The sequence below is a fragment of the Malania oleifera genome, chromosome 4 (assembly GCF_029873635.1).
Source record: "Malania oleifera isolate guangnan ecotype guangnan chromosome 4, ASM2987363v1, whole genome shotgun sequence".
NCBI classification, from domain to species: domain Eukaryota; kingdom Viridiplantae; phylum Streptophyta; class Magnoliopsida; order Santalales; family Ximeniaceae; genus Malania; species Malania oleifera.
Window position 1 is genome coordinate 121,399,908 of NC_080420.1, and position 129,606 is coordinate 121,529,513.

Genomic DNA, 129,606 nt, shown 5'->3' on the forward strand with positions numbered 1-129,606 from the left:
AGGTACATTATGTTTTCCGTTGTATAAATAGTATGTATTTATGATAGGTATATCCCCGGTACCTCACTTTGGGTCTAGGTTAACATTGTGGATATTATTATTGGTTGCAGAGTATTTTTATATTTTAATAGTATAATTTTTGAGTCTTTACAGAATGTAATACATGAAGTTGAAAGAAGGTTGGATAAAATGGAAGAGTGCTTTGGGAGTCCTGTGTGATAAAAAAAATTAAAAGAAAAGTTGTATAGGACAACAAGCTAAGTGTAACACGAGTAGAAAATGGTTAAGGGAGGGACGAGTCAAATGGTTTGAACATTTAAAACCTAAGCCAATTAATGCATCATTGAGAAGGATTGAGTTAGTTATTGCCAATAATACTATAAGAAGAAAAAATAGATTCAAAATAATTTAGAATAATGTTATAAGGGGAGATTTAATAAGTTTTTAAACTAATTAAGGAATAGTTAATTGTGTGAATTGATGAAAATTAGTTCTGGTTGTCATAGAACATAAGATTTCCAGTTGTTGTAAACCTATTTGGAGAGGTATTGGATTTGTATGACACTGGAAGGATAATGTATTACACTTATTCTCCATGATTCTTTAACAAAATGTGAACTTGAAGAGATTGGGACTTTTTGGATGTGATAGAACGGCGTCGTTATGGGTCGTCTCTCTTGTCGAACTGGTGAAAACCCTTGAACTTGGGACTGTAACGGGGAAAGCTCCAAAATCCGACAGAAAACAATCCTGCTTCTTCACAGATTGATTAATTTATTTTATTTTTGATAAGTTTTCTTCTTGATTCCGGAGGCAAAATGACTTCTTTCGTACTGAAAAGATCAAGGAAACGATTGTCACTTCTGTCCCAAAACCCTAGAATCACAACTTGTTACGAGTTCTTCTTCTCTTCACTCTCACAGTCTTGCTATTCTTCGAATTCTTATGCAGAAAGCATGGTTTCGAAGAAGAACTTTTCTTCGTATTGGCTTCAATATTTCAAAATCCCAGCTGGGAGGAATGGATATCTCGTCCCTTCAAGCTCTTATGGGCTACAATCTCGGTATTCCTCGAAATTAAGCACAAAGCACAAGGTTTTGGCTTCTGGGTTTCTCGTTTGGGATGAAATTTTTTTTGGGTTTTCTCCACAGTTGCTTCAAACTTTGAAGAACCCATCTGGTTCCATTGATTGCCTTGTCCCCTCCAACTGGTTTGGGTCGCAATCTCGCCGTTTCTCTGGTTTGGCTCTAAACACGAAAAGGCAATCTGGGTGTTGTGGATGTCTCGTCCCTAGGCGCTGGTCTCGCTCATTTGGTTCTCAGGCCGCCGTTGAACCCTCAACCTCTGATGGCCTCACGGTGGATAGAATTATTGCTAATCAGTGGACAATACTTGATGAGAGCGAGAATGATTGGAAAAGTCATGCTGCCGCAATTGCTCAGTCCATTCATTTAATCAAGAAGCGCTTACAGGTATGGATTTTGTGCATATAAAAGGATTAATTTTGAATTTGGATTGTTTCAAGTTGAATGTAAGTTAGCAAATTTTCATTTTAGTTGATTGAATTGAGTTTTTATGATGGAAGTTCAAAGCTCATATGGACTCATATGCAGGTTGACATATTTTAGTATTTAGGATCTCAGTGTGAATTGTGATTTTGTTGTTGATGGTCGCAGTGGAAGGAATTGGTAGTAAGGTTGGAGCTGCTATCAGCGCAGCTGAATAAGCCTGATATTTGGGATGATCCTGTTCATGCTGGGAAGCTAAGTCGTGAGCATGGCTCACTAATGGGTAAAATGAAGGAGGTGAAAGCTTTTGAGCAAGAATTACTAGAGCATATTGACATGCTGAAGCTTGCTCGTGAGGAAAATGATGCAGAGCTGGAATTGGTGGGCTCTCGCTTCTTCTAGGCATGTATTCTTTTATTTATTTCTTCATTTATTTTTATTTTTTTGGTACACATGGACAAGATAATACTTGCTGGATAATACCTACTTTGTTGGATACTATCTAGAATTAATGAAAACCTTAAATTAGATTTGGGTGTGTGTGTGTGTGTGTGTTGTGTTTTTTTTTTTTTTTTCAAAAGAAAGTTTTGACTTTCTGTTGTATACTATTGATTTCAAATCTGTATTCAGTTTTATTGCATATAAAGGAGTAAACATGGTATGCTAATTTCTTGTTTTAGGTTAAAATGAAGGCCATTCACTCATAGAATATTAACATTTCACCTTCAATTTCTTTATTTCTTATTTGACAGTGATGACATTTATTAGTATTTCGCATATTTTGCACTCGATAATTATGTGATAATTATATGAGCATAAACAAGAAGCTTATACCAGAATAAGTTAAATGATTCATGCCATGTTTTGTTCTTCAATTTTTCTGCCTCTGTTAAATTTTTTTTTTTTGGAATACACAGTACTGGTCCAACAGATGAGGCAAATGCTCAATTGGTGATTTGAATTTGCTTGCAAATATGAGTTTTAGACCAAGTGCCAAATTATTATAAATCATTTAAGATGAACTAAAAGGTTTATTATATTTATTTATTTTTTGCAATATGATGCATAGAATGAAGTGGTTATCATCTCCTTTAGCGTCTGGTCTGACCTAATTATCCTACATTTACCATTTGTTTTTAATCTCTTTGATAACTTGCATGATTATGTTGGAGGCTAATGAAGTGGTAGATGCAGTTGGTACATGAACCTATCGCAGCTATTCCTCTCTTGCTCTCGCTTAGTTTTTTTCTCTTCTTTTCCATGGATGCTATCAAAATTAGAGATGGAGGATAACTCTATCAAGTCCATGTGGATCGAAAGCAAGACTCTCGATTTGCTCTTAGAAAAGATTGGGGAAGGGCAAAGGGAGTTTTGTTCAGTTGGAGGTGAAATCCAAAATGGGAGCCCGTGGATTAGGATCACTACCTCAGCTGCATGATGGGTGTGCAATTGCATTTTCATGGTCTTCTCAATATTAGAGCACCTCACTCAAAATAAGAAGTTCAGTAAAATACTATATTGGGTTGCTATTAAGGTGAATCATAAGGGAGATTTGTGGAACTGGGGTTGAGTTTGAGTGGCAAGGATAATCCCATTTTTTATACTAGGAGACTTGAATGGGGAGAGTTGGCAGAAGATATATTGAAGTTTTGGAGTTTGTGGTGGATGCAATGAAGGTTAGTAGTTATCAGAATTTGACCACATTTGAATGCAGGTGGTAATCATTGCCGGATTTGGAAGGATGTGATGATGGAAGGTTCAAAGCCAAATAACTAGCAAGCTAGGAGGGGGTGCAGTTCTTGTGGATGTGTAGTTTGTCCTCAATAAGGGGTAGCAATAGATGATAGTCCAACAAAGTATGGAGCAGCTAGTATTTGTGAGACAAAAAGGGGTGGGGCCTATGAGTCCAAGTGGAAGGGTGTGGGCTTCGAGTGGTTTGGGCTAGTTATTATTAGTATCTCTTTGCATTGGTCAATAGAGCGGCGGATAAGGGGGAAGTGACAGGTTTGAAAGTGGGGAGGGAGGGGTCGTTGTGTCTCATCTTCAATTTGCCCATTAAAATATGTTCTTTCTACGTGATCAAAACTTCTCTTTTATGAAAATTTTGAGCCTCTTTCATATGTTTTTAGAGTTTTTGGGCTTAAGATTAACTTGGGTAGGAGTAGTATAGCTGCTATTAATCTGAGTGCTACTATAGTTGGGGAGTTGGCCTTATTAGTGGGAAGCGGTATTTTGGATTGGCCCTCGTCTTATTTAGGGGTGGAAAGGGTTTCTTAGTGTTTAGATGGGTGGAAAGTCATGTTATTTTCCTTAAGGGTTGCATTACTTTGATTCAGGCTTGCGTTGCTAGTATCCCTTTATATTGCCCATTTTTAGAATTCTTGTAAGTATTGCTAGTAAGTTGGAGAAAGTAAGGAGAGATTTTCCTTTGGTTTGGTGTCAAGGAGAAGAGAGATCATTTGGTTAGTTGGACGAGGTGTTTAGGTCTTAATTGGAAGGGGGCTTGGGTTTTGGAAATTTGGTGTCTAAAAACACTACTGTTGTCTAAATGGCTTTAGCTGCTCCCCTTAGAGGATTCCTCTCTTTGGCATAGAGTCATTAAAAGTAAGTTTGGATTGTAGGGAAATGGTTGAGATAATAACTTGGGATTATGTTCATCAAAGAGTGGGGACATCTCTTAGATTTATCCCCTTTCCATTCCTCATACTAAGTTTGTTGTGGGTGAGAGTTCTTGTATTAATTTTTGAGAAGATATCTGGATGGGCAATGTTGCATTGTCCACTTCTTTTCCTTGTTTTTATCATTTGAGTTGAAGGCATTATACTGTCATTTCCTCTTTTTTGGTTTCAAAAGGTCCTTTGCCATTTTGGGATTTCCATTTTCATAGACCTCTTTTAATGACAGAGAGGCGGATGATCTCTCATCTTTGTTTTGGTGTTGGATAGTTGTTGTGTTTCCTTTGGTGCGGATGGTTGGTATTGGGCTTTGGATTCTTTGGGGGTTTATTTTTGTAAATCTGTTTTGCGAAAAGTGGGCGAGGGTGGGCTAGGTCGTTGCCCCGAAGCGACGCGCTGTGTTGGCGCCCGGGTACGGTGTCAAATATGCGAGGGTTCCTGCATCATTCTGAACGTGGGCAGGTAAAGACGTTAGTTCAGGAAACTAGGATTAGATTAGCAACTTGGAATATAGGGACACTTACGGGTAAAAGCATAGAAATTGTGGATACAATGATTAGAAGAAGAATTAATATAATTTGCCTTCAAGAAACTAAGTGGGTGGGGGAGAAAGCTAGAGAAATCGATAAATCAGGTTTTAAACTTTGGTACATTGGAAAAGAAAAACATAAGAATGGAGTAGGCATTATTATAGACAAAAACTTAAAAGATAGCGTTGTGGATGTAATTAGAGTAAGGGATAGAATTACAAAAATCAAAATGGTATTAGGACAAGAGATAATAAATATCATTAGTGCTTATGCTCCTCAAGTTGGCTTAGCAGAAAATCTTAAGAGACAATTTTGGGAAGATATGGATAGTATTATACAAGGCATACCAGGGACTGAGAAAATATTTATAGGAGGAGATCTGAATGGACATGTTGGAAGAGATAATAAAAATTATGAAAGGATACATAGAGGATATGGATATGGAGACAAAAATGAGTCTGGGGAGATGATCTTAGACTTTGCTATGTCATATGATTTTAGTATAATGAATACTTGCTTTAAGAAGAGAGAAAAACACTTCATAACCTTTAAAAGTGGACAAAATAGAAGTCAAATTCCAGGTGAAAGTCTAACCACACAACATAGAGTCTTAGTGTTAGATATATGCATTAAAAAATGGAAAAAAAAGGATAAAATAAACCAGTGTAAGAGAACTAGATGGTGGAACCTAAAAGGAGAAAATATAATAAAATTTAAAGATAAAATGATCAAAGATGGAGATTGGACCTTAGAGGATGGGATAGATTCAAATACTCTTTGGAATAGATTAGCTAGCTCTATTAAAAAGATAGCAAAAGAGATTTTAGGCGAATCAAGGGGAAGATTCTCAAATAGCAAAGAAAGTTGGTGGTGGGATAAAGATGTACAAAAAATCATAAAGACAAAAAGAATTTGGTATAAAACGTGGCAAAAATGTAGAAACAACGATAACTTTGAAAAATATAAGGAGGCAAGAAAAGATGCAAAAAGGGCCGTTAGTGAAGCTAAATATAGATCATTTAATAGTTTGTATGATAGATTAGGTACAAAAGAAGGGGAAAGAGATATATTTAAACTTGCTAAAGCTAGAGAAAGGAAGAACAAGGACTTAGGAAATGTAAAATGTATAAAAAGTGAGGATGATATTGTCTTGGTTGAGGATGAAGATATTAAAGAAAGATGGTGAAGTTACTTTAGTAAGTTGTTTAACGAAAACCAAATAGAAGGCTTAAATTTAGAATTGTCAAATGAGGAAAAGACTAAAAATATAAGATTTATTCGAAAAATTAGAGTTAACGAAGTTAAGTTTGCACTAAAAAAGATGAAAAATGGGAAAGCTATGGGACCAGATAACATCCCAATTGAAGTTTGGAAATGCTTGGGTGATAACGGAATTATATGGTTAACTAATTTATTTAATACAATTGTAAAAACTAAGAAAATGCCAGATGAATGGAGGAAAAGTACTTTAATACCTATATACAAAATAAAGGAGATATTCAAAATTGTAATAACTATCGTGGAATTAAACTTATGAGTCATACGATGAAACTATGGGAAAGAGTAGTTGAACAAAGATTAAGGTTAGAAACGAAGATCTCAGAAAATCAATTTGGTTTTATGCCTGGGAGATCTACCACAGAAGCTATTTATCTTTTAAGAAGATTAATGGAAAAGTTTAGAGAAAAGAAGAGGGACTTGCATATGATATTTATTGACCTTGAGAAAGCATATGATAGGATACCTAGGGAAGTTCTATGGTGGGTTTTAGAAAAAAAGGGTGTATGTTGTAGGTATACCGATGTCATTAAGGATATGTACGATGGAGTAATGACTAGTGTAAAGACTATAGATGGAGAAACTAGAGAATTTTCAATTACCATAGGTGAACATCAAGGATCTGCTTTGAGTCCTTATCTTTTTGCTTTAGTGATGGACCAATTGATTAAGAGTATTCAAAAGGAGGTTCCATGGTGTATGTTGTTTGCAGATGATATTGTATTAATTGATGAAATTAGGGATGGAGTAGAGGCTGAGTTAGAATTATGGAGAGAAGTTTTGGAATCTAGAGGCTTTAAGATAAGTAGAAATAAAACAGAATATATGAAATGTAATTTTAGTAATGATAGGAGGAATATTGGAGACAAAGTTAAACTTGATGATGAAGAAATAAATAGCATTTGTAGATTTCGATACCTTGGATCTATTATGCAAGCTAAAGGAGAAATTGAAGATGATGTAATGCATAGAGTTAAAGTAGGTTGGGTAAAATGGAGCAGTTCTTCAAGTGTTCTATGTGATCGTAGAATACCCTTAAAATTGAAAGGGAAGTTTTATAGGACAGCTATAAGACCAGCTATGCTATATGGATCAGAATGTTGGGCGACGAAGAAACATAATATCCAAAAAGTAAAAGTTGCCGAGATGAGGATGCTTAGATGGATGAGTGGTATAACATTGAAAGATAAATTAAGGAATGAACATATTCGTGGTAAGTTAGGTGTAGCTCCTATAGAAGATAAGATAAGGGAAGGACGACTCAGATGGTATGGACACTTGTAACGTAGGCCTTATAGTGCACCTGTTAGGAAGAGTGACTTAGTTACTGTGGGAGGCAGTAGAAGGGGTGGGGGTAGACCTAAAATAACTTGGGAGGAGATAGTGAGTAAGGATTTAATATCTTTGAATCTATCAAAAGAAATGGTCCATGATCGCATAAATTGGCGGAAAATGATTCATATAGCCGACCCCACTTAGTGGGACTAAGGCTTGGTTTTGTTGTTGTTGTTGTTGTTGTTTTGTGATATTTCAACTAGAGCTAATTGTTTCTTTCCACTGCACAAAAAAATTTGAAAGGCAAAGTTCCCCCAAAAGTTAAGGCTTTTATTTGTTTGGTTGTGCTTTGATAGGGTTAATACTAATAACATGTTGCAGAATAGGAGACCTTCAAGGAAACTTTCTCTAGATGTGTGTTTTTTATGCCTTAGCAGTTCATAAACAACTTTTTATTTGTTTACACACTGTGATTTTGCTTTGGAAAACATGCTTTTTGGTTTGTTGGGAGAAAGTTGGATTTGTGTGAACTTAGTGGAGAATTTGTTGGGTATTGCTTTTTGTGGCTTTGGCAGGAAGAGAGATGTTGTAGTATTATGGAGATGTGCATTTTTTTTTTTTGCAATGTTGTGGGGTTTACGGTTGTGTGGTTCGTGTATTTTTTTTTGGGAAGAAGCTGAATATTTCCCTACTTTGGGATAATATTCATTATTTAGCGTTGCTTTGGTGTGTTAGTTCGGGGATGCATCAAGGGAGTAAGCTTTTGTGACATTCAGTGGGATTGCTTTTATTTATTTATTTATTTTATTTTATTTTTTATTTTTATTTTTTAACATTTTTCTTCCTTAATGAAATCATTTTGGTAAAGATTAATGGGCAGGTTGATGCTTTAGTCAGCCCATCACTTCCAAATCAAGCTTTAGATCCAAACCAAACAAAGCCTCATTGCCTTTGTTAGTAGCTAGGCCCATAGCCCAAATAAGCCTTTGCTTCATATTTGGTTCCCCCAAGTTAAAAGAGGATACATTTTGGGGATCGGAGGTTTGTGGTTGCGGAGCTGTTTGCTTTTGTAAAGAATAGAAATGGTTAGACTCCATGTCAAGGCTTGAAGAGAAGTGGAAATTCAAGTTACCCTACTAGAGTTGCTCTGCAATTGGAAAAGGAGAGGCCTTTTGCATCTTCTTTAGAGGCAAGGGGCAATGCTTTTGCAAAGGAAAAAATGGGCATTTAGTTGATGCTTTTGCGTCCTTGGTGGGTGAGGATTATCGACGCAATGAGAGTTTTCTCCATTAGCATACTTGGTGACTCTTGGTAGAGGATGCTTACTAAGAACCAGGAAATCTATGTGTATGATGTGTAGGAAATTACTGAGGCTCGGGGGAGGATAGTGTAGTTCTGATAAGTCTAGGTGGAACAAGGTTTATTTGCATTGGATGGAGATTGAGGAGAGTGGTGGAAAGAAAATTTCTTTTGAAGAAAGACAGGGTAAAGTGCAATAGTAATGGAATTTTTCCTATTTCTTTCAAGAGGTTAATGGAGTTAAAAGCTTAATAATTGATGGATAAGTTAGATTTGTACCTATCTAATTTAGGGGTTGTTTTGTATCATTGTCAAGAAAATATGAAAACGAAAATCAGAAATGAAAGCTAAAAATCAGAAAGCCTCCCAATAGTTGTGAATTTCTATATATTGTGGTCTAATCATCACTGGAAAAAAAAATTTGTTTTTATTATTTATTGTGCACATGTGTATAGTGGAATAATAGAAGGTACATATATCAATTTCCAATTAATTTGAATCTTTTGCTGTATGTAGCCATGTGGCATGTGAGAATGAGCGTGATGAGATACAACAACAACAATAAGCCTTAAGTTCCATTAGGTGAGGTTGGCTACATGAATCCTTTTCCATCAATTCACCCAATTGAGAGCATTTTCCTCTATTAGATTAAGGGTTATTAGATCCTTCCTCACTAGCTCATTCTAAGTTATTTTAGGCCTAGCCTTTCCAATTTTCATGCTAGAAACAATAACTAACTTATTACTCCTCACAGGTGCTCTACTAGGTTCGTGTTTCAAATGCTTAAATCATCTAAGCCTTCCCTTTCTTGTCTTGGTTATAATAGGGTGCTATGCCTAAGTTATTGCTTATATGCTCTTTCCTTAGTTTATCTTTTAATGTTATACGACTCAGCCACTTTAACATTCGCATTTGGACAAGTTTTAGTTTTTGTTCATGTTTCTTAGTTATCCAATATTCTAAACCATAAAGCATAGCAGACCTCATAGCCATCTTATAAAACTTTACTTTTAATTTTGAGGATATTCTATGATCACACAACACGCCTCATGTACTCCTCCATTTTACCAAACTTGCTTTAATTTTATGTATTACATCTATTAATGTTATTAATTTCTTGATTATCAAGTTTAATCTTCTCTCCACTACTCCTACTTACATTACTGAAGTTTAATTTCTTGATTATAAATGCTAAGAAAATGTCAAATGAATGGAGGAAAAACACTTTAATACTTATATACAAAAATAAAGGAGATATTCAAAATTGTAATAACTATCGTGGAATTAAACTTATGAGTCATACGATGAAACTATGGGAAAGAGTAGTTGAACAAAGATTAAGGTTATAAACGAAGGTCTCAAAAAACCAATTTGGTTTTATGCCTGGGAGATCTACCACAGAAGTTATATATATCTTTTAAGAATATTAATGAAAAAGTTTAGGAAAAAGAAGAGGGATTTGCATATGATATTTATTGACCTTGAGAAAGCATATGATAGGATACTTAGGGAAGTTCTATGGTGGGTTTTAGAAAAAAAAAAGGTGTATGTAGTAGGTATATAGATGTCATTGAGGATATGTACGATGGAGTAATGATGGAGAAACTAGAGAATTTCCCATCACCATAGGTGTACATCAAGTATCTGTTTTGAGTCCTTATCTTTTTTGCTTTAGTGATGGACTAATTGATTAAGAGTATTCAAAAAGAGGTTTCATGGTGTATGTTGTTTGCAGATGATATTGTATTAATTGATGAAATTAGGGACGGAGTAGAGGTTGAGCTAGAATTATGGAGAGAAGCTTTGGAATCTAGAGGCTTTAGGATAAATAAAAATAAGATAGAATATATGAAATGTAATTTTAGTAATGATAAGAGAAATATTGGAGACAAAGTTGAACTTGATGATGAAGAAATAAATAACAATTGTATATTTTGATACCTTGGATCTATTATGCTAGCTGAAAGAGAAATTAAAGATGATGTAATGCATAGAGTTAAAGCAGGTTGGGTAAAATGGAGAAGTGCTTCAAGTGTGCTTTGTGATCGTAGAATACTCTTAAAATTGAAAGGGAAGTTTTATAGGATAGCTATAAGACCAGCTATGCTTTATGGATCGGAATGTTGGGTGACGAAGAAACATAAGATCTAAAAAGTAAAAGTTGCCGAGATGAGAATGCTTAGATGGATGAGTGGTATAACATTGGAAGATAAATTAAGGAATGAACATATTCGCAGTAAATTAGGTGTAGCTCCTATAGAGGATAAGACAAGGGAGGGACGACTCAGATGGTATGGACACTTGCAACGTAGGCCACATAGTGCACCAGTGAGGAAGAGTGAGTTAGTTACTGTGGGGGCAGTAGAAAGGGTATGGGTAGACCTATAATAACTTGGGAGGAGATAGTGAGTAAAGATTTAATATCCCTGAATATGTCAAAAGAAATGGTCCATGATCGCATAAATTGGCAGAAAATGATTCATATAGCCAACCCCACCTAGTGGGACGTAAGGCTTGGTTTTGTTGTTGTTTGTTGTTTATTATTCTGTCTTATTTCTACTTATCCTAAAACCTTTCGACGATTCTCCAAAGTTCTAACTTAGATTGTACTTGGTTCCTACTTTTATCAATCATCATAATATCATTTGCAAATTACATACACCAAGGGATCTCATTTTGGATACTTCTCATAAGTTCATTAATCACTAAAGTAAAAAGATGAGACTCAAAGTACACCTATTGTGATTGGAAAAATTTTAGATTCCTCTCCTATCGTCTTAAGCTAGTCAATATTCTATCATAAATATCCTTATTGACCTCAGTATATTTATTGTATACCCCTTTCTTTTCTAAGACCCACCAAAGAACTTTCCTAGATACTCTATCATATGCTTTCTCTAGGTCAATAAAAACCATAAGCAAGTCCCTCTTATTTTTTCTAAACTTTTCCATTAATCTACTTAAAAGATTAATAGCTTTTGTTGTCGATCTCCTAGGCATAAAAAAAAATTGATTATTTGAAATCTTCATTTCTAGTCTTATTTATTGTTCAATTACCTTTTCCTATAATCTCCTTGTGTAGCTCTAATCTTAATTCCACGATTGTTATCGCAATTTTAAATATCGCCTTTGTTTTCTGATAAAGTTATTAATGCGCTTTTCTTGCATTTCTCTGACATTTTCTTGGTTTTTATAATAATGTTGAATAAGTTAGTTAACCAAATATTCCATTTATCCCCTAAACATTTCCAAACTTCAATTGGCATGTTATATGGTCCTATAGAGTTTTTACTTTTCATCTTTTTTAACGTCATCTGAACTTCAAGGATTCTAATTTTGCGAATAAATCTCTAATTTTGTGAATAAATCTCTAATTTTGTGAATAAATCTCCTATTTTTAGTCTTCTCATTTTTCACCTCCAAGTTTAATCTTTTATTTTGGTTTTACAACTTATCTTCACCACCTCTCTTTTATGTCTTCTTCTCCAGGTAAGATGTTATCAGTCTTGTCCTTTATAAATTTTAATCACCTAAATCTTTGCATTTTCTTTCTCTAGCTCTAGCAAGTTTATAAATGTCTTTTTCTCCTTGTGTATCTAGTCTAGTATATATAGTATCATAAGCTCTATGTTTAGCTTCACTAATAGTCTTCTTTGCAATTTTTTTTGTCTCTTTATACTTTTAAGATTTCCTATATTTCTATAACTTTGCTATATTTTATATCAATTTCTTTGTCTTAACGATTTTTTGAACTTCTTGATCCCACCACCAACTTTTTTTAACCATCCATGTATCTTTCTTTGGACTCACCTAAATCCTCTTTTGCTATCCTCACGATAGAGTTAGCCATTTAATTCCGAACAATATTTGCATCTACCTTACCGCCTGCTGTCGAATCACACTCTTTGATTATTTTTTCTTTGAATTTTACCATATTATCTTCCTTCAAGCTCCACCCCTTAGTTCTCTTGTATTGGTTTATGTTACTCTTTCTCTTCCACTTATTAGTATGTATATCGAATACTAGGACTCTATGTTGTATAGTCAAACTTTCACCCGGGATAACTGCACAATCATTACAAGATAGACGATCCCCTTTCTTAATTAAGAAGAAATCTATTTGACTTTTATTATGTCCATTCTTGAAAGTTATTAAGTGTTCTTCTCTTTTTATAAAACGACTTTTCAATATAACAAATTGCAAGACATGACAAAATCTAATTTGTTTTACTGGTCTCATTTTTATTTCAATATGAGGGAAATGAGATGTAGAAAAAACAAAAAAGAGATTTTGAAAGTGAATTTATGTAAAAAAAAGTGAGATATTTGAAACTTATTGGCAACTAGTTAGTAGAAAGGCACTCTGTTTCTTGATATATTATTTGTTATATACTTGCAGGCTTATATCACAATAAATAATTTTCTTGTTTGGGTATGGTCCCCTACTAAATTGACATCTCTAATGTGAGCTATGTGGTTCTTTTTGTGGTTTCAAACTTTTCCTTTTGTGTACTGTTTTTTAACTTTAACTGGAAATCTTATGATTTACATGCCATTTACCAATCATTTTGGTGTCCTTTGTTCAGGAATCCCTGAAAGCTTTGCTTAGGATGAGAAGAGATTCGAAAGAGAGAGAACTTGATGCTTTGTTAGCTGGAGAGCAGGATCCTTGCTCTTGTTACATAGAGGTTAGTTTCATTCCTTGTCCTGACTGGTCTTCCAATCTATTGACCAAATATGTTGTTGTATAAGATGTTTTTTCTTTTGGGGATCAGCAATACGAGTCTAGAATGTGTCCTGTTGTTAGTTATGCTTTTCTTCTCTTCTCTCCAATTTGAAGGTGATTTTAAGTCTGAGATGAAATATAACTGTTGTTATTTTGTGCCAATCATAACCTTGTGTTTTTTCACATGATTTAGGTTCAAGCTGGAGCTGGTGGTACTGAGAGCATGGACTGGGCTTCAATGGTCATGCAAATGTATAAAATGTGGGCGCAACACCATGGATATGGAGTCTCTGTGGTGGATGAAATGCCCGGTGAGATTGCAGGAATCAAGGTTCATTTCACATCCCCCTCCCATCCTCTCCTCTTTTAAATATGGAAATGTGATTGCACATTGTAAATTTGTAATGAACTTCTTACTGAGTAAATAACACAGTGAAAACATATATTGGGTGCATAGTTGTATAACATTAATGCAAGCTGCAAACTTAAACATTTTTCTATTAAAGAAGATGGAAATGAAGAGGAAGTCGAACTCATATTAGTATAGCAGAATATAAGGATCTCTCTCTTACCCTCTCTTTCTTGTGTGCGAATGCACGTGCATGCATGACACATGTGTGCACCTTCAGTTGGGTGTGCGCAGATGTACATTTGAAAGCAGGAGAGTCGTAAACTTTGTGGAGATTTTCCTAATATTCAGGAATGGAGAGGGAGTCAAACTTGGCATTTGTTTCTTTCTGCATTTTAAATTGAGATGCACTTACTGATTTTGACACTTGATCTTCATCAGTCTTTCTCACACCAATCCTGTCCTCCGCCTCTCTCCCTCATAGGATTTCCATGGGATAGCTGTTGGTTTTCTCTGAGCATTTTGTTTTCTTCATTTTTAGCGGGCAACAATTAAAGTAGACGGTGAATATGCATTTGGATATGCCAAAGCAGAAATAGGAGTCCATAGATTGGTGCGAATTTCACCATTCGACAGTGGAAAGCGCCGGCATACTTCGTTTGCCGCTGTTGCTGTAATCCCAATACTGGGGGATGCATTTTCCCATGTACAAATTAATGAATCTGATCTTCGGATTGAGCGTTTCCGTTCGGGGGGATCAGGTGGCCAGCATGCTAATACGACTGATAGTGCTGTAAGAATTGTTCATATTCCTACTGGAATCACTGCTACTTGTCAAAATGAAAGGTATGTCTCTCTCTCTCTCTCTCTTTCTCTCTCTCTCTCCCTCTCTCTCTCATGGTGTGTAATAAGGGACTTGATTCTTTCAATACTTTTGTGATTTTGTTGTACATTCAGGTCGCAACATCAAAATAAAGCTTCAGCAATGGCTGTGCTCCAGTCTCGATTAGACCAGCATGAGATGGCTCGCCAGGCTCAGTTGAATGCACAACACACACAGTCCCTTACTGAGATCAGTTGGGGCAACCAAATACGGAGTTATGTGCTACATGTATGTTCTAGGTGCCATTTTAATGTACTGGATGCCATTTATAATCCAACCCACAGTAACTTTAATCTTTCATTTTTCCTGGCAGCCTTATCAGATGGTGAAGGATCTTCGAACCAACTACGAGGTCTCAGATCCTGATTCCGTACTTGAGGGAGACCTTGATGGCTTCATCTTGAGCTACTTATCAGCTTCAATGGATACAGATGATGGCCTGTGAAGTAGTTGTCAAGGTCTTTTGAGCATTTCCTCCTCTTTTTTCTTATTCTTCTTCTTGTGTTTAATATAGATCTGCATTTTGACCCAGAAATTGAATCATGCATGCTTGAATGCTATTTTCAGAATTTGGGCATCTCTTTTGTGGGCCAAAAAGCTGCAGTGACAACCCCCATGGTGAAGTGCATGAAGTGCTCTCAATGGACATGTGGTGCACATGCCTTATGTAATTTAGTTGGAAGGATGAGAGGTTTCATCTCCATTTCTTATCAATTGTGTTTGTAAAGATGTATTATTCTTTGGCATCAAGTTTTGGCACCACCCGCAGCTGTAACATTTTAATGTTTCTCACTAATATTCTTTGTTAGAGAAAAAAATAAAAGAAACAAGAGAGAAGCTAGAGGGGCTGCATTGCATTATATATATATAAAGGATTTCCTATTTGGTGTTATCTTTCTAAAATTTAAAATTAACCTCACTTAAAATATTTTTTCGTTTGTTAAAAAATTAACACTCAAAGAGTATAACACATTACAATCTCCGTTTAATTATTCCGAAAAAATTGAAAAGTAGTTTTCCATAGTTTTCCTTCCTTTTAACCTCTTTCTTCAGTTTTCAAAATGCCGTTACACTATCTAATTCTTTGTTCAAAAAAAAAAAAAAAAGAAGACAACACAAAACAAAACATAACAATATAAAGAAAAAATTCATTGAAAAATGTTAATAGTTGGTAGATCGTGATGCCGATAATTAAAGAAGTCTTATAGAGTCACGATCATTTCGCGTGGGGCAAACGTACATTGCTGTTGAGTCCTTAAACGCGACCCGAGTGGGGGACGTTCGCCGTCGGACTCATGGTGGACAACCGGAGGAATCGGCCCATTTACGTAAACCATAGTACGACGACAAAACTGAACCGGCAGAAATATGGAAAGACGCTGAGCTTTCGGCTGGCGACGATGGACGTCGGCATCAATAGAGTGATCGACGGGAATAGCGAAGTTGAAGCAGTGTTTCATTTTCCGATGGTGCGGATGCTTTGGTCGGATCCTGCAGTGGTGAAGTTGATTCATCGAGAGTGGCGACATAAGGTGCTGAGAAGTCTGGAGGTGGCGATCCATGGGACTGCGTGGTTCGCCGATTCATGGAAGAAAGAGGATATTCCCCTGAACGCAAATTGTCAAAATATCGATCTTCTCCGCTTCGAAAATAAAAATAATTTGATTATCATCCGCAGCTCGGGAGAACCACAACCTTGTTCTACTCTATAATTTGTTATTTTTATTTTTTATTAATCAGTAAATTAGTTAATTTTGTTCCTTGTAGCGAGTCCTACAAATTAGTGTTTTAGCATTAGAAGAATTATTAATTTTGAGTAGTCTCATGACGCTATGTAGATTAATAAACTCTCTAAATTTGGGCGACTTTCAATTAATGGTTATTGTATAAGGTTGATTTTAATTTTGTTTTAGAATAATTAAAAATTTAGAAATATTATTAATTTGTTTAAAATGCGACTGTTTAGTCTACCCAATATGATAATTTCCTCCACCAAATGGACTGTGGTGACATTCGTGACGTGCCCATGCAATTATTGTAACCAACAAAATAAAATATTTTGTCTTTGTTGGACATAGGTGTATAAAACTGAGACTTTTATTCTATATTTTTCACCTATATGATAGAAGTTTTTTTGAACTTTTTTCTCAAATTGTTGTGTTGCCAAAATTCGTTGGTCTAGTTAACAAGTTTTAATAGAATGTCGCTGAATGATCTAACGATTTTTGTTTGACTTGTCTGGTGATTGATGATTTGACGACTTAAAGAACGTTACTTGGTGTAGCGATATTTAACTAAAACTTATTGGATGAACTAGCGAGTTTTGGCTAACTTATAGTCATCCTCCTCCTTCCTCATCTATTAAATGCATGAACGAGTCTGGAAAAACTAGCAGAGTACAACCTTATATGCTGCTCGCAAAACTCCTTGAACACCAGCGTAATTAGTTCCAATGTTTGACCTGAGAATCTTTCTCCCAATTTGGTTTTTCACCTCAACCACAAGTTAAACCTGACAAACATCTCCAACTTATGCCGCATGAAGTATCCCCAAACCTTTCTTGATAAACTCACGAAGTACCTATGTCCAACCTATGATGCTACCCTCACCGGTCCCTAAACATTCAAAATAATGTAGTTAAGAATACTCTTCATTTTGCGTGTGTTTGTTTTACACAAAATAGTATTCCTGACTAAGAATTTGCAGCTGCAGCTCCACCTACAATTACGTTTGTAAGAACCCGATCCATAAGGTATGGAATAAATAAATAAGAAAATGGGTAAAACAGTAAACTGAGTAAGCTTCGTCAACGAAGCCAGAGTTCATTGACTAAGGCCTTTCTGTTGTTCGGTGACGAAATGTAGAGGCTCGTTGACGAGGAGAAGCTGAGAGGTCTTGGGAAATCCAGAAGTCTCAGGCTCGTCGACGAGATCACCGTTACGTCGACGAACTCCCTTTGTTGACTCGTCGACGAAGACCCCGCCTCGTTGACGAGGTTGGCTGAGTCAAAGGTGCTATAAATATCCATTTGGGTTGCTTAGAAACTAAGTTATCAAGTTCTCTCTCTCTCTAAGAACTCAAACTCCACTCTCTCTCTCTAGATTTCTTTACCATACGTTGTTAGAATCGACGATCCAACGTTCTTACGAGAATTAGGGAAGGATTCTCTTCGAGATTTGTGCAATGGATCTTCGTTTCGAGCGTTTTTGGGATTTGACTCAAAATCGAGGTAAGGCACGGTTTTCATTTCTGTTTTGGTAGTTCTGTAGAGAATGAAATTGTAATGATGTTTTAAACTGTGATTTATAGGTTTTGGGAACTCGGTTCGTTGTTTAGGAACCGTAGAGTTCAGGTTTGGATTTTTGGGGAAAGGTAAGGGGATTCTATTTATATATGTTATTTTTGAAATCAGATTCAATAGAACTATGGTTCACGGTCCTGTGTGTACTTTGACTACTTATTTGGAAAAATCTAACGGGCAAAATTATAGGTTTTCATGTTACAGTTTTGGGAAAAATTGGGCATTGGGTTGCATCTCTGGTTTCTTTAGAAAACCGTGGATATATTGTGATATATGTTGTGTTATGGAGATGGTCGTGCCTTGATTTATTTTAAACTGTATTTTGAAAATCATGATTGTTGAGATTACCAAATGGGTATGGAATGAATTGTTATATGAACGTGCATGAGTTGTGATTTTATGAAATGAGATATAGGAACGGGGTTCCGAATTGTTCCAGGTTGTGAAAGAGTGTCCGGCTCTATATCTGAGGGTGTGAAATACCACCTACCAGTGGCAAGAGTGTCCGACTCTATATCTGAGGGCGTGAAATATCGCCTTTTTTGGTTGATCACCGAAGGGTGTGGATCCACCAGTTGTACTGGTATGATGCAATGGGAGCCTGGGGCTACATCATGTGCCGGGGATGCCGTGTAATGCGGGCCGGCTGCAGGCTGAAGGGTGTGACGACACCGGGTTACTTGATCATGTGTGTGTGTGTGTGTGTGTGTGTTGAGCACTACACTGGAACTGTTTTGTGAAAATACTGGAACTGTGTTGAACTATCGTACGTGCATGTTTTCAGGTCCTTCGAGTAACCAGAACTAGCGTCCTTGTGTTGGGAGCGTAGTGGTCGGTGTACTGCATGAAGTACTTGTGTAAGTACTAGGACTATATCGGGCTGTCGTTTTGGGTTTTGGCTTGCATCCGGGTTTATGTTTTGTATTAAGGAGTTTAGATTCCTTTTGTATAGACTTTGATATGGTACAATGTATGTATAGAAAGAACATTTTATGTTGTGTATATGTTATGTATGTGAATATGTATAGGGTGTACGGGAAGTACCCCACAGGGTCGGACCCTCATTCATTATTGTATCACTGGTGTTTTGTATGATACAGGGACAGGTTAGGTTACTATATCACACCCTGGGTCCCATGGGCGTGACTACTTCGTATCGGAGCAAACCAGGTTGTTAGGTCTTGTAGACTTGGTTAGACATAGTTATGTGTACATACCAGAGTATAAGATGTAGAAAAAGGGTAAAGTAGGTCGAGGGTTGTTTTGTTGCTATACAGGGACTCATTGGCGGTGTTCTGTGTTTTTCCTAGAATGACAATTTCAGTAAAATCATGGCAAACCATTAATGATTTCGTGTTGGTGTGATAGGATAGACCTGGACCCGTGAGATGGTAGTTAACATGATTAGTTGTAAATGATTGCGTTAATTGTACGTGACGTAGGAGTGCTAATAGATTCCTATCATATTTTCAGAATGGAGTTCAAGGATAACAACTTGGAAAGTGGTTTCAAAGGGACTACTGTAATGACCTGCTTAGTTTCTTCATTTTTTTTATAGTACAAATCAGTATAACAAACCCAGCAGATCACAATCAACCTGAACCCGTGGGTACCAGGGATATAATAGAAACACAAAACAGAAGCCTAAGCAACTGGAAACTTAAAATCTTAATATCATAAACACAAAACCATCCATCTCAATATCAGAGTTACTACATCCACTGTATTTAGGTATATACATCCCAAAAAGGAAGTCCTAGGGACATTTCCCAACAAATCCATCCGTCCCTACCAAAACTTACCCTTCAGAGAGGGCAGATCCACAGTACTATCTCAGCGGAGCTTTATCTGCTCTCCTATCAGGGGCTCCTGAAATGTTTATGAAATTTTGGGGTGAGACACCTCTCAGTAAGGGAAATAAACTAATATTAGTGTGTGGTAACATGAACATTTCTGTGTTATACATATAATCATATACATAAACATGACTAGTAAAATTGTATGTATCATTTCTAGGAAAAACATGTATAATCATTGCATAGCAGAACATACAGAATTTCTTTAAGCATAATCCATATCATATACTAATAATAAGAAAACAACCCTGGTAGGTTAGTTGGTTATTGTCATGTGTTACCTCCACATGACTAGGTTGTGTGGCCCGAAGGCGGGACTTGACAATGGTTGGCCGACCATTGCCAAGTCAAAGTACAATCTGTAAGTCCGATGGATTTGCCAGACCCGGTCCGTACACTAAGAGCGTCCATACTTCTTAAAACCACATCGACTATTCGTCCTCACGCTACTCCGTACAGCAGTGTTAACACAATATCATAATGATCATGAATACATAGCAACGGTACCGTGCAAGTGTTAGCCTAGACCAAGCCAACTAGGTTCTGATAATATATAGTATATAATCAAACTGTGATAAATGGATATTTCATACAATTGCCAAGTTAATCGTCACATCATTTTGCATATATATACTTCATGAAAATCATCGGCCTGTACGCAGGAAAATCATATCCATAGCTCGGTCTGTACACTGGCAAATCATATCCATAGTTTGGCCCGTACGCCGGCAAATCATATCCATAGCTTGGTCCATACGCCAGCAAATCATATCTATAGCTCGGTCCATACATCGGCAAATTATATAAAACTTTCGGCCCGTACATCGATTTTTCATTATAAAAATACGTATTACCAACATATTCCCAGAAAATAGTAATTTATCATTAATTCTACTCATTCCACATAGAATGGGTTTTACATATATTCAGAATATCTCATTAGTGTCAGTAGTATTTTCCAACATAACACATATTTACATATATACATTTCTCTGAAATCAAATGTTATAAAATTATACTTATATTTTCATAAAACATCTAGCTTAGTTTATCACCTTACCTGATCCCTGAAAAGCCCTTAAGGTAAATAGTCCTGCACCTGTAGGGTTCCTCGTTCAATACCCTGAAAATGATATTTCCCAGAATTAAATTTCAGTATTTCTACGCGTACTACGCTTTCTACAACTGTCAAGAAGTCAAATATTGAGTAGAAAGTCTTACCCTGAATCTGGGATGGATTCTGAACTAACCCCACCAACGATCTACTCTGGAAAATATGCAGAGGATACTCAGAAGTGTCGTGGTGGCTTCAAATCGTCAAACCGATAGAAGATAGGCCCAAGATCTTAGAAAGAAGGTGGAAAAACCGAAGGGGGAGAAAGAGAGAATTCTTGTGGTCAAATTCAATTGAAAAATCGCGTTTAGGACTATTTATACACTGGCCTTCGTTGACAAGGTCAAGAAGAAAGTTCTTCGATGAACACTCTCCTTGTTGGCGATATTCAGAATCACCCAAAATCCTCTCTCGGTATTTTCTCATCGACGAAGCACACCCTCATCGACGAGCCCAATATGTCACATAGTCGACGAACGCGGGGATCTGCTTTGGCCCTTTTTAATTTTCCTTTTCTTCCTCTTTATTATTTAAATACTATAATTCCTCTGGGTCACTACAACTGCGAGCGAAGAGTCTCCTTCTGTGCCTCGAGGGTTGAGGAGGCAGGTTATGTGGGATATCGGGTGGAGTGTTAGGAGACGCGAACGTTCTCTTATTTCTGCAAGGTGTACCATTGAGAGGTTCACACATATGCACCCTTCGACGTTCTTAGGAGGACCCGGTCTGATGATAGTAGAGGACTAGGTTGAGAAGACCGAAAGGATTCTAGAGGTCTTACACTGCACAGATAAGCAGAGAGTCCTCTATGCTACCTTCCAACTATCTGGGGAGGCGGGGCGATGGTGGACTGCGATGAGTCAGCTAGAGAAGCAGAGAGCCAGTCCTACAAAGATGACATGGAGCCGCTTCAGGAAGTGTTCTTTGAGAGATACTTCCTGGCCTCCACACGCGATGCTAAGGCAGATGAGTTCTCTGTTCTGACCCAGGGAGATATAACGGTGCAGGGGTATATTGCTCGGTATATAGAAATATCTCGTTTCGTGCCGTGTTTGATCTCGAACGAGTATGAGAAGACTCAGAGGTTTGAGAAGGGCTTGAGGAAAGACATCCGTAGGTTAGTGGGAGTGCTTCAGATCTATGATTTTTTTATTTTGGTAGATAAGGCCACTGCGATCGAGATCGGCATGCAGGAGGATGAGGTGGATCAAGAATCGAAGAAGAGGCCAGTGCCGTTAGGTTCTCACTAGGGATCATGGAAGAAGAAGAACAAGGGCTTGGGTTATTGTCATAATACCGAGTGTCAGAGTTCTCAAATTAATCAGTTGGGTGATCATTGTATCAGGTGCCACAGATGGCATAGCGGTGAATGCTAGCTGTTTGGGGGTAACTGCTACAACTGTGGCCAGTCAAGTCACATGGCTCAGGATTGCCGTGTACCGAAGATAGACATACCTGCATCTAGTGTGAATCGGGGTAGCCATCAGATGCCTCGGGGAACCATTCAGGTGAACACATCTCCGGTGAGGGTTTATTTTCTTACTCCAGCGGATGCTGATCGTGCAGGGAATGTAGTGACAGGTACTTTATTGTTGCTTTCTAATAGAGCTGTTATTTTATTTGATTTAGGGGCAACCCATTCCTTTGTATCTATGAACTTTGTAAAACTATGTAGGGTTGATACCTGAGTCATGAAGGAATAATTGTCGGTAACTACACCATTTGGGAGTGTATCGTTCTATAAGAGGATGTTAGAAAACTGCCTAGTGGTAATTCAGGGAAGATTGCTACCGGCGAATCTTATGGCATACAACATGTCTGGGTTCAATGTCATACTAGGAATGGATTTCTTATTCTCCAATTATGCTGTGATCGACTGTCGTGGAAAGGTAGTAGTGTTTAGACCTCCTGGGGAGCAGGAGTACAAGGTTGTAGGATCGTGTGTGCGTTTGACGCCATAGGTTCTATTGGCATTACAGGCGAAGAGGCTACTCTTGGACGGATGTCAGGGGTACCTAGCTTGCGTGAAGGAACCACCGTGGGATGAGTTGAAGCTCGAGGATATTCGAGTGGTTAGTGAGTTCCTAGATGTGTTTCTAGAAGACTTACCCAGTTTACCTCCAGATCGTGAGGTGGAGTTTGCGATAGAGTTGTTGATTGACAAGACATTGATCTCTAAAGCTCTATACCAGATGACTCCAGCAGATTTTCAGGAGTTGAAGGAGCAATTGCAAGAATTACTGGACAAGGGCTTTAATCGACCTAGTGTTTCGCCCTGGGGAGCTTCAGTTTTGTTTGTGAAGAAGAAAGATGGGTCGATGCACATGTGCATTGATCACCATGAGAATAACAAGGTGACTATGAAGAATCGTTACCCGTTGCCTCGTATTGATGATCTCTTTGACCAGCTATAGGGGACGCATGTCTTTTCAAAGATCGACCTACGGTCAGGGTATCATCAGGTGAGGGTTAGATTTGAGGATGTGGCGAAGATTGCTTTCCAAACTAGATACAGTCACTACAAATTCTTAGTCATGCCTTTTAGGTTGATGAATGCTCCAGCAGTGTTCATGGATCTAATGAACAGAGTTTTCCATGAGTATCTGGACTAGGTCGTAGTGTTGTTCATCAATGACATTTTGATATATTCGAGGAGTCCGGAAGAGCATGAAAACCATTTGAGGTTGGTGCTACAGATTCTGCGAAAGAGGAAGCTGTTTGCCAAGCTAAATAAGTGTGAGTTCTGGTTGAATCAAGTCGCATTTTTAGGCCATGTGGTGTCTAAAGGTGGTATCTCAGTTGGTTCTAACAAGATTGACGCTGTGATCGACTGGGTGAGACCAAAAAGTGTGAAGGAGGTTCAGAGTTTTCTAGGACTAGCGGGTTATTATCATCGGTTCGTGGAGGGATTCTCTAAGTTGTCTAGGCCTCTGACATGACTGACCAAGAAGGGGGTGAGGTTTGAGTGGACCAAGGATTACGAGCAGTGCTTTCTAGAGTTGAAGCACCGACTGGTTACTGCTCTGATCTTGACCATTCCTTCTGTGGATGGCGATTTTGTGATCTATAACGATGCATCTCTGAAGGGTTTGGGATGTGTGCTAATGTATCAGGGTAAGGTAATAGCATATGCTTCTTGAAAACTCAAGAAATATGAGAAAAATTACCTTACGCATGATTTGGAATTGACTGCTGTAGTTTATGCACTAAAGATTTGGCAACACTACCTGTATGGTGTTCAGTGTGAGATTTTCACTAACCACAAAAGCCTCGGGTACTTTTTAATGCAGAACGATTTGAATATGAGGTAGAGACGATGGCTTAAGCTGATCAAAGACTACGATTGCACCATCAGTTATCACCTTAGGAAAGCTAATGTAGTAGCTGATGCGTTGAGTCGGAAATCGAAACATGCGGCAATATCTGCAGTTGTAGCTCAGCATCATATCAGAAGGGATCTGAAAATCCTTGGTATAAAGTTGGTGACCGGTGATCATCAAACTTTCATTGCTAGTTTGGTGATCCAGCCGACTTTATTTGAGTGTGTTAAAGACGCGCGTGCAAGCTAGTGATGCGGAGTTAGTTGAGATTGTGGGGAAAGTGCAGCAGGGGTTGGCTGTGGATTTTAACATCTCTGAGGGAGGTGTGTTGAGGTTTGGAACCAAGTTGTGTGTTCCAAACAACGACGAGATCAGAAGGATGATTCTGGAGGAAGCGCATCGTTCTTTGTATACGATACATCCTAGCAGCACGAAGATGTCTCAGGATTTGCGTGAGACCTTCTGGTGGAGTGGTATGAAAAGGGAAATTGCTCAGTTCGTGGAGCATTGTTTGGCGTGTCATCAGGCGAAAGATGAACATCAGAGGCCGGCAGGGCCATTACACCCCTTAGCTATTTCGGAATGGAAATGGAAGCATATTTCCATGGACTTTGTGGCCGGATTGCTGCCAGCACTTCACGGGCAGAATGCCATTTGGGTGATCATGGACAGGTTGACGAAATCTGCTCACTTCGTAGCGATGAAGATTAGTTACTCTTTAAGTAGACTAGAAGACTTGTACGTGCATGAGATAGTTAGAATGCACGGGGTACCGGTGTCCATTGTGTCAGATCGAGACCCAAGGTTTACCTCTCGTTTCTGGAAGAGCTTGCAAGAAGCATTGGGGATGAAGTTTACTTTCAGTACAACATTCCACCCCCAAACTGATGGACAGTCAGAGAGAACAATACAGATCTTGGAGGATATGTTACGGGCCTGTGTGCTAGACTTCGGTGGTGGTTGATGCAGTTTCTGCCACTAGTAGAGTTTGTCTATAACAATAGCTTCCAGGCCAGTATCTGGATGGCACCGTTCAAGGCTCTATATAATTGGAGGTGTCAGTCTCCTCTGTATTGGGATGTGGTTGGTGAACATCGGGTTTTAGGACCTGAACTCGTGCAGGAGGCGTTTGAGAAGGTGGATTTGATCCTAGATAGGATTAAATCAGTTCAGAGTCGGCAGAAGAGTTATGCGAATGTTCGTCGCCGTGAGTTGGAATTCGAGGTGGGGAGTAAGATATTCCTTAGAATCGCTCCGATGAAAGGGGTGATGAGATTTAGGAAGAAGGGCAAGCTGAGCCCGGGGTATATCGGACCATTCGAGGTTCTTGAGCGATTGGGTCCGGTAGCTTACAAGATTGCACTACCCCCAGCGCTCTCAAGGATCCACGATGTGTTTTATGTATCCATGTTGAGAAGGTACGTGTCGGATCCATCACATGTTATTAGTTACAAGAACTTGGAAATTGGGGATACTTTAGCATATGAGGAGGTACCCGTTTAGATTCTAGACTGTAAAGTTCATAAGCTATGTACCAAGGACATACCGTTAGTGAAGGTATTTTGGTAGAATCACGAGGTTGAGGAAGCTTCTTGGGGATTGGAAGTGGAGATACGTTGGAAGTATCCACAGTTGTTCTGAGTATGTGTGTATTACCCTACTGTGGTATTGGGATAAGTGGTTAGTTTTAGGGAGTGTGTGTTATTGTGAACTCCAGAGATAGTTTAGTATGTGACCACGGTATTCCTCCGTCATAAGTGAGGGTATGTGTGTATTGTGACGGGGCTGCATTAGACCTAACAAAATGGATAAAAATCTGTTAATCTGAACCGCATCTGACCCGTTTTAATTGACTTATAATTATTCGTTTGCTAAACAAGTCGAATATGGTTTTTTATTTTCATATTCGCCCCTTTAGCGGGTCGGGTCGGGTTTATTCAGCGGATATCTGCCAACCTACTTACAATATTAATCCAGGAAAGCCTAACAAGCTACAACCCAAACCCTTTTACCTAGCCAGCCCAGTGAGCCCACTGCCCAAGTGCTCACACGTCCCACTCGCCCTGGCCCCGCTCAGCGCCTCACTGCCTCAGCCTCTCCCACTCTCAAGTCCCAACCCAGCCCGATAACCCCTATTCAATTCGAGCCCTAGACTCACAAGCCCTTGAATTTGATCGACCAGTAGATAGAGCCTGGAGTTTATTTCCAGAGAGTGCCTCTGCCCTATTCGATTCTTCACCATGATGACTGACGAGCTGCGAGCATCTCTGTTCACACTACAGAGAGCCAGCACGAGAGGAGAGAGTGAGAGACAGAGACCCTTCGGCCTTCAGTTTTGGCCTTCGTGAGTTCCTCGTGAACCCTTTGGGCTTCGAACCAACAGGGCTGCAGGAGCTTTTGCTACACAGCTACAGAATACCCTTCGTAAGTATTCTTCTTCTTCTTCTTCTTCAGATCTTCTATAGATCTAATAAATCTGTCATTCGGTTCTGGAACGACATCAGTACGTTCATGCTTCAGATATCTTCTGCTTCAATAAAAAAATTAACATCCTTCTAACAAATGATCCACAACCAAACCTTGTATTATTGTTGGTAGCAACTCAGTGTACTGAAAGAGTAAAAACATATTGTGGTGGCCTGATCAATTGTTGAGTCAGAGTATCGCATGTGAACTTGTTTAGTTAAAGAACATGTTGGAAGAAATTAGTTTTCCACATTCTAGACCTATGGAGATGATGTGTATGTACAAAAAGCACAAAGAACATATTAGAACATGTTGGAAGAAATAATCAAGCTGCCATTCATATTCCTTCCAACCCAATTTTCCATGAGCACAAAAAGCATATTGAAATTGATTGTCACTTTGTTTAGGAAAAAAATTGCCCAAAAGCTCATTACAACCACCCATATGAAGTTTGATTAGCAACTTGCAGATTTATTCATAAAATCTTTGGGGTTTCTCATGTTAAATTCATTAGTCAGAAGCTAGGAACTTTTGATATCGACCCTCCAACTTGAGGGGGAGTATTGCTGGTTATTTTTGGTCATTTAGCATGTGTTACTGCTGCATTAGTAGGATATTGTGGTCATTGTTATGTACTTGATATATATCATAAATAGAGGGTAAGACCTATCATTATGATTAGATCATCTGAGGAAAGGAAGGAAGGAAAGTGAAAAAGAATTCAGATTATAGAATTTTTTTTTCATAAATTATTTGCTACCCAGGAAAGCAAAATCATCTTCTTTCGGCTATTGTAGGCCTAGTTCTCTTTGTGTGTATTTGGTTGGTAAGATTGGACTTGTGTATAGATTGGATATAGTTTATAACAATTATTTGTTAGGTGTTTGACTTGCCATATATAAGTTGCAGGATAATGGGGCGTGGATTTTCTGCCCACCAAACATGGGTAAGAGAGCTCAGCCAAGCATGTCCTGCCTTTATTTTAAGAGAAGCTGTGGTTTATTTTTATTTTTATGATGAACTAGATGATTGAAAATTTTTTTCTCTCTTAAAGTATATTTCAGGATTCTTAAAGTTAAAAATATGAAAGAAAAATGTTGATAATTTATTATGTTTTATTGCTTACAGTTTTACTTGCATGAACCAGGAGTTGTTAATTAGTATAAATGATTGAATGATTGATATAGTTACTAAAAAAGTTAATACACAAACTAATCACAAGTTGTCGTATACAATTTAAATTATTATGACAAAAAATAAATTATTAATAAAATTATATTTGAGAATGGCGGATTATCCGCCATGAATTATCCGATCCGAAACCGCCTAATTCGCCACTTAAACGAGTCGAATATGGATTTTGATTTTTTCACTCGATAATCCACCTTATCCGCTACGGATAAATCGACCTGATCTGCTTTGCCAAGTCTAGGTTGCGTTGTGGTGGCCGCCGGTTCTTCCTGGAGTCGAGTATGTGTATTGGTTGTGTGGATGAGTTCATAAATGACAGATTACAAATTTTAAGGACGAAATTTTCGTAAGGATGGGAGGTTGTAAGAACCCAATTCGTGAGGTATGGAATAAATAAATAAGAAAATGGATAAAACAGTAAATTGAGTAGACTTCGTCGATGAAACCAGAGTTCGTCAACAAAGGCCCTTCTGTTGTTTGGCGACGAAATGCAGAGGCTTGTCAACGAGGAGAAGCCGAGAGGTTTTAGGAAATCCGGAAATCTCAGGCTCATCGACGAAGCCACTGCTACATCGACGAACTCCCTTTGTTGACTTGTCGACGAAGACGTCGCCTCGTCGATGAGGTTGGCCGAGTTAAAGATGCTATAAGTATCCATTTGGGTTGCTTAGAAGCTAAGTTATCAAGTTTTTTTTTTCTCTCTCTCTAAGAACTCGAACTCCGCCCTCTCTCTCTCTAGATTTCTTCACTGTACGTTGTTAGAATCTATTATCTGACGTTCTTACGAGGAACAGGGAAGGATTCTGTTTGAGATTTGTGGAACGGATCTTCATTTCGAGCGTTTTCAGGATTTAACCCAAAATCGAGGTAAGGCTTGGTTTTCATTTCCATTTTGGTAGTTTTGTGGGGAATGGAATTGTAAGGATGTTTTGTACTGTGATTTATAGGTTTTGGGAACTCGGTTCGCTGTTTAGGAGTTGTAGAATTCGGGTTTGGATTTATAGGGAAAGGTAAGGGGATTCTGTTTATATCGGTTATTTTCGAAATCGAATTCGATAGAACTATGGTTCACGATCTTATGTGTGTTTTGACTACTTATTTGGGGAAATCTAACGAGTAAAATTATGGGTTTTTTATGTTACAATTTTGGGAAAAGGGGGCATTGGGTTGCATCTCTGGTTTCGTTGGAAAACCATGGATATATTGTGATATATATTGTGTTATGGAGATGACCGTGTCTTGACTTATTTTAAACTGTATTTTGAAAATCATGATTGTTGAGATTACCAAATGGGTGTGGAATGAATTGTTATATGAACATGCATGAGTTGTGATTTTCTGAAACTAAATATAGGAACGGGGTTCCGAATTGTTCCAGGTTGTGAAAAAGTGTCTGGTTCTATATCTGAGGGTGTGAAATACCACCTACTAGTGGCAGGAGTGTCCGGCTCTATATTTGAGAGCGTGAAATATTGCCTTTTCCGGCTGATCACCGAAGGGTGGGGATCCACCAGTTGTACCGATACGATGCTATGGGAGCCTGGGGCTACACCATGTGCCGGGGACGTCGTGTAATGCGGGCTGACTGCGGGCCGAAGCATGTGACGACACCGAGTTACTTGATTATGTGTGTGTGGGTGTGTTGAGCACTATACTGGAACTATTTTGTGAAAATATTGGAACTGTATTGAACTGTGTATGTTTTATGTCATGATAACACTCAAATGCCACACACCGATATAACCTGTATCTTCTATACTGAGAAGTGTCTCACCCCAATCGTACGTACATGTTTTCAGGTCCTTCGAGTAACCTAAACTAGCGTCCTTGTGTTGGAAGCATAGTGATCGGTGTACTGCGTGAAGTACTTGTGTAAGTACTAGGACTATATCGGGTTGTCATTTTGGGTTTTGGCTGGCACTTGGGTTTATGTTTTGTATTAAGGAGCTTACATTCCTTTTGTATAGACTCTGGTATGGTACAATGTATGTATAGAAAGAACATTTTCCGCTGTGTATATGTTATGTATGTGAATGTGTATAGAGTGTACGGGAACCCCACGGGGGCGGACCCTTATTCATTATTGTATCACTGGTATTTTGTATGATACATGGACATGTTAGGTTACTATATCACAACGTGAGTCCCATTGCCGGGTTCAGGACGTGACAACGTTACCCAGCATTAATGGATAGATATTCCCCGCTAACTTCTACCCCTTCATCACCATCAAGATGCCTTTACACACCTTTATTGTCCCACTTTCAGACTTGTAACTATACTCGTTAATATCTAAAGTGCCCAATGAAATCACATTCTTCCGTAGAACAAGTACATGCCTAACATCAAATAATGTCCTTATCATACTATCATACATCTTGATTTTGATATCCCCCATTCTGGAAACTTTGTATACAACATTGTTTCCCATCATAATGGAATAAGAAATCACCAATTTGTAAGTGGTGAACCAGTCTTTGTTAGGCATCATGTGATAAGAAAAACCCGAGTCTAGGATCCAAGAATCCGTGAGGCTTAATTTCTGAACCTGATGAAGAAGAAAGTATATCACCATCACTACTCCCTGAGTCTCCTTCTTTCATTACATTCGCAAATTTTGTTGAACCCTTTTGAGTTCTGCATTCCCTTTCTTCCACTTTGATCACTCCAATTTTATGTGCCCAATTTTTCTGCACTTAAAACACCCAAAATCCTTCCTCCTCCTAAGCTATGATTGAGTTCACCTTGTGAACTCTCATCGCCTTCCTTCTTCCTTTGATGGAACCCCAGCAATACACTCGTGATGTCCTCCAACTCTAGGGTTTCTTTCCCCATGTCAAAGTCATAACCACATTTTCATACGTAAGAGATGTAGGTAGGGAATTCAGCAGCATCAATGTCTTGTCTTCTTCCTCAAACTTCACATCAACCCACTTAAGATTGTTGATGATCTGATTGAATACGTTAATGTGTTGATTCAGGTCTGAACCCTCTTCCATCTCAAGCCCATAGAGTCTTTGCTTAAGATACAAGATGTTTGATAAAAACTTGAACGTATACCGGCTCTCTAGTTTCAACCAAATTGCAACCAACAATTCCTTGTCCATCACGTCATTGGCCAGACAAAGCCTTATAGTAGCCACAACTTTCGCTTCCAACTTGTGTCGTCCATGCCCTACGACTATTTTTGTTATAGTGCCTTTACCATACCTTGTTGTGCTAGCACGTCCTTAAACCTTCTTTGCCAAAGTCTGAAATTTCTCGTTCCATCAAACTTACCAACCTCAAAATTTGTAGAAGAAATCTCAGTCATTGTAACCAATAGCTCTGATACCAATTGTTGATTCAAATGTGCAGTGAAAATACACACAACTCGAATCCAAAACAAGTAATGCAAACACTCAGCGATGAATATACGGAACAAGCAGCCACAATGAAAATAATGGAAAACAATAAAATCAATAACACATATGAGAAATTTACGTGGTTTGACAATTTGCCTATGTCCACGGGAGCAAGTGGCTAATTTTCACTATCAGATTGTCAAACTTACATTAAGGGTTACAGATATAGTTTATATATCTACCGAGAGCAATTCCTTCTGCAGACTCAAATCGTCGACCAAACCATCGACAGTTTCTTCCTGGATGTCAGCTACCTTATTTTTTGTTTCACTATGCTTTCCGAGTACATGCGTTCCACTCAATATGAGTCACATCTCCAACAAATGAATATGTAGATTGTCTACTACACTATTTTTGAGCATTATGTACAATCACTATTGCCAATTGTAATTTTTATATTAAATTAAGAAAATATTTACAACCTTATGCTCTTTAATTTGTGCCATATAGGTTCAAAGCCCCCCACCCCCACAAAGTGACACATGGTGCCCAAAAAATTTCTTTACAAAAATGGTTGTTTTAAGAAACTACACAAAAAAAAAAAAAAACCAATGGGTGCTGCATGTGCAATAATAAGACTAGCAAAGATATGATAACTTTCATATTTAAGCTAGTGGACCAAGCAGTACAACCCGAACAAGATGAGATTTACAAAGGGTGAAAGAGATGATGAAGACAACATAAATAAATTATTTAATTTATTCAACTAATTCAACACAATGCTCACACCGCTCACTGCAGTTATCAACAGAGCACAAGAATAAGATTTTAGATGTGGCGAAAAAAAACAATGTCAAACTCGAAATAGAGTTTACTCAAACTCTCTAAAACTAAGATGAATAATATGGGCAAATGGAAACAAGTATGTCATGAAAAGTAAATTTGACCTTAAGGTATTGTTAGACAACCATTCATAGGTAATTTTTTTTTTTTAAAAGAAGGACGGCACCTCCATTTATTTATATATCTTCACTTTTGGCGGAAGAATTCCGTGGTTACAAGACAAGCAATGAGGGATAACATCTAGAAAAAAAAACTTAAAAGTCTCCCAAAAACAAAACCAACATGCAACCAAAACAGGCTTAGAAATCCAAACAAATCAAAATAAGAACGTAAAAAAAAAAAAAAAAAAACAAACAAACAAACATATATCAAAAGAAATCAATTAAAAATATCTCATATAAATTGTACTCATCTTATGCAGTTTATACAAACCCTTGATAATTCTAAGAAGTTGACTATTACTTGTAAACAAACTATTCCTCCCCATAACACTTTGTTGAGCCAATGCATCTGTCACTTTATTCTCTTCTCTATATAAATGATTTATAAAAAAGTCTACTCTCTCCAATAAACCAATAAGCTGCTCCCAAAATCTCACAAATACCACAAGGAGCACTTATTAAATTTTATTCAATTTATTACAATATTCGAATCACATTCGATATCAATACCAATATGTCCCATAAATAGGTAATTGTCCATCTTTTAAAAACCAAAAATAAACAAAATTTTCTTTTTCCATTAATTCAAGTGAGCATGGGAACAACATTGAACAAAGAACAAAATATGGAGCTATTTAGGTTCAGACTAAGGGATCCCCTTTTGAACAGAAAACACAAACACACTAAACTATGAAAATGGGCTAAATATATACGAGATATCCCTATTAACAAAAAATTGCATGATATTTAAAGCAAAATTAAGATTTCGTCTTACCCACAGCCAAAGAATCTACTTGGATTAGCCTCCATCCACCATGCCCTCATTTGTGCTCCTAAGTTATAGTGGTATTAAGGAAAACTTGGATTTGACCAAGAGATGGACATTACTAAAATCCTAATACAAAAATCCTCGCGCATGGAGGAGAGTTATAGGAGAAGATATTTAGTGTAAAATTTTAAAGTTCTGATATCAAGATTTTTAGTTGAAAATACGAAAATATTTACCCTTGAAACACGTATAACAAACAAAACACTTCTAGGATTCTTACACAAAAGACAATATTATGAAATAATGATTTTGTTTCCTACCATAAAAGTTGTTTTTGTGATTTTTAAAAATCATTTAAATTTAAAAATATGATTGATCCTTATTACCATCCATTTCTCCCCTTTTGCCATTATCAAAAACAGGGGGCTGTCATTGCTAATGATCTAAGAATGGTGCTCAGCACCTTTATATATATTCTTATGCATGTATTTTCAATTTAGGATGAAGATCAATCTTCATTTAGCAATCACTCATCCTTTCAATAACAATTTTAAGTATGCGTCATATTATAAATAGTTAACACTTGATTTTTGGGTTTTGATTACTTTGGAAAAAAATTTAACAAAAATTTCGACAGCATGCCATCTGTAAATAGAACATCTCCCAAATCTGTAAATCAAAAAAAGTATACCAGATAGCCTAACAGTTTTCTATAGCACACAAAACATAAATCACTGCATCAACCATACAAGTGGCATTCCAGATAAGGCATGCAATCTAGTAGCTCAAATAATAAGTCATACAAAATTCAACTAACCTTGAACCTTTGCACACATACACGAGCCCCTGTTTTGTACTTCATTTCCCCACCTTATCAACAAAGTCGTATCCTCTTCCAGGAACAAAACCCTAAGCTCTAATTCCACAAACCACTTCTTCAAAGACTCAACCTTAGCCTCGGCTCTCGTCTTCGCGCACTCCAAATCTTTCATCTTATTCTTTAGATAAGCAACAACTTCATTCTCACCTTACGAGAACTCCTCGAAGGTCCCAATAACCTCTCGCATCCCTCCTTCCTCCTCTTTTCCCTATCGCTTGTTACTCTGTTATTCTCTCACGAATCAATGATCGTGTCTTTAGCGTCTTTGTACTTTTTCGCTCGTTACACCGTTACGTAACGATTTTTTGGGTTACCGATACCGTTACACACCACAAAATCGGTAGGAAGAAAAATCACGACTATAGCGGCCGTGACGGACCACGACTGTTATGTAAGGGCCGTTACGGCTATTACGTAACCGCTACGGGACTGTGACATCAAAAAAATTATTTTATTTTTTACTTTTTCTTCTCACTTTTTCCCTCTCATTCATAAATCATTCTCTTTCTACCATATGGCGAAAGGGGGAACAGATTATAATGGAGATGACAATGATGCAAAATTTATTATTTCTTTAAATAATCATAAGAGATGCATTAATTAACAATTTGAAAAATACTAACTTAGGAAAATATTTTATTTTGATAATATTAGTAATGTGATATTTATGTTCTATATTTTTCAACTTCGACTTTCTTTCTTTTCTAACTATTTTATATTTGTATTATTCGTAAGTCTTATGTGTCTATGTTTTATTAATTAATATAGCACACATAAGAATTTTTCACAGATAAGAACAATGAAATGTATAAATACGTACACACATGTAATTTTTTACCAATAGTGGTTTAAAACAAATGTAAACTTACTGCTCTTACCAAAAAACTTATTTACTCAAACTAAAGGATCAAAATACACTAAAACTCTTTTTAAGAAAGACTAAAAGTTTAAAACATCCAGGTAAGCTAATATGCACAAGGTTGTGTGTGCTTAAAAAAAATTCATAGCCTTTACACCCGCTTCCACTTGTGTAAAATCCGCTACTCCCACTTACCGTTGCAATTTAAAACCTTGCTATTTACACCCTTGGCTTTACCAAGAACTCCATGTTCCCTGCCCTTCACTACCATATGACATCCACTGCTTGCCTTGATTGAAACCAAAACTTTCCATAGTTGGATTATTCAAACGCAAATTTGGATCCATTGGTTTCACTGGGTCGTTATAATTCCTTGATAGCTGCTGCATCAGTTGAATATCACTTTGAACTAATTGAGGAGCAGCATAACAGCGGACCTTGGGAGGGTAGAGCACCCCACAAGGCTGCCCCTCGACGTGCTCGACACAACTTACCTCAGTGCTGCTGTTTGCCACGCTCGACTCCTCCACAATCCCAAGACACAGATTTGGATCCATTGGTTTCACTGGGTTGTTATTATTCCTTAACAGCTGCTGCGTCAGTTGAATATCACTTTGAACTAATTGAGGAGCAGCATAACAGCGGTCTTTGGGAGGGTAGAGCACCCCACAAGGCTGCCCCTCGACGTGGTCGACACAACTTACTTCAGTGCTGCTGTTTGCCGCGCTCGACTCCTCCACAATCCCAAGCAACGAGTTCATCGACTCGACTTTCCTTAGTACTTGCCTCTCGTCCGGGAGCTCATCCAACGGATCGTGCAGCAAATGCTGCGCAAGTTCTTGTAACCGATGATTTTCTGCTTTTGTCAACGGCTGGTTTTCTTGACAAGAAGGGGCTGCAATCTGATTTGCATCAAACATGTTTGGATTTTCGATTCCGGGGTTGTTGCTGATGGCATAGCCTACATGCCAACATAAAAACAACCCATGAGTGAAAATTTTGAAAAATCGAGTTAATTCTTAGGTCTAACCATGTATGTTATTATTTATCATTTATATTTATATAGTTTTTTTCATTGTGGGACGAACTCGTGAGTGGAATTATCAACCGTTCATTCATTTTTTAAGCGAATACGTACCACTATGTGTGGAAGTAGAATGGTTGGGAATGGAGGGAAGGATGGTGGTGGGTTGGAAAGTCTGAGGCTGATGATAGAAAGGCACAGGCTGCAGCATGGGGGTGGGCACGATGAGGCACTGAGGCTGACACTGAGGTGTGAGTGCGACTTCTGGTCCTGCAGGTAAACTCACAGTCGCAGCTTCCAAAGGATGTAACTTGGGGAAGCCACCGAAAGCTGAATCAAAGTAAGGGCTGGCAAGGCTTGGGAAGGGTCTCTGGCTCAAGTCTAAAAGCCTATTGTCTCTTTGTAAAAGCTTGTCATAGTGTTTGTCAAGAGTCCCTGCAGGGAATTTGAGATAGTGCCTCCTGAAAAAGGAATGACACTAATATGTAAAATCCACAAAGGCAAATTCTGAAAACAGCAAATATAAGCCTAAACATGAATTGGGAATTGCTTGGAATGCATTGATTGGTGATTAGGAAATGGGAAATCATGATTTCATGTATGAAACTAATCTCAACTAGAAATACGGAAAACCTGAACATGGAGGCTGCACCTCCGGTGAAGTCTGGCGATGGCTGCCACATCGTGTGCCTTCGTGGTTGGGGGCTCGTTTCTTGGAAGAAGGCCGGGGGCCTTCTTAGCTGCACAAAACACAGAAATGACATGAGCATTGGGCTGAATTCGAATCAAGTGGAAGCTGCATTGGAGCAGAGTTGAATTGGATTTAGACTTAATATGGTTGACCTCGAGTTCTAGAATTCCTGTTTGGTTGTCTTGGGTAGTAGCTCTAATGGCCAAGATTTCAGACCAGGGTATTTCCATCTTTCCCTTCAAACCGTCTTCCAGAATTTCCCACACCAATTTTCGCTTCGCGAAGTAGCACTTTGCGACCAAATCGCCATGGTTCTCTGATTTCCTCTGCAGCCAGATTGAGCAATCAGGGTTGGAAGCAATAACAAAATATTCAAATTCTTTAATTTCCCTGATTTAAGTGTTTGAGTTTATGATTGTTGATTACCCCCCATGAGCCAATTGAAAGAAATGATGCACTGAAGTTTGAAGCCTTCAACTTCTCTGACATTGTTAGAGATGGACAGTTTGAATCCATTGGTTGGGATAATTTCATTTCTAATAAGTTGACGAATGAAGGTGTCTTGCTCAATGTCAAACCCAGAGGTTTTAGTTCTGACATGGCTTCCAACTTTTCATCCTGCAAAAAATAACAAGAAGATTGTTTTAGAAAAAAGTTATGCAAATTAAGAAACCATTTCTTGTTAGAACCCAGAGAGAAAGTATTGAAGGCTGTCCAAGAAAACAAATAAATAAAGGCGTTTGCTAAGTTTATAATCATTGAATTCCTCTCAAACATAATGATCAGGGAAGAAATAAAAATAAACAGGGAAAGAAATAATAATAAAAATTAATAAAAAGAAGTGAGGAAAAATCATAGCGGAAAAATCCTAGCTGATCAAACTGCTCCTAAGCCATTTAATATATAAAGCCAGCTAAACGACATGGCATAGGAAAGAAGCATTCATGGTTCATGCATGCATATATGTTGATTGCGAGAGCCCCAACAATGGATGAAATCTATATTTTCCTGAATTCCATGCATGCAGGAAACAAGAAGCGTAGATGCACGAAAGGGGAATGGGATAGAGAAAGAAAAGAAAGAAGAAGGCCAATGCTGGTTTTAACACAAACTGAATTGAAGCAACAAAACAGAGAGAGAATGCAGAGGAATTAACCTGAGGATTAATAAAGGATGTGAGCTTAATCTTCTTGGAAACAACCTCTGATGATTGAAACCCAGAAGAAGATTCATCTTCCCCTGCAGGACGAACAGAGAGAGACGGCAATGGAGGATTCTGCAGAAACTCTGCGGATGCAGAGAACTCCCAACCACCGTGCTTGTCATTTTCATAAAAGAATCCGCCAGCACCGGAGGCTGGCTGCTGAACCATATGGGCTTGATCTTGAAGATAATGATTGTCTTCAAAGTTCATCAAAGGCCCTTAAGGATTCTAAAGAGCTGAAAAACAGGAGAAAACAGGGGATGTAGCCAATGAAAGCCCCTTTGAAAGAGGTTTTTTCGGTTTTGACGTCCACCTCAATGTTTACTTATTAAAGGAAGCGTGTCAGCTTTTTTCCAAACAAAATCTTTTCCCTTTCCATTAAAATATCAAAGCATAAAAATGTAAAACGCATTTTAAACAAAACAAAAAAATAAAAATGATTTTATCAACCTTCCCAACAACTTCATAAATATAAATCTTGAATCTCATGTGGTGCTCTTTTGAACTCGCTTAAATTTTCACTAAACTTAATATGTCACGTGTAGGATTAAAAAGAGTGTCATTTGAGATTTCGGATACAATAGGTAAAATTATCACATAGACCGACAATATGTAAAGAATTTTTATTCGCAAAAATAGCTCATCAAATGTTAAATATTGTATGCAAAAATAAATAGCACAAAAACAGGGAAAAAGAGGGGATGCATCCAATGAGAGACTTTGAAAACCCTTTGAAAGGGATTTTTTATTTTAATTTTTAAATCAATATCTCTGCTATTTATTAAAGGAACTAGGTCAACATTTTTCCACAAAATGTTTCTCCTTTTAAAATATCAATTATAAAATTCAAATACATTAAAATGAAGCATAAAAATGTAGAATGCTTTAAAAAAAAAGTATAAATGATTTTGTGGACCTTTTCGATAACTTTACAAATATACATCTTGAATCTAAGGCCGCTTTCTTCAGGTAATATTAATGCAGCTTTCTCTAAAAATTTTAAGTCGAGTACTAATAATGGAGCTAAGTTGTATGCTCTTATTAGTGGTGTTTGGCTCTATAAAGAGTTGGGATATCAGAATTTTTTTATTGAAAACGATTCGGAATAGGTGGTGGAACGGATCACTTCTGAAATTTGCTCTTCCTGGTGCTTATGAGACTTTTTGGAATTATTAAAGGAGAAACTACAAGCCCTTCAATTCTCCATAAAGCACCAATTTGGAGAAGGTAATCAGGTAGCGGAACACTGGGCTCATCAAGGCAATAGAGGCAACACGAGGAGATATTTTGTAGGTGATGTGCTGTTGAATAAAATGAGAGGTCTAATTCATAAGGATTAAAAAAGGTTTTCAAGTCTTCGTATTTAATTGTCATCATTTGGTTCTCCTATGCTTTTCCTTAGTTTTTGTTTTACATGTAATTGACATCAGTTTGTAGGTAATTGGCTTTGTTGGTGTTTGTTTATTTTGATTTCATATGGGCTTGTTTGGTTTGTTTTAATTCAATAATGGTTTAGGTTTTGATAGGCTTGTATTGGTTTTGATGTTTAGTCTGATTTTGATAGTTTATTTGTAAAATTCTTGTAGCATGTTTATAACCACGATTTCCTTCCGCCATAAGTGAGAGTTATCAATAAAATTAGAGGTTTTTTTTTTAAAAAAAAAAAAAATCTTGAATCTAATGTGGGGCACTTTTAAACTCACTCAATTTATCACTAAAGTTTGATATATAACATGCAAGATAAAAAAGAGCACCATATAAGATTAGAGATACAATACATAAAATCATCACATAGACTAGCTATATTTAAAAAATAAAAATAAACTTCACATTTATCACTAAGATAGCAGTTTTTTGCCTCCAAAATAGCATGAAAAAATGTTAAGGATTGTGCATGGGATTATTGAATAGCATAAACTAAGGAAAATAAAAAGATTAAGTGATGTAAAATGTAAAAAGGATAATAATGATAATGTCTTAATTAGAGAAGAAGACATAAAAGATGGGTGGCGAAAATATTTTGATAAGTTGTTTAATGAAAATCAAAATGAAAGATTGAACTCAAAAGTGACAAATGAAGAAAATACTAAAAATAGAAGATTTATTCACAAAATTAAAATCCTTGAAGTTGAGATGGCATTAAAAAAAATGAAAAGTGGGAAATCTATAGGTTCAAATAAAATATCAATTGAAGTTTGGAAATATTTAAGGGATAAAGGAATTGTTTCGTTAACTAATCTATTCAATTCTATTATAAAAACCAAAAAAAATGTCAGAAGAATGGAGGAAAAGTACAGTAGTATTGTGTATAAAAATAAAGGTGACATTCAAAACTATAATAACTATCATGGAATTAAGATTATGAATCTATAAAGGGTAGTTGAACAAATAGTAGTCAATTTCTTAGAGTTATCAAAGATTTTTATAGATTGGATAAGATGTGTATGGCTTATATGAGGTATGTTTAGTTGGTTTTCTTTTGGTATTGTTATAGGTTTGTTTTATTCTTTTGTTTGGTTTGATGCATGAGGTGTTTTATTGGTTATTATGTAAGCCCCAAGTGTCTCCTTCGCCATAAGTGAGGGTTATTAATAAACTTAAGAAAGGAGGTGCCGCCCTCTTTTACCAAAAAAAAAAAGATTAGAAACGAAGATTTAAGAAAATTAGTTTGATTTTATGCCCAGGAAATTAATAATAGAAGTTATTTATCTTTTAAGAAGTTTAATGAAAAAAGTTTAAGGAAAAGAATAGGGACTTACATATGATTTTTATTGACCTAGAGAAAGCTTATAATAGAGTAACTATGGTAGGTTTTTGGTGGGTCTTAAAAAAAAAGGGAGTTTGTAGTAGATATATGAAAGTCATTAAGAATATGTATGATAGAATAGTAACTAGCGTTAGGACTGTAGGAGGCGAATCTAGAGATTTTCATCACAATAGGTGTACAATCAAGTTTTACTTTGAGTCATTATCTTTTTATTTTAGTAATTGACAAACTAACTACGAATATCCAAAATAAGATCTCTTAATATGTGTTGTTTGCATATGATATCGTGTTGACTGATGATAGTAAAAGCAGAATCGAATCCAAACTAGAACTTTGGAGAGTTACTTTAGAGTCTAATGGGTTCAGAATAAGTATGAATAAGACTAAATATATGAAATGTAATTTTAGTAATGTAAGGAATAGCAATAGAGAGAAAATAAAACTTGATATTCAAAAGATTAATAGCATTGATAGATTTAGATATCTTAGATATATTATTCAAGCTGAAGGGTGTTGGGCTTTTGTGGAGCCTAATTGCGTTAAATCTGGATGATGACCGACCTTTCTTTAATGAGAGATTTCTGTCTTAAGGCTTAGTCCATATAGCCCATTCGGAACCCTGTGTGCCGCATATAAAATGATTATTTTTGGGTGATTAGGGTAAGCGGTCACACTTCACGAGCGAGCGAGAGAGAGAGAGCATTGTACCGCCGCACTCTCTGTATTTTTCTTCTTGATAATAGTGAAATCCTTGCAATTCCGTGGATGCAGGCAAAATTACCGAACCACGTAAATACTGTCTTGTGCGTGTAATTGATTTTTCTTTGGCGTGTATTTCTTTTCTATTTTATTTCTCACAAGTTTCGGGAATTTGTTGTTAATTCCCAACAAAGGGAAAATTAAAAAAATGTAGTTTATAGAATAAAACTAAACTGGGTAAAATGAAGGAGTGTGTCAACTGTGTTCTCTGATCATAGAATACCCTTAAAATTAAAAATAAAGTTTTATAAGATGGCTATAAGGTCACTTATGTTTTATAGTTCTGAATGTTGGACAACTAAAAAACATGTACAAAAAATAAAAGTTGTTGAAATGTAAATGTTAAGGTGGATGAGTGGTTTAACATTAAAAGATAAAGTAAAAAATGAACATATACGTAATAATTCAGGCATAACACTGATTGAAAACAAGATAAGGAAGGGACAATTTTGATGGTTTGAACATTTGAAACACATGCCTAGTAGGACACCAGTAAGGAGAAGTGAGTTAGTTATTGTGTCTAATATGAAACGGGTAAGGGTAGGCTTGGAATGAGGTAGTGAGAAAGGATTTATTAACCCTTAATCTAATAGAGGAAAACGTTCTTGATCAAGTGAATTGGTGAAAAAAGAATTCATGTAAACGAGTCCACCTAGTGGGACTTAAACCTTAGTGTTATTGTATAAAAACAAGGAAAAATAGTGAGGTAGCTAATAAGAAACCTTTGAAAGAGATTTTTTGTATTTTAATTTCTAACTCAATACCTCTACTACTAATTAAAGGACCTAGGTCAGCTCTTCCCAAACAAAATCTTTTTCCTTTTTTATTAAAATATCAATTTTAAAATTCAAATCCATTTAGATGAAGCATGAAAATGTAAAATGCATTCAAACAAAAATTTTAAAAAAAAATGACTATGTTAGCCTTCTCCATAACTTTACAAATATACATCTCCAATATGATGTGGTTCACTTTTGAACTCACTCAAATGATCACTAAAACTTGATATGTCATTATTTTCTTAACACTACAGCAAGCTATTCTTCTATTGGGCCCTTTTTTTGTATTTTTGAATAACAATGATAACAATAATTGCTACATTGGCAAAATTATTTTTTATTTAGAAACCAATAATAATAATAATAATAATAATAATAATTATTATTATTATTATTATTATTATTATTATTATTATTATTATTGTTGTTATTGTTGTTGCAATCGCAACTTGGAAACGAGCACACCTCCAACTCTACATATAAAATAGCAGTACTAGTGCATACCAATCTAGAGAGAGAGAGAGAGAGATGCAAGAGTGATTTACACATGATATTGGAGTTTTTTGTTACTTAATTACAAGTCAGCCGCATTACTTGTTTGTCTATCTATTTATCAATTCGGATGAAATATATTCTCTATATAATACATCCCTCCTCCATTATTTAATTTCTTCCTTTCTATCTTGGTATTCCAATCTAGACTTTTTACGTAAAAATTACATACTTTAAATGTCGAAATATTGCCAAAGGATTTCTTATTCTATTTTATTAGTATGCATAAATTATATTACAATTTTTTAAATAAAATTCAAGTAATAGATTTATAATATTACACAACATTAAATATTTATTTTATATACTCTCACTCAAATACCCAATTCCAATCCGGTCAACATTGGATGATTGGTTTATTGTAGCTGTCGCCATTACTTATCATAATAAAATCCAATATGAATTTGAGATAGAGAGAGGATCAGGAGGGAGTGAAAAGTTGATCAAGAAGTAGTCAGTTTCTTATAGTGTGATGACACATGCTTAGGATTCTCTTCTCTCTCTCTCTCTCTCTCTCTCTCTCTCTCTCTCTCTCTCTCTCTCTCACACACACACACACACACACACACATATATATATATATATATATATATTCACACCAATTATTATTATATAAAGGCATTAATTATTAGAGGTTGGTCGACGTCAAGAAATAATTTCGGTCTTTTTTTTGTTTCTTTTTGACTATGCTAGAATAGCAATATATGTTTAAAAAATAAAAAAAATTATAATATAAAATTATATATATATATGTATATATATATATTCTATTTTTATGTATCAATAAATCATCAAGATAAAAATCTCACTTTATAAATTATCAAGATAATTGTTGTGTAGGCATTCAAAAAGGTCTTGGGATACTAAAGGACTTGTAGGACACATGTATGGACACTCTATATCTGCACAAGGTGTTTCTTGCCAGAACGCACATACAAGTGGCACCTCTCCAAGTCATACATGAATAGACAAACATAACTTAGGAGAATTCCTTGTGCCCTGCCGAGAAGGTCACTAGATCCTCTACATAGATGAAAAGAGAGTTTAGACCTTTCAGATATCTAAACAAGAGAACTCAGTAAATAAACATAGTGATGACTAGTTTCTTACAAGCATCGGAGCTATCAAAAAGCACACAAAGTTAAACCAGGTTAGCTACACTAAGTAGAAAACTTACTAAAAAGAGAGTTTAAGCTCTCCAAATATCTAAACAAGAGATCTCAATAAATAAACATAGTGATGACTAGTTTCTTACAAGCATTGAAGCCATCAAGAAGCACACAAAGTTAAACAAGGTTAGCAGGAAGCTCACTAAAAAGAGAATTTAGGCTCTCCGGGTATCTAAACAAGAGACCTCAATAAATAAACATTGTGATGACTGGTTTTTTACAAAATTCTAACCTAGTCATTGTGTTGAATAATCTATGTTTGGTAAGCCTAAGCAATCTCAAAACACTATAACACCTCTTTCTCACACTCCTTCCGAGCTCTCTATGCCACTGTCAATGCAAGGTCGACTAAGCCTAATCGAGCTCCACCTTCAAAGCAATAACAATAGCCTCCTCATCAAAAAGCCTCTAAATCAACCCTAATTTAAAGGACGTAGACTAGTCATAATGATCATGAACATCACAATTCTCATTACATTAGATGCAAGTCATCATCTGCCAATCTAAGGCCTTCTAACTAGTGGCCACCATTCAGTTCACCACAACCATAAAGGCCTCACCATCCCAAAATGGCCAACAAACTTTAACAGTTTATAATCATAGCATAGGAGAACTTCAAGAAAAAAGCTACAAAACTCTAGGGAAATGGAATTATATGTCATAAGTCAACCTCAAAGTGTGTTGTGCTAGTTGCTTATGGGAGTAGTCTTGGAGGACTTCTAGAGTAAAGGACAAGCCAAGCCCACCCATAGTTGGCCATATGCAACAATCATTTGTACAACCTATCAAGAGAAAGTAACTGAGGATATAACATATATAATAACCTCCCTGGTCACACGTGAACAGTTGGACAAATAAGATGTTAGTCCCAAGGTTTTAATCATAGTTTTGATTATGACAAAAGCAATGAGAAGTTCTAAGTATTTGTGCAAGTGTTTTTGGATGCGTAGATAGAAATTTTTGAGAGAAAGATGAAATTCTCAAATATGCATAGATTTTGAGATCCAAGTGGAATCCTAGGTTGAAGAGGAAGAATAAATTCATAAATTGAACAGAATGAACCAAGGAAGGAAGTTTTCACTTCTCTCAGGGCTAAGTAAGTTTATGGAGTGTGTTAGTTTCGAAGAAAAGTTTTAGAGTCATGCTCTCATAATTTTGCAATTTTACATTAGATTTCACTTGATATTTGTTTCTTCAAAAAGAACCGACAAGAGCATTTTTATCATTTGCTTTTTAAATCCTAGCCAAATGCTCCAGATTTTAAGTTATCATAAAAAATGACTTGTGTATAAAATTTCACATCAAATGGAGGTCATTTGATTGGTTTTTCGAAAAAAGAAATCAAAATAGCAAAAGTTGCATATGTGTCACTTAAAATTCATTTTCTCTTAGTATGAGATTTTTTTTTGTAGAAACCTGGAAAATTTAATTTATGAAAATAATAAAGGAAAAAAGGAAAAGAGAAGGGAAAATAAAATTTGAAGGGGTACACAACAGGGACTTGTCGACAAGCGTAGAGGAGATCTTGAGAGGGGGAATTTCAGACCATTAAGGGTTCGTCAATGAACGTCCTTCTTTGACTCTTCAATGAGTACACGTGTCTCGTCGACAAGGACACATGGCCAGCAGCCTATATATAGGCTAAAATCACATTTTCAGCAGAAAAAATCACTCTCCCTCACTTTCTCTCCCTAGGTTTCGGCCTAACCCCCTTCTCTCTTCAATTTTGGCTCCGTTTTAGCCTATTTCGATGATCAGAAACCACCATGAGGATCTAGAGATTATTCTCTACAAGTTAAGCGGAACAAATTGTTAATTTGGGGTACTTGGGCATCACTCCAAAATCAGGGTAAGGAATTTATTTTTGAGTTTTGTTAATTGTTTAAGGAATATGGGTTAAGGAATGTTAAATAGAGAATGTTTTTGTGTTTAATGTGATTGGATTAGGGTTTATAAATATAGGGATTTTTGCATGCACGCTGCAGGTGCAGATTAGGATTCCTGTGGGCTTATTTTCAAGAAGCAGGTAAGGGAAATATGTTATGCCAGTTATTTTAGTATATATATATAGTTATGTGCTTTCAAAATATGATTTTTGGGATAATTTAGAAGTATGACATTGTGGTTATGAAATTATGTATTTTCAGAATAATTCAGAAATCTAGATTTCAGGAAAACAGATTATATATATTTCTTATACAGAGGAAAAATACAGATTATAGTATATGAGTTTATTTAATTGTGTGGCGTGAGAACTATCAGTTTAGTATAGAGTTTTACATAGTTTTTACAGAACCATGATTATATGGTTTTTACAAAATCATGCTTATACAGTTTTATAGAACCATAATTATTTAGATATTACAGAACCATGAAATACAGATATTACAGAATCATGGTATTATAGATATTATAGAATCATGGTTATTTCAGTTATATAGAATCATGGTTATTTCAGTTATACGGAATCATGGTAAAATAGTAATATACAGACATAGTATTATATAGTATCAGATCCTTGATGAATCAGAACATATTACAGAACACGGTACCGTAACTAATACAGTATAGATAGTGCAACCACACATCTCAGATAGAGTGTGGAATGACAGTTGATTATGCCCAAAGGAGAGACAAAGAGCTCCCTGGCAGTCAGGACCAAGTTGAGCGGGCCAATCGTACTATAGAGGTTTACAGTTTGACTTAATTTGGTAGGCCAGGCAGAGTAAAGCCCAGCCCGCGGGCCGCACACCCGAGCATGCAAGGTCAATTCATGCATACAGTTATCCATTTAGGGAAGTTTTTACAGTTATATATGTATGTAGATTTACAGAATATAGAAACTATAAATATTATAGTTAAAAGTATGATTAAATAGAAAATTCAAAAACACTTGTATTTTAAGTGACATAGGTGTGAGTTATGATATGTCTTACCCTAAAACGTTATCTCAGTTACAGCTTGATTAGTAAATGTATTATTCATGTAAACTCATATGTCACACACAGGTAATAACATATTTCTTTTTACTGAGAGGTGTCTCACCCCAAAAATTCAAACATTTCAAAAAATCCAAACCGACGTGCGGAACGAGCTTTAAAATAGAGGGGACTTTAGTACTACCCTAGCTGTAGGGTAAGTGTTTTATTGAGAGAAGTATTTTGAGCAGTCCCTAGGAGTTCTTGTGGATTTTAGGGAGATGCATATGTATATTTTTGGGAAATACTAAAACTCTGGTATCGTAAAAGGTTTAAGTATTTTATGTTTTCCGCTGCATAGATGGTATGATTTATGAACAAGTATCCTCAGTGCCACTTTGGGTCCGAGACATTATTGTGAAAATCATTATGGGTATCAGAGTAATAAATGTTGTTGCAAAAAAAAAAAAAATGGTAGAAATTTGGGGGTCGTCACATTTTTAATCAAACAAAAAGAATTTCTAAAAACTAGACTCCTGTAGATTTAATTTGACATATTACATGTATGTTTTGGACTAGTATATTATGCACGATAATTTATTAAATATAGACTTTTTTATACTATTAGGATTTTCTTTCTAAACTCTGACAAGCTCTACTATTTTGCCCTTTTCTCTCTATATAGTTATCCAATTGACTTGATTCTTTTTTTAAATAAACCTAGTTTCAAAAAAGAATTTTTTGACACGTAACCCATTGTATTTGGACATGTATACTAGCCTTAGAAAATTTTTAAATTGACTAACCGAATCTGGCAGCAGTCCTTTTCATTGTTTGATATTTGTTTAGTAAGTGAATTATATCTCATGATGCTTATATCCAAATTAGTTTAAACTTGTTTTTTTTTAAACTATGCTCATTTATATTAAATATTTTTTGTATAATTTATAAGCAATTGTGACATTTTTTTTGAATTTCAAAATAAAACTATGTGAATTGTCAGAAATGTCTCGTAGCTATCAGCATAATGTTGGAGTGACTTAAAGTGTGTCATTATGAAGATCAAATGGCTAGTAGAATTTGTTGGCTATAAAAGGAGGTCTTCAAGGCGTTTCAATGCAACAAGAAGTATCACACTTTGAACTCTCATTCTCTCATAAGATTTCAAGTTTTCTTTGAGATTAGAAGAGTTCTTGTGCTTGTATTTTCATATCTAGTCTATCAAGGGACTTTAATTTCGTGTACACATCTATGTTGTAATAAGATTATTGAGTTGATCTTTCTAGCTCGGATTGGAGTCAAGTTAGGGCTCCGAGTTGTTGAGCTTTCAAGCTTGGGGTGAATCAAGTTTGGTTCGGTTGTACAGGAAATGTTGAGCTCGCCCATCGCAAAGGAGCCTCCAATTGGGAGTTTTTACTCCGGTTCATTATTGGAAGGTGTTAAAAAGAAGGATCTTACAAACGGGTGGACACAGCTAAGTTATCGGACCACAATAAAAATCCCGGTACATTCCTCTCTATTTTTCTTATTTATAATTTAGTTACATTATTTGTATTGTACTTGATTACTTATCTTCAGCACTTTAAATACTTGTGATAGTCCACTTGTGCTACATCAATGAACCTATTTAGCATTTATATATTGATACTTTGTGTTTTACTTGCCAAACATAGTAGTTTTCAAAAATACACACACTTAACCAAAAAATACTATTCACCCCACCACCACCCCCCCCGGGCCCCGCGGCCCTAATGCAAGACCATAAACACATTTTCATAATACCTCAAGAGAATACCTGATTTCTCGCCATGGAATTCTCCAAAGTTCTCCTAATAAGTAGTGAAGAGCATAATAAAGATACACTTAGCTAGGCTAATAAAAAACTCTCCCTATCTCCATACGGACTTCACCTACCAACTTAGGCATTAGGAGGTTTTCTCGGAGCCTTGTTCTATTAGCCTTGTGTGTTCTTGGGTGCACATGGAGATAGGGGAGGAAAATCACAAAGCTCAAGCTCTAGGGCATCCTAACTAAAAATACCTCAACAGTAAACATTGCCTTAAGTATTGGTATTTGTTAGATATCACACAGGTCATTCCTAATATATAAATAAATGTGTAAATATGTATGTGTGTGTGTGTGTATAAAAGATCAAGATAATGCTTAGGTGCCACAATATGTTTGCTACAAATTTATCATTGATAGTAAAGAATTTCTTATTAAAAGTAATCACTTACAATCTCCAATTCTATATTTTTTTTAGTAGAAAGGGGAACCATGACCTTTTAGCTATTGACTAAAAAAAAAAAACTTGGTGATGATGTGATTAATCATGGTTTCATTATTGAATAAGCCTTTATTAAATGATGAAATGTTTTAACTCTAATAGTCATAAATCTCTCTCTTAGAAGCACAACAATCTCCATTTTTTTATGTTGGTCGAAATATGACACTAGCATGGTCTCAATCCCATATATAGTAGTTGATATAGGGCATTTTGTCACACTAGGAAGCCTCTATGTGGCTTGATTAGAGAAGATTATAACATGTCTTACATAAGTGCAAAGGTCACAATTCTAGAAAGTGGGATAAGTCATTCCCCCTTTAAGTAAACCACTACCCATGAACCATGAAGAGAAAACCGTAAGCATGAACATGGTGTGGGGTGATCAACATAAAGAAATTATTGCCTCAATCCCAATATTACTTATAAATTGAGAGATCCTCAATGAAACTTAAATACCTTTAGTAATTGGCATTCCTTCATTCTCCCTTTTTAAAAAACTCCTATGAACTTAAAGGCCTTCATTCAATGAAGTTATGCAGTATTCTTACCCAAAAATACACAATGAAGTGGAAGAATATTGTATAAAATTGTTACTAGTTTACACACACACACATACATACATGTATAGGAGTTTTGAAGAGCAAACTGCCCACTCATCCTTTCCTACGTGTAATGGCATACATCAAATAGTAGATATTCATTCTCCTATGTGTGACCCAATGCCCAATTACGAAGTTATCACTCCATGCCGCTTATTATATTTAAACTTCATGCATGTGGAGATGTTGTGACTATAGCCAAACAAATCATAAGACAACTCAAGTGAGTTGATGCAAGAAATCACATTATTTAATAAATTTTTGTACTTAACAAAAGGAGCTTAAATTGACTAGCTTTGTTGTAAATAATGATCGGATATAAGACGCACAGTGGAATAAAAACGCAACAAGAAAATCAATCACAACCAATAAACAAAAAATAACAAGCACAACAACAAGATTTACGTGGTTAGGCAAAGCCTACATCCACGAAAGTAATGGCACAAGAATTTCACTAAGCAAATATCAAAGTACACAATATACTTCTCAAATGATCACTCTCTATGTCAACACGTACACCCAGAATGACATATATAACAGTCCCTCGAAAGTTTCCCTCCAATTACCCAACCACTCCAACGTTCAAATTCAAAATTCAAAAAAAATGCTCGCATCCCAGAAACACTCTTTGACGAGAACTGGAGATTGGTCGATGAGACAAAGAAGGACACTCGTCGACTAGTCTGGCCACTTGTCGACGATCCTTTAAATCAACTCTCACTATCTCAAAAACTCTAAATTTTCCTTACTCTTGGGATCTACTTGTCAACGAGCATAGGGCACTCATCGACGAGTCCTTGCTGTGCAACCCCTTTCCTTCCTTTGTTTATGAAACTCCAAGTATAAGAGTCACACCTTAAACAACAATCTCTTATGAGTTCCAACTGCTCCCCCTTGAGTGGAAACTGTATCCCTTATGGGAGTAAACTCAATTCCCCAACAGTTGCTCAAGCGGGTCTTACCACTGTCATCTTACGTGCCTCTGATTGCATTCCACGTGCCTCCGAACCAATTTTACCTCCCACATTTTGACCCTATTCGGATCCATCTCGGGCCTAGATGATCCTTATTGGCCTCAGCCGCACACTTGATCCTCTAACTGTTAGCATGTCAGAAGAATTAGTTTCACGGCTCGACTTTTACGATGTCACTCACCCAGAATTATGAACCATTGAATTTGATAATAATTGTTGGGGATCAAGGATCAACAATTACACCACAAAAAAAAAAAAAACAAACAAACAAGAAATAAATACCAAGATTTAACGTGGTTCGGCCTAAACTGACCTACGTCCATGGAGCACACCAATCTTCACTAAAAATTAGGAGAAAATACAAGGAGGAGAAGGAGGAGGCAACTGCCCTCCACTCAACTCAACTCTCTTTCTCTCTAACACACACCTCTCACTCTCTCACCTTCTTCAACTCAATTACACTCACACATTTTACACGCACACACATCTTCATTTATAGTCATGAATGGAATGGAGAGAAATGGTAGGTGGTAGTGAGATTCAATGAAGATGAGTTGGGGTTGGTGGAAGTGACAGGCACCAACATTATAGCTCAACAATACTGGCACTCTATAGCTCAACAATATTGGCACCTTCTCTACAACTCATCAATGTTGGCACCGTCTCCACTATAGCTCAACAAAAACATGAAAATCACTTATGCCCCTACGCGTTTGTGTTTATGTTTACATAAACATTGCCATAAGTATGTCCTGGTATTTATTAGCATCACAAGTCATTCATAAAGATCCATGTTTAACCATCTACCATCTCCTTCAAAATAAAAGGTAAAATTTTATGGTGTATTGAATATATCGTTTTGGACAGAATATATCGTAATCATCTAACGAGAAAGATTATCAAAATCAAATCAAATCTATCTTATAAATAGTAATAATATATCAAATACAAACATCAAAGAATCTCTCAAAAGTAAAATCTTGCAGCCTTTTTTATTTTTATTTTGAGGAAGGGGAAGCAACACCTTTTGGCCATTAAAAAAAAAAAAAAAACTTGATGGTGATATCACCAATCATGCTTTCATGACTTAGACATGCATTTGATAATGGAGAAATGTTTCAACCCCAATGGCCACACATCTCTCTTGAGAATCACAACGTTCTCTTCTCTATCTTTTGGTGTTATTGGAAATATGACACAAAGCATGGTCCCAATTCCCAAACCCTCCAATTCATGTGCAGCATAATCCAAAGAAAGTCACATCACTACACTCCCATAAAACGACACCATTTAGCAAGGAGATGCCATTATATAGTTGCAATTGCAGTTAGCCGTTAATTACAACTTTTTCACTAATCAAGAAAAAATAAATAAAATATTTTTAAAAAAAAATTTGGCAAGTTATTGTTTTTTTGAAGTTTAATTTTTAATTATATTTGAATAAATTTAATTCTTATATAGAGAAAAATACAAGAATTTTTTTTCATTTGTTATTCTATTTCCTTTCCTTTTAGAAAATAAAATATAAAATATAAAATATAAAAAATTGTGCTTGAAATCTGGGTTGATAGGGTATGTATGTATATATATGATGCGTTCTCATTAATTTTTAGTTACAAATATGCAGTTGATCATTACATTTGCATAGATAAGTTATCATTAAGATCTCATGGATGCATATGTTGTCATAAAATTTTAACCCATGTGTTTCAATGTATACTTTATCTTTAAGACCCACATTAATCAATGCTTTATATCACTTATCCATTTATTTATGGGTTTTATATCCTCTCTCTCTCTCTCTCTCTCTCTCTCTCTCTCTCTCTCTCTCTCTCTCTCTCTCTCTCTCTCTCTCTATATATATATATATATATATATATATATATATATATGTGTGTGTGTGTGTGTGTGTGTATAAAACATGCATGATTGGGGTATTCATACTATTATTAGAAGATAGTACATATAAAGTATCAATTTTATCCTTTTTGGTAGGATGTGTGTGTGTGTGTGTGTGTGTGATGCATTCTTATTGATTTGTTACCACTAGTGTGTGGTATCTATGTTGTAATAACCCAGAAATAATAATAATAATAATAATAAGGTATATTAATTATTAATTAGTTAATTAAATAAATAAAATGAATAGTATTTTAATGAGAAAAAAAAACTAACTAGAATAAATATATATAGGTAATAAGTTATAGATACATATGTAATGTTATATTAATATATTATATATGTATATAGAAGACGTTAACCTAAAAAGCTTCATGATTGCAGTTATCAGGGAGCGCCCCTGTATTTGGTCTCTGAGCTAGGGGTGAGCTAACGGTCGATTTGGCCAACTTCGGTTAATTAACAGAATTAATTGAAATTTTTTATTAATGAGAACTGTTAACCGAACCGATTGAATAGAGGGGCCGAACCGAACCGAACCCGACAGAATTACCTTTTTGGGTAATTCGGTTAACCGAATTAATTTGAAATTAATTAATAAAGATATAATATAATTGTAGATTTTTTACCAAATACTAATTAACATATTAACAAATTAACATATATTAATTTGTATTTAAATTTTAATTAATTATTAAATCTGTTATTTCGGTAAACCGAATTAACATTCCTCTTAACCGAACCAATTAACCGAAATTTGTGAAACTATAACCGAACCGACCAATCCTGTATTCTTAACCAAACCAAACCGGCCAATTTCGATCAGTTAATTCGGTTAATTCGAGTTTCCCCGAATTATGCTCGCCCCTACTCTGAGCCCTCTTTCTCTTTCCACCTCACGCCTCCCCCTCTCCTCGTCTCCTCTCCCACTCTCCTCAATTTCTCGGCTGATATTCAGCCGATCGAAATTAGAAAATACCGCTAGACTCCATTCTCTGCCACCAACATTCTACCGAAGTGGATTTGTCGTAAGAATAATGTAGGCATATCTCCTAGGGTAAGGTAAATTCTCATTTTTACCTTAATTTTTCTTAAATCATAAGTCAAATTGATGATCGAACACCACCACGAGAATCTAGGAATGATTCTCTACAAGTCTAGCAGAACGGATTTCTCGTGAGGTCATCGTAGGCATAGCCCCAAAATTAGGATAAGGGGGTTATTAAGGGATTAATTATTATTTAATTAATGTAGATTTGGAATGTTAGAATATTGGGCATTCTAAGGTTGAACCTGGGCTATTAAATTCAAGATTCAGGTGAGCGTCGCTGGTATAATTTCGGGATCCCTACCGGTGTAGTTCAGGAAAACCAGGGTAAGTGGAGTATTTTAGAATTTTTAATGTTAATTTAGAGTATAAGAAATCTAGGAAGTAATAAACGAAAGTTATTATGAGAATTGAGTTGAATAATTTGGGATAAATGTGAATTTCAGGTTTTTTGGCTGCGAACGCTGAGAAGGCGTAGGAATTAGGTGTTTTTAGCAAGATCTCAGTAAGTTAGGTAAGGGGAATAAATTATAACAGTATTTTTTATATTATTGATTGAATGAATATGTGAAAAATGAAGTGATGATATTTTTCCCTGTGAAATTAGTATATTATAAATATTAGATGAAAATTGTGTGGCTTGTGATGTATATTGAAAAATGTGAAATTTGATGATGAGTATTTTCTGAGATGAGAACTATCGATATGTTTGCTGGAAATGATGAAAATGATATATAAATACGTGTATAGAAATGATTTTTATGAAAATGGGAAAGTATGAATTATGATTTAAGTATGTTGAGAAGTATTGAAAAATGTAAAATGAGTTATATACTAACATGAGAATGAAATGAATATGAAAAGAAATATATATGTATTACTATGAAATGAATTTTGAAATGTGAGAATATTGTAATGTAAATTCTGCAATATGAACATTGAAATGTGAGAGTTGAAATATGAATATTGAAATGAGTATACTGGGAAATGTAAACATTGTAAAGTGCAAAAGTTGCAATGGGATCATTGGAAATATGATTGATGAAATGTCAAAACCGCATAATGATTATGGGTATGTGGTAATGATAACCTTAATGGATAGATATGGAAACCCTAATGATGGGTTGTGATATTGAGTACGGTACCGTTGCTAGTGGTGCTAATGCAACCATACGGACTCGTGCAACGTGTGGCATGATAGTCGATGGAGTTGTATAGTAGAGTTGTTGTGCCCTATGAGTTCGGATCAGGGTTGTAGGTCGGCCAGTCGTACTATAGACATGGGATATGTGATATGATATTTTGATCTAACCAAGTCAGCCAACTGCGGTTAGATCCAACCTTTGGGTTGTACAACCCCGGCCATGGGGGGAAGCATGGTGTAGTGAATATCCTCAAGGCAGCCATGAGTTACAGACACAAGTATATTGGTTATCAGGGACACTCATGAGATAGATGAAAATGGAAATGCAATGAAAATGGAAGTGCAATGAAAGAAAATGAGGGAAGAAATAGTGTGAGTTAATAATATAAATAAATGAGGCGAAGTAAAACTCTCCGCCTGAGGGCTCACTGAGTAAGGTGAATGCCCTAATAATTATTAGTTGCAGTTGAACCCGAGTAATCGGGTAAGATTGCAAATAATATCAGAGCAAAGGGAAGCTACTTGTATGGGCGGGTAAGTTTTCCTATTCTCAGGAACTTCGCTAGTAAACATGAGTTGTATATGAATGATTTTGGAAACGAAATTAAAAGCTTTTAAAAACTTGTGATGTATATCTATACGAGTATGAAAATGAACTTGTATACTTTCTCAGATGGAAATCATTTTAATGAGTATTTTGATAGAACTGAACTCATATTGCCACATACTGTAAATAATTTATTTCGTCTTACTGAGATGTGTCTCACCCAAATTATCTAAACTTTTTCAGGAAATAGAGACAGACTAGGTGATAGGGCTCTGAGATAGTGTGGAGTGGATACCCTAATATAGAGGGTGAGTGTTGGACTAGGGAGGTGTAATTCCCCTAGGGTGGTGTTGTTTTGGGTATGATAGAAATGTGTATGTTTATGTATAATGATACTCTGGGTATTGTATTGTAGATAGTTTGTATTTTATGACTTCCGCTATTAGGTTAATATAAATGAAATACCTGTTTACCCGGTGCCCAATGCGGGTCGGGTCATGTAAGTGGTATCAAAATTGTTGACGTGGCTGATATATGATTGTTTAATATTATTTATATTAAAAAAAAATGGTATGAAAAATTGGGACGTCACATATGTGTTTTTTCTTGTCACTACATTTCTAGATAAGCTCTTATCATGATCATATCTTATGTGTGTATATATATAAATACAAATGCACACACGAACAAATAGTCATAGTAGATCTATATTAATCAATGCTTACATTACTTATGCAATTTATTTGTGAATTTTATCTCCCTCCACCAATCTTCTCTCTCTCTCATTTATGAGATGGGTTTTATATCCCTCTACCAATCTCTAGCTATTTATATATATAGCATGCATGAAATGATAGAATATATGTATGTTAATTATATGTTAATTAGCAGATAGTACATACATAGTTATTAGGGGTTTTATCCTTTGTTTTGAATTTTTGGGCTTGCATATGTAATATGGAACGAAAGTCAAAAAGGGGTTGGGTTCCAACTTCCACAGTTGAAGAAATGAAGCAATTGATTGATTGAGGGTGGGACTAGCTAGGAAGCAATCATGAGAGGTAGGTGGCAATGACTTAATTAAGTGTAACTCTTTATAGAAAGAGGGTGCAAAGCCCACACACTGTTTGGAAGAAAATCGTATAGAGATATAGATAGATGAGATAGAAACCCATATGTATAATGATGATGAAATCATAGGCCCAAATCCCAATCATGACTACACTTGTGGCTTTTGTGTAGGCCGTGCACGCGTGATATGGCTTTGACATGCAAAGAGGATCCATCCCTTTCACATCCATCCAACTCACTTTGGTGGGATTCTATTCAAATTCATTAATTGATTTGCAACTTATGTGATATATGACTAGCTAGTTTATATATATATATATATATATATATATATATATATATATATATATATACACACACATATATTCAAATAATTAGTTCACAGAGTGAAAATTTGGAATTTGTAAATGTGGAGATGGAGTTGGACTTATTATGTTAACGTCTATCAAAGGTGCAAAGGTATGAATGGTGAATTGTAGATATCATACAAATTATAGGAGGGCGAAATGAAAAGATTTAGATTAGAAGAGGTAAGGAGAGATACAGAGGGAAGAGTAAGGGAAGAAGAGAGTGAGAGAGAGAGAGATAGGGAGAGGGATCGACAGCATTAGGGTTTGTTTAGCATTGAGCTAATTGTATTATGTGTGTGAAGAGAGATCGCTTACAAGATTATTGTACTCCTTTTCATATTCCTTTGGGGTCAAAACTATATAAACTTTAAGGTTACAAATCATAAACTCAAGCCATAAATCCTGATCATAAATTATGTCTGTTTCTAAACATTAAAAATATTATATAAATTAAGACTGATTTTAAACATCAACATCTAATTGTTATAGTTGATATGCTTTCTTGCCCAATGTCATGTACTTGGTGACTAGACGATCCCAGATGATTGGCAATATTTGTCGGCTAGTGACTGAGTGATCTCCATCGCCTAAATGACCACTTATAATCTCCTAGCCTCGTCTAGTGATTGGGCGATTAACGTCACCTAATGGTCACGTGGCCTTTGTTGCCTAGGCGACTACTTGATATTCCTAATTCTCTTAGAAGTGAAACAACTCGCCTTACTGAAGCAATTTTTTCATTGTAACTCTTTAGGCGATTTTCTTAATTGGGTGATTTTCACCATTCCCTATAGAAGTACAAAAAGGTAGTACAAATAATATATATATATATATATATATATATATATATATATATATATATATATATATATATGCTTTGATGAGAGATAGTGAGAGAGTTAGTCAAAGATCAAGAAAATGTAAAGACTTTAGAGGGAGAATTAAGTTTTAGAATAAAATATATTAACCTCTCCTAAGTTTTGAGAAAAAGACATGAATCTCACTTGAGATTTTAAACATTCGATCTCCCATAAAGTTTTCAAGAATTCCACATACCACTTCTAAAATTTGTCAAAAAGACATTGAAGACAATATACTCCCCTTATATTTGACAAAAAGAAAAGTTATTTGAGGTATAAATATCCCAAAAATAAAATGTCTGGGAAGGCCTGTATGATGTTTGAAATCTTAGGTCTCAAGATAGGTCAGTGTCTTTTACCCTAAGTTTTAAAGTTCTAAAGAGAAAAACTCAAAACTTAGAGAGAAATTTTAAAAAAGATATTTAAGGCTCTTAAATCTCACAAGTTGTTACATTTGAAAGCATTGATTTTGAACATTTGATTTAGATTTGTATAAATTTGAATAAAATTCAATATAATTTTGAATTATATTTTATCCAAATCCACACAAATCCAAAGGGTTAATTAACTTACCTATAAATATGCTGCAATTATATTTTCTCCTTACTCCTAGCATTGTACCCTCTTCACTTATAACAAGAATAAAATGGAATTGATTTATATAATTTTACATTTTTTGTTATGTAATTGTCATAGTAATTTGCTTGCAATTTATTTTGTCCGTGTAGACTAATTCTTAATTGATGATTTTTATTACTATTATTAGTGCATGAGGAAGTGATCCAAAATGCCATTGATCAAAAATGTTGTAAGCTTCATATTTTTGCCCTTGCCTTGAAAACAATCTTTCACCAACTCTTCATGAGGCACAAGCAATTCATGCATATATTTTCAAAAAAAAAATGCACTACTGAAGTGCTCAGAAATATATTGAAATAGGTGGAATGAAAATTCAAAGCAAATTGCAACTTGGATACTCAACCACACTGTAGAGGAAAAGAACAAGTACTTACCCCTCTGAACATCATCCTCCTAGCCTTTAGTGGGGCTGTAGTCGTCCTTGCACTGGAGCATTTTTTTTTTTTAAAGACATACAGAGAGAGAGAGAGAGAGAGAGAGAGAGAGAGAGAGAGATTGGCCAGATAATGGAAAAAACAAGGGATGAGAGAACAGAACATTGGATCTCTTTGTATAATTATTCATCTTTCAGGCATCAATAAATATTAGTACACCAACACAAGAAATAATGCTATAAATGAATCATTGATACAAATGAGGTGGTGGTGGTTTTAGTGTTATATAGAGAAAAAAAGAAATTGATGGAACAATGAATCATTACTGGATCCATCTATTGAAGTAAGTTACTATTCCTCTTCCTCTGCTGCAAAAATATCCCGGTTACAAATGGTAAGACATGCAACTTCCAATGGCTTAGGTCTTGGTGGAATGGTTTGCGAAGATAAAGTTTGCCTGCGAAAGTTGGACTCGTTTCAGAGAGTAAAAATGGTTTATTTTTCTGTATGCTGGTCATCACTAAAAGCCAAATCATATATCTCGCTGTAGGTATCTACAAAGTGAACATCAAGGCCTTCTTTGACATTTGCCGCAAGTTCGTCAAAATCCCGCCGGTTGGCTGAAGGAAATATTAAAGTCTTCACGTCGCTCCTCCTCGCAGCTATTGTCTTCTCTTTCACCTGATTTTGTGCAAGACAATTATAGGTTAGTATTGAAGATGCACAAGGATTCATGAAAAAGTGAAAGTACAATGCCATGATCAGCTAGTTGAAGACTTGTAGTTGGGTCAGACCCAGTAGAACTAATCCAAGTTTCCAATTTTGAACATTTCTTTGAATTTAGAAGAGAAATTTTAAAACTACACAAAAATAGTGAAGAAAAAAATCGACAATAAGAAAGCTGAAAAAATTCCATTTGTTGGAAACAAGTTTACATACCCCACCAATGGGAAGGATCCGTCCTGTTAGGGTTACTTCCCCAGTCATTGCTAGGTCCTTCTTGACAGGCTTCTTCATGGCCAAGGACAGGAAGGATGTGATCATTGTGCATCCAGCACTAGGCCCATCCTTTGGGGTAGCCCCTGCAGGAACATGGAGATGGAGCTTGGAATTTGCAAAGAAGTGATTATCAGGCACTTTGTCAAGCAATATTGCCCGAGCAAGAGTGTGAGCAATCTGGGCACTTTCCTTCATAACGTCTCCAAGTTGTCCAGTGAGATGAAGGGCACCTTTCCCCTCCCCTTCCTCAACTTGAGTGGTCTCTATATACAGAGTCGAACCCCCCATTGCAGTCCAAGCAAGACCCATGACAACTCCAACTGGCGTCCGCTCATAGATGCGATCAGCATGGAAAACAGGTTTACCAACAAAATCTGATAAGTTGGTTGAGTCGATAGAGATTTTTTCCACTGCACTGGTTACATCACTTTCTTGAATTTTCTGAGTCTCTATCTTTTCCTGTCAAGGATATTACAAGTATCAGCAATCTCAATGTGTGAACATGACAGACTTCATGATTGAAGGACATGGATCATGTTTTCTCACTTAAAATACCAAAAATTAATTTATGCATGTACTAATTGAGGTGAAATTCAGAAACCACTGTTTAACATATTGACTGACCAGATCCTTCACTAAAATAGGGATCCCTTGTAGGTTCACTGTTCACTAGAAGGGTGAGCAGGATTGCATCAAGGATCATAACATTCTACTAACCAAATAATTGGCTATTAAGTGTTCACAACTCAAAAATCACAAGCAGCTTATGCTAGAGCCCTAGCATGACAAAAAGAAGAACTGTTCAAATGGTTGCATTCCTAAATCAACGCAGCTTATAATGAAAACAGATATTAATGTACATTTAAACTTTAAAAAGACGTAATTTTTAACACAAGTCAGTCAACAAACAACTGTACAATATGAACATTAAAATTTTGCTAAACGAAAAGTCACAGCAAATAAATGTCAAACTACGAAGCAAGCCTCTCAACACTAATGTAAGCATCCAAACCGCCGTTTGTTCCATTAGTACATTATTATCACTAAGATCATTGTCGATGACTTCATTAAGCTCATCACAGAACTCATCATAACCATCGCCATTATTATCACCAAATGCATTAATATATATTCCATCTGCATTCTCAATGGCACCACTAAATAATCATCATCGAGCTAAATAAACTTCTGAGACCATAACTTCATTAGTATACAATAAACTAAATCATTTCCTAAGTTATCCATTTCTTGTATAAGTCATACCAGATAAAAACCAACACTATAAGGATAAGTAATTTAGTAAAGATTATAAAGCATAAATCTTATGATCCTACCCCAATCCTAGTACAATCGACCGATCTCACCAATCCTACTGATCCTACTGTGATCCTACAATTTGCAATCCAATAAATATTAAAATCATTTTGGCACGATCCAGATAGCAATACTAACCACCATGGTAAGAAGCATGCCTCATTTCAGTTTCTTGAGTATTATCTGAAAAGAGGAAAATGCAATTCCAATTTCTGGGTGACGGCAATTATTTTTCAACAAATAGTCTTTGAATCTCATCCTTGAACAGTTAAAATGGGGAATTCTCTTACTGATTCTTCAGAACTTATTGATTTGTAACACACCTTTGAATCAGTTGTTTGGTCAGTGGGGCTTTGAATTTCGTCTGCTGAGGGATATGGCTGTGCTGTATCAGCTTCTGCAGAGCTTTCAGGGGCCTTCTCTTTACTGCTATCCTCTACTAATTCAGCTGCAGTCTCAGTTACACTTGATTCATTAACACATTCAGGTTGAGCTTCATCAGGTTCCACAACCTCAACTCCAGCACCCGAAGGCTCATCCGTTACTCCTTGTCGCACAAGTTGCAAAGCAATCTGAAAGGCAATCAATTGAGTTTAGTATTAGTGCAATCTGAATGGAAATAAACTAAGTAAATCAAATCCATTGATTTCCACCCAAGCACAAAAAACCAAAATCAAATCCATTGATTTCTGCCCAAGCACAAAGAACCAAAATACAAGTAGGGGAGTTTGCTCAAATTTTTGTGGGTGGGAGGTAAGTAATCTGTCTATTAAAGCCAGATTGTTAACCAAACCTTGCGGTAAATTTTCTCAATGTGTTTTTGAAGATTCCGAACTCCTGCTTCTCGACAATAGTTTTCTATCAAAGCTAGAAGAGCTGCATCAGTCACTTCAACCTGGAGAAATTCAGTAATTAAAATTTAAATCAACACATTAGTAGAGCTTACAAGAATTACACAGGTCAGGGCCCAAAAGAAAATTTTATGCAAAGCACTAACAAAAGCAAGCATTCCCAGTTACATTCCCAGTTATACATTTTGAGACTCATATTCAGAGTCAATAATTCATTTTTCTTTTTAAAATATAATATAAAGACAAGTAGTTTCATCAAAATGAACTATATGAGCACAAATTTTGTTTCTAAATATTAGCGTGTGAATGTGTATAAGCACGCAGAGAGTGGGAAGAAAAAGGGCGGGGGAGAGACCTGATCAGGCTTGACACCGCAAGCTTCCCTAGTAGTCTTCTCCAAATAGTCTCTGGCAATATGCATTTTCTCATCAGTGATATATCCAGCAATGGCAATAACCTCCATTCTGTCCAAGAGAGGATTGGGTATCATCTCCACAACATTTGCTGTGCAGACAAACAGAACCTGCAAGAAAATATGTTTGTGCCATCATGACCATGTGCTGGTTATAATGTTATACATAGTGTTACAAAGTTATAATTTGTCATCATCTGGACTTATTCATGTGATCAAAGACATGAACGATGGAGGATGAGTAGGCTGCAGACAAAATGAATGGTCAAATGAATTCCCATTTGCAACAGGCTCAAAACAGAGGTTGGCATGAAATTGTCATCTTCTTGTCATGGTCTGAGATAAGCTCACTATGTTAGTAAAGGATCACGGCTACTTGTTGCCAAAATTAGAGTAGGGCCAAGTCTAATTTAGCAATGTTTCAAAAGGTGAAGGCATGAGGCGAGGCATTTTAACCCTTATGAAATAAAGTGTAAGCCTCTAGGCATTGAGGCATAAGCTTTTAGGGAATTTTATTTTTTAGATAAAAATAAGCAAAAAAATTACATATATTATTCAAAATAAATAAAAATTAAGATAATTACACAATGTTTAAACTCCTTGGTGATACAAAAAAATACGTACTTGAATTCAGTTAGTAAATCAAGCCAACAGATAGATATAACAGTACAAAGTTTAGATTATTTTCATGATCTAAGATGCATCTCTCAATTATTTTGGAAAGGTCGAGGTTCAAGAGTTTTAGAAATCAACTTGTATTAGGACACTCCCTTTCATATAACCATGTGAAGCCTCAGTGCATAATGTTTTGAACTTCTAGGGATTTGGCATTCAGATTGAATCTCAGGGTATTTTGGGCATGCCCTGTCTTGAGGCAAGCCTCAAAGACAGCCTTAATTAAGGCTTTTAAAACACTGCGATTTACAATTCCAACAAGATATTTTACATAACAGTTTTTTAAAAACTGTAGCAGATCAACTGGTCAATCCAGAAACTGGATATACATGTTCATGGCTCAAATGAGATTTTTCACTCTCCAAAATACAGGTCAAGCACAGAAAAACCAGAAAATTCGGCAAACTGTTGAGAACCAGGTTTTCACTTCTTCTGTGTCAGATATGTTTCTTTTACCATGACTCAAAACTAGAAGCATTCCAGTTGGTTTCCACAGATCTGATCGTACTGCTCCGATCAATCATCGTTGATCACTAATTTCTACAGGATTTTGTTTCATTTGATTTCATCGAGAAATTGTGAGCTTCAGGGCAGAGGGAGAGAGACTGCAACAGATCAAGGCTGGAAAGTTGAAGTGCCTGAAAGTGCAATTTTTGAGAGAGGGAGCTCAGAATAGAGAGAGATTTTGGACCCAAGAAAAGAAACAAGCAGAGAAGAACCTGTGGTACAGAGAATAAAGATTGCTTGCCTTTCGAGCCCCTCTTCACATTTTCCAAGAAAAAAATTGGAAGTCATGCGAACACTTTGAAGTTGAATAAATAAAAGTTTGTGAAACAAAATGGCTGCATCTGTGGGACTCGAACTTCTGCCACCAACTAAGAAGGCTGTAAACCATTAGGTCTAAAAACTTAGTTTGCTGTCAAGTAATTTAAAGAGATACTTGTTCTAACATCAGGGTCGGTCAAACCATTCAATCCACGAATCAGAATGCATAGGGTCCAGGGAAGGGGCAGACCACGATGGGTCTATAGTACACAGTCTTACCTTACACTTTTGCAAGAGGCTGTTTCCATGCCGCCAACCCATGACCTCTAAGTCACATGGCTACAACTTTACCATTGCGCCAAGGCTCCCCTTCCACAAACAAAAACTAAAGGAAGACAAAATTTTGATAGCCTGACAAGAAGTGGGTGGTTTCATTTTCTAAAATAGGTAATACGCAACAGGGAGATTACAGAAGAAATTGCTACAAAATTAGAAGCAGTGAGGTGAAGTAGAAAAGTGCTCGTAAAGTAACGACTGAAAGGGCTAAAATGCTGGGCTACAAAGCAACATGGTCAAATGACTCCAGCCAAAACAAAATTTTAAGAGAGACAATGGCAACAAAAGAAAATATGAAATAACAAATGAGTGCATCAATGAGAGGCTTCAAATAAATTCATTGAAAATGGTTCAACAATTACCAAAAAATGCAAAAATAGAAGCACTTTCACAAAGGTTTGAGGTAGCACACCAAATGGCTTCCATGTGACCTCAACTTTTCAAGGGTCTCAGTGAAAATCAGCCAAGTTTATTTCGTAAGTGAAAGAGGACAACTAACAAGAATGTGGTGCAAGGCAATTTCAAAAAAATGATAAAAAAATTTCAATGGTCAAATATTGTCCTTGATCCTCACAAGGGTCAAAAGGGATTCCTTCATCTAATCCCAATTTATGGGGATTAACCAATTAAGGCTCCGCTGATCTAAATTAGAGTACTGGACTGCACTCAAGTTTGAGCAATTTGAACGTCTAACCTAAGGAATTACCAGATTCAACAACATATTTTCCCCAATAAGATTTAAGACATCAAACCAGCCAGAGCCTAACCCATTACACTAGATTTAGAACTCAATTGGTAAAATCGCACAGAAATGTGTACTTCATCCCAATAACTAACCTTTGATAAGTCAATTGAAACATCAAGGTAGTGGTCTAGAAAATTAGCATTTTGCTCTGGATCAAGAAGCTCCAACATAGCACTTGCTGGATCACCGGCATGTCCCCTTCCCAACTGCCATTAAAAAAACAAAAACAAAAACAAAAACAATAAGATGCAAACTGTCATGAAAATTAAAAATAAAAATTTATTTTCAAATATAATGAACAAGAATAGTGCAAATGTAAGTATGCTATGCTCAATTTACAGAGGTCCATGCTTTGCCAATACGAAATCAAAGACTTTCATTCTGCATCACAAGCTCACAACCATAACATACCCCAAAAAACACTCAGCTGAATATAATGGAGTAAGCCAGCAAAATAATACCTTGTCAATCTCATCAATCAGAACAAGAGGATTAGCAGTTCCAACATTTTTTAGGCATTGAACCATCTTTCCAGGCATGGCACCAATATAGGTTCGACGATGGCCCTGAATGCAATTTTGGGGTTAAATGATGCAAGATGATATCCACATTATAACATTGTATAGCCATCTATTCATTATTCTCACAGAATCAGAAGTTTTCGACAACCTTTATTTCAGCAACATCAGCTAATCCCCCAACTGAAAATCTGTAGAACTTGCGATTCAAGGCGCGTGCAATTGAACGACCAATGCTAGTTTTACCCACACCCGGTGGTCCCGAAAGACAGATGATCTTTCCTGCGATGTCACACCTTAACCGGATTAAATTGTGAATGAGCATACATGTTTAAAACCAAATTACCAGGTGGAAGATAACATTCTGCACAGTAATTAAGTAAGCCAGGTTGTAGCATATGTTCCATACTTCCATGGAATGCAGATGCAGCCAGAACGACTGGCTCCTTAACAAATCAATAAATAAATAAATAAATAGATTGAACTTTGATAAAGTTTTTCATACTCAATTGATTTAACATTTTTTCCCTAAGTTCTTATGTGTGCAGTGATTAATTACATGCCATCACCACCACCCCCAACTGCCCCGGCCCCTGCAGGTCACCTATTTTATCCTCCCCTTTCAGGGCTATATGGAGAAGCACATGAGCCTAGGGATGGCAAAATGGGTTCATGAGTCGGGTTTGGGCAGGTGATAAACAAGTGAGTGTTAAACAGGTTTGGGCTTGAGTTGACTCATTTATTAATGGATAAATAACCTATAAATCCAAAGCCACCCATTTAATAAACGGTTACCCGTTAAACACCCGTTTAAAAATATAAATTTTTTTTTTTTTCTCTAACATTTCATCAAATTTGACTTAATTTATAAAATAAAAATAAAAAAGCAGGCACTCATTTAGTCATTTATTTTATTTTATTTATTTTAAAAAAAAATTGAAAAAAAAAACACAATTTAAATTTAAAAAACAACACCAATATAAATATAATCTATCACTTGTTTTTTGAGCATCATTTTTTTCTCTTTAAATTTTCAAACAAATCTAGTTATATAACTTGTAACTATAAAATATTATTGAACTGAAAGCCCAAAATAAAAAATTAAAATTATTAAATATTATTTTTTTAAAAAAACTAAAATTATTAAATATTGTTTTTTAAATGTAAACGGGCAACCCGACGGGTACACAACCCAAACTTGTCTAACATGTTTATTAAACGGGATGGGTTCATGGTGACCCGTTTATCCTCTCAAACCCAAACCCTGTTTAAAAGGGCAGGTAACAGGTCACCCATTGGGTCTTGACCCGTTTTGCCACCCCTACATGAGCCCATAATATACACAAGGCATACATCCTGAGAAAACAAGCTAAAAGATATAATGCTTGAGAATTTAGGACGAAACAAACGAAGTTTCAATTCTACTATCTTCCTGCACTCCATTAAAAATTTTTAGATAGAGCCATTTCAACCATACATCTGATTCAACTTATTGAAGATTCTCTCATTTCTTCATTCCAAATACACTAGGGGATAAAGTGATGAGGAATATTTCTCCATAAACAACTACCGTGTTGTTTCCGGTATTAATCTACCAGCCCAATAGAAAATCACATGAATCCCGCCCAGTAGACTCTAAAAAGAGAGAAAACAAATTTTCTCAACAACTACAAGCTACTTTGTCACACAAAAATAATTATAATCTAATGCTCCCACCATCTCCTTACACATCCTTGAACAGTGACCCTTTGTATAATACTGAATCACACCTAAAGTTCAAACAAACTGAAAGGACGAAAAGTTCACTCTTTTTGTCAAAAAATATACAGTTTTAAGGCAAACTAAATAATTATAAATTTAAAGAAAAAAAATATATGATATCATTAAGTTTGTACATAATAAATTATGAATATGAACGTTATAAATTACTTTCCAAAAAATTTACACATAATAAATTCTAAATATGAACATTGTAAATTACTTTTTAAAGAACACATTAAGTTTGACATGTGACATGTGACAAGATATGTCAGAGCATTTTGTTAAATAGTGCAGACAGACCAAGGCATTCTAAGCATGAATATTAAGTCTCATGCTCCAACTTGGAAGCTATTTGAGAGAGGGAGAAACTTAATTATTGATGATTGCACACGTGTACTGCAAAAAGGAAAAAACATGAAGTAATAAGATGACAACAACTTTTTATAGGCCATAAAATAATATACAACCCGCTGCTCCAGAAGGCCAGGGCCAACCATAGTTCCTCAAGAGGCATAACTAAGTTTCCAACATCAGCTTAAGTTCCAAGTTATTTCATCAACGCGCACCTACTTTTTGGTGGGCATCTAAGCATGCTAAGAAGAAGTTTATAGGTAGATTTCACTCTAACAAAAGAATTTATCATGAAGCTTTGAAACAAAACCAGAAAATCTAGTTAATCACAAGTATTTTTGTAAGGTTAAACCCACTGAAAGTGATAAAGGACTCTCTGTAATTCAACCACATCCTCATCAACAAACCCAACAAAAGCCTGAACCCACGTTTTCAAACTAGGCTAAGAGCTAAGCTTCAATTTCTTAGTCCAAGCTCAACTGAAGGTAAAGGTAAACTCCGATTGAGGACTCGACATGTACCACCCAATTTTTTTTGTTTTTTCAGTAGAACCTGCACCACCCAATCTTAATATACATAGTCGAGAGAAATCCAAATTTCTTAAATAAGAAAATTACTTTCCACACTGCATGAAATTCTTGAAATAGTGATCAATAAATCTGATTCCAATGATCTATAGATATTCCTACTTATTTTCATCACACAACTCAATTGGTGTAAATTTTTATTCGACGAGTCACACAATCCACAAGTCAATTCAACTATCTATGCATTGCTATCATATTTTGTAAAACACACTGCAAAGGTATGACTACTCTGTCAATGAAGCATGCAAAGGACAAAGACATGCACAGGAATTATTGAGCTGAAATGGAAACAGAGCCATGATGAGCCCTTGATGAACTGTAGAAAGACAGCCTTGATGAGCTATAGAGAGCCAGCTTTGATGTGCTGGAGTGTCGGTGCTAATCCCAGCTCATCTCATTGAAATACCTCATTAACCCTCATTACCCTCTTCCATTTATGTCCCATCTCCATCCATCTATATCAAATGGAGATGTGTGTGCGTGAAATGAGATGTGAATGTGAGTGTAATTGAGTTGAAGGTGAGAAAGAGAGAGAGAGAGGTGTGAGAAAGGGTGAGTTGAGTTGAGTGGAGTATAGGAGCCGCCTCCTCCTCTTGTATTTTCTCCCAAGTTTTAGTGGACGTAGGTCAGTTTGGATCGAACCACGTTAAATCTTAGTGTTCATTTTGCTTTTTATTTCTGCTTGTGGTGTGATTGTTGCTCCTAGATCCCCAACAATTGGTATCAAAGCCAGATCGAAGCAAAACCACCTAATCGAAATCTCTACCCAGTATCTCAAAATCAAGTTTTGAGCACACCAGTGTGTTCCTCTCGACGAGACAAAGCCAACGGTGCAAACCGGAGCTCTAACAGAGGTCCCACTATACACTTTTTGAGCCTGATCCCTATTTTTATGCTGACAAAGCACATGTATCTTATGTATACTATTTAGTAGATGAACGGGTTTATAAATCAACACACACATAAGGGGACTGAACATGGAAGCCAATGAAGGACTTAAAGCTCATACTCCTGACGTATTCCATGAAGAATGAAGAGCAAAGAAGAAGACATGTTTATTTTATTTTGTAATGCATTTAGAATTGGTCTGTAATAATGCATCCCATGCATGATATGGACGAAAAGCTTAGATGACCATAGACAGACCCTAGGGCACCTAAACTTTAATCAAAAAATCTTTTTCATAAAAGCTAAAATCAAACAAGGGTTTTTGAAATATCGTTAGGGTCAAAATCAGAGCAAAAACTGAGGAATTCACTGACCTTGATCGACCGACCAGTTCAAGTTATAGTCAGCTCAGTCGACCGACCACACCTTAGGCCAAAAGTCAAAGTTTACACCTTAGGCCAAAAGTCAAAGTTTGACAAGGGTCGGTCAATCGACCTCCAAACTTGGCTTTTCTGCCTTCCTCAGCCGATCGGCGCTTTCTGTTCAAAAACAACCTCAGCCAACCGGCCTTCAAGGCTCGACCGACCGGTCATTTGGCCAACCGATCAAACCTACAAAGAAAGGAAAATTGCCCAAGGTCAACCAACTAGCGATTCGCTTAGTCGACCGAATCCAGAGGAAAATTCAAATTCTTAACGTAGCTCAGTCGACCGACCCCTTGGTCAGTTGACCGACCCTCTCGGGTTGCCCTATTTTTTAACGCTTAAACGCAATTATTTTTTACTTAAACAAATCTAAAAGTACCCTCTGTGTCCCCAAACGGTCATATTTTCAGAAAATCTATAAATACCCTTTCATAACACAATTTTCAACTAATGCTTAGATTATAATTCTCCCAAATATTTTTATGCTTCAAATTTCATACTCTCTTATACTCTTTTCATTGAAAATCTTTTAAGAGAGCTTTTGATTTCTCTTTCACTCCTTTACTTGCAAATCCATTGTTTTTAAGGGATTGTTGAAAGAAGGTTTTTATTTGGGCATTCATTTCATCATTCAAAGCATATACTCTCACTTACATATTTGGTTTGAAAATCTTTTTGAGAGTAAGCTTAGAGGTTTCTCCACATATTTCCTTGATAAATATTCTTTGGAGAAACTTTATTTGGCTTGTGAATCTTTGTGCACATTCATTGCAAGATCCATAAGCTCATTTATGCTTTATTGCAAAAATCCTTTTTGAGCTTGAACCCTAGATCTCCTGCACTTAGTTTTAAAACATATTTTGGAGACATCATTTGACGGTTCTTGATATCTTTGAAAAGCACATATTTCTCATTTTCATCAAAGATCATATATATATTTATTTGGGAAAATCTCTTTGAAAGCAAACCCCTAGGTTCTCCTACTTTTTGTTGAAAAAATTTTTGGAGAAAATTTTATTAGGGTTAAATCTTTGCAATGCTCATCATATATATCTTTTTTCAAAGATTGCAAAACATTAGTGAGAAAAATACCCTTACTCACCTGAGCATATTTCATATCATGTGTGAGTGCATTTAGAGCTTTACTGTGTATACATCTACTTTTTGAAAAGCATTTCTTTGTACAAAAATCAGTTGTATTCCAGGCGTGACCTGAAGAGGGAGACTCACCCTATTAAGAGTCCCAAATTGGCTCAGACCCGGTTAGGAAAGCCAGGAGGTGCACCTTCCCGTTAAAGGGTGTACGGTTTGGTTCCACCCAGAAAGTGAGCCGAGGTGTCTCCGCCTCGTAAGGAGAATTGGTTGTGGCTCAGCCCCATAATTTGAGCTGGGGAGTCTCCGCCCCGTAAGGAAAGTGTAAGTGACGTCGCTCTGCCCGATTAAAGTGAGCACATAGTGAAATCCTTGAGCTGCTAGCTTAAGGCGGAGATGTAAGCAGGATTGGCCGAACCCCTATAACAAATTTTGTTTCTTTCTTTATTTTCCGCACTTTAATTTCTATACATGTATGTCTATCTATTTATTGCTTTAATTGTTTTACATACATGCATTGAATATCTGTGGAATTGGTAACTGCTTAGAAAGACCCTAAGTTGCGAAATACTGCTTGTAATTTGAATTTAACGTAGGAAAAGTTTTAAATATCCAATTCACCCCCCTCTTGGGAATACACCATTCCTAACACCCACAAGCCCACACGCGCCCCCACATGCTTCCAGGAGTCCGCAGCGTCTTTACACGCCTTCACGTGCCACTAGACACGCCCTCACGCGTCGATTAGCTCACGGTGTGTGTTGCAACTGTGACGTCAGCGTCCCGTCAGCGCCACGTCAGCGTACATGTCAGTGCCTCTTCAGCAGCCGCATCAATGCCACATGTCATCCAGTAAGCTGCCACGCCAACGGCTGGGACCACCGTACCACGTCAGCTGCCAGGTCAGCAACTGTGACCCACTTTGCCATTTCAGCTGCCACATCATCATCTGGGCCCCACTTGCCACGCAGCAGCCACGTTAGCAATCACGGCGTCAGTAACGGCATCAGCATATTCTGTTAAAAGGGAGTATATTCCGTTAAGTTTAACAGAGCTTGACAAGAAAGTTTGATTAGGTTTTTTGGAGCCATTTCAAGTCTGTTTTTCAAACGAGTTGAACCATTTCCAAGGTTTTCGTCCGTTCCTGATCCAGTCGTGTTGTCCGTTTGAGCTGATTTCATCTCTAGATAGGCGAATCGAGATGTCGAACGAAAAGAGGTCAAAGATTGAGATGTTTGACGGCACCAATTTCAGTTTCTAGAAGATGCAGATCGAGCACTACTTATTTGGTACAAAGTTGCACTTACCACGAGTGGGAACTGCTTGACCGAAAAGCTCTCAAAGTTGTCAGGATGACGCTAGCAAAGTCTGTCGCCTTCAACACCAAGCACATGACAACCACCAAATCACTTATGAATGTTTCCAACGTGTACGAGCAGTCAACAGCCACCAATAAGGTACACTTAATGAAAAAGTTATTTACCAAGCACATGCCCACAGGTGAAAGTTTTAGCAAACATCTAAACAATTTCGACGAATCGTCAAATCAACTCACCTCAGTTGAAATTACGTTTGACAGTGAAATTCGTGCCTTACTAATTCATAGTCAGTTGCCTGAGAGTTGGAAAGGTATTGTTATTGCGATCAGTAGCTCCACAGGAAAATCAAAACTGAAGTATGTCATTAGCATGATTTTGACGGAAGAGATCAGGATGCAGTCAAACAATGCGTCCACTTCAAGTTCAGCCTTGAACGTGAAAAGACAGGGGAAAAATTCATGAAAAGGAAGTGGACATTGACAATCAAACAATCGCGGCATATCTAAGACCAAGCGGTCTAGATCCAGAAATCCCAGAGGTTTCCAAGGCACAAAGAACATAGTGCTGGAACTGTGGAAAGACCGGGCATTACAGAAATCAATGCAAAGGTCCAAGGAAAGAATATGAGGCAAAGACAGAAGCAAATGTCGCTTCAGAAAGAGGTGATATGTTGATATGCTCTTTGGAGGGCAAGAAGGAGTCTTGGGTCTTAAACTCTAGAGCCTCATTTCATGTCACTTGCAGTAGAGATTGCTTGGAGGAGTATACACCAGGTGACTTCGGTAAGGTATACCTTGGCAATGATCAACCTTGCGACATAACCGGCAAAGGAATTGTGAAGATCAAGATGAACAGGTCTGTATGAAAGCTAAAGGATGTCATATATATTCAAGACCTGAGAAAAAACTTCATCTCGGTTGAACAACTAGCAGATGAGGGATACACCACAACATTCATTTGTGATGAATGGAATATATCAAAGGGTGCACTGACAATTGCACGAGGTAAGAAAAGTAGAATACTTTATGTGACCTCTAATGCTTGCATGTCTATTTCAGTTGCTATAAGAAATGGCAATAGCAACATTTGGCACCAATGACTCGATCACATAAGTGAGAAGGGACTTAGGGTGATGCACTCAAAGGAAAAATTGAGTGATCTACGATCGGTAGAGATTGACATGTGTGAGGATTGCATACTCACGAAACAGAAGAGAGTCAATTTCCAAACATACACACGTACCCCAAAGAAGGAGAAACTTAACTAATCCATTCAGATGTATGGGGACCGACGACCGTCTCATCCACAGGCGGAAGGAATTACTTCATGACATTTATTAACGATCATTCCTGGAAGGTATGGGTTTACTTTCTGAAATATAAATCAGATGTCTTCAATGCTTTCAAGATTTGGAAAACAATGGCTGAAAATGAAACTAATCTAAAAATCAAGAAGCTGATAACCAACAAGGGTGGTGAGTATAAGGACACCAAGTTCAAGAAATTATGCAATGAGCATGGTATCAAGATGAAAAGAACTGTGTCAGGTACGCCCCAGCACAACGGCATAGCCAAACGGATGAACCGATCGTTGACTGAAAGAGCCAGAAGCATGCGTATGCAGTCAGGCTTACCAAAGCAATTCTAGGTAGAAGCAATCAACATAGCAGCATACTTGATTTATAGGAGTCCATTAGTACCATTGGACCACAGACTACCAGAAGAAGTATGGAGCGGAAAAGAGGTGAAACTTTCACATTTGAAAGTTTTTTATTGTGTTGCATATGTGCATGTTAATGATCATGTCAAAAACAAGCTTGATCCAAAGTCCCGGAAATGCACCTTCGTCGGCTACGGTGAAGATGGGTATGGGTATCGCATTTAGGATGATGAGAACAAGGTAATGAGAAGCAGAGACGTGATCTTCAATGAAAATGTGATGTACAAAGACAGACACACAACAGAACCAGTTCAAAATGAAACAACCTATGTAGACTTGGATGATGTCTTAGAAGGTGTCGGGACATAACAGAAGAACACCGAGAATCCTCAAGCGGAGGAGACACAACAACAAAACATCGAGAATCCTCAGGCGAAGGAACTTGTGGAGCAGATCGTCGCACCACCGCCTCCTACTCCAACTCTAGAACTTAGGAGATCTTCTCGGCTCCATGTACCAAATAAGAGGTATATGAATTATATACTTCTTACAGATGGAGGAGAACCTGAATGCTATGATGAAGCATGTCAAGCGGGAAATTCGAAAAAGTGGGAGCTTGCAATGAAGGACGAGATGAAGTCCCTCACCTCCAACAAAACGTGGGAACTAACTAAGTTGCCCAAAAGTAAGAAGATTCTTCACAACGAGTGGATGTACAGGATCAAAGAGGAGCATGATGACTCCAGGAGGTACAAGGCCTAATTGGTAGTCAAAGGCTTCAAGCAGAAGAAAGAAATCGACTGCACCGACATCTTTGCACCAATTGTGAAGCTAACAACCATCAGATCAGTCTTGAGCATTGTTGCCTCGGAAGGCCTACATCTCAAGTAGTTGGATGTAAAGACGGCATTTCTTCACAATGATCTAGATGAGGAGATTTACATGCATCAACCAGAAGGATTCTCAGTGAAAGGTAAAAAGAATCTTGTGTGCAGATTGAGAAGAGCTAGTATAATCTCAAACAAGGTCTCAGGCAATAGTACCGAAAATTTGACAGCTTTATGCGCAGGGAAGATTTTCCTACTTCAAGAGGTATCAGTCTAGCTATATCATTCCATTGCTATATGTCGATGACATGCTAATCGCATGACCAAATATAGAAGAGATCAAAAAATTGAAGCAGCAATTATCAAAGGAGTTTGACATGAAGGACTTGGGTTCAGCAAAGCAGATACTTGGGATGTGGATCTTCAGAGATAAGCAACAGGGAACGTTGCGGTTATCTCAGTCGGAGTACATTAGTCGTATTTTACATAAATTCAACATGAGCATCGCCAAAGCAGTAAATACATCATTGGTCAGTCACTTCCACCTCTCTAAGGATCAAACTCCCCAGACAGATGAAAAGAAGGACTTCATGGCCAAGGTACCTTACACCTCAGCCATTGAAAGTCTCATGTATGCAATGGTTTGTACCAAACCAAACATTGGTCAAGCAGTGGGAGCTGTCAGCAAGTTCATGTCAAATCCAGGGAAGACTCACTGAGAAGCAATGAAGTGGATCTTGAAATACCTACGTGGCACTATTGATAAGTGTCTATGTTTTAGCAAAGTAAACTTGAAAATTCAAGGGTATGTTGATGCCAGTTTTGCTGGTAAAATTGATCACCGCAAAAGCACCACTAGATATGTGTTCACTATTGGCACAACAGCTATTATTTGAATGTCACAGATACAAAACATTGTTGTCATATCCACTACAGAAGCTGACTACGTAGCAATGACAAAAGCCAGCAAAGAGATGATTTGGCTTCAAGGTTTGTTGACAAAACTCGGAATAAAACAGGTGAGAAATGTTTTGCACAGCGACAGTCAGAGTGCAATACATCTGACAAAGAACTCTGCATTTCATTCCAGAACCTAACACATTGGACTACGTTATCACTTCGTCAGATCTCTGTTAAAGGAAGGAGTGCTGACACTTGAAAAAATCCAAGGTAGCAGAAATCCAACAGATATGTTTACAAAGGTGGTGACTACAGAGAAGCTGAAGTTGTGCTCAACTTCAGTTGGTCTTCATACTTGAAAACAGATTTGAGCACATCATTTACCTATATACTGGTTGAGATGGTGTTTTTGTCTCCAAGTGAGAGATTGTTGAACTAAAATGGAAATGAAGCCTTGATAAGGCCTTAATGAGTTGTAGAAAGACAGCCTTGATGAGCTGTAGAGAGCCAGCTTTGATGTGCAAAAGTGTCGGTGCTAATCCTAACTCATCTCATTGAAATACCTCATTAACCCTCATTACCATCTTCCATTTATGTCCATCTCCATCCATCTATATAAATGGAGATGTGTGTGCGTAAAATGAGATATGAATGTGAGCGTAATTGAGTTGAAGGTGAGAGAGAGAGACAGAGGTATGAGAAAGAGTGAGTTGAGTTTAGTGGAGGCAGTCTCCTCCCCCTCTTGTATCTTCTCCTAGTTTTAGTGACGTTTGGTGTGCTCCGTGGACGTAGATCAATTTGGACAGAATCACGTTAAATCTTGGTGTTTATTTTGCTTGTTTATTTCTGCTTGTGGTGTGATTATTGCTCCTAGATCCCCAACAGGAAATGTGTTTATCCACCCCAGGCAATCAACCAAAGCAGACACACTAAACCCTGACCTTTGGTTGAACACCTCTAACCTAATGTAGTTTTGGACAGGCTTGGGATGGCCTCCGAGTCTCCAACCTGTCAAAGATGCAACAGCACATGCATACAACATCCATCATATTTGCATAAGGGCCTTCTAATTTCAAATTTTCAACATTTTGTAAACCCTTTTGTTGCTGTGGATACAAAATCAATGCAATACCAGAAAGACAGACCATGGCATTTCAATAACAAGAAATATGTCAGTCCAATGTTTATTTTCATATCATTTAACCAAGTCCAGTCCATGTTACATTGCTTGTGAGTCACCTTGCTGTATATAATAGCCCATTTTTTCCAAATTGAACCTTCATGTAGCTATTTCCATGCACATAGATGGAGATCTATCTCTAGGCAATCCTCTGCCTAACAAAATCTGTCTTTCTAATACCTGGTCTACAGACCCAAATGGGATTACTTGTTTGCTTGAAGGAAGCATCTGAAGCTTTATCCAGTCTTTGTAACAACGAAGGTTGGGACAAATGCAAAAGGAACAGCTCGTACAGAGAGGATGGATAGGACCTGGGAAGGTCGATGGCAAATTATGTATACAGGCTTTGTGGGTCCTTGTGAGTTGCATGAAGTTTATGCCATTAAATGTATGAATCACTTTAATATTTATTTAAATGGTGACTTATTACTTTCAATCTTTGACTCAATTTTTTAGCTGTGGCTCCCTGTAAAGTAGTGATATGGGCCTCAAATGCTACGGAAAACAGAGCAGAATTCCTATATTGCGAAGGAATACCTCAAACATCCCAATTCAATAATAATCACCAAGGGATATACTGCAGAAATCTTCAAAATAATGTGTTAGCAGTCAAAATTAAAGCATAAGACTTTGATAAACAGTTCGAATAAAAGAGAGGCCGCCTATGCAGAGAAAGGAAACAAGGGCTTGAAGGTCCTGCTCAACTCTAATAATTTTTTTTATAATCCCACACAAGCAATAGATCCATAGTTCACACATTTTTTTATCAGCAAAGAGAAAATTCATTATAAAGGCCCAAGGGAGTACCACGCATGTACAAACAATAAAAGTGAGAGACGACAAAAAGATGGATCAACAGTGCAACAGTGTGTCCAAGAGAATCAAGCGACGCACTTTGTCTTTTGGTTTTGAAGAGCTTTTAAATCGGAACTCAAAGCTAGTGCATTAAGCATTGTTGTAAGGTCATCAAATCATTGCCCACACATGCCAGATGAAATTTCAGAAACTTTTTTTGTATTTTTGTTTTTTTTTTTTTTTTCCCCATCAGTGTGAAGGTGTGCATGTCACTAAATAAGATGGAAAGTAGGCTATTAAATTTTTATTTAAAAAGAAAGGTGAATGATATCTATTGCAGCAAACATGACTAGAATGGCAGTAAAATTAATAACTCGTCAAGTAAATATGGTTGAGAGAGTTGCAAGCATATCTGACAACCACTATTTTCGTGAGGGTATGAAGTGATCGCGAACATGGCCGCAAGATAAGAAAATTGTCGACACAATTACAACCAATTATTTGCCAAGAAGAAAGGGGGCTGTTAAAGCATGATATATATTGTTGGCCAACAAACTAACAACTTAAGCTTTTAGGTAAAGTGGTAATCTAACATGGAATCAGAGCTAGTTACCCAGAGGTCCTGGGTTCTAGTCTTGTTGCCCACATTTACTCTGGAACTTAAAATAAATTATTGTGTTCCCTATCATGGGTGCTATTTATCGTGTTTTTATCTCTCCACGTGCACATGCAGGTGAGTGTTAAAGCTTGATATACATTGTTGGCCCACAACCTAACAGCTTAAACTTTTAGGTAAAGTAGTAATCTAAGAGGGGCAAAATTACATAATTCCTATTTTATCAATAGCAAATATTGCACATGTTGCATCCTATATTGTCTGTATAATATCCAAAGATACAAAGGAGAACAATCTGATATTACACATATACCCAAGGGAACAAACAGAAAATTTATTTACATATTCCAGTCTCCAGACAAGTTAAAAAAAATTAATAGAATTGTTACCAAACACCAACCTTGTGAAGTTCCTCTGAGTTTCCCAACAGCTATAAATTCCAGTATCCTTTCTTTAACATCAGTTAAACCATAATGGTCTTCATCAAGAATATTTTGTGCCCGAATGACATCAAAATTTTCATCACTGCATTTGAATTAGAAAAGGAAAGAGATAATTCAACGATATACTAGTTTGCATATAACTTCCAAGAACAAAACCATCATATTTGTTACTGAAAATGCTGCATTTTAGAAGAGCAAACACAAAATACATATACGCATCAGGCGAAAAAGAAAACATAAAAACAAAAGCAAAAATTATTTGTCAGCAAAGAAAAATCAAAATTAACTTCGCATAAACATGGAATTAGAGAAGTAGCATTCTTATTACAGACAGACAAAGATATAACCGCCCAAAAGCCTTTCTTTGTTTCAAAATCAGTAAGTATTTCTATTCCTACCAAAACTAAACATTAAGCTCTCTGACCTAAAGGTTCAAAGGTAAACCCGATCAATTAATGCAACTCAGTTTCCATGAACACCTTAAAACTGCTCTAAACATGGATCCTCGGTCCTCACAAAAGCAGACATAGCAGCATCTAACAAGCTTCAGACACTGATGACAACAAATAAAGCCTGATATGTGTCAAATGCATGCCACATGCATCCTATTAACCCAATAAAATTATTGCTAAATACGCTCCTAAGAGACATAAGGGATATGCCTAGGAAACAGTTTAAGAAATCATTGCCTTTAAAAATAAATAAATAAATAAAGTCTATGAATAAATAGTATAGGTGTTGGCTAAATGTGCCTGCCTAAGTCTTAGCCTAGCTTTTTTTTGTTTGGGGGGGGGGGGGCAGGGAGTTTGGAGGGGGGGTGAGGATTTTTCGTTAGTTTAAAGCAACATTTTGAAAAGAAATCCACATAGAATAAGGCATTTTAACACGTATGAGGCAAGAAATAAACCTTTTAGGAGTTTTACTTTTTGGATAAAAATATGTAACTAAATAATATTTTTAAAAATAAAGAAATCAAATAAAATTACAGATAATTTTAAAATAAAAATCAAAAATAATCCGTAAACTCCTTGTTTGACATTCTAAGAGTATTAATTTCAATTCATTAAGCAAATCATGCCAAGAGATAACCATAACATTACGAAATTCTAAATGTTTTCATGATCTAAGATTCAACTCTCAATTTGAAAGGTTAAGATCTGGCAATTTTTTTAGTCAATTCTAAGTTAAAATTCACAAACCTAGCATGCATGAACCTCACCCAAAAAGACGAAAAAAGAGCAACTTTGTACAAATGCGCTAGCCTCGCTGTACAATAAATTTGTCATTTTATTGTTTCAAACTATTAGGTGCAAATATCCATGACCATACCCAAGCATTAGATACAGGTACTTTGTAGTAAGTGAAGGTATCTACGCTTCATTGTCTTAATTCTTGTCGCGACGTCCCAGACCCAACCTAGATGTGTGGGTTCGGTTTGTGAACAAGGGGAAAATGATGGAAATGTGTGATTTTGAAAAATATATTTTCATGAAAAAGTAATGTGTGGTGGAGTCGCCACTAACCTTTTGAAGTGCGGTTAGAACACTTGATTGCTACCCCGTTAGGGATAGAATCGATCTGCGTAACCAGAGTCGAGCTCGAGAGTACGGTTACGCGAGGGGAAGGTATTAGCACCCCCTACGCGCCCGTTCTTACGAACGGTACTAGATTAATCGAAAATTATCCCAAAATAAATCGAATAAGCCTTTTAAAATTACTCCCTTTCAAAAACCAAATGAATGAAAATACTATATAGGTATTCCCTCATAACCGAGGCAATCCAATACTCCGAAGAGTCCATGCCCTTTGTTACAATCATCGGAAAGGAAAATCGAAAATAAAGTACAAAATACTCTCCCAGGGATTTTGAAATCTGTAAGTTTTTCTAAATAGGAAAATACTATTCCGAGAGGTTTTCAAAATTTGTTCGCGATGAAAATGACTTTTTTTTTTTGTGCCTAAAACAATATTTTTGTAATTTTTCCTAAGTGTGAAAGCATTTTTTGTGATTTTTCCCAAACTTCAAAAATAATACAAATAAAATCAATAGAAATCAAAGTATGAAAATGTTTTTGGGATTTTTGAAAATTTTGTGATTTTTATGAATTTTTTGAAAATCAATAATAAGAAGCAAATGAAATGGAGAAAACCGGCGTGAACCGGTTCGGGAGAGGACGAATCGGTAAAATGTTGACCGATCCGGGGAAAACCAGTTTAAGGTCTTGGTCGAGACCATAAGTGGATTTTTGGAATTTTTTAACATTTTTTCAAAGTAATTAAATAAAGAAATTAAAGCCAAATCCACAAAAATTAAAAATAAAAATGGGAAATAAAATGGAAGACTGAACCGGTTTCATACCGGTTCAGAAGACCCAATTAGTTCGGGACGGAACCGATCCAAGGAGGGTCAACCCGTTTTAGGCCCAGTCAAGGCCAATGAATTTTCTGATTTTTTCCTAATTTTTCATTTTTATGTCTTTTATTATTTTTTATAAATGTGCAATAATCATAGGTACATATATAAGAATAATGTAAATGAAATATCAAGTGCATGTGTGAGACGTGTATGCATGGGATGCTTGGGTATGTAAGTTAGTGGTGTGTGTGTGTGGGTAATTTTGAATTAGTGGGTAGTGGTGTGTGTGTCAGTGTGTAAGAGTGTGTGTGTGTGCAGGTAGGTGTAGGAATAGTGAGTGCTGTGTGTGTAGGTGTAGTGAGTGCAGTGTGTATAGGTAGGTGTAGGAATAGTGAGTGCTGTGTGTGTAGGTGTAGTGAGTGCTGCGTGTGTAGGTGCTGCGTGAGTGCGTATTTTAGTGTGTGAAACAGTGTGTGTATAAGTGTGTGTGGTGCGTATTTTGGTGTGTGAAACAGTGTGTGTATAGTGTGTGAAACAGTGCGTGCAAACAGTGTGTGAGTATGGGCTGGGGGAATGTGAATTAATGTGCATTTTTTATTATTTGTGGGTGTGTGTACAGGGCCATGCCAGAGCAGGGGGGTTCACTGCGGCTGAAAAGGGGTGGCTGGCCGTAGAGGTTACCAGCAGTGGTGAGGACGGAGGGGTGTACTCTCTCTGTGGGTGGCTGAGCTCTCAGCTGGCAGCAGATTGCTGCTGTGGAGGATCCAAGAGATGGGAGAGAGAGAAGGAGAAGAGAGTCTCGGTAAGGGGCAATGCTCGTGGGGGTAGGTTAGTGGTGCTGCTGTGACAGAAACCAAGAGAGAGTGAGAGTTGGGGAGAATCTCTGGTTCGTGTGCTGTTGGTGCCATGAGTGAGGCCGAGAGACAGAGGGATGGGAGCTGGTTGCAGGTGGGAAGCAGAGTTACTGGTGGGGAGCAGAGTTACTGGTGGGGAGCAGAGCTCGGGTATGGAGGTAACAGTGTTCACAGTCGTGGGGAATCAAAGGGGAGCCTGAGGGTGATGAGCAGAGCTCGGGGATGGCTGCTGGTTGCTGTGACAATGAAAAGTTGTGGGTGGTTTACTGGAGGAAAGCTGGGGGTTGGCCGAGAGGGCTGGTTGGGTTGTGACACTGGTACGTGCATGGATTGCGTGGAAGACCCGAGAGCGAGGGTGGTGAGGATGGAGAGGGTGAGAGTGGGTTGTTGGAGTTAGATGGTGTTCATCCGGCTGGGATGGTGGCTGTGTCGGCTGTGGGTGAATGAAGGGTGATGCCGTGAGTGATGGTTGGTGGCCGGAGCAGCTGGAGGTTGGCGCTGCCGTGGTGTGAGGCTACGGAAGAGATGAAGACGAGAGAGGGAGCGAGGCGATGATGGGGAAGGAGATCGAAGTTTGGGGTGCTCACTGTGTCCCACGATATTCCACCAACAGATAACTCGCCAAAATCATATTGCAATTCCTAAAGTTAGTTTTAGAATAATCTTATCAATTGGAGACAAGAGAGGTTCAACCCCAATGTTCTTCTATCAAAATCAAACAACCAACACTACATGAATGACAGTCTTTAAACGGATCCAATCCGAACATGCAATTCCATGAAACAAAATACTCATCAACATCTGTAGGACCATCAACCATCGCAAAATAATCTATTACAATAAAATGCAGATAAGAAACCAAACAACAACCATACCTTGAAGATGAAGAGAGACCCATAGATTATCATGTCAAATAGAAAACAGAATATCTTTTGGATTCAACACAGAAACATCGGATCGTTCATTGATCAATTTACCAAGAATTCAAAACACCCGGAGAGACACAGATTACTCCACTGAAGAGCCAAACAGAACACCAGAACGAACAGCAACATCTCCATCCGATTGACTGCTTAAGCTCTGCATCCCCCTGGACAAATGGTCAAGAGCGTGGGTGTTGTTGGAGGTGACGGTGGCGATGACGAAGGTGGTTCAGGTGAGGTGAGGTAGCTGTGGGCTGAGAGAGATCTAGAGCCGAGGTGGGAGAACAGAGGACAGGAGATGATGACAGTGGCTGGTGGTGTCGGCGAGAATGGTGACGGTTATGGTGATAATGTTGTGACGATGAAGAGCGGGGGATGACAGCGACAATGGTTAACAACTCTGGTAATGGGATGGTTAGGGACGGCGGCAGTGCTGGTATGGAGCAGAGAGAGAGGGAGATGAGGGCTGGTTTCTACTCGTAGATGGTCACGGGGTGGTTATGGAGGTTTACTGGATGGAGGCTCGGGAGACACAAAGAGTCTGTGATGGAGATGGGAGCGTGGGAGAATGATGGCCTGTGCACTGGGCTGGCCGTGGACTATCGTGAGAGATGGGAGTGGAGCAGGGGATGATGTGCGGGGGGTCCCTACGAGGGAGATGTCCAGAGAGCGAGAGAGAGGGAGATGAATGGTGGAAATAAATGGCTGAGCCCCCTCCTCTTTGCCTAGCGTGAGCCTCTCTTTATAGGATGCAGGTGGTGTGAAATGGCGCGAAAACAAGCACACGGGGGACCAAAAAAAAAATATCCCAACAGAAAATATTCCCCCTTGGCACACGAGATTTGTTAGGAGAAAAATTCCCCACGCGCATGCACCGATTCTGTTGAAGGCTCCACGGTTAACATTTTATTTCTTTGTATTTTCTTATTTACTTGGTATTTTTCCTTTTTGCATTTAATTTTTTTAGATTTCTTATTATTCTTTTTGTCGGCCATTTTTGTTTTCCCAAAAAGAAAGACCCGAATTTGAAAATTAAAACCCGATTCCCGAAAATTGGGAGGACCCGAACACGGTAATGCGACTCAATAAAAATTTATTTTAGAAGATTAAATGACTCAACTCCTAAGAACTTGAAAATTTTGGAAAAACTCAATTTTAAAAATTGAAAATGCTCAAATTGAAAAATTCAACTTTAAAACAAAAAAAGGACTTCTTTTTGAAAATGTAGGGACTCGATCTGAATAGGACTCTGATTTAAAAAAAAACTAGGACTCACATGGAAGCACCGATGCTCGACTAAAAATACTAGAACTCAAATTAACACATTGGGACTCAAATTAAAATATCGGGACTCAATTAAAAAATACCGGGACTCACTTGAAGTCACCGGAACTCGAATTAAAACAACGGGCTTTTCAAAAAAGGTCCTCCAATCTTTAGGATTCGAAGTCAGCTTTTATTACATCAGGTCCCCTCAGGAAGGGTCGGTAAAAATTGGGGTGTCGACAATTCTCACAATGTTTTTGTAAGAAGACCAAGTGCAAAACTTAGGCCATGGATTTGCGCTAAAAATAGGAAAATAAGGAGCAGGCATGAAGGACTTACTTGTCTCAAATCTCACAACATCATCCCCAGGTCAAGAAAATAGCGATTTTTCATTATTTTGAAGCAATGTTTTGAAAAGAAAAACAAAGCAAGGAATTTAACACTTATTAGGCAAGGCCTAAGCCTTTCAGGAGTTTTAGTTTTCAGATAAAATATGTAAATCAATTTTATATATATTTTTAAAAATAAATAAAAATGAAGAAAATTATAAATAATTTAAAAATAAAAAACAAATATAATACATAAACTACTTGCTTGGCACTCCAAGAATACAAATTTAAATTCACTAACCCTGTGTTTTGGAGCATGGATTTCAAGGCTTGGATTTGGATTTTATGCGGATTTTAGACAAGTAGCACAAAATTGTATCGAGTCCTGTCCAAATTCACAAAAATCCAAATCTTAGACCCAAAATCCATGCTCCCAAACACTAAGTAAATCATGCCAAAAGATAACCATAGTCTTAGAAAACTATATGTGTTCTCATTATCTAAGATTCATTTTGACAAAGGTCAAACATTTGGAAATTTTTTGATCAAATATAACTTAATATTCACAAACCTAACATGCGTAAACCTCACCCAAAGAGATAGAAAAGGGGGCACTTTTTCTGCAAATGCACAAGTCTCGCTGTCTAATAAGTTTGTCTTTTTCAAGTTTGGTATTTTAGACAGTCTTAAGGCATTTTGAGAATGCCTCGCCTTGAGGCAAGCATCAATTGAGCCTTTCAAAAGACATTGTTTTGAACCATTAGGCGCAAATATTCATGCCCATAAGGCCATAACCAAGCATCAGATACAGGAACTAGGTGGTGAGTGAAGGGATCTAGGCTCCTCCTCTTAATTCTCACAATCTTTTGTAGAGAAATGATGGGTTAGTAAACCTTAGGCTATGGATTTGTGCTAGAAAAGAAGAAAATAAGGGGCAGGCATGAAGGCCTTCTTTGAATAAAATCTTACATCATCCCTGTGTCAAGGAACCCAAAACGAAAACATTGTTTTTCTTTTATATTTTATTAAATTTTTAACTTGGAATTAAGAAACTAAATTTCCAAATTCCCATAATGCCCAAATCCCAAAACCCCAAAGTGCATGCATAACTAATTAACTATCAAAGGTTTATAATTAAAAGATGTTTTACTAAAACCAAATATTGATGCAGCACAGCTAAGAAAACGTAAGCAGGAGCTTGCTGCAATTGAATTAAGGAGCGTTTGAAAGCCAAGAAGTAGGGAGATGAGGTTAGGGTTTGACCAGGTGGAAGAAAGGATCTTTGGTAGAACTTGTAGAGGAAGAAATTAGGTTAGCAAGGGACGAGAGAGAGAGAGAGGAGAGCAAGTGAACAGTTTATCCTTTCTAGGGCCAAGGAAACTTCGTACCCAAGTACTTTCCTAACTTCATAAAACTTTCTAAAACCCAGCTAGAATGACCCAATTCACTTGAATATAAGACCCAAAGCAAGAACATCATGACTCAGAAATTAAGGGATTAAAATAACCAAAGACATCATTAAAAGCTGAAGATGATTTTAAATGGGAGTTGCTGAAATTACGAGTCTTCTGTCACAAATAATAGTTCTTGCACCAGTAGCCCATCCTCAACTGCATTATATATAATTTCAGTGAAAATAATTTGGAACACAACTATAGAGCAACAACTAGTAAAATTTGACACTGTTATTCTTTTTCTTTTTTTTTTGGTATCCACCCATTCCAAGAGTTTATAGAAACTAGAATAGAAAAATTACTTGTATTAGGGTCACATCCCATTGATGCTCTTACATTAACTTTCTTCGCTGATCCAAAATATAAATAAATAAATAAAAGAACAAATAACTCATTGACACCAAAACTGTGAATAACGAACCTATGAAACAAGATTCCATCAACCCGAACAACCCGAGCTAGACCAACCAGAAAAAATCGGTTTCAGATGGTTTATGGGTCATTTGGCAGTTTCCCATCTTCCATAACCCGATTGTGTGGGTCAGCCTGTGGGTTTAGTGTATAATCCACTCAACTCGAGTAGTTGTAGGCCCTTAATATATATATATATATATATATATATATATCAGTGTGTTAAAAGGCTCAATCGAGGCTCACCTCACAAGGCATGCCTAAATTGCCTTGAGACTCAATTTAAAATATCAAATTCTAAAAAGGCTGAGGCTTACGCATTTGTACAAATGACACACCTTTTGAGCCTTTTCAGATGAGGCTTATGCATTTTGAGTGCGTAATTCTCAAGTTAGACTTGGTTAGAAAATTTTGGTAACATGTTTGTATAAAAGGAATGTCATAATATGAGTTGATTTTTAAAAACTTTTGAACCTCAACCTTTGCAAGAGAATTAAAGTTGTATCTTAGATCATGAAAATAGTTTGAACTTTGTGATAGTATAGCTATCTCTTGTTATGATTTACGTCATGAAACCAAGCTAGCAATTTTTGAATGGCCAACACATAGTTTGCAAAGTATATCTTTTTTTCTTTTTTTTCACATTATATTTGTGATTTCCTTAATTTTCCTTTATTTTTAAATTTTATATAATTTATTTACATATTTTTATCTAAAAAAAATTATCAAAAAGCTTATGCCCCAATGCCTTAAGGCTTACGGCTTGCCTCTTAAGGGTTAAAATGTCTCACCTTATGCCTTTTCCTTTTAAAACATTGATAAGGGCATACAACAATATGTTGCACAGTACGAGACCTTCAAAGGCCCTTTCTCTTGATATATGTTTTCTTTGTTGTGATAGTTCTAAAATAGCGTCTCATTTGTTTTTGCACTGCTCGTTTGCTTGGAATTTATGGAATAAGATTTTTGGTCTTTTGGGAGAATATTGTGTTTGCCTAAAGTCCATGGAGGATCTTTTGGCCACTTCTTTTGCTGGTTTTGGTAAAGGAAGGATGGTCATGCTTTGTGAATGTGTGTGGTTTTCGCAATTCTGTGGGGTTCATGGACTGAAAGAAATGCTCATATATCTATGGAAAGAAAGCTGAATGAAACTTTGTTATAGGAGAAGATGCATTATTTGGCCTCACTTTGGTGTGCTTCTGCTGGTTGTTTTATAGGAGTGAGGTTTTCGGATATAGAACAGGGATTGGTTGGTTTTGTTAGTCTGATCGTTTGAATTTTTTTGGAAGAAGATCATTTGAATTTTGTCTTATTTTTATTTTTTCTTTCTTTCTTCTGTTTTGGAGGATATCTTTTTCCCTTTCTTGACCATTCTTCTTTCTCTAATAAAGTCATCTTCTTTCACCATCCAAAAATACGGGCCTACAACTACTCAGGACCTATGAAAGAATGCATAAGGTGAATTGTGGTTTGGAACATTTTAGAATGTTAATTTTTATGTTTTCGGTTTTATCTCTATTTTAGTAATGTTTATCAATATGATGTTTCAGTCCTTTTGGAAGACAATAGACATTCTGTATGTGGTTGATAGTATGCATTTTAAACAATAGACTAATGTTTCTTTAACTTTTGGAACCTTCTTTATATTGTATTATAATTGTAAAATTGAAAATTGAAAATTACTTAGCATGTTACATCATATAGATTGTGGGCCAAAGACAAGCATGGTCGCTGAACTTGTCACTTAAATCCAATTTGGTTACTGTACTTTAATTCCTGCAATTGAAACTTCATCTGCCCTTTTGCTCTTCTGCTCCTTTTTCCAGTTGTCGTCTTGCAGAACAAAAATGAAACTCCCAACCATACTCTACTAACCCAAAACATGAAGCTGATTAAAACTCTTAGAAATTTGTAGTGTATAGAATGCTCACACACAAAATTTTCCCCTTTTGTCAAGAATTGTCTCCGGCTAGTCCTCTTTTGGTTTGACGAAATCCTAGATGCATGTGTTCTCCGGAGTTGCTTCACAGTGCAGCAATTGCTAGATAGGTTGCATCGACAGTGAGAGACATGAACTAATCTTAAACCTTCACCCCCCCGCACGCCCCCCCCCCCCCCCCCGAAAAAAAAAAAAAAAAAGAAAGAAAGAAATAACATAGCAGAGCAGAGTAATTGACGCTTTTGCTCAGAATTGAATTTAGGTTTACTAGAGAGCGAAATCTCAACTTCATTTCACCTGGATTGAAAGCACTGACAAATACAATAACAAATCAAAGTCAATTTAATTAACACAGAAAGGGGAATGATGGTGATCCCTAGACCCCAATAGGGTTATTGCATGGATTTGGAGGAGACCCACTCACCAGCAAGAATGCAAGTCCCTCTTCTTTTCCCTAAATTTTTCCATTAATCTTCTTAAAAGATATATAGCTTATGTGGTAGATCTCCCAGGCATAAAACCATATTGACTTTCTAAGACCTTCGTTTCTAACCTTAATCTTTTTTTAACTACCCTTTCCCACAGTTTCATCGTATGACTCGTAAGCTTAATTCCAGCATAGTTATTACAATTTTGAATATCTACTTTATTTTTGTATATAGGTATTAAAGTGTTTTTCCTCCATTCATCTAGCATTTTCTTAGTTTTTATAATTGTATTAAATAAATTAGTTAACCATATAATTCCACTATCACCTAAGCATTTCCAAACTTCAATTGGGATGTTATATGATACTATAACTTTCCCATTTTTCATCTTTTCTAGTGCAAAGTTAACTTTGTTGACTTTAATTTTGCGAATAAATCTCATATTTTTAGTCTTTCCCTCATTTTACAATTCTAAGTTTAAGTCTTCTATTTGGTTTTCATTAAACAACTTACTAAAATAACTTCGTCATCTTTCTTTGATGTCTTCGTCCTTAACCAAGACAATATCATCCTCACTTTTTATACATTTTACATTTCCTAAGTCCTTACTCTTCTTTTCTTTAGCTTTAGCAAGTTTAAATATATCTCTTTCCCCTTCTTTTGTATCTAATCTATCATACAAACTATTAAATGATCTATATTTAGCCTCACTAACAGCCTTTTTTGCATCTTTTCTCGCCTCCTTATACTTTTCAAAGTTATCCATGTTTCTACATTTTTGCCACATTTTATACCAAATTCTTTTTGTCTTTACGGCTTTTTGTACATCTTTATCCTACCACCAACTTTCTTTGCTATTTGAGAATCTTCCTCTTGATTCATCTAAAATATTTTTTGCTATCTTTTTAATAAAGCTAGCTAATCTACTCCAAAAAGTATTTGTATCTATCCCATCCTCTATGGTCCAAACCCCATCTTTGATTATTTTATCTTTAAATTTAATTATATTTCCTCCTTTTAGGTTCCATCACCTAATTCTCTTACACTGGTTTATTTTATCATTTTTCTTCCATTTTTAATACATATATCTAACACTAAGACTCTATGTTGTGTGGTTAAACTTTCACCTAGAATAAATTTACAATCCTTGCATGATAAACGATCTACCCTCCTAGTTAAAGAAAAATCAATTTGACTTCTATTTTGTCCACTTTTAAAGGTTATTGAGTGTTATTTTCTCTTCTTAAACCAAGTATTCATTATACTAAAATCATGACATAGCGAAGCCAACGATCATCTCCCCAAGCTCATTTTTGTCTCTATATCCATATCCTCTATGTATCCTCTCATGATTTTTATTATCCCTTCCAACATGTCCATTCAAATCTCCTCCTATATATATTTTTCTCGGTCCCTAGTATGCCTTGTATAATACTATCCATAATTCCATATCTTCCCAAAATTGTCTTTTAAGATTTTCTGCTAAGCCGACTTTAGGAGCATAAGCACTAATGATATTTATTATCTCTCGTCCTAATACCATCTTGATTTTTATAATTCTATTTACATCAACAACGCAATCTTTTAAATTTTTATCTATAATAATTTTTACTCCATTCTTATGTTTTTCTTTTCCAGTGTACCAAAGTTTAAATCCTAATTTATCAATTTTCTAGCTTTCTCGCCCACCCACTTAGTTTCTTGAAGGCAAATTATATTAATTTTTCTTCTGATCATTGTGTCCACAATTTCCATACTTTTACCCGTAAGTGTCCCTATATTCCAAGTTGCTAATTTAATCCTAGTTTCCTGAACTAACGTCTTTACCTACCCACGTCCAGAATTATGCAAGAACCCTCCCATATTTGACACCGTACCCGGGCACCGACATGGCGCGTCGCTTCGAGGTGACGACCTAGCCCACCCTCGCCCACTTTTCGCTACACCCAGGCGGTACAAGTGCAATGTATCGCTTGTAGGGGACGCACCAGCAAATATCCGGTAAGGATCCATATCATAGTGATCTAACAAATTTTCCGCTAGCTTTCAGCTACCTAATGCAACCCTCCTCCTTTACCCAAGCTTAGGGAAAATCAAGATTACTAGCAAGCCAGCGCTTGCACTGGTCATCCCAATTTGAGATTTTGGGGCCAAGGGTGTAGGTGACGTTGGGGTTGGTGAATTGTCAGGGTCAAAGGAGTTGCCAACTCGCCGTCAAAGCAAGTCTCAACAATGAGGCGGTTGATCTCTTTGACAAGGTAGTTGACAGCATCAGCATTGGAAGCAGAGAGATTCCTAATGTCGATGGAGCTGCAGAGGACAAGGATGTTGAGGAAGCCACAAAGGATGGTGGTCTTGATGTTGTTGAAGGTCTTCTAGATCTGACGATTGCAAGGGAGGCCAGGTGATCAAGTGGCCTCTGGTGATGGAGGGGAGTGCTAAACCTCAGCTGCCGCAACGCCATCCTAGCCCATGCTGGAGCATGCATTGGTGGGGGTGGAATTGGATCAGAGCAAGGGATCAATGATTGTTCTTATGGCAAGGCATAGGGGAGATAGGGATTTGGGGTGTTGAACTGAAAACAGTACTCAAATGGGTGTGTTCGTTGAATAAATTCAATGTCGGCAATGGCATCTGATCTGTTAACGTTGGATGGCCGAGATAATAGAATTGTGACGCCATTGCCACCATCTTCCACGGCATAGATCCCCCATCAGCACTATTAGATGAGCATAGTTCCACAACCAAAACTACATCTATAGTTCCACAACCATATCACTAACACATAGAAAGCCAACATTGGCACAATCAGATTCGGAAACCACACCAACGTGACCAACAATGCATGCATCACTGCCCTCCCTATTGAATTCTTCCACGTGCGCCTGTTCTCCACCCACTCAATGGCGTTGATCACACCAACGATAAGCCAAGCATTGCCTTCGTATTCCCCCCCTCCCCCCAAGTTAGCACCATCAATCTTGATATTTAGCATTATTCAAATCCATCTTTGCGCCGACCTCCATGCCAAAAAACAAATTGTTGATTACACCACCATCGTTCCTCATCGGTGAAAGCCTCTCGCGAGTCTTTGAAGAACACCACCTTGATATTCCCCATGGTCACCACCATCATCTTCTCTGCCAGCCACCACTTCCTAGACATTGTTTGACAACAAATTGATGTTCCCACCATCGCCACCATCGTCTTCTCCATTATTTTGAGTTTTTCCCATTACTTTTGTCTTTTTTAGGTTGACTGGATACTGATCGGATTAATGGGTTGGGTTGTTAACTAGGATGCCAGCACAGCATTTCATCCACCCTTTTTAATTCGGATGACATTGAATCAATTCCAGAACTTGGATGACTTCAATTGTAGGAATTAAAGTACAATGACCAAATTGATTTAAAGTGACAAGTTCAGTGACTATGCTTGTCTTTAACCCTAAATATTGTTAGATTGACACTATTATTTTTTATGAGAAGTCCCTTTTATGTTTTTTTTCTTTTCTATTTCACTTTTAAACAAGCTAAACCGCCAATCTGAACCAACCCATCCAATAATCAAACCAACCCAAACTGTATCCTCAAAGGTTAAGCTTATGATTGGGCTTTTTTCCAAACCGACAAGATCAGATCGGATGGAATTTTGGCCCAACCAGAACCTACCCAACCCATGAACACTCCTACCATCATGCCCTATAATAACACTTTATTTATAGCAATCAAGTGCCCTAAAATAATATAAATAACTTTAAGCAAGATTGGCAATTGGCACAAATACCATTCCTTCTTTCAGCGGTCTGATGTCATTTCTCCAATCTATTCCACAACTTATTCATTTTACAATTTTTTATTTTATGAAAACAATAAATTTCCATTACATATTTCATTGAATTCATCTGTGGATTTTATACCATGACACAATTATTGAAGCAAGCAAATATCCTTCACAAATTCACATCATATCATTCTTCCATTCAGTTTTGCCAGTCTTCTCAGTTAAATTTAAAGAGATTAAATAAAACCCAACGCATCAAACGAAAATAGCCTATAACAATTTAAATCATTTACAAGTCTTCACAAGTTCCATTACATATTTCATCATATTCATCTGCGGATTTTTACCATGATATTATGTTAACATCTGCAAAAATATCCTTCACAAGTTCACATCATATCATTCTTCCATTCTGTTTTACTAATCTTCTAAGTTAAAGATAAAGAGGTCAAATAAAACCCCAAAGCACCCAAAAAAAAAAAAACAGCCTATAACAATTTAAATCATTAACCAGTCCTACCAAAGAATCAAAGCATGCAAGGGCAAATTATTCAAATTTTCATCACCCACGCCACCAAATATTAGCAGAATAAAATTGGAATATCAACTAACATGAACAATTATCATCCAGGAACACTAATGAGTATAGAATAATACAAACCTGTAATTTCCCCATGGTAATGCAGTCAACCAATCAAGATAGTTACGAGTTACATTAAATTCACTCGAACTGGCCTCTAACAGCTGCAGTTTAGTAAGCTCTTCTTCTATAACTTGCAAAACGTGGGCTGGGATTCTCTCTTTATTTGGTTCAAACCTCTCCCTAAATTTTGCTGCAGCAAATGAACATAAAATTAATTAAAAGATTGTAACCACAGCCACATATATCTAGACACACACATGTGCACAGAAACTGAAAAACAGAACTCAATTGGGGGGCATGCTGCCAGATGAAATAAAGGGTAAAACCATGCCAGTTGGAGCAGGCACAAGTGTGCTCAACTTTTAGCATCACGTAAGTCACATTAGAACATCCCTGAAAATAAATGACTTGATATAGAAATTGAAAGAATCTAACTTGTGTACATTTTCTAAGACCTATAACAATCATCCAGTTTTCAGAACATAATTTAAAATATAACTAACCAGAAAGTGCTGTTTTATCATCGGTCTCCAATCCTAGTTCCTGAGTCAAAGCAAATGAAATTCCAATAAAGTTTAAACTGATATAAATGGCATTAATACTAATTGCAAAATCCAGTGCAAACTGACCAATCAAAAGAAGCGGACACAAAGAGGACAGGTCATGTTATCTTAAATATTCATAGAGTTCGGAGAACAGAAGGGAAACAATATGGTAATATAACACAACAAAATAAATCACTAAATATATAATACAGGATCAAAATACCTTCTTTATAGCCTTAAGCTGTTCATTCAACAAGTAACGGCGTTGCTCACCACTTATCTTTTCTTCAATTGCTTTCGCTATTGATTCCTAAAGTAAACCCAGAAAAGATGTCAATGAGACAGAGGTTCAACCCCAAGAAAAAATTGAAAACAAAGGCGCCATGCTGAGAATCTGCAGCATTTACCTGAATCTTGCTGATCTCCATTTCCTTCTTTACTAATTCCAAAGTTAGTTTTAAACGTTTATATACCTGAAATATACATCATTGCAGATTTACAAGTTACAACACTATACAGGTGCAATGGCTTAGACATAAAATTACAGATGTGCATTTCCATTGATATGAAATCAAAAAAGGTCCATATACTTCTAAGACCAGAAAAATAAAGAAATTTGTGCATAATTTTTTGCAAAGTCTGAATGCTTCCTAAAGGCCAAACCTTTTATGTATGTTTTTCAAGAGGAATGAGCAAGAGTGAGGGCAGGGTTTCCAGGTTGTTTCTTGTAAAGTGTGTGTCAACATGTAACAAGGCTGTACCCCTTTGGCACCTTTCCAATGAATTTTTTTCTTAGGAAAAAAATAATCTTAACACCTTCAAAGTTGCTGTCCCCAGGTGACTGGTTTGGTTCAAAGCTGACTTTGAAACTTGAGACTAGAAAACCAATTGCCCCTAATCATTGGCTTTCCAACTGTTATGATTATATAAATAAATTTGCCTTGAAGCCAAATCTTGAACTCCTGGACCATTCCTTGCCCCAAAAAATAACAATGATTATCCCTAAATCCAAGATCTTAAAATCTTTGGCAAAGAATTTTCCTAATCATGTGAGGAGAAATCAGCATTAAAAGAGGCAATAATGCAGCAAGGCCCTTGGAGTCTAGCTCTAGCTTAAGACAATTGAAACACTTCATCTGTGCAAGTGCTAGTGACCTAAGCCCATGTTGCTATTGGTTCCTTGTTGAGACCTCCCATGACTCTTTGTCACTGCCTTTGCCAATTTGACCAATTGTCTTCATAGCATTCATGGCAACCAGCAAAAGCTTACTGGAAGACATTTCAGCCAACCAAAAAAAACATGATTACCAGTCCCAACAACTGAAGAAGAACTGCCTCTCTGACACAGAATCTTACAAAACTATGGAACAAACCTTCTTAAACCATCCCGTGATTTGTCCCATCTGGTAAAACTGGGGGAAAGATAAAATAGAGGATTGAAATGGGTATTTATGTGAGGGGATAAGTTATCCCTATATACAGTTATATAACATGTTTGTTTTGTATAGTATGGCCAACAGGATATTACATGTATTATCCTATTCTAGTTCAGCACAGTGCAGGACAACAATCTTATCCAACATATAGGGGATCAGGAGTCAACCCAGGATATCCTTTTGCTGGTCAAGTAATTATCTCTCCCTCCCTGCATTCCAAGATACCATATACTGTCTTCTTACAGAATAATTTTATCCATTTTATGTAGATAGTGTGAAAAAAATTTAAAATGAAAAATAAAAAAGAACATTCCATCAAACAAACACAACCAATTTTCTTTATGTAGCTGCAACCTGTATTCAATAGCAAACAGTATAAATATCTGTTTGCAAATAAATAAAGAACTTTGAATTTAATATTTGGAGAAAACTGTCCTCCCAGAAGTGTATCAATTTTAAATTTCGAACATACTTCTATATACAGGCTGCAGAATTTTTATAAAGCCAAAAAGCAAGCTACATCAAAACAGAAAAGCAAGAAGGAAAAAGAAAACTAAATCAAATTCTAGATAAGTCAAATCCAACTTACATCTAGTTCTTCAAGAACTTCCTGGCATTGCAATTTGTTCCCACCTGATATTGCAGCTCCAAAATCTGCTAACCTTGGGAAATTGAAATCACCAATATGCTGCAAATATTGAGAGAAAATCCAAAACATTTCCATGAATGGATTGTAAAGGCCAACTAATCTATTCAAACACAGTGCGCATGATGAAAACATAAGAACATGTGTAACTGCAGCACAAATTTCAACATGCAATTAACACAAATTTCACTCCAGAATAAAGAAACTGACACAGTTATTTTGTAGCCAAACATCAGAATAAAACCAAGATGAAGAGGCCAACCAAATCAGAACGGACTCTGAGGTCATTTCAGACATTTCAGCAAACCAAAGGGAGTGATATATGACCACAGATCATCTTTTGATCCATCGTGAAAGGATAACAATTGATCGGTTGCTCAAAATATTGTATTCTTGCTATAAGAGACACATCTGAGAGCATGATTCCATTCATTCATTCAAAAACACTTTAAAAATACCTTAGATTCACTGCAACCTTTGAAATTCAAGCATAAAATTAACAACGTAATTTTTAATTATGTCATATATTGTGAACAAATTGTTCCAAGTATACATTAAAAAATGATTTTAGCATTCAAGCGCAAATTGGAAACTTCTTAGGTTTTTCTTGTAACTCCTTTAATTATCATCCAATTCAGACTTCTCATTCATTTCCTCTTGCTAATCGAGTGCAGAAAGCTAAAACTCCCTCAACGGTAAAAGAGTTGGTGTGGAGGACCATCCTCAATAGAGTTAACACCAACAATCTACTATAGATTAGAGGACCATATATGGCTGACTCTTCTAATGTACGAGTTATGTGTTACACTTGTATTGTGGATCATGCTCATGTATTTCTTCACTGCTCTGTGGCTTGGTGCTTACAGAAAATATTTTTGTTTGTAGGGAGAGCATGGGGTTTGTCTTCACTCTTTAAAAGCTTTTTTGTTGATTGGATTCAGAGGTTTTAGGAGCCAAAAGAATGCAAAAAATTTATGGTGGAGTGCAGTTTTAATTTTATATGGATACTTTGGCTGGAGAGAAATTCTGGAGTTTTTTCGAGATCGAACTTCATCTCTTGATTTGATACAAGACAGTTTTTTTTTTCAGCTTCCATCTGGGCTTTTCTCTAGTGATGTTTTAGTAGTATGGCTTTTTCAAATATCAGCGGGCTGGCTTTATTATTATCAACTCAATTTTTTTTCCTATTCAATTAGTTTTCCTTTTATTTTTTTATTCTTTACCTTAACTATTTTGACAATTTTAACATCCTTCTTGCATATTCTTCTTTCTTAATAAACTTCTTCTTTTATTCAAATAATAATTATTTCATAAACATAGTAGTAAGGTGCAAGGTGCACTGAGGCACAAAGGGTACCTTGAGCAAGGCACAAATGTAAGGTGCACATTTATTAAATATGTAAGTAAGATGTCCAGTATACTGAACTCTCAATTTGTAAACACATTAGGTCTAATATTTAATTTTTAAAATACCAAATACTCAACACTAGAACATAAATAATACTATATTACATATTCTCAATAATGCAATGTTGATGCCATAAATTCCAGAAATAAGCAGAAGGGGACAAAAAAAAAACAGTAAAGGCAGCAGCAAAGCAGCTCCAACCAAGGACTTAAAATTTGATTTCATTGGAAATCTAAATGGTCTCAGTTTATGGAAATTTCAACAGAATTTTCAATTTTGACCTAAAGAAATCACAATGATGGAAATTTACAATGAAACTTAGGGGAATATTAAAATATATGTTTACGCATAATTTGGAATCAAAATCAATTTTAAAAAAATGATGCATACAGAAGTTTTTAGTGTGTGGGGTATGTAAATTGCACATCACGAAGCAAGCAAGGCAGTAAAGAACATTTATATTAATAATAACATTCAAAGATGTGGTTAAAGCACAATGGCTTTGGGGACCTCATTAAGCTCTAGTGGTCCACGCTCATGCTAAGGGGAAAGCCAGCTTTGTGCTAACTTCAAAACTGAAGGGATTGAACGAGAAACTCAAAGCTTGGACTAAGAGCACATTTGGGAATATTCAAGCGAAGAAAACTAATATCCTTATCAACATCAAGATCCTTGATGAGCAAGAGCTACGTCAAGGGCTCAATACGGATGAAAGGGCCACAAGAGCTTTGTTGAAGAAGGAGCTAACCAAGGCTATTATCCTTGAAAAGATCTCCTAGAGGAAGAAATCTAGAGCCCTATAGCTCAAGGAGGGAGACCGGAATACTAGATTTTTCCACTGAATTGGGAATGCCCATTGCAAACTGAACACAATTTCCAGCATTGAAATTGGGGAGAACACCTTAATTAATGAATAGGAAATCAAAAAGGGAATCTGCAACTTTTTTAAAGCTCTTTACACTGAATTCAAAAGTTGGAGACCAATAGTGGACGGTATTGACTTTAAATCTATCAGCCTCTCCACCGCAAAGAGGCTCGAGAGACCTTTTGAAGAAGCCAAAAATCCTCCATGCTATAGGAGACTACAATGGAGACAAAGCGCTAGGGCCAAATGGGTTCTCCTTGTCATTCTTCTAGTCAAATTGGGGCAAGCTCAAGTAGGACTTTATTAACACTTATGACGAATTCTTTAGACAGAGAGATTTGTGAGCAACATCAATGCCACTTTCCTAATCCAGATCCAAAAGAAACCCAGGGCAACCAATATAAGGACTTTCATCCAATTAGTTCGGTGGGAAGTATTTATGCTTTTGTTACGAGGATCAAAAGAGCCACTCTGGAAACCATTGGGCAACATCAATACGCCTTTGTTTGGGAGGGGGGGGGGCGGGGGCGGAGACGAATCATGGATGCAGCTTCACAGCTAACGAGGTGGTGGATACTTATCGGAGGGAAAATAAAAACGAGTGGTGTGCAAAATTGACATGGAGAAAGCTTTCAATCACGTTAACTAGAGCTTTCTTCTCTATACTCTTAGGAAAATGGGCTTTCGGGAGAATTGGAAGAGGAATTTCTAATCAAAAGGTGGCAAACTCACTCTCATTAAAAGCACCTTGACAAATCTCCCCGTTTACTTCATGTCTCTCCTTCCCCTTACGGCTTCAATTTGCAAGAGACTTAAAGGAATTCAAAGAAGGTTTCTTTGGCAGAGCTTCAAGGCAGAATTCAAATTTCACCTTGTCAAATGAGGCATGGTGAAACAACCCATTCATTTAGGAGACTTGGAGTTGAAGTCCCTCCACACTTTCAATAAAACCCTTTCAGGGAAATGGTTGTGGAGATTCATTATTGAGAAAGACAACCTTTGGCGAGGAATCATTGCTGTGAAATATGGGCTTGAACATGACAATTGGATATCCCACACTAGCAGAGGACCACATGGTGTAGAAATGTGGAATCTCATCAAAAAAGTCTAGAATGATTTCTCTTTTTCTAGTAGATTTCAGGTGGGGAATGGGGACAATATTTATCTTTTTACTTTAACTGATGAACTAACTAGGAATATTCAAAATAAGATCCCTTGGTGCATGTTGTTTGCAAATGATATCGTGTTGATTGATGATAGTAAGAGCAGAGTGAAATCTAAACTAGAACTTTGGAGAGCCACATTAGTCTAAAGGGTTCAGGAAAAGTAAGAATTAGACAGAATATATGAAATGTAATTTCAGTAATGCTAGGAATAGCTACAAAGAGAAGATTAACCAAGAGACTAATAGCACTGATAGATTTAGATATCTTGAATCTATTACGCAAGTTGAAGGGGAAACTGAAGAAGATGTAGAACATAAAATTAAAACAGGTTGGGTAAAATGGAGGAGTGCATCAAGTGTGTTGTGTGATCGTAGAATACCCTTAAAATTAAAAGTAAAATTTTATAAGATGCCTATAAGGCCAGCTATGCTTTATGGTTCAAAATGTTGGGCAAACTAAGAAACAACATGTACAAAAAATAAAAGTTGCTGAGATGCGAATGTTAAGGTCGATGAGTGGTTTAACATTAAAGTATAAAGTAAGAAATGAGTATATACGCAATAATTTTGGCATAGCATCGGTTGAAAACAAGAAACGGGAGGAGCAGCTTAGATGGTTTCGGCAATTGAAATGCAGACCTAGTAAAGCATCTATAAGGAGGAGTGAGTGAATTATTGTTCTAACATGAAAAGAGGAAGGGATAGGGGTAGATCTAAAATAACTTGGAATGAGGTAGTGAGGAAGGATTTAACAGCCCTAAATCTAAGAAAGGAAAACGCTTTTGATTGAGTGAATTGGTGGAAAAGGATTCATGTAGCCTACCCCACCTAGTGGGAGTTAAGGCTTGTTATTGTTGTTGTTGTTGTTTGCTTATGATTCGTGGCACGATTAGGAAGCTCTCAATGTCATATTTCCAGCTATTTGCAACTTGGCCTGTGATAAAGATACCTGCATCAGTCAGCACCTCCAAACCTCAGATCAAGGGCTCTTTTGGAACATCCCCTTCCTTAGAAATGTGGAAGATTGGGAACTCAACCAGCTCACAAACTTCTACAGCCTTTCTCCACAATTTCCAACACCATAGTAGTACTCATCTTCCAGTTTGGGCCTTAGATGAGAAGGGAGTCCTCACTGTTAGATCCTTCCACAGGAAGCTCTTTCCTTTGGAGTCAAAACAGCTTTAATTTCCCGCGGACTCAGATTCAGAAGACAGCTGCCCCCAAAATAGTTGCCTTTCTAGCCTGAGAGGCAACTCATGGTAAGATCTTGACTTTGGATAATTTGCAAAGAAGGGGTCTGCTAGTTGCCAACAGATGTCCCCTTTGCATGGCTGGCGCAGAATTAGCAGAGCACATCCTCCTCCATTGCACTAGGACCTGTAATAATTGGAATATGGCATTGTCTCTGATTGCACAAAGGTGGGTTATTGCTAACTCTGTGGAGGGGAACTCTGGGCCTGGAAAGGGATTTGGGCAACAAAGGAGAAGAGAAAGGCTGTGTCCCTCATTCCCCTTGCAATTTTCAGGTGCATTTGGAAAGAGAGGAATAGGAAAGTGTTTAAAAATTCAACCTCAGCACTCCAGATCAGCAAAGAGCGCTGGTTTACTGTAGTCAATAGCTGGGGATATTGTTAATGATTATGATGTAATCTATGATTTTTGTGACACCCTTCAGGGTGCTTGACCAGCTGTACCACAGGCTGGCATCCCCTTGATGCCTTTTCAATAAATTTTCCTTTACTTATCATACAAACAAATATATGTATATATATATATATAAAGAGACTTTCTTAGATTATTTCAGCTTTTTAATTTTACTTTTTTTTTTCGTTCTTTGCTTTTGTTTTTCCTTTTCTTTTTGAGGATTTAGTATATCCTCGCTGATAGTACATTCTCTTTCTTAATATACCTTCTTTTATTATCAAAAATATATATTATGTTCTTTGATTAAGACCAGAAAATATATGGAACGGATCATTTAAGAAATTCTACCACAAGCACTTCTAGATGAGCCTCTCTAAAATATTTGGAGCCTCTCTCTCTCTCTCTCTCTCTCTCTCTCTCTCTTCTTTGATGCAAAATAAATTGAAGTAAAACCAGCAGCAGCAAGTGAATTTCAGGGCAAAAGCACCAAGAAGTAGTTTCGGTGCCCTTGTCTTATGCATTATGGTCAGTCTTCCTGCCTAGAACCTGCAGCTGCAATAGCTTCTCTGTCAAAATGGTAAACATGCCCATTCCACCCAAAAGAAGGAGCACATAAAAAGAATCATCCTCTATTGCAACAAGTACTCGATCTGTGCCTCGCAGCCCATATTTGCACAATCATATCACATCCTCATATAAACTATGCAAAATGTGTCACTCCCCCCTCCCCCCCCCCCCCCCCCCAACCCCAAAAAGCTAGGTACTTTCCAAGATAACTTAATTATACATAGTTGAGGGCAGCCCTTGAATCAATGGTAAGGTTGCTCCTCTATGACTGGTTGGTCATCGGTTCAAGTCAAAGGAAACAGCCTCTGCATAAAAAAACAGGGATAAGGCTGTGTACACTGTAATGACCCTCCCCTTACCCTCACAAAACGAGGAGCCTTGTGGCCGGGGACGCTCTTTTTTTGTGTGTGATTTGAACTATTAGCTTCATTCATCACTTCTCCAACCTGAACAATTGCCAAGCTAACTTATTTATCCAGAATTTTGTTCAGTAATATGATTTGAACTACCTTCATTTCTCATGATCTAGGTGAATGATGGTGTACAGTAACATGACTTACCAATCCTTTACCTAACTTTTTCCCTTCTTTTCTCTTCCTCTTCTTTTTCTTCCATCACCCTTTATGATTCAACTGGAAGTAAAATTATTACAAAGATTGAATTTAACTGTACTTCCAGATTTCAAGAAGACAAAATCACAACTAATCTAAAGAAGCATCACAAGATAAAGAGCACAAATAGGAGCATTTGCATGCCATGCTTTTGTAAATGCAAACAAATATATATACAAACTGCAGTAAATGCAAACTATGCCACAAAATATTCCAATCTACAGCAGGGAATATACTTTTCTCTATTCACAACAATATAGAAACAAAGCAACATTCAAATCCTTCAGCTTGAAGGGGGAAAAATTGTAGAAAAAAGAAACACCAAAATCTTGGAAATTGAACATACTTGAGTATAAGTTTGAACATGATCTCTCCAAAGAGAACTCGTCTTTAGAACATCTCTTAAGGTTGAAATAACCTCAAAAGATGTCGCTTTTATAACATCGTCATCCTTATCATATGGCTTCTCCTGCAACATTGTAAAACAAGCGAATGATATAAAGCCTTCAATTCTATGTAGAGATTAGCCATCTAATGGAGAAAATAACTAAATGAAATTAATGAATGAATAGCTTGCCTTGAGATGATCTACTTTGACAGTAAGAGGATCCTCATTGACCTGTACAAAAAACACATTATTTCATCCATGTAATGCAATGTCAAAGAGAAGTTAAACACTTGGCACTGACAAAACAATACAATTTGAGACAGAAAGATCAACTGCACCCCCCGGGGGGGGGGGGGGCGGGGAGGAAGAGCTATACATTGATGCATCCAATGTTCATAGACAAACAAAAAGTGGGTCTTATGATGTATATATCAAGGAGCCAAGTGCAACTCTGCTCCATCCTACTCACCATTTCTGTTATTCGAAGTCTCCTGTGCCCAATAAGGATAACCTGGTCTCCTTGGATGCTTGTAATCTGGTTCACAACATTAAATATGAAAAACAATATTACGTGTCGATAGGCAATTTCTTTATAGAACACCATTTAGGCACTTTTACCTCATCACATCAAGTTAGCCTGATAATTGAAGGCAATAACAGTGAAAAATTTTTAACCAGATTATGTACCTGGGCCAGTGTACCAACTTCATGAAGGCGATTAAATAACTCTTTCCCTTTAAGGTCATATACATTTTTCTCTGTTTCAGATCCCGATGCCAGACTGGGATCAGTCCCTGGTTCATCTTTAAGAAGGAAAGCCCCGGCATATGGGGCTTGCCGTTTTCGACTTTCCACTAAAGCGGCCAATAGTTTGGGATCCTGCAAGGAGAATAATACATCGGTAAAAGAATCAATAGACTAAATAACTAGACCACCAGTTAAGAGCCTATAGTAGTATGTGTCATTGATGACATAGGGAAACCTCATAATACAGTACACTTTTTTAGGAGACAATTCAACATGGCTGCCAACACACAAAACTCTCGGATAGTGGGCCCATCCCTCTACCCTTCTCCACTTACGAATCACAGAGGTTCAAACATTGGACCTCAAGTTCATTTCAAGGTTTTTCCAGTTGAACTACCCAGAAAGCCACGCTTATTTTGTCAAAAATTTTAAAAATGACATGTTATACTTTGTTTGATCATATTTAAACTGCCATTATTATCAGGCTTTTATCATCATTAAAAAACATCAGTCAAGCACCAGCACCCAATTGCAAGATAAACTGGAAAACATAGGCGAAAATTTTATGAATTTTTTTAACAGCACTGTTTGCAGCATTTGAAGCATTGCTTCATATAATTATTGCGATCAATGGCAGTAACCATGCACACAATGCAGTTCTTGTTTGCATTTAGCAGCCAACAACATTCTAATTTACAACAGAAGAACCATTTTGACATGATGTACACATGCACTGGTAAAATTGATCTAAAAAATATGTACTTCGAGAATAAACATAATCAAACATTAACAGCCATACCTTGACATAAATAGGCATGTAGAAACCTGGAAATAGTGGTCTATGAGGCAATGGCAATGCTAAAACCTGCATGCAGAAAATAGAACAGATTAAATTACAGAGATATTTAAGCAATCAAAAATGGTGCTGGCAAAGTAGCCAAATTGTCCTCCCACACTCCACTCAAGCAGTATATATGAAACATTAGCACAATCTAGCAATATCACTAAATGACAACAATATTATTCACATATATCACATCAGGATAATCTGCAATATCCTGATTATCACATCAGGATAATCAAAAATGGTGCTGGCAAAGTAGCCAAATTGTCCTCCCACACTCCACTCAAGCAGTATATATGAAACATTAGCACAATCTAGCAATATCACTAAATGACAACAATATTATTCACATATATCACATCAGGATAATCTGCCAATAGAAATAGAAGAAAGCATCAACCTCATGGAAAGGTTCTGATTTTTATTTTTTAAAAAAAAATAAAAACAATACAACAGCAGCAGCAAAAGCAGGAGAAGAAGAACAACAAACAACAACACAGCAGCAGTAATCACATCAAGAACATGAGGAGTTAGTTTTTCTTTTTAAATAACAAAAGAAGATGATTTCCTTAGATAAGGAATAATATACAGAAAGTGGAATAAGAGATCCCCTAAAGAAATAAAACAAAAATAAGGGGGAATAAAAAAGGGAAAAAACAACAATCACACCAACACAAGGAGCCAATCCCATCAGATGTCATAGAGTATCACTCAAATAAAGCAACCTCAAGCACCAGCACAACACAGCAAACCTAAATAATGAATTTTTTGTCCCATAACAGGCACCACTACTTTCCTTCAACACAACTTGCCAATTTACCAGATGCAAATTCTTGTAGGCATCTAGGAAGCACCACTATTGACATAGGGCAAGAATACAACACGAGATCAATACAGCGGTATGGCAATGTTGAGGAAATGTCAATGGGACAAGGCAGGAATACATTATTTAGTTAATAAACTCTATATTTAGGCATGTTTTTTCCCTTTAAATGACGAATATTGATGTAATTTTAATTTAAAATGAAATATAGGCATCATTTATGCACAATTATCAGTTGCAAGTTTTACAAACTACTTATGCAATCATCAACTGCATTCATATTAGAGAATATTGGTCTAACAACAACAAAACAACTCAAGGGCATGGCTGATTGTAGGTGATGGGCATGACTCATCGCAAAATTTTAAAAAAAAAAAATTAAGAAAGGAAGAATAAGAAGAAGAAGAATATTATCAAAGAGTGGTGAACTGGCGATGGCATTCGTGGGAGAGGGGGAAATATACAGGCTGGGAGGTCTGGTGATGCTCCAAGAGACTGGCACAGTGGCAATCAGGCTCCAAATCCCAACCACTCTAATGTCAAAGAACCTCTTGACTCTCAGTCGCACAGCTTCTCCCCAAAAAAAAGTTTGGGTTTTGTTAAAAGAATTAAAGAGGACAACAAAATGCAGTGTCCCAGATGTGTTTATTGGGAAGCGCCTCATATGTATCCAAAAATAAAAATAAATTAATAAATTTGCAACACGCGCTGCACACATGTAAGGGCCTGTTCAGCATGGGTCCATATCTGCTGATAAGGACACTTACTAAAGTGTCTGTGTTTCCTAGGTAGACATATAGAAAAGTAATTTTTTACAAGTGGTTCCAAACGATCCCTTGCTTGTCCTGTGACAATACACATTTGACAACAGTTTGAACCATCTCTACACAACAGTCTGTTTCTTCCTTCCTGATTTTGTTTTTGTTCTGCCTCTAGGGCAGCTTGTCCAAATATACTGCTCTGCCAATTACAATATTTTTTCGAAGGGAAAAAACAAAAAAAAGGAGCGAACTAAATACAAAGCAAGATGAATTTGAAATCTAGAGCTGCAGTGACAATGCTATATTCATCCAAATGGATAATTTACTGCAAAAATTATGAAGTAATCAACTTTCTGTATCAGAGCACAATTATTAAAAGTTTAGCCCAATGCATATGGCTTAGGCTCCCACTCATAGATAGGTCCATGAATATGGATGGTATGCAGTCTGACCCCCATTTCTGGAAGAGGCTTAGTCCTTTGTTTGAACACATCCACTACTTGGGTAGATTGGTACTTGCCATTAAACCAAGTTCACGGTCTTAGTCTTGCAACTGTGACATATGGTTTTGGCATATAATTACGTCTTGGAAGAAACTTGGTCAACGTGGATTAGACTATGGAGCTGCCATGGAGATGGTTTTAGCACGCCACTATGGCATTGTGGTGGATTCGGTAGTCCTTGTGGTGGTGTGTTCTCAAACCTAATATGTATGATTAATAGATCCTTAATGGTTACTAGTATGTGAATGAGAATATTTAGAGACCTAACTATTGGGGAAACACTGAGTAAGAGGCCTACCTCCCCCGATATCCTATTGGGTACTAAGTGAGAGCCCTGAGGAGCGCTCAGGTGCAAGCTCTTGGCATCTTCAAAGGGTGTCTTGAGATTTCATCGGGATTGGGAGCCTCATGGACAATCCATTTGAGAATAATTCGCAATACTCTCGTCTTAGAGGCTACGGTATTCCCCCTCTTTGTTTGTTGGCTATATAGTTGGCCGGTGTCATCCAAGACCCCGATTGTACTATGAGGATGAGAGTTACTCTCAGTGTTCGTAGAATGTGAGTTTAACTCCCTTACAATTCAAGTCTAGGTTCCTTAGTGATGACCTTAGTGGGATTAAGGGCTTATGAGCCATGAGACTTGACCACTTGGTTATATATGTTAGTGTTTTCTTGGATGAGAATGAGTATCACTGCTCTGGACTTGGTGTAATCTTGTCATTGCACGGGCGTGATTCCTACACTTTAGTTAAATATTGGCAAGGGTGATCCCTTTTAGCCTTAGAGATCTCCACGTCTGTGACACCAAGCCTACCTCCTTCTAAGGCACAATTTTTTATTAGAAATTGACCGCCTACCTCTACTATACTTAGCTCAACACCCCCCCAGGCCACCCACCAAGGATGTCCTCTTAAATACATGTTTGATCCCTCGAGGATTCAAACCTTTACTGCTGGGCTACCCTGTGATGGGTCCAAAGCACAATTATTAACAAGAAAAAACATTAAAAAAAAAAAATCTCAGAAATACCATCACATGCTACGCTAATCTCATCATATTCTTCAACCTTCTGCCCAGAAATACCAAGGAAAAGTAGTAATTGTTTAGGAAACAGAAATTTGTTTCGTTGTGGGATAATCTTCCTGATTCAGAAACTTTTCACTCCCTACAACCAACCAAGACTTCCACTATGTGCTAAAAAAATGTAACCAAATTGTATTCCACGCCCATAAATTATCAGGAGAGTAAAGAACCTGATACCAATAACTCTATATTAACAAGAAAAATGCATTAACACACTAAATGTCAATCATCAGCTTCAATGGCCCACTACTAATAACTAAATAAACTAACCACAAGCACGTTCAAATACCTATGTAATTGAGGTAAAAGGCTTCTAAAGCGTTTTTTTTTTTTTTTTTATTACTGGGGAAACAGCAGAAAGAATAAATTCCAAATCTTTATTTTATTTTCTTTCCCTCGTGCATTTGCATATTTAAAAAAGTTCTACCGTCAGATAATCTTCTGGTCTCGGATTCGTTGGGACGATGGCTGACGAGGATTTCGAATCAGCCTCCTCCGTTTCAGCCTCCACTGCCTTCGCTTCCGCCTCAACGCCCGGCTCTGACCCATCACTCGAATCCGAACAAAAAAAGGCTCTCCGCCCCAAATAAAGGTTCTCCTGATTCAACCCTCTGAGCGAATTCAGGGCCCGGAGCAACGACGAACTTGACACTCCCCCATGGCGGACACTGGGAGGACAGACAGTAGCAATGCTCCGAAAACGGCCTTGCAAGCACGAAGACGATAAGGTCTTTAACATGGATGAAGAGGAGTCGGAAAATGAGAGAAAATTAGTGCTTCGGGTGTTTTATGTCCTAGCGTTTGATGGTCAGAAAACCACCATTGATGAGCTTCGAAGAGTCGAGTGCAAGCTCCGCCTCGTTTTTCCAGAACCCTTCTAAAACCCTCGCTTGTGGGGGAAGAGAAGGTCAAAGTTTGAGTTTTTCATTTTCTTTTTCCCCCTTTTTTTCTGTTTTTTTTTTTTTTTTTTTTTTTTTTTGGTGTCCGTGAAGCTCACATTGGCATTGAAAATGAGCTGACTTGCTAAATCTTATTTATTAAATTTTTAATTAAATTCAAGTTTAAACCTAGTTCAGATTGAATTTAAAAATAGTTACTGAAATTTATTTATTATACAAATGAAGGAACACCTACCAGTTAAATTACAAAATACTTGCTAATAATTTGATTTTTTAGAAACCTTTTATTTTAACATAAGAGAAGTTTTGTTAGGTTAAAAAAAATGAAATGGGATTCTTAATAATGATGTTTTTGAGTTTTTTTATCCCATCAAACTCGTCTATTAACTTTGAGCATTAGCTTTTTTACTAAATTTAAAGTTTGAGTTAAGTAATCATATGCACAAACAATCCTTATTTTTAAATTCATAACGGTATAACAAGCCTAATTTTCAACCTTATAAATTAGTCATAAATGGTTCTAATTCGAACTTATTAAACGAGCATGAACTGAAAATATGACTGAACCGCTCACGAGTCGAAAAAAAGTTAAGTTCATTCTTGTTCAAATTTGACTGTTTATTAAAAAAAATGTACAAATTTAGGCTTAAAAATCGCTCATTTGTATAATGAATGAACTTTTATCAAGTCAAGCTTCTGAGCCGCTCACGAGTGGTTTGCATTATTTATGTCCATTATAAACATTTTTTTTATCCTCTCTTATGGCCTAAAGTTAAAATCTTTAAAATAAAAATAAAAATGGTTCAAAAAAATGATAAATCACACCATCAAACAAAATTAACTATTTTTTAGTTTGTTTGTCTAAAGTTTTAAATTTTTATTATCAAATTGACTTCGAACCACTTAATGATTATTGGTTATACATCATCTCAATAATTTAATAAAAATTTAATTGAATTGCACTAAAATCGATGCTTGAACTTTAATCTTGAATATTAAAATTTACATGTTGATTATTATAAGAGAAAAGATATTAATTTGTATACCTTAAAGATTAAATTAAATTAAATTTTGATTCGGTTTGATTAACCATTGGATATTAGTCCATAAATAGATTAACCAAAATTCAGTTAATCATTTGAAACAGTTCAATTTTAATTCAATTTTTCAAAGAAATGAAACTTCAATTTGATTAGCAATTCTAGGGGTATGATTTGGTTAACTGAACCATAGTTAGTTCCAATAAAAATCTTAAGTTTTGATGATCAACATATGAAAAAAAAAACATCTTTAGTTGAGAGGAATGGAAATGAAAACATAAATTTTGGTGCAAGTAGGATTACGCTTTTTCATTTCTTTCTTTGGTGTATCGCCCAAAACTGAATATGTCTATGCTTGGGTAAAGGAAACTCCTTACGTATCATTGCGATTAGTTTAGGGGGCTTAATTTGCACATATCATTTTGTAAACATCTCGCTATTTTTTCAAATTTTTATTTAATAAATAATTTACTAAATACACCTTAATTAAGTATCCATTGTTAGTTTATTTTAATATTATATATCAAAGAATATTAATCATCTTGGAATTAGATTTTATTGAATTGAGTTCTCGGAAAGGGTATGTATCTTGGAGTTAGATTTTTAGTTAATTGAGTATTTGAAAAGAGCATGTACTATGAAGTAAGACTCTTACTTATTTAAATCTTTGAAAGAAGCGTACATTAGAGTTAGATATCTATTTTTTTAGGTTTCAGTTTTTTGTGTTTCCTAAATTCAGTAAACTAATTGGATCTTGTTTTTAGGTTCTATATGCCTATAAATACCCTAAGGAATTGGCTCTAAGACATAACTTTACAAACAATTCCCTTCACATCACTATTATCATATTATGTAACGACCTGCTCCTTTTTCACATATATATATTTTTTTTAATAAATAAATTATCATCACGTCTTACATTCCAGCTCAGTAGGTCACAATCCACATGGACCCGTGGGCACCAGGGATATATCAAAGCATAAAGCAGAAGCCCTACCAGCAAAAAATATACAAACATGTACATCTCAATACCATATACCACAATATACCAGAATTACTACAATCACTGTATTTTCATATATACATCCCAAAAATAAAACTTAGGGACATTTCCCACAAAATCTACCCTTCAAAAAGGGTAGATAGACCGTACTATATCAGCGGGGCTTTTCCCGCTCTCTTATCCGGGGCTCCTGAAAAGTTAATAAAATTAGGGGTGAGACACCTCTCAGTAAGGGAAATAAACTAATACCAGTGTGTGGCAACATGAGTATTATGTGTTCTACATATACCATACATAACATATTCAATACTGTTTATCAAATCTGAGAAAACATACATATATATCAACACATAGCAGAATATACTGCATTTCCATAAACATATCTCATCTCATACACTAATAATAACATAAAACAATCTTAATAGGTTAGCTGGCTGTTGTCATGTATAACCCCCACATGACTGGGTTGTGTGACCCGAAGGTGGGACCTGACAATGGTTGGCCGACCACTGCCAAGTCAAACAGTAATCTGTAGGTCCGATGGGTCTACCCAGATTGGTCCGTACACCAGGGACGATAACAGCACACTTCTTGAAAATAACCACATCGACCATCCAATCTCACACCACTCCGTACAGCGGCATTAACACAGATATCATGATCACGAGGACCATGGACATATAGCAACGGTACCGTGCAAGTGTTAGCCTAGACCAAGCCAACCAGGTTCTGATATCATATACATATACTAAAATCGTGATACATGAATAACTCATATCATTAATTATCAAATCATTCATATCATTTTTCACATATACATATATCATGAAAATCATCGGCCCGTACGCCGGTATTTCACATTTTATCATAGCTCGGCCCGTACGCCGGCAAATCACATAACACAGCCCGTATGCTGGCAAATCACATAGATCGGCCGTACGCCGGCAAATCACGTAGCACAACCCGTACGCTGGCAAATCTCATCCACATAGCACGGCCCGTATGCCGGCAAATCACATATATATATATATATATATCTCAGCCCGTACGCCGGTTTTCCATCATAGAAATCCATATCGTCCCCATTCGCAGAAAACAGTATTTCACAACATTTTTATACTCATGCCACACTAAACAAATTTTCTAGGTATTCAACATATCATTATTTAAACAGTATTTTTCAAATATAAATCATATATATAAATATATTTATTTTTTTCCTGAAACCATATGTTACATATATATATACATGCGTTTTCTCAAAACAAAACTAACTTAGTTTATCCCCTTACCTGATTCCTGAAAAGCCCCTAAGAAAATCTTCCCCGTACCCACAAGGTTCTCAACTTAATACCCTAAAAATGAATACTCGCAGAATTAAAGTTTAGTATTTTCGTACGTACAACATTTTCTATAACTACCACTAAGTCAAATTCAACTTAAAAAGTCTTACCTCAACTTAGGGATGATTCCCAACGTTCCCAATCAATACCCTGGAACTGAAAATTTTCAGTATTAAAATTTAGTATTTTTACGCGTATATCACTTTCTTCAACTGTCAAAAATCCAAATATTGAATATAAAGCCTTACCTTGGATTTGGGATGAAATCCAACTTCGTTTCCCTAACGATCCGCTCCGGTAGACTTGTAGAGAATTTCGCCAGGAGCGTCGTGGTGGCTTCGGTTTGTCGATTCAGCGTAAAACTAGCCCGGAATCGAAGAGAGAGAGAGAGAGAGTGTGCACTTACCGCACACCAAAATGAATCCAATTCAAATTGGATTTTTTTTTTTTTTTTTTGACTTTTCAAAGCTTCTTGAAGAAGCTTGTGGTTTGAATTTTATTTGACTTTTCAAAGCTTTTTTTTTTTTACTTTTCAAAGCTTCTTGAAGAAGCTTGTATTATTATATATATATAATATCATAATTACTTTTATATATATATATATATATTTTGTCCTTATCATACTATTCATTTTACTTGTTAATTTAATTAATTCATTTTATTTTATTATTTTATTATTATTATTATTTTTAAAATTTTATTTTTTCCCGATTACTACATATTATATATCATCTAAGTATACAGAATTTGACAACTTAAGAAATGTGTTATTTGTGAAGCTTTTGACTCTTCCATTTGTACAAAATTGGATTGAGTCGTACGATTCAAATTGGAAGAAACAAGTCAAAGTGAAGTTTTGTTGCACTAATTCGTGGGCCAAGTCGAAAAAATCGTAGAAGACTTTAATCTCCTCAAAAAGACGAAATATTCATGTAAGACATTAATTGCCTCAAATGAAATTATAATCATATTTATTGAGGTAATATGAAAAGTCTTTAAATAAAATATTGTTATTATAATTGTAATTATGTTTTCTGATTAATGAATTCGGAATTTTGTAAAACTATAACGACATCTCGAAATATGAGAAGTCTATAATTATGATATATTATTAATCACTTGATGGAAGTGATTATTTAAAAAAAAAAAAGGTTAGGGGCTAGTCCTATCTCAACCTATGATGCTTATGCTAAATATATCCCTCAAATTAAGTTGAAGCATAAAGAAAAGTAAGGTTGTGAGATAGAAAAATAGTCTAAATATATATATATATTTGGAGGCTATGGATCAAGGTATGTTTTATTTTAACGTTAAAGATTGTAAAATTATGAGTTTCGAAGGTCTTAAAATTACGATGTATGAATAATGTTTATCATGTTTAAACTTACATGTGGTATCAAAGCAATAGGTTCTATAAACTCATGATTTTCGATTATGATTAAAGGTTCATGTTTCGTTAAATTTTAGTTTATGAATCAAGGCATAGTAACCTTCTATTTTTTCTAAGGCATAATGGTATAAGTTTGGTACGCCTTGGCTAATAAAATCTAATGATGCAGCATGTCTCCGAACTTATTTAATGTGCACTGTGTTTAATTCTGTTCTGCCATGATACTTCTTAAAATCTATATAATAATAATGATGGTGTAGAATGTCTAAAGTGATAATAAATATATATATATATATATATATATATAATGTTAATGCGTGCTAATATGAATCTACAAGTATTTTGCCAACATGTTTACGTTACTCACAATATTTTAACATTGTGATGTAATAAAGTATTTTGATTTTAATCAACAAAGTGATTAAATCATTAAAAAAAGTAACCATATGTTTGATGCTAGAATGATATAAAATTATTATAAGACATCAAGAATCACCCAAAAGTTGATTAAATGTTCTTATAATATAGGGATAATGTTTTAATAATATTATTATGTATTTTTATTTTATCTATTTATCCAAAGATAATAGATACTTAAAATGAGTGCATATAAAGTTACCAAAGTAGTGTTAAAATTTAAAATTTAATTAGCATCATTTTAAAGCTTTTTACATTAGCGTTTTTCCCAAAGGAAAACATTAATATATTTATGTTTGTGATCTTATAAATGTTTGATTCAAAGCATTAAGTATGGTTAATTCTTGCAATATCTGTGTCTGGATCGTTATACTTGCATGCTTCATCTGTTCCGATGTTTAGTGGGTTAAATTTTGTTGATTGGAGTGAACAAGTTCAATTTCACCTCGGTGTATTGAATCTTGATTTGGCTCTCTTAAGTGATCAGTCTACTGCTATTACTGATTCTAACAATGTTGAAGAAATAACCTATTATAATAATTGGGAAAGATCAAACAAGTTAGGTTTGATGTTTATGCGAATAAGTGTTGCAAATAACATCAAGACAGTTATTCCCAAAACTGAAAGTGCTAAAGAATTTTTAAAGTTTGTGGGAGAGCGTTCCCAAATAGCAAATAAGTCTTTTGCTAGGACATTAATGGGTATGTTAACCACCATGAAGTTTGATGGTTCACGTACTATGCATGAGCATGTTGTTGAAATGACAAATATTGTAGCAAAACTTAAGACTTTGGGAATAGATATGAATGAAAATTTCCTAGTTCAGCTAATTTTAAACTCATTATCGACTGAATATGGCCCATTTCAAATGAACTATAACACCATGAAAGAAAAATGGAGTGTTCATGAGTTGCACGGTATGCTAGTTCAAGAGGAAACACGACCGAACAATAAATGAATTCACTATATTCATTATGTGAACCATCAAGGAGCTGAAAAGAAAGTAAAGAAGCATGAAAAGGGGAAAGGATCTTTAAAGGACAATGAATTATCTTCTCATATCCAGAAAAAAGGTATCAAGTAAGGACAAGTGTCGATTATGTGGAAAACCTGGACATTACCAGAAGTACTGCTTGAAACGGAAAACTTAATTCGAAAGGAAGGGTTTGCCTAGTGCTTATGTATGTTTCGAATCAAATTTAGCTGAAGTTCCTTATAATACTTGGTGGATTGATTCTAGATGTACAACTCATGTTTCTAATATGATGCAGGGATTTCTTACAATCTGAAACATAAACCCAAATGAGAAGTTTATCTTCATGGGGAACATAATAAAAGTATCAGTTGAAGCTATCGGGACTTATCATTTTATCCTAGACACTGGTTATTGTTTGGATTTATATGAGACTTTTTATGTTCCTAGTATTTCTAGGAATTTAGTTTCATTATCTAAATTGGATGTTTCTAGATACACTTATAATTTTAATAAAGGATGTTTCAGTTTATTTAAAGATACCTATATAAGTTAAAACTTGATAATCATTATGTTGAAACACTTTTTACCTCGCATCATAGTATTGGCGCTAAACGAAGTTTAGTGAATGAACGATCTGCTTACTTGTGGCATAAACGGTTAGGTCATATTTCCGAAGAAAGACTAGAAAGGTTAGTAAAGAGTGAAATACTTCAAATTTTGATTTCACCGACCTTGACATTTGTGTAGATTGTATTAAAGGAAAGTAGACAAGACACACAAAAAAAGGAGCCACAAGGAGCACTTAGCTTTTAGAGATTATACACACTGATATATGTGGACCCTTTGATGTAAATACCTTCAGTAATGATAGATATTTCATCACCTTTATCGATGATTTTTCACATTACGGGTATGTCTACTTGCTACATGATAAATCTCAAGCGGTAAATGTTTTGGAGATTTATGTAAATGAAGTTGAAAGGCAATTAGACAAAAAGGTGAAAATTGTTAGATCTGATAAAGGAGGTGAATATTATGGAAGGTATAACGAAATTGGATAACTGCCTGGTCCATTTGCTAAATTCCTTGAAAAACGTGGTATTTTTGCTCAATACACAATGCCATGTACACCAAAACAGAATGGTGTATCAGAAAAGGCATAATAGGACTTTGATGGATATGGTTAAGAGCATGATAAGCAGAAAGTCTTTACCTAATTCATTGTGGATGTATGCTTTAAAAATTGTCATGTACGTATTAAACTGTGTTCCTCGTAAGGCAGTTCCAAAGACACCATTTGAGCTTTGGACAAGCAGGAAACCAAGTTTATGACACCTACGTGTTTGGGATTATCAGGTAGAAATTAAAGTTTATAATCCACAAGAAAAGAAGCTGGATGCAAGAACAATTAGTGGTAATTTCATTGGTTATCCAGAAAAATCGAAAGGGTATATATTTTATTGTCCTAATCATGTCACAATAATAGTTGAAACTGGAAATGTTAGGTTCATTGAGAATGATGAAACTAGTGAGAGTATGGTTCCATTAAATGTGTAAATTAAGGAAATTACAACTCCCACTATTCAAAGTAAACCTATTATAGAAAAACCACAAGAGGTTGCGTTAAAAAGATCTCAAAAGAGAAAAGAGATCTGCTATCTTGGATGATTATGTGGTTTATCTTCAAGAGTCAGATTTTTACTTATGAATTGAAGATGATCTAGTTTCGTTTTCATAGGCCATTAGCTATGATAATTCTGATAAATGGATTGATGCCATGAAAGAAGAGTTAAAGTCTATAGAACAAAATGAAGTCTGGGATCGTGTAGAATTGCCAGAAGGTTGCAAGAGAGTTGAATGTAAATGGGTTTTTAAAACCAAATGAGACTCTCGTGGTAACCTTGAACGTGACAAGGCCAGACTTGATGCTGAAGGCTTTACTCAAAAAGACGGTATTGATTATAAAGAGACTTTTTCACTAGTCTTTAAGAAAGATTCTTTCAAAATTATTATGGCTTTAGTAGCTCATTATGATTTAGAATTACATCAAATGGATGTGAAAATTGTCTTTCTAAATAGAAATTTAGATGAAGTTGTTTATATGGATCAACCATTGGGTTTTATAGTTGAAGGGAAAGAAAATTTGGTGTATAAACTTAAGAAGTCAATATACATACTTAAACAAGCTTCCCGACAATGGCATCTTAAGTTTAATAATACCATTGGTTCCTTTGGATTTAAAGAAAACACTGTTGATCAATGTATATATCTGAAGATTAGTGGGAGTAAGTTTATATTCCTGATTATGTATGTTGATGATATTTTGCTTGCAAGATCTTGGTTTGTTACATGAGACTAAAGAATTTCTCTTTGAAAACTTTGAAATGAAAGATATGAGAGAGGCACAGTATGTGATTGGAATAGAAATATTTCAAGATTGGTCCCAAGGACTGGTTGGTTTGTCTCGTAAAGGTTATATAAATAAAGTTTTAGAGAGATTTAACACGGACAAATGTTCAACATCACCTATTCCAATTCAGAAATGAGACAAGTTCAGTCTCATGCAATGTCCTAAAAATGATTTGGAATGGAGGCAAATAAAGGATGTTCCTTATGCATCTATTGTTGGGAGCTTGATGTAAGCTCAAACGTGCATAAGGCCTGATATTAGCTTTGCAATTGAAATGCTCGGTAGATATCAAAGTAATCCAAGAATGATTCACTGGAAGGCTGCAAAGAAAGTTCTAAGATACTTGCAAGGAACCAAAGATTATAAGCTTGTGTATCGAAGGTCTAATCATCTTGAGGTGGTTGGATATTCGGATTCTGATTTTGCTAGATGCGTGGATACAAGAAAGTCCACATTTGGCTATGTATACTTGCTAGCCGGAGGAGCAATTTAATGGAAGAGTGCAAAGCAGTTAGTAATTGCTGCATCCACTATTGAAGCTGGATTTGTGGCTTGCTTTGAGGCTATAGTTTAGGCTAATTGGTTGTGGAACTTTATTTCAAGACCTGGAATAGTCGACAATATCGCCAAGCCGCTAAAAATTTATTGTGATAATTTCGTAGTTGTCTTCTTCTCTAAGAATGATAAGTATTCTAAGGGTTCTAAGCATATGGAATTGAAATACTTTGTTGTTAAAGAAGACGTATAGAAACAAAAAGTGTCAATTAAACATATTAGCACCAATTGTATGATAGTTGATCCTTTGACGAAAGGAATGCCACCCAAAACATTTATTGGTCATGTTGAAAATATGGGCATTATTGAATCTTAATGTATGTTGTTCAATTGATATTTGAGCTCGATAATGAAAATGCTTCTGTTATTCTTGTTTTCCATTTTGTATACATAATTGTTATGAAATAATGATAACAGGATTAAAGTTGGACCTAGTGTATGCCTCTCAACTAAAAGATCATTATATGTAGTGGAACTTATACTGTAGCGCATGGAAGGAACCATGTTAATAAATATGATATTGAACCGCCATGACTCCTACAAGTTTTCTACATATTAATGATAACTAATGTATGCGCATTATGATAAACTATGTTAAGTAATTTTACTTGAGCCGAGTGGGGGAATGTAAGACATTAATTGTCTCAAGTGAAATTATAATCATATTTATTAAGGTAATATGAAAAGTCTTTAAATAAAATATTGTTATCAGAATTGTAATTATGTTTTCTGATTAATGATCTCTAAATTTTATAAAACTATAATGACATCTCGGAATATGAGAAGTCTATAATTATGATATAATTATGATACATTATTAATCACTTGATGGAAGTAATTAAAAAAAAAAAAAAAAAAGGTTAGGGGCTATCTCAACCTATGATGCTTATGTTAAATACATCCATCAAATTAAGTTGAAACATAAGGAAGAGCAAGGTTGTGAGATAGAAAAACAGTCTGAAATATATATATTTGTAGGATATGGATCAAGGTATGTTTTATTTTAACGTTAATGATTATAAAATTATGAGTTTCGAAGGTCTTATAATTACGATGTATGAATAATGTTTATCATGTTTAAACTTACAATTTGTGTCTTAGCCTTATTGTAGAATCATGTTTGTATTTGTGTTTGTGTCTTATTTTTATTTAAGATTTTATATATTGTACTACAATTTTTAAGGAGATTAAAAAAAAAATGGAAACTGTAGGAACCCGAACCTGGAAAATAAAATAAAATGAATATAAAATAGAGAAATAAAGAAAAAAAAAAAGAAAAAGGAAGGATTTGAGCTGGCAGGAACAAAACCGTAGACAGTTTTCTAAGCAAGAGAAAAACCATCGCCGGTTTTGGGTCAACAGGGCGAGTCAACCACAAAATTGACGACGGTTTTGTGGAGACAGGGGAAACCGGCGCCAGTTGTCCTCTGGGCCTGCTCACCTATAAATTGGTTTGAACTCATGAATTCCAAAACTCTCTTTTCTCACTCATAGGGTTTTGAAACTTTTTCACCATAAGCCTTTTTGAGCTCCTCTTTGCTTCCCGACTGTGTCTCTTATCCATCATCTAGCAAGTACTCGAGTTTTCACCGGTTGGAAGTTTTGGGATTTTGCCGTTTCGAGCCATTCGAGTTTGTTTTTACAGAAAAAGGTGAGGGGATTTGTTTACATAAGTTATTTTTGAAATATAAACCGATAAAACTATAGTTTATGTTTATATGTACGATATGACTGCTTATATGGAAATGTTCACGGGATGGAATTGCCGATTTTTTGGTTTTATAATTTTGGTAAAAACTAGGATTTTGGGGTATGGCCTCCATTTTTCCTAAAAGTCATTTCTTTGTATTAAACCTAAAGTAGGAGATGCTTGAAACCCTTGTTTTCAATTTAAATTGTATTTTCTGGGCTATTTACTACACTATTGCATATTAAGCCAAATGAGTGTGACATGGGATATTAAATGAAATATACTGAACTTGAGAAGTATGGTTATGAGATATGGGAACTGGAGTTCCAAATTGTTATCAGGGAATTTAGAAAAGAGATGCCAGTTAAATACTGAGAGTTATGTATGCAAGGGTTAAACCGAGAGTTATGTGTGTCGGTTTATACCAAAGAATAAATGAATGAATTGTGAAAAATACTGGAATCGCTTAAATGTTTTATGGAATGAAAACAGGTTACTATGCTTTCATTATAAATTGTATATATGATATATGAACCGTCTTAGAAAGCTTGTTACTGAGAGAGCCCGGTACCATTGTTAGAATGAGAGATATAGTGCAACCACACGTTGTTCTTGAGTGTGGGTATCTAGGCAGTTGATTTGGTACGAAGGTTCACTAATTTACGGACCAGGGTGGTGGTGCAAAGTCAGACTGGAGAGAGAGTAACGTGATTAGCCCGGTGACCGCTAGGACTAGATCATAATATAATAATCGCACAACCCTTACCATGGGGGAAGTAAATTGTGTTGATATGATGTTTCAAAGCTGGGATGTGTTCAATATGCATATACATAATTTAAAAAATAAAATGGGTAAAGTCATAGCGTAAAGTACCAAGCATAGGGATTGTACAGTGTATGGGCCTGTACCTTACCCTAACCTCGGAAACTCTCGTTCGTATTGAGCCAAACTATCTTGTGCAGGAACTTTATATATATCTTCTATATTACAGTGTTGAGAAGGATTTAAATGTATAACTGTTTTCTATTAGAATAAACTCATGTAGTCACACACTGATGTAATATGATCCACCTTACAGAGAAGTGTCTCACCCCAACATACAAATTTGTTTCAAGTCCTGCAGGAAACTGGTCCTAGCATTCTAGAGGGATTTTAGAGCGTAGTGTTTTGATAGTTTATGTAAGTTCTAGTATATGTACTGGGCTTTAGCCAGTTTGTCTTTTTGAGTTTGTAATACTAGATTATGTTTTAGTATGTATGGATGTATGTGAGAAAACAGTGAGAAACTTTGGTAAGTTAATATTAGAAGATGTATGTTTAAGATTTATGTTTTCCGCTATGTATGATTATACAGATCAGTATGGAACACTCGTATGTTCCTTATTTGGGTGGGTTGTATATGTATGGTATCAGAGATATGCATGTTATGTATGTTTAATGGCACTTCGGACCCACCTAAAGGGACGGGGCATTACAGAAACTATAGTTGAAAAACCCAACGAAAATAATGAAGATCTTAACAAGCCCTTTCAGCTTAAAGGAACTCACTTCAAAAGATGGAAAGGTAAGATATTTTTCTACCTTAGTCTCCTCAAGGTTACTTATATTCTTACCAAGAAGCATCCCAATAAAATCAATACCGAGAACATGGATGAAGACGAGCTAGTCGACTCCCATAAAAAGTTGGAACAGTACGAAAAGAATGAGTATAAATGTTGATTCTATATTTTAAATTGTCTCACTGATAATTTTTATGATTATTATGATACTACTTATTCCACCACAAAGAAAATCTAGAAAACTTTGTAGAACAAGTGTGATATTAAGGAAGCAGGGGCAAAGAAGTATGTAGCTAGCCGATTTTTTCGTTATCAAATGGTGGATGGAAAATCAATTGTAAGCAACTGAAAAATTTCTAGATGATAGTGGCGGAAGTTACTTCCGAAGGCATCAAGATTGGAGACAATCTTGTTGTGGGTTGAATCATCGACAAGTTACCTCTATCATGTAAAGAACTCCAAAGGAGCATGCCTCACAAGTAGAAGGATATGTCTTTTGAGACATTGATAACTCAAATTGTAGAGACCTGAAGAAATTATAATGATTAAATAATAAAGAGGGAGAAAAAGGGAATTGAAAAAGGGGTCACAACAGGTCCTCATTGTAACGACCTACTTATCTTAATATATAATAAAACATAATAAATAAAATAGTCAACCCGAACCCATGGGTAGCGGGGACACCTATCATACACAGCGGAACCTAGGCACTAGTAAATGTAAATCATATTCATCAACCAAAAATTACATAATTCCAGAGTCTACTGTATTCCCAAAGATATTGTGTTTATATACAATCTCCAAAGCATCAAAATAAACTTAAGATCTTACAACAAAAATCTCCTGATCCTAGATCAGAACTTACCCTTCTAGCGGAAAAGCTCAATTCACTCAGCGACAGCCTAGACCCGTCGGTCTCTCTAGGTTTCTTGAAATAATTTAAACTTAGGGTGAGACACCTCTCAGTAAGGGTAGATAAATTAAAATCAGCTGTGTGGCAACATGAATATTTAATGTTATAATACATATACCGTACATTTCACATACCATAAAACATAAATCATAATATGGTTAGATAAATATATAATTTCATATTTCCATGTAATCATACTAATCATGTATTATATGATATAATCTATAATACCGAAAACTACCCAGGATGTATAGTTAGCTGATGTCATGTATTACCCTTCATGACAGGTTGTGTAGCCCGAAGGCGGGACTCGATAATGGCTGGCCGACCACTGCGAGTAAAAAATGTCTGTAAGTACGATGGGCCCGAGATACCCTGGTCTGGACTGCCAGGTGGACATCTATAACTCTACACTGAAAGCCACATCGACTATCCATCTCTCATCCCCTTGTGGGGTGGTTAGCACCAATCTGATCATAGATATCTGATCTATAAGCTACAATACCGTGCTCCTGAAACTGTACTAAACTAACATCCGAGTTCTGATAATTTATAGTACATAAACATACACTGTTTATCATAAATCAAATAATAGCATTTTTTGAATCCTACATTAACATAATAATTATGGCATCGCGCCGAAAATATGAATAAATGCGGTCTTGCACCGAATAACACGAGTAATTGCGGCCTTGCGCCGATCATCAATTACGGCCTTGAGCCGAACATATCATATATTCCAAAATCATAATTTACTGTGTTTATCATGTTATTCCTGAAGATGTTTGTCAACATGCTTTATCTTATAAATCTAACTTAACATGGTATAATATATATATATAATACTATTCATGCCACACGAATTGAATGAAACCATATATTCCGTTCTGAAAACACATTTCTTGTACAATTGCAGTATTTTCCCAAACTTACATTTTCTCAATTATACTCATATATAATCACATGTTTTCTGAAAATTATTCTACTATTAAATAAAAGTAATTTCAATAGAAAATAACTGTTTTAATTTATCCCTTTACCTGGCAATTGAAAAGTTCCTCTATAATACTGGTCTTACACCCATAGGAAACCCTAAGTAATACCCTGAAAATGATAACTCCTAGAACTAAACTTCAGTATTTATTCGAGTACATCATTTCCTTCAACTATGAAAAGACCAAATTTCGAATAAAAGTCTTACCTCAACTCAGAGACGAATTTCAACTTGCTTCCACCAACGATCTGCTCCAGCAGATTTGGAGAGAACTTCCCTAGGAGCGTCATGGTGGCCTCATATCGTCGATCCGGTGAATGACGAAGTCGAAATCAAAAAGAGAGGAGAGAGAAACCGTAGGGAGAGAGAGAGAGAGAGAGAGAGAGATTTCTGATTTTCTGCGTTAAAAATCTGAGTTTTTGCTATTTATAAGGCCGGATTCATTGACGAGACACGTCACCTCGTCGACGAGTCCTGTAGAAAGTTCATCGACGAACCTGCACCCTCGTCGACGAATTTCAGATTTCCAAAAATCCTCTCTTAGTATCTTCTCGTCGATGAAACTTGTCTTTGTTGACGAGGCTCTCTCGTACCCTCGACAACAAATCTCCTGTATTCGTCAACGAGACCTGATAAATTTCCTTGGTCATTGCATCCCAAAGTGCAACGTCATCGACGAACGCTGCCTCCTTTTGTATTGTTTCCATTTCCCTCCCTCTTTATTATTTAAATACCATTATTTTTCAGGTCAATACACTTGTCGACGGATGTGAAGCGTTCGTCGACGAAGTGGCTTATTGGGATCATTGATGGGGATACGTGTCTCATTGACGAGAAGATACCGAGAGACTATTTTTAGCTTTGAATTTCGTCGACGAGGAATAAGTGTTCATCGACGAACTTCCTTCGTGGCCTTGTTGACAAAGTGACGTGACTCTTCGACGAGTGCAGGTATATAAATAGTCTAAACTCGATTTTTCTGCAAAAAATTTCACTAAAAATCTCTCTCTCTCTCCTGTCCATCCCTTCCCCCTTTTGTCTAAGATTCTAGGTCAGATTCTTACTGGTTCGACGATCCGAGGCCACCACAACACTCTTGGGAAAGTTCCATTCAAGTCTGCTTGAGTGGATCGTTGGTAGGGCTAGCTTGGACTCCATTCCAAATTCAGGGTAAGTCGTTATGGTAAGTATTTGACTTTCCCATAGCTGTAAAAAAATGTAGTATTCGAAGAAATACTAAAGTTTTGTTCAAGGAGATGTTGTTTTCAGGGTGTTGAACGGGAAACCTTTGCAGGTGTAGGACTAGACACTGTAGGGGCTTTTCAGTAGTCAAGTAAGGGAGTAAACTAAAGTAGTAATTTTTCATGAAAATTATTATTATTTAATTGAAGGTTTATGTTCAAAAATCATGTATTATATATAAGCATATTTTTGAAAATATAAATTTGGAAAAATACTGCTGTTACATAGGAATTTGTATTTTTAGTATGAAATGTCAGAAAATGTGATTTCAGAACAGAATTCATGATTTTTTTTAGTTTGTGTGGCATGAATATTATTTTACATAAATTGTATTATGTTAAGTCAATTTTACAAGAAAAACATATTTGCACTTAGTTCAGGAATAACATGATAATATAGTAAACCATGATTTCTGAATATATGATAAATAGTACATTTATTCATATCAGTATGTATGTTATGTTCGGCGCAAGGCCGTGATTGATAGCCGGCGCAAGGCCGCAGTTTTGCCTGTTTTTGGCGTAAAGCCGCAATTATGAATGTAATCGGCGCAAGGTCGTAATTATTTATGTTATTACAGAATTCAGAAATGCTATCAATCTATTTATGTTCAACCAGTATATTATCATGTACTATATGTTATTAGAACCTGAATGATAGTTCAGATCAGTTATCAAGAACACGGTACCGTAGCTATACAGTGCAGTTCAGTTCAGTTAAAACTTGTGCTAACTACCACTGCTAGTAGAGGGGGTGGGAGATGGATAGTCGATGTGGCTTTTAGTGTAGAGTTGTAGACGTCCACCTAGCAGTTCGGACCAGGGTTTGGCGGGTCCATCATACTTACAGACATCTTTGACTCGGCAGTGGTTAGCTAGCCCCTGTCGGGTCTTGCCTTCGGGCTGCACAACCCGTCATGGGGGGTAATAAATGACATCAGCTAGCTATTCATCCTGGGTGAATTTTATAATTACTAGTTATATCAGATGATTTTATGAACAGTTAGATATAGTATGATTTAGCAAAATTATGAAATTATATGCTTACTCAATTATGATATTATCAGTGTTTTCAAGCATGTGACATGTACTATATATTTATTATAGCACGCAAATATTTATGTTGCCACACAACTATATTTAATTTATTTCCTTTACTAAGAGGTGTCTCACCCCAACTTAAACTATTTCAGGGAACCCAGAAAGACCGGCGGACCGAGGCCGCCGTTGAGGCAGTGTTTACTACCCCGCTAGGAGGGTGAGTTTTTGAACTAGGGTCAATAGGTTTTTGTGTAAGATCCTAGATATAACTTTTTACGTTTTGGGAATTGTATATTTAAACAGTACATGGTGGAATGTAGGTAACTATGGTATAATGTATCCTATGGTTTGATGAATGAAATTTATATTTACTACTGCTTAGGTTTCCGCTGTGTATGATAGGTATGTCCCTGTTACCCACGGGTTCGGGTTGACTTTATTATATGATTAATTAGTGGTATCAGGGTGTTTAATGTGATTAATTATGTAGCAAATTAGGCAGGTCGTTACACAAATCCATGTAGAGGAAGAGGTAAGAGGACAAGAAGTGCTTACGTTGGAAAGCACGGTACTACTAACAATGGTTATACTACAAAGGTAAATTTAATTGCTTTCGAACATACTACTTTTCCTAATGATCATTTTCCTAAAAACCTGTAATTAAATTTTAAGAAGAAAAATATGAAAAATAATAGTATACCTCACAAAAATTATAGGAGCAACCCTAATCAAAATAATTGGAGCCAAGGGCCCCCTTATAATCTAAACAAGCAAAACAACAATGTTTGCTTTGTTTGTGGCAAAAGTTGGCATATTGCTCGAATTTGCAAATTTCGAAAATGTGAACCTAATCCTCAAGTCAATATAGTCAAAGAACCTTTTGTGGAAATAATTACAAACATAAATATGGTCCATAGTATTAAAATGTGGTGGGTAGACTAAGTGCTAATAAATGTGTCTACTATGATAAAACTTGGTTCAAGGTGTACACTTATTTTAAGGAATCTAAAACCAATACTTTTGGTGATTCTCATACCACCCAAGTGATTGGTAGTGGTGAGGTTGAATTGAAATTTACACATGGAAAGGTATTAGTATTAAAAGATGTGTTGTCAAGACCCGAAGTTACTACCTTTTTTTAAAAATAATAATAACTCTATACCTATGATACTGTTGGAATTGGTGTGATCCAAGAGGGGGAATGGATTAGGTTTTAAAATATTTTGACTAAATTAAACATTTCGCCGATTCGCCACAAATCGTATCCCAGTCAATATACACGCGTGTATGTAAAATAATTTTAACAATGAAAACAAACATACACATGTGCAGTATCTTATTTAAATCAAATATGTTTATGCAAATGATTATGACATTAAATAAACATAAAAACACATGCTAAAATTAAAGTGCAGGAATTTAAATAAGATAGAGAGAGAGACGCACGATATTTGTTATCGAGGTTCGGCCAAACCAGCCTACGTCCCCGCCTTGGGCATACCCCTCAAGGATTCCACTATCCCTACTCACTTAAACGGGTGGAGCATAAGCCGTTAAAACCTCTCTTTATGGGGCGAGGTAAACCCTAACTCAATTACAAGGCTGAACCCAACTTGTCTTACTTACGGGACTGAGACTCCCAAGTTTAATTTTCCGGGCTGAACCCAACCAGTCTCACTTAAGGGACTGAGACTCCCTAGTTCAATTCTGGACTAAACCCAATCGATACAATAAAAACATTTTTTGCACATAATAATGCTTATGAAAATACAAGCAAAGATGTACACGTTTAAGCTCAAATAATGCACCCTAAAATAATATGAGTTATGCTCAATAGAGTAAGGGTGCTTTTCTAAAAATAATTTTGCAATATTTGAAAAGAATGTATATAATAAAAATCTTCAAATATTTAAACCCTATAAAATATTTCTCCAAAAATATGTGAGAAGTAAGAGAACCTAGGGTTTTCTGTAACGACCTCGACCCGCCACATGGGCCCAGAGTCCTACTTTAGTGACGTCAGTATACCTGATACTGTATTCATCAAATATAAAGTACACATACGTAGCGAAAATAAAATATAAAATCCTAAAATTACATTACCAGAGTTCTAACTATCTTTATACACGAATATATCCATTTTCACATAATTACATCCCACAAAACTAAACAAAAATAAAATCTTTATCATCAGATCCATAAATACCGCTGGAGCATTCATCAACCCGAACGACATAACCAAGAACTCGTAATGGTCGTACCGAGTCCGAAAAGCAGTCTTCAATACATCATCTGATCTAACCTTCACCTAGTGATATCCAAATTGTAGATCGATTTTAAAGAAAATCTACGTACGCGGAAGCTGATTGTACAGGTCGTCAATTGGGGGTAATGGATACTTGTTCTTTACCGTTACCTTATTAATCTCTCGGTAGTCAATGCACATCCTTATCTACCTATCCTTCTTCTTCACAAACAACACTGGTGTACCCCAGGGAGATACACTCGGTCTGATAAACCCCCTGTCTAGAAGATCCTATAATTGCTCCTTTAACTCATTTAATTCAGCTGAAGCCATTCTGTATGGGGCTTTGGAGATTGGTGTTGTCCCTGGGATCAAATCAATTGCAAATTCCACCTCCCAATCAGGAGGCAACCCCGATAAATCCTTTGGAAAAACATCAGAGAACTCCCTTATCACTGGGATATCTTCCAACTTGAGTTCCTCCTTCGGTGCTTCCTTCACCATTGCTAGGTAACCCCGGCGTCCCCCCAAAAGTAACCTCTTCGCCTGAATAGTCGAAAGGATCCGTGGTGCCAAACGCACACACGACCCAACAAATACAAACTCCTACTCCCCAGGAGGTTTAAATACCACCTCCTTCCTACAACAGTCAATGCTCGCATAGCTGGATGCTAGCTAGTCCATGCCTAGAATAATGTCAAAACCATGCATAACAAGGACTATCAAACTAGTAGACATCACTCTCCCCTAAATCTCTACTGGATAATTCCTGATCACCTTACTACACTAACACCGACCCTGTCGGTATGCCCACTGCTAACTCTGTTTCTAACAGTTGAACCTTTAACCCACATAATTTAACAAATCCCCGAGACACAAACGAGTAGGTTGCACCTAAATCAAATAATACAATGGTACTATCTGACAGTATGTAAATAGGATATAACCCGACTTAGAAATTTCACCCTTAACATAACTAATACAAATATGGAATAATGGAATTGATATAATACATGGGTTCTAATTTAATAATTCATACTCCAATTCTATCACAAAACCATTAAGATAAAAAATCTCCATCCTAACATTAACTTCACACCCATGCCCACTTATCCTAACATTCCAACCTAAATTTTCAGAGTTCAAGTCCCTCAACCTAGAAAAGAAACCATCGATGGATTTACCATGGTTTTCTGAAACTCGCGACTGATTCAAAAAATCACAGAAGTCCGTCAATAGATTTCTGCCTCCAAGCTTCCAGACTAAAACCCATCTTAACCTACCCACTCCTATCCCTATCTTATCTCAACCTATACTTTGGTAATTATCAATCCTCAAAGTTTGCAAAATCTAGCAAACCTAGGCTATGATACCTCCTGTAACGACCTCGACCCGCCACATGGGCCTAGAGTGCTACTTTAGTGATGTCAGTATACTTGATACCATATTCATCAAATATAAAATACACATACGCAGCGAAAATAAAATATAAAATCCTCAAATTATATTAGCAGAGTTATAACTATCTTTATACACGAATATATCCATTTTCACATAATTACAACCCACAGAACTAAACAAAAATAAAATCTCTATCTACACACTACCTACATACAATTTACACCTCTAGCTCGGCTCCTCTAGCCCACTAGACCCGATCTCTAAGATTTCCTGCAAAGATAGTTTGTAAAGTAGGGCTGCAAAGATAGTTTGTAAAGTAGGGGTGAGGCACAGCTCAATAAAGAAAAGATTGAGTTAATGTCAGTGTGTGGCCAACATGCATTTAGTGTACAGAAAATAATCAGTTCTCTAAGCAGATAAACACTTTTATGAAAACATTCTTATTTTACACTTACACACACAATTAGCTGAGTATAGGGAAGATTACCCGCCCATACAAGTAGCTTCCCTTTACTCTAGTAACATTACTGCTACCAAGGCACTCACCTTTCTCAATAAGCCCTCGAAGTTATCTTATTAATTAACCGTATTCACATAAATTAACAGATATACATATAAAACACTCCCTATGACAAACACGCCATTTACATCCCTATGGCACGGGTTGTGCGGCCCGAAGGCTGGACTAAGCCTGGGTGATCAGCCCAAACAAAGTCAAAAATAACATCCTCTGCAAACACATTTGCAGGCATCCATAGCAAAGCTGCAGGTCCGACGCCCTTACTTCAACCTCACGCATTCAGTCGGCTGGACCCCCTACACTTCTATCCAGATAGTATGGGTGCACATGGTCTAACTAGCAATGGTACCGTGCTCACAATACACTGGTCCCCAGGGTTCCTAAAGCATATCATGCAATTTAGATAATATAAATCATCATTTAAAACATTAATTCATATATATTTCCTGTTATTCCAAACACCTGGCCCCCCGCCACAAAATACAATCCGGCATATAGCCACCAATTAAAACTCGGCCCTCGACCGTCAAATGACAATCCTGGCCCTTGGCCAATCAAATAACACCCGGCCATTGGCCGTTAGTTCAAACTCCTGCATTTCATAAACAATTCCAGTATTTTCACAAGCATTTCCAGTATTTCTCAAACAATTCTATAATCCACAGACAATTCAGTATTTCAAAATTCCAAATCCAGATATACAATAATCCATAAAAATTAAATCATCTACCACACGATTTTCCACATTTTAACAAATTCATATAAACAAACAAGCTTTCCACCGTTCATTTTATTCAAAAATACCATACCATATATCCTAAGTTTGTAAAATCCATTTTGAACGGTTGGTTTCCAAAATAGCCTTTAAATTCCCAAATGAATAAATAAATAAATAAATTTGTATAAACATAATAACTAAATTGATTCAATTCATAAAATTACTGACTTAACTTAATCTCCTTACCTGATTTCTGAAAAAGCCCGCTAACACTCCGACCTACGCCCCACGGGTTCAAAAACCCTTGAACCCTGAAATTCAAATTTCACCATATTATTCATCACAATTCTTAGAGCAACTTTTCCTAAAATTTCCCTAGATTCTGAATACCTTAAATAGTCTAATAAAATCCTAAATTATCAGATTTACCCCTGATTTATGATTGGTACCCTAAAACTCCAATTTAAAACCCCGTTCCGACTAGATTGTAAAGAATCTCTCCACGAGTCTCCTGACAATTTTCGTTCATTAATGGGGCTTATAGTTTAAAAGAAATTGAGGTAAATTTGAGATTTGTCCTTACCCCAGGAGATATGCTTACGCCGCTCTTACGACAAATTCGCTCTAGTAGAAATGTCGATGGCGGCGAGCAGAGTCCAACGATATTTTCGGATTTTTGATTGACTGAATAATAAAGACAAGATGGAGGAGAGTGGGAGAGAGGAGGAGGACTGCGTTGATGCAAAGAAAGAAAGAATAAGAAGAAGAAGAAGAAGAAGAAATAAAAATAAAAATATAACATGTTTCCCGATCCTTCAAGAAACTTGATATATATATATATATATATTATATTATATTATTTAATTAATAATAATAAATTAATTAATTAATTAATATATTATTATTATTATTATTATTATTTTAAATTTAAATTTAAATTTTTTTTAGGATTACTACATTTTTGCTTTAAATTTTTTTTTGAAAAAACTAATATATAAGATCTTTGATGTTATATGAAACATGCAATGAAGACTTCAAATATCAAGTATAAAATAAATATTTTCTCCAATAAATATTTGTAATAAT

The 129,606-nt window shown here is 36.4% G+C and overlaps 2 protein-coding genes across 2 annotated transcripts; one reads left to right on the top strand and one right to left on the bottom strand.

Annotated features, from left to right (window-relative positions):
- The first annotated feature begins 613 nt into the window (after nt 1–613).
- LOC131154548 (peptide chain release factor PrfB2, chloroplastic) lies at nt 614–15,405 on the top strand. The gene is made up of 8 exons (XM_058107376.1): nt 614–1,472; nt 1,677–1,889; nt 13,152–13,253; nt 13,485–13,622; nt 14,182–14,486; nt 14,598–14,751; nt 14,837–14,981; nt 15,091–15,405. The coding sequence occupies exons 1-7, from the start codon at nt 819–821 to the stop codon at nt 14,966–14,968; spliced, it is 1,698 nt and encodes a 565-aa protein (XP_057963359.1). The 5' UTR covers nt 614–818; the 3' UTR covers nt 14,969–14,981; nt 15,091–15,405.
- A 43,026-nt stretch (nt 15,406–58,431) lies between these two features.
- Nucleotides 58,432–107,094, bottom strand: LOC131154546 (lon protease homolog 1, mitochondrial). Its single transcript, XM_058107374.1, has 20 exons — nt 106,592–107,094; nt 102,948–103,013; nt 102,089–102,280; nt 101,871–101,936; nt 101,591–101,632; nt 101,360–101,482; nt 94,697–94,795; nt 93,079–93,144; nt 92,895–92,981; nt 92,630–92,669; nt 92,145–92,316; nt 77,698–77,822; nt 65,049–65,179; nt 64,841–64,945; nt 64,472–64,585; nt 61,802–61,969; nt 61,389–61,490; nt 60,919–61,167; nt 59,222–59,740; nt 58,432–58,963 (listed from the first exon to the last, which is right to left on the bottom strand). Exons 1-20 carry the CDS (start codon nt 106,901–106,903, stop codon nt 58,778–58,780), a joined length of 2,964 nt encoding a protein of 987 aa, XP_057963357.1. The 5' UTR covers nt 106,904–107,094; the 3' UTR covers nt 58,432–58,777.
- Nucleotides 107,095–129,606: the final 22,512 nt, after the last annotated feature.

What these genes read in the sequence shown, in the direction of transcription:
- LOC131154546 (XM_058107374.1), bottom strand. Translation starts at nt 106,903, where the DNA reads ATGTTAAAGACCTTATCGTCTTCGTGCTTGCAAGGCCGTTTTCGGAGC. An exon ending in TTGAGAAAATTTACCGCAAG is followed by an intron (nt 61,168 to 61,388) that starts GTTTGGTTAACA and finishes ATTGCCTTTCAG; the next exon opens with ATTGCTTTGCAACTTGTGCG. An exon ending in GGATCCTTCCCATTGGTGGG is followed by an intron (nt 58,964 to 59,221) that starts GTATGTAAACTT and finishes GCACAAAATCAG; the next exon opens with GTGAAAGAGAAGACAATAGC.
- LOC131154548 (XM_058107376.1), top strand. Translation starts at nt 819, where the DNA reads ATGACTTCTTTCGTACTGAAAAGATCAAGGAAACGATTGTCACTTCTG. An exon ending in TAATCAAGAAGCGCTTACAG is followed by an intron (nt 1,473 to 1,676) that starts GTATGGATTTTG and finishes TGATGGTCGCAG; the next exon opens with TGGAAGGAATTGGTAGTAAG. An exon ending in CTTGCTCTTGTTACATAGAG is followed by an intron (nt 13,254 to 13,484) that starts GTTAGTTTCATT and finishes CACATGATTTAG; the next exon opens with GTTCAAGCTGGAGCTGGTGG.